The sequence below is a fragment of the Pseudorca crassidens genome, chromosome 7, assembly GCF_039906515.1.
Source record: "Pseudorca crassidens isolate mPseCra1 chromosome 7, mPseCra1.hap1, whole genome shotgun sequence".
NCBI classification, from domain to species: Eukaryota; Metazoa; Chordata; class Mammalia; order Artiodactyla; family Delphinidae; genus Pseudorca; species Pseudorca crassidens.
In genome coordinates, this window is record NC_090302.1 from 75,502,579 (window position 1) to 75,646,757 (window position 144,179).

Genomic DNA, 144,179 nt, shown 5'->3' on the forward strand with positions numbered 1-144,179 from the left:
ACAGGTGATGGGTGGGACTCACTGGATGATGGCAGCTCGTCCTCCATAACTCCTCTTACATAATTATGCACAGTAAGAATCATCAGTGAGGTAAGAAGGCTTAAGGATATGTGCAGATATTTGCTGCCCACTGATGGGCTGGGTTTGCTGCTTTTGCTCTCACGTATTCCATTTTGAGCATTTTAAAAAGAGCATAAACTTTAGAGTCATTTTCAGATTCTGGCTCTCCTATTTATTACATGCAAGATCTTGCACAAGTTCTGAGCCACATTTTCCTCATCTGAAAAATGGGGATAATATTACCTAGCCTAGGTGCTCAGTAGTTATTATTATCGTCAAAACGTGGATCTTTGCCTCCTATGTGTCCAACACCTAGTTTCCCTTTCCCACCATGTTTGATTTCTTTCCCACAGACTTTTGGTATGACCGTGGCGTGCCACTGAATTTCTAGTTTTCATCCTGACATTCTGGATCTGTATGGTAGCCACTAACCAGATATAGATATGTAAAATTTAAATTAATTAAATCTAATTAAGAATTTATTTTCTCAGTAGCACTGCAGCCACATGTTGGCTACCATATTGGACAGCACAGCTATAAAATATTCCATCGCTGCAGAAAGTTTTGTAGTTCTGTGCTGCCCTAGATCTTGTTATCTCTGACATCTGGACTGTCACAGATTGAGTCCCCCAGGAGAGAGACTCTGAGGCAGAGATTTACATTCAGGAAATTGATTTGTGGGGGGAGTAGTCTCGGGAACAAATCTGGAAGGAGTGAGGGAAATAAGATTAGGCAAAGGGAGAGGTTGAACTGTGAAGCAGTCACAAAAGAGGCTTCAGTATATCCCAGGGGGACCTTTGAATCTGGGATGGCTCTTCAGAAATTTCTGGAATTGAGGCAAGGGGGCCAGACCTCTGTACCCCTTCGACAACAATCACTGGATATTGGCTGCCCCACTCTCCTCCTGAAGAAGGGGCATATACTTGAGGGAAGCCGCTTTCTTTTAATAAGGGGGAATGGCAGGGAAGGACACAGGACCGGGCTGTGAGTTGTCAGATGCCAATAGTACTAGCAGCTGAGGAATAAATGCCTCCATCCTGAAGGAGCAATGGAGTGGCTCACCAGTGTCCCCTGCATGGGCCCATTGGAGCTCTGATGTGCTGTCACATCTCAGCCTCCTGATACCCGAAGATCTTGTGCTCAGGGCTTCTGCCTCATCAACTCTTTTCTGTGGTTGTTCCTGCTCAATGTAACACAACTGATGGGCCATAAATGAGAGAGTTTTTCTGAGACTCATCGTTTCTTCTATCTTTCAACTGATGGTACTAATTAAAGCCCAAAGCAAGTGGTGTTGGAGCCATATATACGTTATCTATATGGGTCTAATCTTCTCACCCTTAAAATGAAAACAAAAGGTGGAGTGAATAGAACTAATTCTGCAGCTAGGCTAGCACTGGCATTTATCCTTCTGCAGTCCAATGTGAGCACAATAGTCGTCTTTGGATGATGTTGATTATAAGTAATAGAAATCAACTCAAGTTGATCTAAGCAAAAGGGACATTTATAAGAAGGATACTAGAGTATCTCATGGGATCCAAGGGCAACCCAGCTGGAATCACATCCATGCCCTTATTCCAGCTATTGTCATGTTAGGGTAGAACCACTTTTTCCCCCAATCAGCATGTTCCCATGTGGAAAGACTTCTGTTAGTGTAGGACTCCTGGCTCCTTTCTACCCCCTCACTCACTCCTCCTTGGGGAACGATGACTTATCTAATTGGTGAGTTTTCAAGAATAAACTGGGCATATTTGACTCATCCTTTTCCTTCTTTTTGGGATCTATCTGCTTGCTGAGAACATACACTCTGCTTTGCTCCTTCATCCCATATGTTTTAAGATGCCTGCAAGGTGCTGGTAGGGAAAACCTGTGGTGGTCCTTTTACTGTGACTGGAAGGGTAGGTCTGCTTAATCTGAGGTTATGAACTAGGAAACCAACTTTGCCATATACCTAAAGCTGTGATCGCTAAACTGTATCACAAATAAAGGGGGATATTTTGATTTCCACATGTATCCTGAGTCTCCTGCTTGGTTCAGAACTCAGGCACGGAAGAAGGATCTTCGTATTGAGGCTTCTCCAACTCTAACACATCTCTCTTCTTTCCATTTTCTTCGGTTCAGCTCTTCCTGATTTTTCATTCACATGGAAGATGACTGTATTTGCATCCATCAGTTCCTAAAGCCACTTGCAGCAACTGACTGGTGGCCTTTCAATCTCAATTCCAAATTCATAAGATGAGTATCTGACTGACTTAACTTTGGTCGGATGTCCATCTTTGGTTGAAAAAACTGGGCACAACTGGGGGAGGATAAGTTTACATATTATAGAAATGACTTTTCTGGGTGGCGAAGTAGTTGGCAGAAAGTGAGGTAGTTGTGACTGCCCAAAGCAGTCTTTTGCACAACCATGGCAAGGGTTAGGTATTTTGGACCGATTAAATGTTTTCATTAAACTGATTAAAAAGTGACTTTTAAGTCTGTTCTTGTCATGGTGGTCTTCATGTTTCTGTTGCTATGAATCTATATTCTTTTTAAACTGAACTTTCAGCTCAGAGCTGTTTACATGCCTAACTCTAGAGGGAGCCCTGAGAATCGTTTGATTAAATAATCTCTTTAATCTGTTTCCCCCAAAGGTCATATGCTATTGAAAGTTTTGCTGGGCCGTTGTGTGCAAAGGGAAAGAAAAAGGGGGAAAAGTCAACATTTCATGGGACATAGGTCAAGCCAACAGGTAGTACACTGCCATCCAGAAAGACTTTCCTTTATTTAGAATCAGATATCACCAAACTTCATACGAATGGTAGCTTTCAATGGCATTTCAGACCATCAGATAATCTCTTCCTCAGATTGTGATGCTCCATAATAAAATATATTATCAAACCAGAGCATCCTCTATGCTTTCACTTCAGAGTAACTCTTATTTTCTAGAAACCCAGAGCCAGCTCAAAGTAGTTTTCTTTAACAATCGTTTAGGTCATCTGACCTGTCTCACACCAAAGGCAGGATATTGATGACGAGCCACGCTGCTGATAAATTAATCTTCAATCAACACGTGTATATGTGTCCTCTAGAAGTCACCATGGATATTTCATGGTTTCTTTTATTGTAGAACTGAGGGGCAAGTTACATGTCAAGATGAAATCAATGTGAAATTGATGGGCTGAGAGGAGTTTGGTCTTAAGGGCTTTGCAATGGTGTAACAATCAAGTTATTCTTTCCCCTGCCTTACTGAACTATTTTATTTTCAGTAGCAAATTCTCCACAGAAAATTCTATATACACTTCCAACATAATTCCTTTTTTTCAAGTATTTTGAACTTCATCATTATATTTATTTCTGTTTTTATTATAACATTGGTATGTGCTCACTTTATAAAGCTGATAAAATAAAAAATAAGAAAGATGAAAAATTATTCATAATCCTACTACTATAACATTTTAGACTGTTTCCTACTAGTTTATTGAGGCTTTCAAAAAAACAAAATTGAATTTATTTTGTATCTGTAGTTTTGTTTCTGCTTTTTTCCTAACTGCTATTATAGCAGGCATTAACTGTATTGTTACAACTACCCTTAACACCCATAATTTTTAATGACTGCTTAACCATTCTCCTTTTGTTGGATATTTTGTTTGGTTTCACTTTTTCATATTTATAAAAGATTCTATAACTTATAGAGTTGTATGGATGATACTACAATTTGTATATTAGTTATAAAAAATGTATATATGTATATATGTATTTTTTTTCCTTCAGATTAATTCCCAGAAGTAGAATTGGAATTACTAGGTCAATGGTTTTTTAAAATTAATTTATTTATTTTTGGCTGCATTGGGTCTTCATTGCCGTGTGCGGGCTTTCTCTATTTGTGGTGAGTGGGGGCTACTCTTTACTGCAGTGTGCAGGCTTCTCATTGCAGTGGCTTGTTGCAGAGCGTGGGCTGTAGGCACGTGGGCTTCAGCAGTTGTGGCCACAGGTTTCAGTAGTTGTGGCTCGCGGGCTCTAGAGCTCAGGCTTAGTAGTTGTGGCACACGGGCTTAGCTGCTCCGCGGCATGTGGTATCTTCCTGGACCAGGGCTTGAACCCGTGTCCCGTGCATTGGCAGGCGGATTCTTAACCACTACACCACCAGGGAAGTCCCATAGGCCAACGTTTTTTCCTTTGGATTAATTCCCAGAAGTGGAATTGGAATTACTAGGTCAATGTTCCTTTTTAATGTTCTCTTCTTCTTGACTCAGGCCCAAAAAGATTTGCTGGATGCTTGAGAAAGATACACTTTCTTGGCCTGAGATTCCTTGGAACAAATCAAAACATGTTCTTTTCATTTCAGTGGTGATGATTATGTCCCTTTTTGCTTTGGACTGTTTTGAGATGCTTTCATTCTCCCCGTCCCCTACCGCCCAACACTCAGAAAACGCACACTATTCAATCATGAAAAATGGAGAGTTTCTGCTTATCTTGTCCTGGCTGAGAAAGAAATCTCCTAGCAATTTTAAACAATATAGTTGAAAGTGCAGGAGTTCTAAGTGATTTTAAGGTATTTCTTTTTCCTCAGGTATGCTGTACACATTTGCTGCTAAAATCAGTGACCTCAAATGCCTGTGGAGTTATAAACACTTGGTGGGCACTTGTGGGATGGAGGAAATCACACTGGATTTGGGTGGGAATATCTGGCTCAGGCCCTGGTGCTCTGCCACCTTTGTGTCTGTTTCACACCACGTGAAGTACTTTATTTGAAATCCATGGCCTCATTCAGTCCTTATGGTGACCCCCTGAGCTAGCTATTATCACTCCCATTATATGGCTGGGAGAGCCCAGGTTTAGCAGTGAGGCATGGCTGCCCAATAATAGACTTTAGGAAGATCAGAATTCTGATCCGAAACATTTGCTGTTCCCATTGTCCCAGGCTGTTCTTGTTATCCATGTTTCATTGAACAAGTACTTAACCCCTCTGAGTCTTACTCTGTTCCTTTTAAGTTGTAGATGATTTTATATATACCCCACAGGGCTTCTGTGATAATCAGGTGAGACAATTTAAACTGAGTGTGCTGTTTGAAGTGGAATACGAGTGTTAGGAATCATGAGTATGCTAATGAAAAAGGTAACTAATGTTGTTGTTTCTCCCCCCCAGGGGATATTGCTTTATTTATTTACTTATTAATTTAATTTAATTTGGTTACTGAACCAAACTTGGGTCCACTTTCCCACGTGTAGTAAAGCCAGTCTGCTGATACTGAGTTGTGGTGAAGGAAAGTGTGGCGTTTATTGCAGGCGCCAAGCAAGGAGTCCAGGACAGCTAGTGCTTAAAAGGCCCAAACTCCTCAAAAGCTTTCAGGGAGAGGTATTTAAAGATGGGGCAGGTTGTGGGCTGTGTGGTCAGCTTGTGGACGCTCTTCTGATTGGTTGGTGGTGAGGTAATTGGGAGCCAGCATCATCAACCTTCTGGTTCCAACTGCTCTAGGGTCTACGTGCTTGTGGGCAGCCGATAGTTAACTTCTTCCATCTGGTGGGGGGTTCAGTATCTGCAAAACAGCTCAAAGGACATGGCTCAGAATATTGTCTATAGCCCTTGAGGAGGAACTAAAGGTCCTTGACTTTGTTTACTGGCTAAACTATTGTTATTTTGTCTTGCTTGACTGTTTTCCTTTCTTTCTGCATTTTCTCACTTCTCTGATTCAATTTATTCTTTGGTGAAAGTTCTTCTACAGACAAGAGGCAGGCAGAGGACATGGGGGTAGTCCTGTTCCGGGAAGGCCCCATAGGGTCTTGCTCGGTTACAGTTTTATTTTTTTAATTGAAATATAGTTGATTTACAATGTTGTATTAGTTTCAGGTGTACAGCAGAGTGATTCAGTTGTGTGTGTATTCCTTTTCAGATTCTTTTCACTTATAGGTTACTACAAAATAGTGAGTATAGTTATAATGTTTACTTACACTGACTCATATAGACTTCTAAAAAGTTTGAGATTTAATTTTTTAGTTCCATTTTACAAGTTTTCATTTTATCTGTTTTCTGTTTTAAACAAAAATGCCTCTGATAAGTCCCAAGGAAATGATGCAAAAGCATTTAATAATTAAATGTCAAGGTACTGGATTTAAGCAAAGCAAGAAGTGAGTTCTTTTAATATAAGTTTCTCTGTCTCATCACTATTGACATTTCTGGGTGGGAAAATTCTTTGTTGAGGGGGCCTAGCCTGTATATTGTAGGATGTTTATCAGCATTCCTGGCCTCTGCCCACTAGATGCCAGTGGCGCCCCCATCCCAATTGTGACAATGACAAATATCTCCAGATGTTGCCAAATGTCCCTTGGGGATGGGGTATGCAAGTTTGTTCCCATTTGAGAATTACTGCTTTAACAGAACGTCTGTCTCATGAGACGAAAATTTCATTCACTAGGATCTTGGTGTGAGTGTTTTTATTCCTTAATATGTCAGAAGTATAATGTAGGAGAGTTAATTCTGTGAAGGAAACTATCTTTCGCATTTGTTGCCTTGGTCTGTTCAAATTGTGCAGCTTTGTAACTAGACGACCATCACTGTTGCCCTGACTGCCCAGACAGTTTGCACTGACTGCCAATACCAACTCTGAACACGAGATTATAAAAATCAAGAAAAAAAGAAAAAGAAATGTCCACACAATTATAATGAGAAGGCTGTTCTAGGGATAACAGCTCCTGTAAAATTTCCCATTTCGATTACCATTTTGGTCTCAAGAATGGATTTGCGTTGTGCCATTTTCAGCTCTTGTTACCATCGTTGTCATAACGGGGAATGAGCCAAATTGCAATGTGGGGATAATCTGTCGCCTGCAATAGTGTGGGGCCCTGCTCTGACCTTCTTTTATTCCAGAGTGATGGAGAGGCGCAGTCGCTGTCTGGGGAAGATGTAGCACTCTGGAGAGATCAAAGGCCACTGAGGCCTGAGGGGCATACAGTTTAGCACCGGGGGTTCTGTTTAGCAGTCTAAGTTGCAGCTGGTCCATCTGTCCAGAGAGCAGTGTGGCACATAGGTATGCGACACCACTCAGCTTAGCAGAAGGGAATCCTCATCAAAGGAAAGAGGAAACTAGGAAGAGATCTAGTATTTCTTAATACCTACTACGTGCCAGTGGGCTGAAAACTTTACATGTGTTGGTTCACATAATCTTCACACCAAACCTATGATGTAAGTATTGGTATATCCAGTTTTTTACTCCAGGAAGTAAAGTAACATGTCTAACATCAGGTAGAGCTTGGAGGTTCAGATCATGGCTTTAAAGTCTCTAGTTCTGCTAAATCTGAACACTTCCAGCTAATGACCTAACATTACTGAGTTTTCAGGTCTGCTCTTAGCTCACAGGAGGCTCAGTTGTTCTCCTATTGTTCAGTTGTTTTCCTGCTTTAGATTCCAAGAGATTTATAACCTAACACCAAGTTCCTCTTCGGACTCTAGTTAAAATTAGAATGGGTCTCTCATCCTTCTAACCCAATGGGCTTGGGGCAAAACATCTGGCTACACTGATCTTCCCATTCTCTGAACTTCCCGTTCACTTACTCTGTGCTCTTCTTTTTCTAAATCCATCAGGTTCTACTTAGCCCTCTCATTTGGCTAATTCCGCAGGTGTGCCCATTTTCTCAACAGATTATAAGCTCTTTAAGGGTAGAAGCAATACCTCATACTGGGGAGGCAGCATAGCATACTGGTTTAGAACGTGGACTCTGAAGGTAGACCTCCTGGGTTCAGCTACCAGCTTTTCCACTGTATCAGCCAGGATAGGCTGGAGTATGTGCCATTAACAGACAACCCTCAACTGTGCGGAGGCTTGACATACCCAGCAAAGGTGTGTTTTTTGCTCATGCTAGATGTCCTACTCAGGTTGGCAGAAGGCCTATAAGCATCGTAGTCACTCAGAAGCCTAGGCTGATGGAGACTCCATTCCAATACCTACTCAGTGATCATCAAGCCAGGGCAAAGAGAAACTGGTGGATCAAACACTGGCTCTTAGAGATTCTACCCAAGTGCAGTTCTATCATGGGCCACCAAGGAGAACAGAGATATTTACAACCAGCTCTTAAGTCTTCCGTAATTTCTTGCTAGCTGTGTAACTTGAGGCACGTTGCTTAACCTCTTTGTGCCTCAGTCTCCTTTTCTTTAAAATGAGATAACAGTAGTACTTACCAATTGTGAGAATTAAATGTGATGATATATGTAAAGTGCTTAACATTGCGCCCAGCTCATTGCTAATGCCATAGGAGGGTTAGCTGGTGCTGCTTGTAAATACTTAAAGTCTAAGCTACTTGCTTGATTCTTTTTATTCACATCTCTACCTGGAAATTGAAACTTCTGAAGGTACCAGCATGGGCATGCTTCAGGGATGACATCTTGATAGAATTACTTTCTGATCTTCTTTCATGTCTTATTCATGTAGGGACAGAAATTTCAGCTAGTGGTTGTGCTGTTCTCTTGCCTTATAGATTAGCTTTCTTCTAAAAACTCGATCGTACTACAAAAGGCCATCCCTTTCCCACTGCAGCACTCACCCCGCCTTCTGCAGAAAATGGCATTCTAAACAACTGTTGATAATTCAAAAGAAAGGAATACACATCTGTTAGCTATTCATCGTGTCCATAATCACCTCGAGAAAACAAACCTCACCATGAGGGCCACATGAAATATCTGCCGAGGTTTGGTTTAGAGATTTTTATTCTCATTTTCTGGGTAGACCCCCCTGAATAACTTATCACATCCTTAGCACTATTGGGAAGGAGTTCTCTAGGGGCTCAAATTGCTGTGCTCAGCATTGCTTTGCGGGGAGGGGGTGGGGAGGAGGGGGAAACATAGGGTTCCAGCTGCAGAGGCCTGACATTGCTTTCAGACTTTCTATCAGAAAGTATTCTACTCAAACTGAGCACTAGTTAGAAAAAAAAAAGAAAAAAAAAAACTTTAAAAAAGCTGCCTAGAATAATAAAACATGGCCTCTATTCTAATAGAGAAGAAATGTGGTTTGGCATCCACAAGGGAGTGGGTAAGATGCAGTGTAACCAGAAAAATGCAGCCTCATCATGTGATCTAAGAAATGCTCTTTTGAATAGTTAGTTGCTCAGATATTTGCTTTAGCACACCCACCAGGGGGCCTCAGTGAATTTTTTTTTCCCTCTCTCTCCATGAAGGATGGTAAATAATAGCACTTTGATCCATTGGGTAAGTGTCTATTTACATGGTGTGTCCAGCTTTCTCTTTCTAAGCACACAGAGCCTCCATCCATTCTGTCTAGGGCTCTGCCAAGCCCAGGAGAACCAGGGGATGCACCTGGTGATTGGTGCCCCCATGCCCTGCCTTGAACTAAACCATAACCCGATTCAGCTGGTGGGTTTTTTTTTCTATATTGTGCTTCTAATTTCTCTGGGATGTTGCCTCTCTGTTCATTTTCTTTCAGTCATCTTTTGTAACCTTTCCTCTCTCACCATTTCTCTTGATCTCTACTGGTCTAGCTTGGATCTCGTATTCTGCTTGAGTGTCATTCAGCTCAGCAGGCTGGGTATTATTTTGTTCTGTTGCTTGAGGAAGGAAAATAAGGTAAGACTAAACCAGAAGAAGGTGTGGGTATCTCAGAGTAGCTTCTGTGGATGGTACTTTCCAAATCCTATAATGATGAGGTAGATCTGGGCTGCAAGTTAGGACTAACTAGTGGGTAAGTCACCCATTGACTGAGGTTTGACAGTGTTGCTAGCCTTGGTGCTACCTGTAGCATATCAACTCAGTGAAGTATTTACCACTATTATGCCCACTTTACAGATGTGGAAAAGGAAACCTGAAGAAGCTGAAGGATTGCCAAGGTCACACAGATATGACTCCAGAAAGTCTGATTCTGAAGCCTGTGATAAAATGGATATTTGTGTCCCCTACAAAATTCTTATGTTGAAACCTAATCCCCAATGTGAGGGTATTTGGAAGTGGGGCCTTTGGGAGGTGATTAGGTCATGAAGGCAGAGCCCTCATGAATGGGATTAGTGCCCTTATAAAAGAGACCTGAGAACGCTCTTTTGCCCCTTTCGTCATGTGAGGGCACAGCGAAAACATGGCTGTATATGAACCAGGAAGCAGGCTCTCATCAGACACGGAACGTCCAGACACCTTGATCTTGGACTTCCCAGCCTCCAGAACTTTGAGAAATAACTTTGTGTCGTTTATAAGCTACCCAGTTTATGGTATTTTCTTACATCAACTCCAACAGCCTAAGACGGAAGCCAGGCGATAAACCGCTGTGTGAGACTCTAGCCTGTTTGGATCTCAGTGTCTTCCTATGTAAAATGAAAGAATGTACTAAAATTGGGATTTTTCAACCTCAGCACTACGGATAGTTTGGGTTGGATAATTCTTTGTTTTGGGGTTTGCCTTGTATATCGTTAGATGTTTAGTAATAGTCTTGGCTTGTACCTGCTAGATGCTAACAACTCCTCCCCACCCCTTGCCCAGTTATGACAAAGAAAAATGCTTCCAGTCTTTGCCAAATGTCCTGGCCAAGGCAGGGTGTGGGGTGGTGCTAAATTGCCCCTGGCTGAGAACCCCTGGCCTAAATAATTTCCATGGCACTTTCTAGAATGAATAGTCTATAGTTCAATGTGTGCTTCTCTGGTTTCCTTTTCTTAGTTCTTTTCCTACTTTTTTTTTTTTTTTTTTTTTTTTTTGCGGTACGCGGGTCTCTCACTGTCGTGGCCTCTCCCGTTGCGGAGCACAGGCTCCGGACGCGGAGGCTCCGGATGCGCAGGCTCAGCGGCCATGGCTCACGGGCCCAGCCGCTCCGCGGCATGTGGGATCTTCCCGGACCGGGGCACGAACCCGCGTCCCCTGCATCGGCAGGCGGACTCTCAACCACTGCGCCACCAGGGAAGCCCTCTTCCACTTTTTTATTCCTTCACTTTGCTTAGTTTATCCTTCTGTAAATTAGGGACAATGAACTTACCCATCTTCACATACAGTTGTTTTGAGGATAAAATGAAGCAATGGTACCAGATCCTAAGGACGGTCTTTGGCATATGTAAGTGCTCAGTAAAAACCATCTGTGTTGTTGTTAAAATTCTCGTCCCTGTGAGCAGATTAACCATATCCCCATCTCATCTGAGACAAGCTCTGTCCCAGCTCACTGTGAGAGGAGAGGAGAAAGGAACACATCCACTCTGGAGACCCTAAAGGAAGCTCTTCTCTTTCCTTTTGGCCTGCAGCCCATTTGTAATATTGCAGGCTAGAGGTTCTTGTGGTTTTGGGGAAATGAGAACAGACTTCAACCGTAGTCAATTAATTGACGCAAATCACTTTCCTTTCAGTCAGACTTAGGTAATGGCATATCTCAGATGACAAACCCTGCTATTTGTCATCTTCACTAAGAAAAACCCTCAGCTGCTTTCCAACTGTAAGAGAGGCTGATAGGTTTCCCTCGTTTGAATATAGCATAGATGCATTTTTAAGAGCCCATTCTATCTGAAGGGAATGGAATTGACAGACCTGGACCTTGAATGCTCATTTGATATACTGATGCTCTATGGAGTTCGGCAAGGCTGTTTTTTAACCCACCCTGGAGCATTTTCAGTTTCCTTCCTTGGTTCTACTTTAGAATCTTACTTTATATACTACCTGCAACCAAGGCCAGTGATTACCTTCCCCAGATTGAAAACTAAGAATATTTTTCTTCTGCAAAGTTTTAAGATCCTTCTCCCTTCTCAACTGCATATCCAGGCATATGCAATGTCCCCATTTGCCTAGAATACGATTGTAGCTTTGCATTCTACTCGTCTTCCATACTACAACCGTTGGGTCAACTGTCTCTTCAGGCAACATCTTTGTGGTGAATGAGGCCTTGTGAGGGTTGGGCTGGGCCAGAAATCTCTCCTTTGAGGCCCTTGTTTCACTTGCATGTTTACTTGTTGAGGCACCATCTTGGCCTTCAGGAAACAGTACCGTGCATCTCCTACCTCTCTTCTCTCTTGCCATCTTCTATCCTTTCCAGTTTCTGTTCTCTCCTTTTCATTAGGCTCTTTATTTCCTTCTCACTCTCCTATGAACTTCATTCACCATCCACAGGAAGAAGAGGCAAAAGAAGTGTGTTTCCTATTGCCCTCTTGTCCAGAGGTAAGTCCTAGACAAAGGCACTTTTCCCAAAGATTTACTCCATAGTCAATCATTGGATCTTGTCATGGAATTAAGATGGAATATTGGGGGGTGTATCTAGTGTGCTGTGTTAAACATTAGTAATTTTTAAAAATTAGAGCATTTCTCAAACTTCTGAACATGATCATGTGAAATTCTACGAAGAAAGATAACATACAAGTTTCTCAAACTTATATGATTGCATATCCCTCATTTTTACAGTGGAGCATCTTACAGTTTTCTGTGCAGCACGTTTTGGGAAGCACTGTTCTAGGATAGTTTACTTGTATTCTAAATGCTCCTTGGAGTTCTATGGTTTTGATATTTTAAAACTAAAATTTTCTTGCTTTGGAATCAAACAATGGACCTTCTGATGGCTAGAAAGAGCATGAATTTACAAAAACAGCATAACCTAGGTAGCATTCTGTCTTGAAAATTATTAAAGCACACAATGCTTTGTGTTACTGATGTAATCCACGAGGTGAACTCAGTGGGAATACACCCATGCAAAACATTTTACTTCCTTAATCACGACTTTAAAAAAACAAGAGCAGTGCTGACTTGCCCACGTCTACGTCTTGTGTATACCCCATAGCTTTCCAAGCACTTTCAGTTAGAAAATACAGTAGTAGTTCCCCCTCACCTGCAGTTTTGCTCTGTGTGGTTTCAGTTACCTGTGGTCAGCTGCCATCCAAAAATATTAAATGGGAAATTCCAGAAATAAACAATTCATAAGTTTTAAATTGTGTGACATCCTGAGGAGTGTGATGACCTCTCCCTCAATCCTGGTCCAGCCTGCCCAGGATGTGAATCATCCCTTTGTCCAGCGCATCCTGCACAGTATTCACTTATTCACTTGGTTATCAGATTGACTGTTGTGGTACCCCAGTTCTTGTGTTCAAGTAACTCTTATTTTACATAATAATGGCCTCAAAGTGCAAGAGTAGTGATGCTGGCAATTTGGATATTCTCTTACTCTGCCTATAAATTAAACCTTACCATTGGTATGTATGTATAGGAAATAACATAGTATATATAAGGTTTGGTACTATCTGCAGTCTCAAGCATCCATTGAGGGTCTTGGAAGGTATCCTCTGTGGAGAAGGAGAGATTGCTGTACTGTCATTTAGGGGAATTAAGATTATGTATATATATATTTGTCTGATTCAGGGCAGTGTAAACCACAAGTTCAATCTCACATCCAGTTCAACCTTCTCCCTTCTCTCTAGCAGGCTTGAGTGGTGGCTTGGGGACTTGTAATGGGGCATATATGGCATGATTATTCTGCCTTACGATCTCCTGTTCTTTTATTTCGCTTGTGTATCCTTCTAAGTCTTGTAGGTGTGGAGGAAGGAGAAAGAAGTCTAGAGAAAAAAAGACAAAGGTCTTTTTTTTTTTGGTACGCGGGCCTCTCACTGTTGTGGTCTCTCCCGTTGCAGAGCGCAGGCTCCAGACGCGCAGGCTCAGCGGCCATGGCTCACGGGCCCAGCCGCTCCGCGGCATGTGGGATCTTCCCGGACCGGGGCACGAACCCGTGTCCCTTGCATTGGCAGGCGGACTCCCAACCACTGCGCCACCAGGGAAGCCCTGACAAAGGTCTTTTGCTTTGTCTTATTGCTGCTTGCATAGTTCTTGTAACTGTTTATGTTCTCCATGATGGGTGTGTAAATGCTGGCTTTTTTTTTCTGTCTTGGGCATTGATGGACAATTTGGAGGCTGACTGGACCACCATATTGCCCCCAGTAAGGGCCATGCGCTTTCTAGCTGATTTCCTGTATCTACTCCTACTGCTGGCTAGAGACCTTACAAGGTGGCCCATTTATCTTCCAAGGCATCCACGTAGTTCTCCAGAAATTGATGCATCCTTACTGGGCAATCTGTCTTTTGCTATGCCATCACAGGCTGCTCCAGCCTGACTCCTACCTTTGGAATTCTCCAGATGAGAGGAAGATCCAGTGTTTATGATTGTGTATGTGAAATTTCAGTGGACACACGTCAGACCCTCCTGAAAGCTCCTTTTATGCCCTTTCACTTGGGTGAGTGCACTGGTTTAGTTCTAAAAGTATCTGCAGCTCAGCAGACATCTAGGTGAAGTGAATAATGCCAGCCTTCTTTCACACAGAACTATCACTCTGGATACATTTTTGGACGCTTCTCTATTAATTTTTCAGGGGGAGGCATTCTTTATCCTCCCCAAACAGAGGAGGGAAAAACAATCCATAGCACTTTTCACCTCAGAAAAATCTCCTATCTATTCTCTTCTATCACCTTTTGGAATTTCTAGTTTTCCTTACTGAGGCTATTAGGTAGGTGATGGGAATTAATGATCACTGGGCTGGTTCTTATTGTTATATCATGGATGAAACTAGCATTCTTTTTTTTTTTTCTTTAGGGAGTGATGAGGTATGAATCTTTATTACTTTTATTTTTAGTATAGTTTATTTTGTTGCAAGCTTACATAATTTAAATTTCAAAGGTGGTTCTATATAATAATCAGCTCACAAAATTCCTGCAAGTTGAACAATTGGCTCTTGTGAGCCAGTGTGAGCTGGCTTCAGCACACCGCTGCCAAAGTGATTTTTTAAATTAATTAATTTTTATTGGAGTGTAGTTGATTTACAATGTTATGTTAGTTTCTGCTGTACAGCAAAGTGAGTCAGTTATACATACACATACATCCACTCTTTTTTAGATTCTTTTCCTATATAGGTCATTACAGAATACTGAATAGAGTTCCCTGTGCTATACAGTAGGTTCTTATTAGTTATTTATTTTATATATTGTAGTGTGTGAAACTAGCATTTTTCCTTAGTGTTACTTACCATCTATTGAATTGCAGTAGACAACAGGAAAAGCCTGATTTAGTTCCTAAATGCAAATAGTTTTCATAATATTTTCTTTTGTTGGTATTAAATAATTTCTAAAACAATGTCCGTTGTTAATCAGTTCATCTTCCCAGGAGTGGCACATCTAGGTCAAAGGGCATCAAGGACTTCCCAGCTCTTGCCACTCTATGGCTGAAGCCCAAAGTAAATGACAGCTGTGTTTAGAATTATTAAACTTTTGAGTAATACCACAGTATACATGCACCAGAGTTAGAATAGTAAGCACTGAGTGGATTTTATATTTAATTTCAGTAAATGAAATGGTCTAATTAGACAATTCTAGCTAATCATTTTTTTTAACATCTTTATTGGAGTATAATTGCTTTACAGTGGTGTGTTAGTTTCTGCTTTATAACAGAGTGAATCCGTTATACATACATATATCCCCACATCTCTTCCCTCTTGCGTCTCCCTCCCACCCTCCCTATCCCACCCCTCTAGGTGGTCACAAAGCACCAAGCTGATCTCCCTGTGCTATGTGGCTGCTTCCCACTAGCTATCTATTTTACGTTTGGTAGTGTATATATGTCCATGCCACTCTCTCATTTTGTCCCAGCTTACCCTTCCCCCTCCCTATATCCTTAAGTCCATTCTCTAGTAGGTATCATTTTTAATTTTAGCTACCTAGAGCTGTATCCCCTTACTAATTCTGTGACCTGGCTGGGCCAGTTTCCCGTACATTCTCTCTCTCCCTCCCTCCTCCCTCTCGTCTGTTTTCCCCTGCTGTTGTTAGCTTAGTCTCAAGTCTCCAATAGTGTCATTTCCTGCTGGCTTCTCCAGCTGTGAGTCACTCCCTTCCCTCCCCTCCCCTTACTCCCCAGCTGTCTCTATGGGCAACATCAAACTGCTGATTTTAACACATTTGGTTAGCATTTAGCTGGGGCCAGGAACTCTGGGTTAACTTCTAAAATGTGTTTATGATGCAAAGATATATTTTGTTCTTAATTAAGCCTTTCACTAAGGGGAAGAATAAAAGGGCCTAGAGGTTTGAGATTTTAAATAGCTGGTATCCCAGAAAAGGGCAAAAAACAGTCAAATAAGTAATACAAGAATTCGAAGGAACCGGAAGCCCACATCTCTGTTTCTCATGAGCTGGGGGCTAACATTGTCTTGCCTTCACTCAGGCTAGGCTGTCTACTGGGAAAGCAGCAGAAATACCTGTTAGGCAGGGACCCCTGAAGTGGACAACACAAGAAACTCCTTTTGTGAAGGCACTGATTTTCAAGTGTTCCAGTATCCTGGAGGTATGTTGTCATTTTTGAAGCATTCACTACATGCGAAGGCAAGAAAGAGACCCTTTGTTTGCTCTATTTAAGGAGGAAAATTGAGATGCAGCTGGGAGAGGCAGGAACCATGCAGTCAGCAAGATAGCAAGGAGAATTTATATTACATGGCAGCTTGCGAATGCGTTTGCTTTAAGACAGACACAGTGCTGCTATAAGCAAGGCAGGATGTAAATGATTTTTTAAAATACAAGTGTTAGCTCAGATTTTGACTCGAGATGGTGGCCCATGAACCTTGGTATTCAGTAAAAGTATTCTGAATGAATGGGGAAGGCTCTAGTGCAAAGCTTGATACAGAGTAAGCCTTCAATACAGTTCGCTGACTTTCTTGCTTGCTATTTTAAAGAACCCATCTGACCATGCTCCCTACTCACCTTCCTTGTTATAATCATCTCTCAACCTCCTTAACCTTGACCATCTCTCAAGGTCCTTCTACTCATTCATAGAGGATTTGTGCTATCTTCCTCTTCACCCCTACTTCTGTTATTACTTTTGGGAAGTTTCTCATTCATGTGGCTGATTTATCAATCCAGTCCTCTGGCTGATCAGTTAGATGAACTGTTCCTGCTTCTAGCTAAGGCCAACCTCTCCTCTCTACCCAGCACTGGATCCTTCCTCCATCTGCTCATGGAAATGACTCTTAAAATGATCTCTTCTTTTCTGCATTCAAACTGTGTCCACTTACCACTGGATTATTCCTATCGGTTGGTATATTTCTCATCTTAATTACATCAGACATAATATTAAAATAAATATTTTTCATTCTAAAATAAGGCCCCTGTCTTGATTTAACACTTCCCTTAGCTATCATCCCATTTCTCTGCTCCCCTTTATAGCAAAATGCCACATTTACGTCTTTATGTCCTCACTTCTCTGGGTCTTTGTAGCCATTCCAATCAGGCTTTCATCCCCTCTACTTCATTAATTCCTAATACTAATTTTTCCAAGGTTACCGAGAATCTCCATGTTGCCAGACACACTGATGACTTCTCTGACTCTGCTGGAACTGGTAGTTCTTGCTGAACTTCTTAGAAAAATTGGACATAGTTTATTATACCCTTATCTTTGCAGTATTTCCTTCACTTAGAAACAGAATCACCATATTCACTGGTTTTCCTGCTCAGTCACCTTTGCTGGCTCCTCCTTCATTCCCCCTCCCCAGGTTTATTGAGATATAATTGACAAATAACATTGTGCAAACTTAGGGGGTACAATGTAATGATTTGATATATGTATATATTGCAAACTGATTACCACAACATGGTTAATTAACACGTCCACCACCTCACACAGTTACCATTTTCTGTGTGTGGTTAGTATATTTAAGATCTACCCTCTTAGCAAAGGTCAAGTATATAATACGGTATTGTTAACTATAGTCATGGTGCTATATATTAGATTACCAGAACGTATTCATCTTATAACTGTAAGTTTGTATCTTTTGACCAACTTCTCCCCATTTCTTCCACCCTTGAGCTCTGGGCAGTCGCCAATCTATCTGTTTCTATGAATTCGACATTTTTAGATTCCACGTATAAGTGAGATCATGCAGTATTTGTCTTTCTCAGTGTCTGACATTTCATTTAGCATAATGCCCTCAAGATTCATCCATGTTGTTGCAAATGGCAGGATTTTCTTCTTGTTTATGGCAGAATAATATTCCGTTGTATATACAGTCGGCCCTCTGATATCTGTGGGCTTCACATCCAAAGATTCAACCAATCACAGATCTAAATATTTGAAAAAAAATTCCAGAAAGTTCCAAAAAGCAAAACTTGAATTTTCCAGCAACTACTTACATACCATTAACGTTGTATTTATGACTTTTTACAGAGCATTTACATTGTGTTAGGTATAATAAGTAATCTAGAGATGCTTTAAAGTATACAGGAGGATGTGTGTAGGTTATTTGTAAATACTATACCATTTTATATAAGGAACTTGAGCATTCTCAAATTTGGGTATTTGCGGGAGTCCTGGAACCAAACCCCAACAGATACTAAGTGATGACTGTACCTTCCTTCATTTTTTGAACTTTGAATGTTAGCATGCCTTGCAGTTCAGTTCCTGACTCTCATATTTCTCTGTTTACACTGACTCCTCAGCTGATCTCATCTAAACTCTTCACTGATCACTACACTCCTACATACAGCAGCCTAATGACAACTCCACCAAATGCATCTGAAACAAACCGTAGCCAAACAGCATCTTTGGTTTTCTTCTACCTTAACATCTGGGCGTATGTACCTACACACAAACACCTCCTGTGTTCTTTCTTCATTTAGGAGATGGTACCATATTCCCTCCGTTGCCTAGGCCAACAACCACGGGGCATGTTTAATTTCTCTCTCTCCTTTACAAACTGTATCCTTATGCTTTGTCAGTAAATCCCCTTAGATCTAGCTTCGAATCATATCCTGAATCTGACCTCCTCTAGCCATCACCACTGCTAGCATCCTGTTAATGGCCACCATCATTTCTCTCCTAGACTATTGCACTAATTTCCTCAATGGTCTTCCCTTTCTTACCTTTTCCTCACTACTGCTTATTCTCCGCATCATAGATTTTGTAGAAATGAAATCACTTTGTGCCCCTATGGGGATTGCCATAATCACTCCAGGTAAGTATTTCAATTTAGTTGAAAGAAAAAAGTGTTACATTTAATAAAAGCTTACATTGAACTTTCCATCAGTTTTTCCTTTTCATAAGTCTGCACATCTATGCACATGCTGTCTCTGAAGCCTAGATAGATCTTCCCACTGCCACACCCACCCAAACTTCACTTTCAGATCCCTGGCAAGAAATACCTCCTTTTCCAAGTCTAACATGATTCTCCCAAGCAGAGTTAGTTGCTGGATCATTTGTGTCTCACTGTATGTGGTTTTCCCCTCTTCATGGCCTCTGCCTCACTATTTTTCAATTCTTTTTTTTTTTTTTTTTTCTTTGCTGTATGCGGGCCTCTCACTGCCGTGGCCTCCCCCGTTGTGGAGCACAGGCTCCGGACGCACAGGCTCAGCGGCCATGGCTCACGGGCCCAGCCACTCCGCGGCACGTGGGATCTTCCCGGACCGGGGCACGAACCCGCGTCCCCTGCATCGGCAGGCGGACTCCCAACCACTGCGCCACCAGGGAAGCCCTTTCAATTCTTTTTATCTATCAGTTTTCTTCCATTAGACTATTAGCTCCTTATATCCCCATAGTTTAACATGGTGCTTGGCACATAGTAGGATACAGTATGCATGTGCAGAATAATTACCAGTTTGGCGTACAGAATTTCTACCTCAGTTGTAGGAAGAATATAATCAGTCAGCAGGATACTGAATCTTTTCCTAAAAATAAGAACAAAAACAGTCCATTTAGGACCAGTCACTAAGAGTGCCAAAGGTTGTTGTCTCTTCATTAATGGAATCAGTCAGAAGAATGTGTAAGGAAAAAAATACCCATGAGGTCTAATCAAAAAGACTGTAAGTGCATTTACCTAAGGAGAAAATCCTAAGGTTAGTCATATATACCTTGGTTATAAAGAAATAACTATAACTTTTCCAACCTTTGAAAATAAAGGATATGAATCTGTTTGCTGACTTTTAACAGATACTTTCTTATATTCTGTGGCTTCATTAATAACTTCTATCTTGGTTTGGGGTAAAAGTAAACAAAAAAACCAAAAACCGTATGTTTGAAACAACCTTTCATTTCAAAATTATTGCTAAACTATAGACTCATTTTCCATTCATTTTTAAAAAACAATGTCTGCTATGTTTAGTAAATAATATTTTAATCTTTTCTGCAGAAGTATGAGTGGTGTGCACACTAAGGGGTGATTCTGTAGGAATAGACTTTCAAATTCAATTCAGCACTTTTATTGAGAATGGAGAAGCTTAAAAATGAAGCCAGCAGGCATCCAAAGCCTCAGAGAACACTACTGGATGCATTCTTAATTAAAGCCAATAAAGTGTGTTTTTAGGGAAAGCTTTCCCACCGAAAGCTCAATGGCAAAACTCAGAAGCAAACAAATTAAATTTTCTATATTAATTGCTTGGCACACTGCTTCTCATGAGTTGTTTATCCCAACATGATAGTTGACAAAATTTCACTCTCAAAACTCCAAATAACCCTGAGATAAACTACCAACTACTTACATATTTTCCCCTAATACCCAACAGTCCATACTAATTTCAAATCTTCCTAGGATACTAGAAAAAAAAAGAGAATGCTGGAGTATGATGAGTTGAATGATGGATGAAGCCTCAAAAATCTTGGATTTTGTTTCCATCACTAGTTTTTTTTTTTCTTTTCTTAAAAAAACTCAGTAGGCATATTTATGTTATGACTTGGACTATTTGTTGACATGCTGTATGACACCCATGCAAGTAAACAGGTACTGTTCAGAGGAGGTGGAGCTTCTGGGAGGTACTGAGTACTCTATTTCAAATATGATGTAATAAGTAGCATTTTAGACTTTTTTGAAGACATGTTAGTGGTGTACACAATGTGGTAAACTGGTTACCAGATGAATAAATTAATCTGAGCATTTCTTTTCCTCAGCTGTGCAATGGAAGTATTTTCAACTCATAAAACATAAATATACCTACCGATTTAAATGTAAAATCTTATAGGCCATTGTGTTATTATTCAGAATATTTTAGAATATTTTAAGTGTAAAAGGTATTAAGAAATAGATTGAAATGACATTCATTAGAATGTGAGTTGCTGAGGCCATGTGCTTTATCTCATCCTTCCACTGATTCATTCATTTTTTCTTCCAGCAAATGATTTTTTAAAATCTTCTTTCTTTTTTTTTTTTTTTTTTTTTTGTGGTACATGGGCCTTCCACTATTGTGGCCTCCCCCGTTGCGGAGCACAGGCTCCGGACGCACAGGCTCAGCGGCCATGGCTCATGGGCCCAGCCGCTCCGCAGCATGTGGGATCTTCCCAGACTGGGGCACGAACCCACATCCCCTGCGTCGGCAGGTGGACTCTCAATCACTGCGCCACCAGGGAACCCCTAAAATCTTATTTCTTAATTCCCAACACCTTGTGCAGAGTCTTGCATGTAATAGGTACGCTTCTGTCTTGTTGAACATATGAATGAATGAACAATTACTAGTCACTCATCAAGACTTGTTTTCCTCTTAAAAGGCTTCCTAAACTTCCTTTAGGAGGAGGTATATTGAGAAAATTATTTTAATATGCCTCTGCTCCTATCATAGTACTTTCCACTTCAGTGACACTAAATAAATATTTATTGGGGGCAAAACTCAAAACTATAAGATATGGGGAATATTTAGAGAAGAGAAAGCTCAGGTTCAACAACATGGAGGTCTTCAAATACCTAAAATCCCACTACATTTGGGAGGAACGTTAGACTACTTTTATATGGTTGGAAGTGTTTTAATGAGGACCAATTGTTACCAAACCAAACTTGGGTCCACTTGCCCATGTTCAGTAAAGCCAGTCTACTGACACTGGGTTGTGGTGAAGGAAAGTGCAGCACTTATTGCAGGAGCCAAACAAGGAGTCCAGGTAGCTAGTGCTTAAAAGGCCTGAACTCCCCGAAGGCTTTTGGGGAAAGGTTTTTAAAGACAGGGTGAGAGAGAGGGGTTGTTAGGTATATGATCAGCTCATGGACATTCTTCTGAATGGTTGGTTGAGAGGTATTTGGGAGTCAACATCATCAACCTTCTGGTTCCAACCAGTCTGGAGTTTACATGCTTATGGGCAGCATACAGTTAACTTCTTCCACCTGGTGGGGGTATAGTATCTGGAAAACAGCTCAACGGATATGGCCCAGGATATTATCTACAGCCCTTGAGGAGGAACTAAAGCTCCTTGACTTTGTTTAATGGCTAAACTATTATTATTTTGCCTTGCTTGACTCTTTTTCTTTCTTCGTTTTCTCACTTCTCTGATTAAATTTACTCTTTCTAACTGAAGGAAGGCCTAGGAGGCTAAACTTTTTCTATAGACAAGCAGGCAGAGGACATGGGTTGGGAGGTCTCTTCCGGGAAGGCCCCATAGGGTCCTGCTTGGTTACACAATGAGTGAAATCTCCAGGGAGATTTTAGTGTATGATCTAAGGATGTCCTAAACTGCTTTGTGATACATCAATTTCTATTTACTTGGAAGAACCTAACAACAGTGGAATAACGTTTCAAGCAAGCTGAGGAGAGCATTTCAGCCCCAGATGGGTGTTTGAAGTGGATGATTTGTAAGGTCCCTTCTAACACTAGAATCCTTTGGTTGAATGGATGAAGAACAATGTGATCCCCCAACTAAGACTCCACTTGAGTAAAAGCACCAGATGCTTTAAAACTGTAAGTCTCCCCATAGCCTTTCTGGAAAAGAATTTTCTATCTATCTTCCCAAAGATCAGGTAAATGCAAAACTAGGGAGAAATATTACTTGGAAAAGGCACTAATCTTCCCTGATTTCTTCCAGTAGTTTAAGAAAACACTTTTAGGTCTGTCATGCTTTTCATCAGCTCCATGTAAGCATTTAGTTCCTACTGCTCCAAAAAATTTTGTTTGCATGTGGGGGTGAGGGGTAGGGATGCCCTTAGGGGTTCCTAAGAGTGCCCCCTTAGATCTTTAAGGGGGAAATTTGTAAAATTCAGTTTATGTTAGTGTTTCTGGTTCTATAAATGTGTATAAATATGAGACTAAGAGCTGGTGTTTTATTTCCTTGATGAAAGAGTTTTCCAGATATGTCTTTTTAAGCTCATGCATATTGAATGGGCATTAAATAAAAATAATTAGCTTCTATATGAATAGAGAACTCAGTCTTCTAAGCATATCAATCTAATTATGTTTTGAAGAATTTCACATGAGTTTGGGGTTAATTATTAACCAGCAGTATAGGTCAACTCTTAATGTTTAAACTGTTATTAGTTTACACATGATTATAAGCACAAAAATGTTTTTTCCTCTGAAAGGCAATACTAAAGAAGTAACATTATTATTTATAAAATTCCATTTAAGCTCAATTTCTACATTAAATTGCCACTGAAGAATTTAAATCGACTGCATTTATGTTTATTGCACAGCATAAAGCTTGTAAACAGAATAATACTATGTGCTTCAAAGTAAGTGCCTACTAATATAATAAGTACCTGAAGAAATACCTAATTATTTTTTATGAACTTGTAATGGTACATGTGGTATTTCATTATTTTATTGCTTAAATAATCAATTATTCTTTTACCCTTAAAATGGAAAAAAGGGACATTGATGCAATTTCAGTGGAGATTGTTCAAAATTCTAACTAAATTATTGATCTAATGAAATCAATGAATAAAATATCATAAAATTAGAGAGAGCTAAGGGAGCCAAGAAAAAGCAAATATAAAAGACTCTCCTGGAATTCATCCAAAAGGCAGAAAATTAAGAAAATTCACACTTCTCAATGCAATAGGGAGAAAAAGAACTGCATGAGGTCCTGTGGTTCTGAGTAAATGTTACATTGCATATGGTTTCAATAAATATACTGAAGACACTTGATAAAATTTTAGTAATCAAAAATACATATGAACAATAGGAAATTTATTGATAGAAATCTCATATTTTTTCATTAGATTACACATCATTTATTACTTGTTTTTTATTTAAAATTAATTAATTTGCTTATTCTAATTTTTTTTTGGCTGTGTTGGGTCTTCATTGCTGTGCGCAGGCTTTCTCTAGTTGTGGTGAGCAGGGGCTACTTTTCATTGCGGTGCATGGACTTCTCATTGCAGTGGCTTCTCTGGCGCAGAGCATGGGCCCTAGACGCACAGGCTTCAGGAGTTGTGGCACGAGAGCTTAGTAGTTGTGGCTCACGGTCTTAGTTGCTCCGCGGCATGTGGGATCTTTCCGGACCAGGGATTGAACCCGTGTCCCCTGCATTGGCAGGCGGATTCTTAACCACTGCGTCACCAGGGAAGTCCCATTACTTGTTTTTTAAAAAGTCATATTTTTGTCTTTATAACAACAAATTAAAGATATGGTGGAAAAAAATCCACGAGAGATTTGTTTCTAGTTATGGTGGAATAACTTGATGATCATTGCTATCACTGAGGACAATGAATAATGCTGAATTTTTAAAAATCTGATTAAAGACATAAGAGAGCCATTAAAGTAAGCAGGTCAACAGGGGCCAAGACTGTTGGAAAAGGGTGACTGCAGACAGGTGAGCTGAACTTCTTTAGTGACATTAATCCTGGAGGCATTTGCTGATTGTGGGTACAGGGCAAGAGGCTGTAAGAATCCATGGTTTTCCTAGGCAAAGGGGCTGTGTTGAAGGACAAAGTAACCAGCAGAGGTTTGGGAGGTCTTATGGGGCTGGAGAGACATAATTGGAGACTTTGGGGGCCAAGATCCCAGTGAGAAGGGTGGTATGGAGAACAGAGCCTGATTTCCTTTTCAAGATGCTTGTTGAATTCTGAAGCTGCAAGGAACAGGAGGCCACAGAACCAAGCAGAAGGTCTCTGAAGAGCCAGCCAGGGTATTTCACCAGCCTCAAGGTACTGATGTGGATAGATTCAGGACTCACCAGGTGCACCAGTCTCAAGTATGAAACCTGGAGGCTTACACCCAGGAGCAGAGGTGGACTAGAGGTAAATGGAAACTTACCAGATTGTTGCCCAGTTATGATCCAGTTCAGTCTCACAGGAAAGGGTGTACCTTTTCTGAAGGAAAATAGTATTGAGACTGTATATATTTTTTACAGATGATACCTGACATTCAGTAAAACGTTACTAGGCATGCCAAAATACAAGGCTATAACTTAAAGTATAAGATTTAAAAAAAAGAGTTTAACAGGTGATTCAGATATTGGCGTTAGCATAATAAGAGCTTTAAAATAACTGTAACTAATATGCCCCCCAAATAGAGGGAAATATAAGTGAAATACATAAGGACATGAAGGATCTCACGAGAGTATTGGAATATACAAAAAAGAATTAAATGGACATTTTTGAATTGAAAAATACAATAACTTAAATTTAAAAAGTCAGTAAGAGATGTTTTAAACAAAAGGCTGGACACAAGAGAAGACAGGAATAGTGAAGGTAGCACAATAGAAACCAAACTGAAGCTCAGGAGGAAGAAAGCAGAAAATACAGGGAAAAAGCGTAAGAGACATGTTCCAGTGAAAGAAAATTTACATATATTAAATAGAAATCCCAGAAGGAGAAGATAGAAATAATGGGGCAGGAGAATGTTTGAAGAGTTAAAGAAAACATTGGAAGGAAGGAAAATTACAGTCCAATTTCTTTCTCAAAAACTTAAGCTGAAGAGTTATGATTTGTGTTCTTTTCTGTATTCATGTTTCCCTTAAACAAAAAATGTTAAAAGGCCAAATACATGTCTTATTAAAACAAAATTTGAAGTTCTTGCCATACTAGCACTTAACAGAAGAACTGAAGCAGAGTGGCAAAGGTTTTTAGTTTTTTATTTTCTGACTTAAAAATTGTTTAAAATTTTACAATATAAAAACTATATAGTAGAAAATGAAAACCTCTAAGATCCCATTATATGTATTTGTATGCATTTATATATTTTCCAACAAGAATAGAATCAAATTACACATAATATTGTGTAATTTATATATTTTGAGTTAAAAGTGTATGATGGATATCTGGTTATGCAATTACTTCATTTTTACTAATGGATATATAATATTCCATGACTTATTTTTTAACAATTTGGGTTGAAAATATTTTTCAAAAAATATTTCTTCTTATGAAAAAAATTGCTGTTCTCTCAAGGGAGGTGATCGATATTTCCATCTTAGTGGTTCTTTTTACTTCCTCATAAATGTAATTTGCAAGTAGTTTTCCCTTGGTAGTAATAGCACACTTGGTTTTTCATCCATTCAAGTATATTGATGGTTTCCTTCTATATACCAGGCACTGTGCTAGATAGTGAAAGTAAGAGTAAACAAAACACACATATTTGCTGCCCTCAGGGAATTTAGTGTCAAATGGGAACACATACATTGGACATGCTCCAGTGATGTACAGCAAGGTCTAGAGGGAGGAGCGGGTGATGCCAGGAAGGTGTTCCCCAAAGAAGACTCAGAGTATGAGTTTCCAAGTGAATAGGGAAAGGGGAGAGGTCTGTGTATGTGAGGCGAGATGATTAGGTTCAACAAAGGCTATTTTACATAATCTCAAAGCCTCATACGGTAAAATTTCAAAAGGAAAATTTTTTTCTAGAAATTTAAGGTGCCAATGTACATCTGTTGTGTGTCCATAGAAAGTTTATTGACTATAGAAACTGGTGAACGGTTTATATGTAATATGGATATAAATTTGATTCAGATAAACATATTCATTTTTTTTCAAAGAATTTTGGAACAGTCATTGATCAAAAGTCATAAGAACATGGGGACCTAAATTAAAATTTTATTTAAAGGTCTGATTTAAAACAGCCTGTTGTGCGAAGAAAATTTCCAAATATCCCCTTATTTAAAAATACAAAATACTGTAGTCTATGAGGAAAATGAACGTGAGAAACGACACTTACGAATCAAGGGTTGTGCTCTACATCCCATGTTCTTGGGCACAGTTTGGATGATTGTGGCGCCTGACCCTGGGCTGCACAGTGTGAGAGTGCTGTCACTGAGGCCACACTGTGCCAGTTCCCTGAGATCTGGCGAAGAGCCACAGTAGAGCTCAATGCAGCAAGAATCCACAGGACCCAGAACTAGGATAAGGGCGTGACAACACAACTCATATAACTGAAAAATCTCAAACGTTTTCTTGTTTTTTCCCCAGAGGGACAACTTGAATAGTGAAATTCTTGCAACTGAAATGCTTTCGCTTAGAGGTTGGAGAGACACTAGTACTGTTAACCTTAAGGTCAAACAAGCATGCAGAACGGTGCTCCTGAAAGTGCTGAACGGTTCAATTTAGAAAGTGATCACAGTAATGTAATTGCTCCATCACTTCCTATTTTTTAAATTTCAGGGCAGGGAATGAGAGAGGAAAATATGGGTAGAAAGAGATCAGCAATAAGATAATACTGCTAAGTAACAAGAGAATTTGTGTATGAGACCTGTGACATGCATTCTTCCATCATTTATTTATCCCCTGAAGCCAATGAGATTTTAAATAGAGAATTCAGTGTGTGTTTGACAATGTATTTGGTACTTCCTATAAATTAGATAGTGGAGAATTCTACAATAAGTTAGTACTGCAGGTGTTGCCACTAATTTTTTCAAAGCTAACTAGCTTGGTTATGCTTAATTTGTTTTATTCTTTAGTCTATGGGTATAGTGGATTATATTAATTGATTTTCAAATGTTAAACCAACCTTGCATTCCTGGAATAAATCCCACTTGGTCATAATGTCCTTTTTATGTATCACTAGATTTGATTTGTTAATATTTTATTAAATATTTTTCGTCTATTTTCATGAGGGATATTGGTCTATAGTTTTCTTGTAACTATGTGTGGGGTTTTTTTGGGTTTTTTTGTGGTACGCGGGCCTCTCACTGCTGTGGCTTCTCCCGTTGCGGAGCACAGGCTACGGATGCTCAGGCTCAGTGGCCATGGCTCATGGGCCCAGCCGCTCCGCGGCATGTGGGATCCTTCCGGACCAGAGCACAAACCCGTGTCCCCTGCATCAGCAGGCAGACTCTCAACCACTGCGCCACCAGGGAAGCCCTCTTGTAACTATGTTTTAAGTGTAATGCTGGTCTCATAAACTAACTGGGAAGTGTTTGCTCCTCTTTTTTATTTTTTTTAAATACGGACTCGACATTATTTCCTCGTATTTTTTTTCTTGAGGAATAAACAATCAATTTTATTGGTCTCAGACCAGCAGTCCCTGGGTCTTGAGGACCTCTGTGTATTTGTCAGTTTTTTCTCCATGTTCTTTTCCACCTGTTTCCTTAACCTCATGAGCTGCCTTTTCTTCCTGTAATGGATCTTGACATTCTTTCTCTTCTCCAGCATGGCTGTTACTGCCTGGTACTTCCAGCCAATCCATGTGCCTGACTCCCTAGGAAGGCAAACTGGTGGGGGTACGGTGGGGTGCAGAAATAAAGTGGTAAGGAAATGAAGCCAGGGTGCCTAGGGTAGGGGTGTTGACAAGTTGTCCTAGAGGATCCCAGGAATGTTGTAATCCAACTTTTCTTAGCAAGCCTAAGCTCAAAAGACATAGCTACCCCTGTAAAGCCTCCCTCCTCTTCCTGGCATGTTATTTCTTCTTTAAATGTTTGATATACTTTATTGGTGAAGCCATTTGACTTGGAGTTTTTTGTGTTGCAGTTTTTAAGTATGAATTCAATTTCTTTAATACACCCAGGACTATTCAGATGATCTATTTTTTTCTTCATTGAGCTTTAGTTAGTTTATGTCTTTCAAGGAATTTGCCCATTTCATCTAAATTATTAAATTTATGCACATAGAGCTATTTGTAATATTTTCTTATCCTTTTAACATCTGTAGGGGGTCTTTGTAATGTCTCCTCTTTTATTCCTAATATCATTAATTTGTGTCTTTATTTCTGGCTGGAAGTCTATCAATTTTACGAATTTTTTTCAAAAGCCAGCTTTTGGCTTTATTGATTATTATAATTTTCCCTTTCCAATTCATTAATTTCTACTCTTTTGTTATTTACTTTTGTGTACTTGCTCTGGGCTTAGTTTTTTTGCAATTTTCTAGTTTCTTAAGGAGAAATCTTAAATAACTGGTTTGAGATCTTTACTAATGGAAGTATTTAATACATTAAGTACCCTGCATATGAACGAGCTCTGTTCTGAGAGCACATTTGTAAGTCCAATTTGTTCTTAAGTCCAACAAAGTTAGCCTAGGTACCCAACAAACATAATCAGCTATACAGTACCAGCTACATCACTGCTGCTTTTACGCTTGGTTCTGGACATCATGGGCTTGAAATAAAGATACGGTACTATTGTATTCTATACAGTACCGTACAGTAAATTACACAAAAGCGCAACCACTTGTAGAGGATGCACACATGACAATGTATTCCTGACACGTGAACTAACTTATGTGACTGGACATGTGAATGCATGTTCACATCTTTGAAAGTTCACAACTTGAAGGTTTGTATGTAGGGGACTTACTGTATTATAAATTTCACTTGAAGCACTGTTTTAACTGTATCCCACAAATTTTTATGTTCTATTTTACTTTTCATTCAACTAAAAAGATTCTCTAAGTTCCCTCGTAACTTTGTTTCTGTTAGAAGTGGGTTGTTTAATTTTTGATTATTTGGGGATTTTCCAGATATCTTTCTGTTATTGATTCCTAGTTTAATTCCATTATAGTCAGAGAACCTATTTGTAAGATTTCAATTCTCTTAAATGTGTTAAGGTTTTAGGACCAGAATATTCTATTTTGGTGAAAGTTTCATGGAGACTTGAAAATAATGTATATTCTGCTGTTATTGGTAGTGTTCTATAAATGTCAATTACATCAGATTAGTTGATAATCTTGTTCAGGTCTTCTATATCCTTACTGATTTTCTGTCAACTGGTTCTATTGATTGCCGAGAAAGGAATGCTGCAGTCTCCAAACAAAATTGTGGAGTTTTCTGTTTCTCTCCTGTCAGTTTTTGCTTCATGTATTTTGAAGCTCTACTGATAGGTGCAGAGATGTTTCGTTACGTTTTCTTGGAGAATTGACCCTTTTATCATTTGTAATGTACCTCTTTATCCCTGGTAATGTTTCTTGTCCTGGAGAATGTTAATTGTTTTTGTGATTGTTGATGTTTTTAGGAGGTTATCAACCTGTTCATTTTCACATCATAGGTTTTCTTTCACCTTCTGTGGATAGTGTTTCCAATCTCATTTGTTTGCTGTGCTGCTTCGTTTCTGTCCTGCACCTGTGCCTCTCAGATGTTCTGTGATCTGAGTTGTGGTTGGAATCTTAGGTATATTCCTGAAACCTCAACTCTACTGCTTGGGTCTCTCACACGTGCAGACTCAGCAGTGAGGGTGATACTTATCTTCAGAGTAACAGTTATCCCCTACCTTTGCTATCTCCTGTCTCAAATTCCACCCCGCCCCCCTTCTCCAACCTACCAAGCCCTTTACCCCATTCCTCTGGTCAGAAATAGGATGTTTATATTGACATTTTAGCTACCTGAATTACAGCCCAGTCACTGTGTAGTTTCCTTCCCTAAGTTCTCTCTTTCCTCTACACTCCACCATCTTTTATTTACTTTTCAGAGTCCTCAGGTAGCCGTTGTCTGTATTTTGTTAAGTAGTTTTACTTGTAATGAGAGGTAATATAAGCTGTAGTGGAATTTTTCCTACCATGCTGGAAGAGAAATCTCTGCTCTCTTGAAAAGTATCTGAGGCAGGCTGAAAATGCTTTATTGTTATGGAATCATCAAGAATATGGTGAAACCTTCCTGAGTTGGGGAGGATCGAGAAAAATTATGGTCACAGGGGCTGTGGAAAGCTGTAGGGGCAAGGGAATATAAAAGATTCAGGCAGAGCTTTGCCTGTAACTGCTTTTCCTTCTTTTTTCCCCCCTGCTCCAAAGAAATTTACTGATTTTTGCCTGTGAAACTATTTGAAGAAACTCTGAGCCCCATATGTTCACAGAGGATATAAATCTATTGTTCTAAAAAGTCTGTTGCCCAAATTTGGAATTGTTCATTCAATTGTCATATTGCCCCTTCAGGACCACTCTTTCCTTCTTAGGGTGGGAATTGATTTTTCTTCTCTTATTTTGTCATGTGAGAGTACTAAGTATATTACAACAGCAGAATTTTCACACATTATTTAAAAACCTGTTCACAATGTGAGAAGGTCTTGCACAGGCTTGTCTATACCAATGTGTAAAAACCTCCAGCTGCCTCTGAAATTGTGACGACAAGCTCTGTTCCTCATTAAGTGCACAGATTAATGTCTGAGGAAAGCGAACGCTTTCTACAGATGTTTTCCAAAATTTGAAGTTTTCTTTATTTAAAGTGACATCATCCTAACCTCTAAGTTTATGCATGCAAATTATTGGATTTTTCCTACTCATAATTATAATAGTTGCTTACAAAAAATCCATCTAGGCATTTAAAATTAGTCAGGACTTAGTAGAAATTTTTGATTTATATAAGTTAATGCTTTTTGAATAAGCAAATCTAAATAGTTATACTCAAAACATTTATTTGCATAAATCCTGCATACATCAAAATTAGGATGACAATTTAAAGGCTGGTTTTGGAATTGAAACACTAACTGGTCTATACTTTCAGATTTAGCTTTGCTATGTTTGAGCCTATGTTTTATTTGGTCCCTACCCCCCAACTTCCTTTGATTCTCAACTTTCAAATAGTAAGCTATTCAAACCCTTTTTTTTTTTCTGTCAGTGAAATAAATTGAATTGTTCAAAAAGGAAAATTCAAAAATAAAGTATGATGGCATTTCCATAGCATTGTTCATGAAATGGGCTTGTGCAAATATGGTACAGACTGGACTCCCCAGAAAGAAGGATTAGAAGGGGCATGGGTCTCCTGTCCTCTCAAAATGGTATGTCTGGGTACAGCTGGCCACGTTCTTGGAATAGGATCTAGGAGGGGACCTACCCCCTTACTGTACATTTTTATGGAGCAAGTGTGAGAGCTGCCTTGCCACTGGAGACATAGATTGAGATAGACTGCCAAATAGTCTGAGCTTTAGAGCCAGTTGTTTATAGGATTTATTGGAGACCTTGGGGGAAGGTGAGGTCATGTCCAGCCTCTCCTTCTAGGAGAAAGGCAGCCCCCAGGCCCAGCTAGCTGATTGTCAGGCAACTCAGAGAGAGCTCTAGGGGGCTTTAGACATTCCTGCCTATCCTTACATATCTATTTTTAATATACGTTCAATTTTTAGATAATTCTACATTTACAGAAAAGTTTCAAAGACAGCTGCTTTAGACTGAATGTTTGTGACAACCCAACGTTCATATGTTAAAATCTAATCCCTAATGTAATGGTATTTGGAGGTGGGGCCTTTGGGAAGGGATGGTAATTTTGTTATAGTAGCCTGAACAGACTAAGACAATAGCCATTCTTCACTCAGTTTTCCATAATTGTAACATTACTTTGGTACATTTATCAAAACTGAGAAGTTAATTACTATTGACAGAACTTCAGAATTTATTGACTTTGTCATTTTCCCACTACTGTCTTGTCTCTGTTCCAGGATACCATATTGCATTTCATCCGTATCCACTTTTTAGATGGAAGGATGAACGTTATAACCTTCTGTCACTGATAATTTTCTGATCGTAATCCTCTGGATACAGTCATAAGCAAATTGTATGTAAAAGCTAACCGATTGGAAAATTCAGTCAGGAGTCAGGGACACTTCTCTTTAAAGATTTATCCAGTCCAGGTGCCAGGTCTTGATCAGAATGATTGGAGGTTGGGGACATATCTTTATTCAACCCATTGTACTTAGCACAGTGCCTTGTACCCCAGAGATACGCAGACCTTGTTACAAAATTAATGAACAGATGAGTGTCACTCGCTGAAGCTTACTCATCCTGACCTAGCCTAATGTTTCACCATATCAGTGCCAGTTTATTTTTAGAATTCAGATGGTGTCCTGGTGAATCTTAGTTTCACAACAGTATAAAAATTCTTACAGAAAAGTGGAAATTATGCTTTCCATGTTTTAAAAAAATGTTTTTTTAAAGCAAAACCAATAAGTAAAACTATAACTTGACCCATTACTCATATATAATATAGATTCTGTTGGATATTACCATTCACCACATCTACCTCTTCCTCCTCTTCCTGTTTTTCTTTTTTTTTTTTAAAGAAAAACTAATTTATTCAGTGAGATTTTGAGAAGTTCAGCATTAAAGAAGATTGTGGCTTGTCCACTTTCATGGATGAGGTTTAGTTATAGATTTCTACAGAGTCAAATTACAAATGTGAAGAGATGAGAGATGAACTAAGCTAGGATGATCAAAAGTAGTCCTGGAATTTTTCTTTCTGATAATTAGGAATGTATATTTATAAAGGATGTTGCTGATACTGCCCAAATACACACACACACACCTCTCAAAATCAACTGCTCTGTCAACACACTTTGAAGGAAGCTCTTGTAATAAGAGTAAGAACAAGGCAATGAAGCCATCAGAAAATGTGTTTGAACAGAGAAGTCACTAGCCACGTATAACTATTTACATTTAAATTAATTAAAATGAAATAAAATTAAAATCCAGTTCCTCTGTTGCACTATCCACATGTCAAGGGCTCAAGAGTTGCATGTGGCTGGTAGCCACTATTTGGGGCGGCAAGAACATTTCCATTATCACAGAAAGTTCTATCTTCAAAGCTACTTGTATGACATTTGGCACTGTTTGAGAATTAAACTTAAGTGATTCTGAAATTAAGGGGATCTGGCTCATTTGGTTAAGTTTAGAAGTTTTACTTTAATTCTGCTTAGGTTCAATCTGAGCAAATATCCCTAATGAATGTTAACCATTCTAACCAGTATTTTCCACTGGAGTTGTACCAGTTTCTCCTTTGGCAAGGCAAATGGACAGATTTCCAGTATAGACCTAATATTCCAGAAATAAATTTCTAACTTTATGCTCTAGTCTAATCAAATACTCTTGCCTTCCTCGGGGTTTATTCTAGTTACGTACCATGCTTCAGGAAGAGTGATAGCTCTACACTGTGGTTCTGTTCATAATCCACAGAGATTATTTTTTAAGCCCAGTTCTTTCTTTCATACTTTGCTTTTCATATTTTACTATCATTGCTATGTGTTTGGAAGGGCATGGTGGTAGTGGGTACAAATATACATGAAAGCATTAACTTACTGCACCATTTGTGCAGAAGAGAGTTACCACAGTGTGCCTAAGACTATTATCTTTAGAAAGACCTACCTGCAGAGTGGCCTTTGGCTGACAGCTGGGAACTTGGCTGTCAGAGCATTCCTGGTAGTCAACATATAACTAACTGGTAAGGTTGGTGTATTGTGCCTAGACTGTGCAAATATGACTTATGCCAAATACTTGTATTCCTTCTGGGAATCTGGAATTTTGGTATGTTCGGGGCAGAGAGTGCCTATGTGACCAGCCCCAATAAAAACCTTGGGCACAGATGCTCTTATGGGCTTCCTTGGGTAGAAACATGACAACACATGCTGCATTTTTGTTCCTGGGGGAAGAGTGTGCTTTGTATGACCCCTCATGGGAGGGAGGGAAAGAGCACAAGAAAACCTGTATGTGGATTCCTCCAGACTCTGCCTGCCTATTTTCCCCTTATGATCCAGCTGTTTATTCTTACTACTTTGATGTGATAAATCTTAGCCATGAGTACAACTATATATGAGTCCCATGAATCCTTCTAGTGAACCTCTGAATTTAGGGTAGTCTTGGGGACTCCTGACACACCATCCTTAACAGAATTCGGTTTTTATTTTTTAGAGAAATGATAGAAAGCCTTTTGTTGTGGGTTACTAAGAAGTCCCAGTGCTCAGATTGAAACAGACATTCCATCCAAACTTCAAATGTTGTCCTGAGGAGGATAGAGAAAAATAATATTTAAAATATATGTCAAGGTACCCAGCACATAGTAGGAATTTAAATATTATTACTTGCCTCCCACCCCCACCCCATTAGAAAGCAATGTTTTTCGGTGGGTGGACATTATGACACATTTATGTTGCCTGTTTTCCTGCTGCTATTTTCTTTGCTAGAAAGCACACAATATATTTAAAAGTTAGATCGTTAACCAGGTTTGTTCTTTTGGCATCTGGTATTTAAGGCAGTTTCAGTTTTCACTCCAGTTTTTTTCATCACATGTTTCTACCAATTGAATCTCACTTGCTCTTTCTGAAAGGAGAAATATGAAACACAGAGAGGGATCATTTTATGGTTTCAAAGTCATCAGGGTCAAGCAGGAGAGCTCATAATTGAAATCTAAAATGTGTGGCTTTTCTCTTCTTTGCAAGAAAAGAAGAGAAGAGGCCATGACCCAAACCACTAGCACTTTGGTTGGTGGAGAATGGTTGACACTGAAGCAATTACTAGAGCTTAGATTTCAAGTCTGGGATGTGTGGGAAGACACATAGGCACTTACCAGGGAAGTCATTCAAGAAATTTTCTTTTCCTAACACTGGGTCCAGTGATTTTAGTTTTTAGCTACTTATTTTTTTTATCATGAAATGCATAGAATAAACACAGTTTATAAGTTGGGTCACTGACCAACTAGTGATCAAAATATAAGTGACAAGGTTAAGGACATGCAAGGTGATGCTCACTTCTCAGAAAAGGATATTCTGGTCCCTGATGTGCAGTTACTAGTGACCCATTTTCATTTCTACCCCTTCTCACTTTCACAAACCTGCCTCTCTTTTTTGAACTTGAACCATACCTTCATAGTGTCCTACTGAATATGGATATCTCCATGTAACAGTCCCTAGGCATCTCAAATTTACTGTATGCAAAAACGAATTTATTTCAGAGAAGGTGTCAACCTTTAGAGAATACCTATTATGCATCACTTGCAATATAGAGGCTATCTACATACATGATCTTACTGGATCTAGTTCCATATCTGAGATATCATGTCATGTCCCTGTAGGGGAACTAGTCTTGCAAGTAAATATCTAAGGGGTGAGAGAAGCCTCAGTTAAGCATCTGGGGATGTTCCTTCAGTAGTCCGCTGCCACTTCAGAGGTTGCATGGATTGAAATGGTGCCTATTGGCCATCCTCCACGTGTATAAAGCAGTCCCATGTGGGAAATGGGAGGCCTTCATCTCTGTCCCTCTACCATCCCTGTAAGTACCTTGCAGTCAGCAGGAAAATCACTCTATCTAGCTCTCCATTTCCAGTGTGGCTTCTTTGATGAACGACACAATTATAAAAGGGTCAGAAATACTCAAACTCAGTGTCACAGATTCCCAGCCCAGCAAATACCCGGCGGCCATCTCTCAAGTCTGAGGCTGTTTATTTGAAGCTTTTTGTTCCTTATCTCTCCCTCCTGCTGCTGCTTCTTCTGGCTTCTGCTTTACCTGTTGATCACACATTGACCTTTCTGATGCCAGACACTTCTAAGCCCTGTAGCTAACTTCAGATGTCATTATCCCTCCTCTGACTGCAAAGTTGCCAAATGTTCTACCTCACAAGACATTGGCCACGAGTACATCTGGTTATCTACCATTTGCTCACACAGGCAGCTTGTAGTACATCCATTCTCTCTCAATGCAAGCCTCTATTTTCACACATTATAATCCACTGGCTCAGAGAAAAGAAGGGGGTAGATGCAAGTGCAGGAGAATTTAAAAAAAGAAATAGAAAAAGGTGGGTACGTGATTTGATATAGCTCTGAGTACATTAACCATGAAATTAAAATTGTAGATCTCTAGAAGCTGTGGAATTTTTACAAACCATGAGTGTCATGGGATTCCAGTATACCACCTACCCTGTAGTCAGTCATCTTTGATGTAGCTGAGGTTTTACAGGGCTGGAGGAGGAGTGGCGCAGAATAACAATTGTCGAGTGTCTACGGTGGCTCTGTTATTTCTTAGAAGATGAGTGTTTGGTGAGAGTGGTTATTTAATCTGAGCCTGTCACCTGAATTGTCTATGAAAATAAGTGTCTATGAGTAGAAAAAGGTGATACTGTAGCTTAGGGGGTCAGCTTTTTGTTTTGTTTTGTTTTTTAACAAGAGCTATACAAACATTTCTACATCAGTGGGATATTTTTTGCTCAGATCAAATAGGAATATTTACAAAACACATACTCTTGGGCACGTTCTGGACATCCTCAGAATAAAGACAAGGCTGGAGCCTAATTTGTGTCCTCTCTTCTCGGAGACCCCTGAGATCATACCCCAGAACCCTGGGGCTTCATGGAGCATAAGGCGACGGTGTGGTCTGGTGGAGAGAGAACAATTCTCAAATCAGATGGACTGGGAGTTTGAGTCCCAGTTCTGCTGATACTACCTCTTGATCTCAGCAATTTATTTAATTTCCCTGGACATCTGTTTTCTCAACTTCAAAAAAATAAGGGCAAATAGTATCTATTTTAAGAGATAGCTGTAAGGAGTGAATGTGATATGTATAGGTGTGGCACACAGTTGGTATTTATCAGATGTTAGTTTTCTTTCCCCTGTCCTTCAATTAAAGCCCCTCCTTCAAGTTAGAATAAAAACGAAGAGCTTTGGTTAAAACATTGAGGATGATATTTGAGAGTGAGGTTTTGAGTACTGCCTTGGGTCTTCCTCCACGTATGAAGATTGCTTTAGATAGGGTTAGAAAGCTGGCTCAGAGAAGATAAGAATGAGAGCTGGTCCAATTAGGCAGCAAGGGATGGGAAGAGAAAGCTTGCCGACAGGAAGACGGTGCTGATGGGGAGCAGCGAGGTCTGGTGAGGGTGTCCTTATGAGGTGTACAGGACAGTGAAAAGTGTCTGGGGTAAAAAGGGAACATTATAGATTGATGTCCAAGGGAGGGGATCCTGACTAGATTGTAAATTATAGACTTCCAAGATAAATTTCAATAGTTGGGAATTGGATGTTGAGGGGGTAGACCAGTTGTATCACAGAATCACAGAACTTCTGAGCTGGAAGGGAATTTATCCATCATATGGTCCACCTCCCTTGGTTTATGGATGAAGAAATGAGGCTCAGAGAGGTTAAGTGGCTAACGCAGGGTCCCTCAGTAAGTTAGTAACGGGATTATGGTTCTGGTATATTTCCTCTCTCATATATTACCTACTCTTTTAGACTTTCCTCTTATTCCAAGTCAGACTGCACATGATTCCACAGTCTCTCTTAGCAACCAGTTATAATGTTCATGACTCAGAATATAATTCACAAATAAGAAGTTCTGTTTTAGGGACTTCCCTGGTGGTCCAGTGGTTAAGAATCCACCTTCCGATGCAGGGAACGCTGGTTCGATCCCCAGGGAACTAAGATCCCACGTGCTGCGGGACAACTGCCACTAAGCTGGTGCGCCACAACTAGAGAAGCCTGCGTGCCACAACAAAGACCCAGCACAGCTAAAAAAAAACAGAAATTTTGTTTTACTTAGATTTACATCTAAGCCAGTAAACATACTTTCTGATCTTTTTTAAAAGCTACTCTACCTGCAATAAACCTGAATGCCTTAGATAAATTAGTGGTGTGTTAAATGCAATAACCCCTTATACACGAGGAACAAATTCATATAGATAAAAAGAGGGAGTTTTGACCAAGAGTAAAATCAGATTTCAAACCCCTTGCCAAAGAGGAGACATAACAATCTGATCAGGAGTAGGAACATTAAGATACCTCTCCAAGTATAGATCTAATCCAATTACAATCAAAGAACGTCGTCTGGTTAACACAGGAAAAAGCACAGAAGCTGGTTAATGACTTCATGAAGAGTTTTAGAAAATATATGTATTTATAAAAGGTCAAATGAAATAAAAATACTTTGGTATAAAATCCACAGAGATTAAAAATCATGCCTGTTATAGTTTGAGAAAGCAAACAGTAAGGCAGTCCCTGGAGGGAGTGGAGGTTGGTGGCACATTGATGTGATGGCTACCTTCTAGGGGAGATTATAGAGCTCTGGGGAATGTACTCATAATCATAAAATTCACAAGCAACTGGTGCACAAATTGGATGTCACTCTGTTAATTTTTAGTGAAAAAATATAATTGTCACAAGGAAATTTAAGCTTGCATGATACATGCATGTTCTCAGTGTGGGTAGTCTATAGTCTATGCCTGAAAACCAAATAGTAACTAAAAACTAGCTTGGAAAATGTACAATGAAAGTTATTTCATTGTGTGTCATGGCCAGTGTCATCAAGCTATGATAATCTGATGAGTCTGTCTCCCTCCTATAGGAGTAGGCTCCATACTGACCTGATATCTATTTTCATAAGTAAGGGAATCTTTTTCCTGGATGGTGCTGGAAACACAATATTATATATCTATATACATAAACATAACAAAAATTACAATAGTGTTGTGAGTGCTCAAAAAGCAGAACATCTCCCTTATGATTGATATATGTTTTCATCCATTGATTCAATAAGTATTTAATGAACACCTACAATTTGTCAGGCATTGTGTTGATGCTGGGCATAAAAGAGGAGCAAGACAGATACAGCCCTACAGAGATTAAGATCTAGAGATTGAAGATACACAGTTAAACAAGCTCTGACCACAGTCTGTAAGTGATTGAAGATACACAATTAAACAGGCTCTGACCACAGTCTGTAAGTGACTGAAGATACACAATTAAACAGGCTATGACCACAGAGTGTAAGTGTTACAGTAAAGGAAGTACAAGGTGCTGTGGAAGTGAATGAGGGGGGCACCTAACCCAGACCAAAGATTGCGGAAGTCTTCCTGTGGGAAGTGGTATCTTACCTGTGACTTGGTTGAGTACCAGTTAGCTAGGTAAGGGGCAGAATATGTCCCAGGCAGGGGCCAGCATAAGCAAAGATCTAGAAGTAAAAGGAGGATACACTTAAAACAAAGAAAAACACAGTGAGATATTCCTTCTTGACAAGTGTGCAGAGGTTTGTTTTTTTGTAGATAATGTGCTTTGTTGGTGAGTGTATGAGTACATACCCCTTTTTTTTTTTTTTGAAAGTTACTCCAAATTTTGTTGATCTCTATTTTGAGTACATACTTTTATACAGGGCTGATAGGGGTGTAAATTGATGTGAACTTTTTAGAAGGTAATTTGGCAATATTATGCCAAAAGTTTAAAGATACGTATACATTTGATACTGTAATTTTAGATATTTATTCTAGGGAAATAATTATAGATGCATAAAAAGATAAAATATCCTAGGTTTTGGTTTTATAAAGAGAAAAATTGGAAACAGAGGAATGGATAAATAAATTATATATACCAAAAGACATCCTATACAGCTAATAAAAATATTGTCAAAACATCTAAGCTTCTAAACCATAGCAAACTCTAGCCAAACTATGGCAACAGCATGCCACCTGCTTTTTTTTTTTTAACTTTTTATTTTGAAATAACTATTGTTTCATAGGAAGTTGCAAAGACAGAACAGAAAGGTCCTGTGTATCATTCACCTAATTTTAACCACTGGTTACATCTTACATAGCTGTAGTACAATATCAAACAAGGGAATTGACGTTAGTACAATGTGTGTGGATTTCTATAATTACAACCACAATCCAGATAGAGAACTATTCCATCATCACAAAGATCTCTCTGTGCTATCCTTTGATAGTCATACCTACCCCTTCTCCCTAACCATGTCTAGACCTTGGCAATCATTAATCTGTTTTCCATCTCTGTAACTTTTGGGAATGTTATGTAAGTAAAATCATATAATCTATTACCTTTTGAAATAGGCTTTTTTTTCCTCACTCTGCATCATGTTCTTGAGATGTATTTAAACTATAGGTGTATTGATAGTTCATTTCTTTTTAGTGCTGAGTAATATTCCATGGTATGGATCTATCAGATCTTGTTTAACTATTTACCTACTGAAGGGGGCATTATGGTTGTTTCCTCTTTTTGGCTGTTACCAATAAAACTGCTGTGACCATTTGTGAATAGGTCTTGGTGTGTACACAGGTTCTCATTTCTCTGGGATAAATGCCTAGAAATGTGATTGCTGGGTTGGATGGTAAGTATATGTTTAGCTTTTTAAGTAACTGCTGAGTAGCTATATCATTTTACAATCCCCCAAAGAATGCATAAAAGATTCAGTTGCCCTGCATCCTTGCCAGCATTGGGTATTGTCATTATTTTTTATTTTAGCTGTTCTGATAGGTCTGTATTAATATCTAATCAAGCAAGTTCTTTGTTAGATATATGGTTTGTACTACCACACAGTCTTGATTTCTGTAGCTATAAAATACATCTTAAAATTGAACAAAGTGATTCCTCCCACTGTAGTCTTCTCTGAAAATTGTTTTAGCTCTTCTAGTTCCTTTATCTTTTCATGTGAATTTTATAAGAACCTTGTCCATATTTGCCAAAAAATTTGCTGCGAATATGGTAGGAGTTATGTTAAACCTGTATATCAGTTTAGGGAGAATTGAGATCTTAGCTATGTTGAGTCTTTCATTCCATGAACACAATATGTCTGCTACCTGTTTTTGTAAATAAAGTTTTATTGGAATGCAATCATGACCATCCATTTACATATTGTCTATGGTCACTTTCTTGCTATAAAAGTAGAATTGAATAGCGACAAAGATCGTATGGCCCAGAAAGCCTAAAAAAATTTACTCTCTGACCCTTTACAGAAAAATTTGTCAGTGTTTGGATCAGATCAACGTTTATGCTGTATTGTTAAGTGAAAAAAGTATATTACAAAATAGTATAAATGGTATCGTACCACTTTAATTTTAAGTATAAATTTTAATCACACTTATATATTTATCTACATATATTAAAATGAAAGACTGTAAAACAGAGATTTTAACCTTGGTTCTTCCAGCACAGTAGTATCATGGGGATTTAAAAAAATCTGTTTTGTGTGTGCTTTTTTGCACCTTCCACTTTCTATTCTAGCTAGCAAAAAAAAAAAAAAAAAAAAAAAGTATCAGGTTAAGGAAGGATTCTACTTCCCAATCTGTCTCTCACCAATTTTATGACTTGTTCCTTTCAGGTAAAAAGAGACTTTAAAATTATAGCAGGTATGACAATCAATTGTTTGTGTTAGGGATAGAGAATAATGCTTTTCCAATATGCCTTTTCAAAACACAGATGAATTCTTACAGGTTCATAATTTAAGCATACCCTTAGTCAGTAATTGAAGATAAGAAAATGCCATAGATATTGAATCTTAATCCTTGGTGTTTATTCATGATAATAACAATGGAGTGCTCCTCCCTTGAGATTTATTTACCAGCAGCTCCATACAAATGTCACATGCTTAAGCCTGGACACCAAGATGAGCAAATTGGTTATCCCTAAATGACCATTTCAAGTTACGGAGACTGGCAAAATGAATACTTGCACGTTTGCTGCTCTGACCCTCTGGTAACAATTACTGACAGGCTTCTTCCAGTCCTGATGGGGCGTCAACATAGATACAGACAGATCAAATAGCAAGTCACACCATGAGAGTAATCTGCCATTTGAGAAACCAAATGTAGGGCATAAAACACAGTGATTACAGCTATGCTTTCATCTGGAAAGGGCTCTGATAGGGTCATGAAAGACAAGAGGTGTTTGGAACAGACATAGGTCCCTGACAGGTTAATGACCCACTTCACAGAGTCACAGTGCACCTCAAATGACTGCATTCTGTTCCTGGAGGGATTCTTTCTTAAACCCTAACCTTGATTTTTAACCCTACTCTAAATCCACTCTGTGAATGCTCATTTATATGGTATGAATTAACAGAAATTAACATGACTTTAATAACTCTAGGAATTATACATTAATAGTTCCCTCATCCTAACCACTGAAGAAAGGTGGTGTGGGGAAAAGAGATGAAATTCTAAAAGGCTCTGATACTGCTCAGAAACAGGCACAAATTTTCTCAGCTGAAAACATGTTTATTACATAAAGACTGCAGATGCTTGGAACAGCTTGTCATCCGTTTGCTTTCAGGTGATGCCCACACAGTACTAAGAATAGCGGAGATGTGGAAATTTTCTAATTAAACGTGATCAATATTGACAACCAAACGGCATCATTCTGGCCCCAGAGTAGATTTGTGGGCCACAGTGATCCTATTTGTCTGTCTACATCGCTCACATTACCTGGGTAAATTGGCTGATCAAATCTCCGCTTCTGTAATACCAGCCTGGAGGAGAGAGGTTTAGGGAATTGCTCAGCAGTAGAGAATGAATAAAACGTGTTCATTCGTTCATCCTTTTTTTTTTTTTTTTAATAAAGTTGACAGTCACTTCTGCTCTACTTGATATATGGAAATTACAAAAATGAATAAGGCATGGATCTTTCTCTACAAGAGGCTTAGAAATTATGGTAAAAAAACAAGATGTATAATCCTGAAAGTATGCTCTAAGGCAGATATGTCATAAGAAATATATAGATGCAGTACAGTAGGACTTCATAGGATGAAAACATCACTTCTGTCTGGGAGGAATCAGAAAAAGCTTTCTGAAGGAAGTTGTCTTGATCAGGGACTTGAGGCAAGATGCAGAATAAGGCATAAGCCACAGAAAGGGATACAGATTAATTAACGAGAGTAAACTTAAGAGATAGCAGAAATTAATTATTCTAAGGATTCAGGGGTGTTTTGGGAGAACACAAAGGCAGACATGCAGCCAGGCCTCAGGAAGGAATTGGAGTCAGGGTTGGGAAGCAATCAGGAACCTAGGGAGATCTTTCTATTTCTCCTTCATTCATGTCTGAACAGACTTGCTTTCTCTGCATCTTCATTCACACAGTGGACTATGGCTACTCCCAACTCTTTAATTGAAGAGAATAATCTTGCCCTACATTATGTCAGTTTCATGAACTACTGCTAGGAGAGTGAAGGCACACATATACAGCTTCCTGGGGAATATCTAGAAGTTCCTAGATAAGGGGAGATGACTTGCATGGTGATCAGACATTCCCTAATGAGTATGTGCTGTACTGTGTACGGGGAATTGTAGAACAGTGCAATTGGAATACAAATTTGGAAGGGCAGTTAGGGAAAGACAAGTAGGACTTTGGGGCATCACTGAGAAGCATAGTTATATGAAATAAATTATACTCTGGACAATCAATTTGACAGCACTTAGTATGATAAAATTAAGTAACAGATTTCTTTTTGTCTTATTTTTGTGTTTGTTGATCTCACTGCATTATAGGCACTTTTGTAAGCCACTTTAATTTCTTTTAGATACAAGATGCAAGATGACACAATAATTATCAATATTGAAAAAAGAGTACACATGATAGGTGAGAGAAATTCAACTTAGAATTTGTGTTATCTACTAATTTGTTCTGTGACCATTGCATGTCCCAAAACCACTCAGGGTCCAAGTTTTCTAGCTTCAAAAATATGAGAATACATGGGCTTCTCTTCTCTTCAGTAAGAGTAATTGTTACTTATAGAGTATTTCCCCTACAACCAGAAATTCTGAGTGATAGAATCATCTTCCTTGACAGAAAGGCACTTTGTGAATGTTACGTGCTCTCTCTTTATTTCTTTGAATTTTAATATTTTTTTCACTATTTCTCTTAGCATTTCAAAGCATCCAACTGATCTGGGTATGAATCCCAGATCTGCTACTTAACAAATGTTTGATGTTAAGCAAGTGAAATAATGTTGTTAAATAAGTAATAACACTCCTTTAAATTTTTGTCAGAGAAAAGTTACTCAATAAAATGAGTTTGGGAGATCATTTTAAAAAAATGTGAGGATTCAATTAGAACAAAAATGGCTCTTGTCATCCCACTTGTCCCATCTAGACAGTATTAAAGTCCTTGGCTTTTTCCCTCTAAGGTTAGACCGGGCCTCACATTCTTTCTCCATTCCCAGGCAGCTCATAAACACCAATCCACTGACGGTGTCATCTGAGGCCAAATTACTTGCCATCCCTTGACTATGATTGTAAATTGCTAGGTTTTTATAATATCACAGTATAACGATAGGAATTTTTGGCCAATCCCCTTATTTCACAGATGAAAAAACTGAGGCCCAGAAAGAGTGACTGGCATAATATCACACCACCTAGTAAGCTACAGCCCGAAACCAGTCTTCTTTCAGTAATTTTAATGAAGTAATTGTCTTTGCTGCTATAATCCTTCCTGTATGTGATCATTGAGCTTTGGTTTGGAATTGTTCTTCTAAATACATGCAATTGAACTTTCTGATTGTTTTTTGAATTTTGTTTTCTAACAGACTGATGAGACACAGCTACTTGAATTTACATTTTCTGTATAATGTAATCTGACGTTCAGTGGACCACCACTGACATATGGGAATTTAGCAATTAGGCAAAAACAATTACCTTAATATTGGGAAATTGGAACTTTAACCTGCTTATGAATAAATGAACGTTTTCTATTTGGTGGCTTGTCAAAAAAAAGAAAAAAAAGAAGATATAACTCTTAGTGAGCATTCCCTGGTTTGCTTAGCCATTTTGAGGACTGTCCCTGTGTTCCATTACTCTTGTATTATTTTCCTCTTCTGGCCCATGTGCCCTGATTTTTCAACAGCTGGGGGAGTGCAGCCCCAGAATTCTAGAGCTGCAAGGTTTTCTAAGAGGTCTACTGATCTGGTCCTAGGAGTCCAGGAGACAAACTTAGTCAACCGACAGAAAACTTCTAAACTTCTTCTAAGTGAACTCAATAGACACAGACGAGATCAGGATTTTATATCCTTCTTTGGTACAGATATCTGTTTTAGTTTCTGAACGCCCTTTAGGCGGCACTCATTGCATTGTGCTGCAATTCTTTGTTCACCTGTTTACCTCCCCTTGGAAGTACTTGAGGATAGGAATGCATATTTATCATCTTGTAGAGCAACCGGCACATAGTAGGGGCTTGATAAACGTCCATTGTTCCATACATGGTGCAGGTGGTGACTAGAATATTCCAGTTTGTTATAAAGCCTAGTGGAAGCCTATATCCTTTTGTTTTGTACCTTCAGAAGGGCCCACATCCCCAGCACAGGGACTAATACAAAGTGACCAATCAGGTTGGTCGTGTTGAATGAAATGTGTGTTGAATGAATAGGTGAATAAAAGATGATTTCACACCTCTTACAAGTCTACTCATACATTCCTTCTTGTGTTATCCTTTATTTTCCCAACTTGTATTGATGTATTTAAGACATTTTTCTCCATATAAACCTGTTCATGCCCTGTTAAACTTCAAAATATTAGTCAACTAGGAGACATAATAGGCAAAGAATCCCAATTATGTCGTTGCTTCTTATGCTATGGCCTTTCCTTACATTGCCAATTAAATTTAACAAGCAATCTTGAGCATCTCTGTGTGCAGGGCGCAGGGGATGAGGCAGATATTTAAAGATTTATCTGGGGAGGAATGACTTGTCCAAACACCCACACCCTGTCACTTCCTCAATGTGACCAATCCTTACTGACTCCTTGACAATTAGCCTGTTTCCTCCCATGTCTGGGCTTCCTCTCCTGCTGTTCCTCTACCTAGGCAGTGAAGCATCCTGCTCGCTATTCAGTCACATAATCCTGGGTTTGAATTCTGATTGCTACTATCTAGTTGTGTGATCTTGGACAAGTTACGTAATCTCTGACTCTCGGTTTCTTTGTCTATAAAATGGGCATAATTATACTTCACAGGGTTGTTGGGAGGAGGAAATGAAATAATGCAATCAAGTGCTAACCAGAGCACCTGGCACACAATGAATGCCAGCTGTTTTCATTATTAATGTAAACGCACCTTCACTCTCCATTTCCTCATCCCTACCCCATGTTCAAGGCCCAGATGAAAGGCTGCTGCCTCTGAAGATTTCTCTGATGCCTGCCAAAGTGACCTTTCCCTTTCCAAGTATCTTTTATGTTCACTCATTCCACCTCCCGGTCACTCCCTCGTTACATGGCACTATGCTATTCTCCAGTGGCCTGTGGTACAGTTTAGCACTTGGGCATGAAGAAGTTCAACAGCATCCTGCCTTGTTCATCATATAATTATTCCCCGAAGTTGTCTTCTCCTCAGACAACATCTAAGTATCATGTGGGCAAGGACTGTGTAAGGCAAAACACAGGATCTTAAAAAACACAACTGAAGGAGCTGGGCCATGCCTTAGCTTTCTCTCTCTCTCTCCAATTTTCTTCTCATGTTAACTCCTGCTTTCAGTTAGCTTTCTGATTTAAATGAGCCCATTTTTCTTTTAAAAGGCTGCCACAGTCAATTTCTGGGCATAAAACACTATGAGAGTCACTGGTTTGTGAAGGTTTTCTGTTCCAGATTCACCCGTCTCCTCAGTCAAAAGGCTCAGCGTTCTGCACAGCTGTATGGAATTGGCATTTCTATGTTAGCTACATCAAAGCAGCTTGAGAAATAGCCAAGTCCAGGGTCTTTATCTATTCATTCAGACAGTTCTAGGAAAATTGCCCCGAAGACTTGTCAGCTAACTGTGGGCTATGCAGGACAGAGAGGGGCTCGCACAGTGTTAGTGGGGATCTCATCCCCTCCTTCACCCAGAGTTTCCTGGCCCTCAGCTCAAGGTATCCCAGCAAACTGCGAAAGGAATTACACACACAGATTCCATAGAGTGGTTACGTTTTGGGATGGGGGTTTGGGAGAGAGAAGGGACATGGGAAGGGGAAGAGTAAAAGGGGCTTTCCAAAACAATACTAACATTCTCTCCTTTAACTTGTTAGTGGTTACTTGGGTGTTGGTTGTATTGTTACTTTTTTATACTTTCCAATGAACAATTTTGTATATACTTAATATATAATTTTTTAATGTAGAAAAACTGGTAACTGTAATCCTATTGAATATTATTTATTCCCTTGCCATCTTTTTCCTGCATTCAAAATGCAGAGTCATCCAAGAATTCTAAACTTACTATGGAAAGGTCATCTGGTGATGCCCACCTAGCCAGCTTAGTTTTCACTACCAGTTCCTAGGATTCTATCAGAGGTGCCTCAAGCACCATCCCAAGGGGCAAAGGGAAGTCAGTAGGTGGAGCCTGGGCATGGAGCCTGGGCTCATCACTCCTTTCAACCACATGTGATTCTGTTTTACATATTAAGATTCCAGGTAAGAAATGGTTAAGGAGCCAGGAGGGAGGTCACAATAGCTCTTTTCTAATTTTCAGAGTATCAAATGAAATTAGGCTGATGTTTATGGCTTCCAAGGGAGACTGAGGATAAATGGGTAAAAGTTCTTGGGAGATAGGATTGAGTTGCTACAAGTAGGGTGACTACATCGAAGTTCGCTTGAGGTAACCCAAGTTCATGGCTTTATGCCTGCTGCCCAGGGTGGTTACAAATAGCACCTTCTATCACTCTCTAAGTGTACCAGTTTGAATAATAAATTGTAAGGTCACTCCAGTTACAAGGAATACTTTTCTAACGGTTATATCTAAGATTATAAAGAGCTAGTTCCCAAAGCTGGAGCAAGAAGTGAAATAGGGCTTCCCTGGTGGCGCAGTGGTTGGGAGTCCACCTGCCGATGCAGGGGACACGGGTTCGTGCCCCGGTCCGGGAAGATCCCACATGCCGCGGAGCGGCTGGGCCCGTGAGCCGTGGCCGCTGAGCCTGCGCGTCCGGAGCCTGTGCTCCGCAACGGGAGAGGCCACAACAGTGAGAGGCCCGTGTACCGCAAAAAAAAAAAAAAAGTGAAATAAATGATGACCAATTAAGGAGCTTTCTTGATCAATTGTTTTTTGAACTTTTTTTTAAGTAGAATTTTTTTCTGGTTCTCTAACTGTTTCCCCTGAGGCATAGTTTGCAGATTCCTCACCTCTTGGTCTCTCTGCTCTTGATATGTTTCCATTTTTCTCCCAGAGTCTCCAGAAACAAAAATGATAATTCAATTTTGGTCTACTCAGAGTGGATTGAAGAGGCTTTCAGAATTGTAGAATGTTTGTATTAGAAGGAAATAAAAGACCAAGCTCATCCCAATAGGAGCAGGAATATGGTGAACTCTGACGTTGGGCCCTTACATTAGAATCGCTAGAGAGTTTGCTGTGCATACATATTTCTAGGCCTGTCCTGAGAGATTCTTATTGGTTGTTCTGGGATGAAACCTGGGGAGCTGAATTTAAACAATATCTTCGGTGTTCTGTTGCTTGACCATTTTGGGGAATCTCAGGGAGCCCACTGGTTCCCCAGTGGTGGGCCATGACTCCCAAGGGTGTATAGGATATGTCGTTATTTTAGTTATTCTAAATACTACCTTTTTTCTTATCAAATAAGTATTTTTCTTCCTCATATTTATATTTATCAAATCTGCAGATGCTATTGTAATTAATAAAATACATGTTTAAAAGTTATCCAATTCATTATAGCTATTTGTCTGTTTTTTGTTTGTTTTTTGTCTTTGTTTTTTTCTTAACAAATAAGTACTACTGAGAATATAAACTTTATCACGTATATGTCTAACTTGCTTTATTTATAATTAATTGGGTTCTTACACTCTAATAGGATGAAAACTTTATATAATTCATTTAACTTTACAGATAAAGCCAGATAAACCCAAACCAAGGTCATGGCCAGAGGTGTCCTGGTAAATGTCTAATAAATAGCTGTCTGTGGAAGGCTGGGGAGAGAAGTGGGGGGTAGGGGGAGGGAGTAAAGAAATCCCTGATCTGTAAAGTTTATCACTTTCTGTAGTGAAAATATTTTTACCATGGCTACCAACCTGCCTTTATTCAATGAGGATTTGGGAAAAGAGGCAGGCGGTTGACCCTTGTTGAACTAGTGCAAGCTGGCTGCAGCAGACCCCTGGGCCAACTGAAAATCTAGTTCTCATGGCTCCTAGTTCAGCGGTCTTTTCATTACTCTACAAATAAAGCTGGCATGGTAAGAAGTCCTGGCAGCACATTATTTGTGGAATCAGGGGCTATCATTTTGTATTTGAATTCCAGGGCCACACCAATGTAAGATCATCCGTATCTGAATTCCTGTGGATGTTCCTCTTGCCTCCATGACACCTTATTCTGACCTTATAGTTGCCAATTCTGGCTTCCCAGAAAGTTTCCATGGGCTTTCGTTCCTCCTTAGCCTAGTTCTTTCGTGACAATCTAATATATCTTCAGGGTAGCCCCTCACTAGAACTCCACTTTGGTGAGGGTCAGCCTGCTTAACTATGACTTTAAGGTTCTATCAGATCTGGTTTCTCAAGGATCATGTGATGACTTTGACAAGCATCATTATCATAGACTTAATTTTCAACAGCGCTCCTTAATTCAGTGCTTTCCAAAATGGCTTCTAAAAAGCAGTAGTCAGTATAGATGTTAAGTGAACAAAAGGGTTTCATGTTCGGATATGAATGGGAAACGTGGCATACTACTATCTTATAGCTACTCCCCTCTCCCTACCACGCTGAAGAATCAGTCTGTTTTCACAAATTAATGACTGAGCGATCTTGTAGAGGGAAATATACTTACTTTGGTCTGATTTAGCTTTTCCAAAATTTATTCAAACATGGACTTCGTCACTGATCCTTATTTAAGTTCCATGAAATATGCTTAGTGAAATACTGAACTAACAGTTCATAGTAGCATCTACCTTATGGCATTTCAAAATCCGTATTCCATGTTGGGTTACTTCTTATTTCCCCATGTCTGAATGGTGGCCACCTGGCACCACTTGATTTGCTGATTGGAAAAGATTGATGTATTCTGAGGTCAATGACTGGCTCAGCTCTTCAGGTTTCAGTGGCCAGCTCTGTCTTCCAGGGTCCATCCTACTTTCCAGTTGGACCCTGCATAAGAGAATGGTCTTTAATATACAAAACCTTTCTCATATGAAAGATACTACCAGACAACTTCCGTTTTTCTTCCTCATACATACTTGACTAGAATGGGTGGCATAGAATGGGTAGCTGTGAGTGAGGATAAGGAAGTATGGGTAGAAGGAAGAAGGGTAATAGGGGACCTTGATAGTCAGGCAGAGGAATTTAGTTTTTTATTTTTTAATTTGGCCACACCTTGCAGGATCTTAGTTCCTTGAACGGGGATTGAACCCACACCCTCGGCAGTGAAAGCGCGGAGTCCTAACCACTGGACCTCCAGGGAATTCCCAGGCAGAGGAATTTAAATGTGAAGATTTTAAGAAACAGGACATGGAACAGCTGCCCTCTTCTGTTTGAGCAGCTCCTTCAAGGGAGAGAAGTTATGCTTTGATTGAATCAGCTCATTTAGAATGTGTTTCTTTCTTTTCCTTAGATAATAGCATGGCTTTAAATCTGAGCAGCAACACCTAATGTGACCCAGGTGGGCTTTTGTAAACCTCTTACTGCTTCTCTTACTGAGGTAAGGTAAACCTCTTACCTCAATACTCTTGCATCAGTAACCCTTGAGTTCTTTACCTCTTTCTCAAGTGGTGTCTCTGTGCTTGATTCATTGCAACTGTGCTCTCTGGTACTTAGCCTCAGGTCCCATGGCAGTAGTCACGAATTTCTTCATTGAACAGGGTGATATCCTTGGAGAATCAAACCTGCCCCAAAGGAACAATAAGGTTACTAGTTTTTTGTTTTCTTGTTTTCTTTTATGAATGCTCAGTGGAATTATATCCTTGCTTTGAATTTCTCTCTGATAACACTTCCTGTCTTTGGGGAATATCTGTTCTGCCATTGGTTAGATCTATATCTGCAGGGGATAGAAATGCTTTGCCACCCACGATTGCTCTGAAGATATTTCCTTGTCCCAAGAGCCAATGAGAGAAACGTGAGAACCTTTTAATGCTGCCTTCTTCCACTGCCTCAGTTACCCATAACTGCCTTGAAGAAATGCTTCCTGACATGAGCATCCTAGAGCCTGCCTCCTCTGCCAGCCTGGCCATGTGAAGATCTCCAGACATGGGTCTTCCCTGGCGGCGCAGTGGTTAAGAATCCACCTGCCAATGCAGTGGACACGGGTTCGAGCCCTGGTCCGGGAAGATCCCACATGCTGCGGGGCACCTAAGCCCTTGCACCACGACTATTGAGCCCACATACCACAACTACTGAAGCTGGCGCGCCTAGAGCCGGTGCTCCGCAACGAGAAGCCACCGCAGTGAGAAGCCCGCGCACCACAACGAAGAGTAGCCCCTGCTCGCCGCAACTAGAGAAAGCCCGTGCACAGCAACAAAGACCCAATGCAGCCAAATAAAAAATAATCAAACAAATAAGAAAAAGAAAAATATTGCCAGACATTGCACCTACAGCCCACTCATTGCTAGCCTTCTTATTCTAATATTCAGAACTTCTCCAGTCTAATGTCGTTACTTTCTGTGTGTACCTGCTTTTACAATATAGCAGGGTCATGGTATGCTCATCTGCTTATGGGACTTCCTGGGACTTTGCTCTTTTTTTTTTTTTTTTTTGCGGTACGCGGGCCTCTCACAGTTGCAGCCTCTCCCGTTGCGGAGCACAGGCTCTGGACGCGCAGGCTCAGCGGCCATGGCTCACGGGCGCAGCCGCTCCGCGGCATGTGGGATCTTCCCGGACCGGGGCACGACCCCGTGTCCCCTGCATCGGCTGGCAGACTCTCAACCACTGCGCCACCAGGGAAGCCCGGACTTTGCTCTTTTACTCAAACCTGATAGCAGATTCGATAAGACAACTGATTCTTTACAAAAAGACATTTAATTTGGAGAGTATATGTTGAAACCTTCTTAATCTTTTGGTTCCCTTGTGACTTAGCTGTTTCTAGGAACTCCTAGTAGAACTTAGAAGGAGACCATGGCTGGAGTTCCTAAGTGGTTATAAACTGTTGAGTCTAGTACTCTGCAGTGACTAGCTGAGCTGAATACACAGGTGTACTCAGTTCAGTGAGCATACAGGTGTTTTGCATAGATTTTAATTATTCCTACGTTTTCTCTACCTTCTTATCCCTGGTCCTATATAACAGCTGGCCTTCCCACCCATAATGCATCTGCAGGCACCAAGATGGCTCCATCTACAAGGTATGTTCCCGGTAAGGGCTCAAGGCCCTCTTTCATTTATACTGTGCCTGTTGCTTCTTGTTCATCTCTTTGATACTTTGATCTCTGACGTTTTCATGTGGTGCTCGCCGTTTCTTTTGGGCTCTGTTTTTTCTTTTGACCATTTGGATTCTTCTCTGGCTTATGAACAGTTTTCTGTCATAAGCTCTTTGCTGGGCATACTCTCTGATTTATATAGTCCTCAAATTTTTTTTTCTTTTTTTTTTTTTTTGTTGCGGTACGCGGGCCTCTCACCGTTGTGGCCTCTCCCGTTGCGGAGCACAGGCTCCGGACGCGCTGGCTCAGCGGCCATGGCTCACGGGCCCAGCCGCTCCGCGGCATGTGGGATCTTCCCGGACCGGAGCACGAACCCGTGTTCCCCTGCATCGGCAGGCAGGCGGACTCTCAACCACTGCGCCACCAGGGAATACTCCTCAAAATTTTGAATGAATGATGCTCATAATCTCCCTAACCTTTGTGAAAGCCTGCTAGCTGGGCTGGACTCCTTAAACTAGGGAGGAGGGAGTTTTGAAGTTTTATTTGAAATCCGAAGGCCTTAGTCCTTCACCTATTGCAGCCAGGGACAGCGGATGAGACCATCAAGATACTATGATAATGGAGGTCTTGTGGTTCTGGTGGCACTCATGGCTCAGCTTGCAGAGATATGGTTGGAGCTGCTGAGGCTTCATTTGCGCACATTCTGGGATGACACCTCTACCTTCCTCACCCTCATAATGCTATTGATCCTGCTGCCAAAGAAGTCCAAACGGGAGTCTGACAAATTACCAGGCATCTGTCTACAAGTTCATTTTCACGTGTAAATTCAGGGTTTTGGGTCCCATGAGAACTACATTGTCTTCTGTTCGTCGGGGCATGGGGAGTGAGCAATATATGATTCCCCTCCAACAGCCTGGCAGTATCCCTTTGTGGTGCTGTACCAAGTTCTAGCCTGTCTTATGATTGACATGGTTTCTGGGCTCAAATGGAATTGAGGTGAACAATGCCCTTATCTAGCTGAAGAGGTAGAAGATTGGCTTTCCTATTGTGATCCTTTATGTTCTTTTGTTTAACTCTTCTGCTTACCATCCTTTCTTCTTCACTTTAGGATAGGGCCATCTGCTGTCATTTTGTATTCTTTTTGGTTGAAGGATTTTTACAGGCCGCTTTGTGACTGGGTTATAAATAATCACCTGGTTGCCATATGGGGCTGTATGTAGCTCATCTTTGATGTATGGTTGCTGGGCAATGGGGAGGAAACGTTTGACTTTAAGTGATAGCCTTGGTGCTGAGGTAGCTGAAGCACTTGGGTCCATCTGGAAGCAGTTAAATGGCTAATTGGCAGATGCTGTGCCTCACATGATAAAGAACCCAGGAGAAGTTGGGAATTTGAGAGGACCCTCATTTAGAAACATCAGATACTCCTCCTCTGACTTCTTTGCTAGGTTCTTTAAATTACAGGGTAATGAGAGAAGTGAGAAGAAGCTAAATTGGGAGTGGATTGCAAAAGACATTTTTTCAATAGAAGTTTCTGTTTATCGAAATAATTACAGATTTACAGGCAGTTGTAAGAAATAATATAGAATGATCCCTTGTATACTTTTCTCTGTATCCACCAGTGGTAACATTTTGAAAAATTACAGTATAATATCACAGCCAAGATGGTCACATGGATACAATTCACTGATCATTAGATTTCCCCAGTTTCACCTGTCATTCCTATGGGTCTGTGTCTCTGTCTCTGTATGTACTAAATTCTATGCAGTTTTATCACCTGCATAGGTTTGTGTATCCACCTCCAGTCATGACACTGAACAGTTCCACCACTATTAGTATCTCTCCTTGCTCTTTTATGGCCACACTGACTGCGTCCTGTCCCCATTTCGTACCTCCTCCAGTCCCAAACTTTGGCAACTACTCATCTGTCTTCCATTTCTAAAATTTTGTCAATTCAAAAATGTCATACAAATGGAATCGTACAGTATGTAACCTTTCAAGATGGGCGTTTTTGCTGGCTAATTCCCTGGAGATTCATCTAAGTTTTGCGTGCGTGTGTCAGTTTATCTAAGTCTTGCGTGCATCAGTAGTTCATTGCTTTTCATTGCTGACTAGTATTCCATGGTATGTATGTACTACAGTTTATTTAACCATTCATTCCTTGAAGGACATCTGAGCTGACGCCTGTTTTGGGTTATTACAGATAAAGCTACTACAGACATTCATGTAGCAGACTTTCTGTATGGATTTAACTTTTCATTTCCGTAGGACAGATACTCAGGGGTGACTTTGCTGGGTCATATAGTAGTTGCATATTTAGTTATTAAGAAACTGCCGAACTTTTTTTTTTCTCAGTGTTTATCATTTTACATTCCCACTGCTTCATTGCGGGCATTTGGGTGTTTTCATTATTTTTTATTGTAGCCATTCTGACGGATGTGTGGTGAGACCTCACTGGGGTTTCAGTTTGCATTTATAATGGTTAATAAAGTTGAACAGCTTTTCATGTGCTTATTTGCCACTTGCATATCTTTTTCACTGAAATGTCTCTTCATTTTCTTTGTCTCTTGCACATTGTCTAATTGTGTTATTTTCTGTTGAGTTTTGAGAATTCTTTTATATATTTTGGACACTAGTTTTTGTTACTGCAAATGTAGTCTGCAAATATTTTCTTCCTGTCTGTAACTTGTCACTTCATGTTCTACATATGGGCTTTCACAGAATAAAAAAGTATTTTATTTGGATGAGGTTCAATTGATCAGTTTGTCCTTTTATAGATCATAATTTTAATGTGAAGTCTGCATAGCCCTAGTTCTCAAAGATTTCCCTTGTTTGTTTTTTGTTTTCTGGTTTGTTTCATAGTTAAGTTTATGATCCATTTTGAGTTAATTTTTATTTAAGGTATAAGGTTTAGGTTAAAATTAATTTTTAAGATTTTTTTGCCAATGGATATCCAGTTGCTCTAGCACTATTTACTGAAAAAGGTGGTTCAGTGTAAAAAAGGCCTAAATTATATTAGTGTCAGTAAAACAGTATCCTTTAATCTGGGTTTGAGATGCTACTATGCTACTCTGTAGTGCCCGTGTTTGTTGTGACGTTTTTAAAGGTCTGTAAGATCTTGAAAAGGAAGGTTCTGATTTACTTTGTACTTTATGGAGGACATTACTTATAAGGGTTTCAGTGACTTGAAGCTCAGGCCAGGGGTGGCATGGTAATCATTCATTGTAGAATATTACCCTTTCATCAGAAGATTGAGTAGAATGAGGTGAAAGCCTCGTTCTAATTCCAGAAGACCAGGAAGGGCTTGAAGTCCACTGCATGATCAGTAGCACAGGCAAACAGACCTCTAGCTTCAGGGCCTGTGGAAGCCAGTTCATCCTCCAAGGGACAGGTCTCTGTAGCCTCTGTGTCTCAGAGGGGACAGAACAGCATCATCTAGATGACCAGCCAGTAGAAGAAAACATTCTCTCCAGGATGCTGCTTATGTTTTAGGGTCTCCAGGATGTCAGCAAACTAACTCATCCTAGTCTAAACGATCCCGGCTCCTCTGTTACCTCCAATTCAAAGGTCTTTCCTCTCACTCAACTGTCACAATAAAGGTTGGCAGGAGTGTATTTTTCAACTCTAATGCTAAAATTTTCCGTAGCAGTCAAACAAAACACACGCCATTACTGGCCAAAAATCAAGAAATACCTTTTCTCGGAAAGGTCTTCATTTCATTGACCTTTGGACAACTGCATTCAGCTACAAGTGCCCAGGGAGTGGTGAGCTATGGGAGAAACGATACTAGATTACAGCTAACAGGTCAGGAATAGAGTCTAGTCCTCATTGGCTGGTGAACCTTAGATAGAGCCTCTGACCTCTTTGGACTTCGGTTTCACTTTCCTCAAAATGGCAATAAGGCTTGTCTTACCTACTTCACTGTGCCATTGTGAGGCTCAAATTAGACGTAAGTGTGACAGTTCTTTGAACAGCTCACAGTTTTCCAGATTGAGAATGGCCCTGATGTGTGCAACAGAAGGCTTCCCTGGCTACTCGAGCCCTGAGTGCTGTCTCCCCCCTCTCCCTCTGCAGCCTGGGCTAATTAAAAAAAAAAAACACAAAAACCTTAAAACTAATTTTGAGGTCAAGAGCTTGAACACAGTGTCTGCTGTCTAAGTGTTCGATAAATCCTAGCTGTCATAATTCTGTCCTATTTCCTTGTACCTTACCACCTTCTGGATGACAAAGCTTGGTTGTGGGCTGTGACATAGATGGCCGACCGTCTGCTAGATAGCTGTGTTCCCTTCTGTAGCACACAGTTCTCACAGGGAAGTGCTGGCCACCATTGACCACATTTCCAGAGCACGCTTGCAGTTAGGCATGGCCATGTGGTTGGGTTTTAGCCAAAGGCATATGAGTGAAAGTGATGTACGCTACTTGAAGACCTGACCCTGAGAACTCCTGTGATGCTCTACGCTCTTATCCCCTTCTGGCTGCCTGGATTGGTGGTGATTTCCCCAGGAGGCTCTAGAAGGAATGTAGAGAAAAAAGCAGAGCTTCTGTCCGTCTCCCTGACATGCCCGAATGTCTACACAGAGGAGGACGGCTCTGCTAATCTGTTTACCTGCCTAAGAAACCTTACTTGAGCAAGAAATATACTTCTGCTGGGTCTGACTAATTGCGTCTTTTTATTTATACATTTTTGACAGCAGTTAGCCTACCCTAAGTAAGTCATGGTTTGCTTTCTCATTTTCTATGTGAACATGTTGAGAGACTCTAGACATAGGACATATTGTACTTTGCTCTTACTTTTCCCTTATGACATGTAAAAATCAAATTACACAGAGCAATAGTGTCTGCAATAGGTTCAAATAAATCAATCAGAACAACTTTTTATAATATAGTCTTTCAAGACTACATTTTTCTAGAGTTGACTTTATTAAGTAAAATGAGTGTAACCCACAGATGTTAGCCACACCAATTTTTGAGCTATGAAGAAGGCATTTTCTCTCCAAAAGGCATTTTCTCTCCAGAAGGAATTTATCTAATGAAATTTTCTTCATATGGCCCACATTTGGTGCAGTCACCAAAACTGTAAACTCCTCTGTCTTTATTTTTTATTCCGCCCTGGGTTTGTCAAACACAATGCCACTGCTGGCCCTTTAGATACGTTAGAAATCTTGATTTGAACAAACAAAACCCTAGGGCTCGGAAATGCTAAATATCACATGGGCATTTGAGTGTTGTTGTCCCCTCAGCCTTTGAAGCCAAAGGGATCCAGGCTTAGGTCCAACTTTACCTTCAGCAGATCAGTCGTGAACCAGTGAAAACTGACCTAAAGACTCGGTTTCCTTAGCTGAGAGAAGAACTAATAATAGTAGTGTGGGATACGTGGCATAATACATACAGATTGCAGATTGCTTAAAATGCGCCCAGTGAAAGTCAGCTGTTCTGTTTGTAAGCACTCTTTGTTAATAACTGCACCAACAGCAATTTTAAAACATTTCTGCCTCTTTATTAAAATGAAACGATTTTGCTGTAGAGGGACAGTTATACGACCAGCCATAAAACAATCAAGTCTACTAGGAGACTCCTATCTGGATGGTGACCAGTGGTATATATAATTGTATGTGTGTGCGTGTGTATTTGTGTGTGTATGAGAGAAACAATGAAAATGCACATGGTAGACAATGGAAGAAAGTCTCTGAAATATTGGAAGAAAACAAAAACAACTTTCCACCCAGAAATGAATACCCAAATGAATTTTTACCTTAAAAAAATTTTCTTTTATCACTCTCTTAATTTCTTTGTGCAGATCTAAAGATCTTTGGCCTGATGTCATATTCCTGCTGCCTGAGGAATTTTTTTTTTTTTTTTTTTTTTTGTGGTATGCGGGCCTCTCACTGTTGTGGCCTCTCCCGTTGCGGAGCACAGGCTCCGGACGCGCAGGCTCAGCGGCCATGGCTCACAGGCCCAGCCGCTCCGCGGCATGTGGGATCTTCCCGGACCGGGACACGAACCCGTGTCCCCTGCATCGGCAGGCGGACTCTCAACCACTGCGCCACCAGGGAAGCCCTGCCTGAGGAATTTTAACATTCCTGTAGTCTAGGTCATCTGACCATGAATTTTCTCAGTGTTGTGTTTGTCTGAAAGTCTTTATTTTGGCTTAATTATTGCCCAGTGTAGTTATACCGAGCACTCTGCACTCTGTCCTGGGAGGAGGTCCCATCACTACTGCAGGGTGAAAAATTTCCCAAAGCACACTATAGATTCTATAGATTTTACTTATATCTCTCGCTTCTTGTCCCCTAGAATGTCAGTCCCATGAGAACAGGAGTGTTCTCAGCACTTAGTGCAGGACCTCATCTCAGCCACCCTTTCCTCTGCAGACACCATCCTCCTTGGTGGCAGCTGTATCCTGGTCCTCCTTTGGCCCCTCGGCTGTTTCCACCATTACCTCCAGGGCCTTCACCATCTGTCACTGCCACCCACCCCTGTCACACCCTTGTTGGTAGAAGGGTGATGTGACAAGGCTCTACTATCACATCTGCCCTCATGACAGCAAAGCAGCCAGCCACTGCCTATGGTGGGGAAGGTGGAGAGAGAGGAGATGACGGGGTAAGAAGAAGACAGAGGTGGCCCAGGGCAGGACCATATCAGGGATGGGCAGGATGAAGAAGCTGAAGATCTGAGGATCCCTATTACTCCCTGGAGGCAGAAAATGCCCTTCAGAAGGAGGAAATGGGACTGAGGAAGACGGTGGCACTCGGGTCAGAACCTGGTAGGGACAGATGTGTATGTGTGTGTGTATGTGTTTAAATTTAATAGAATTCATGGTAAGCTGATTGGCTGGAAACAAAACTTTTAAAATATTAAGGAGCCATTTACCAGGCAAAGGAAAGAGCCTCTCGACTAGTAGTAAAGAGGGTGTTAGTAATACTAAGTTGTAGTCTTGGACCTGCCTGCCGATTATGAGCTGTGTAACCTCTCTAAAATCTCACTAAATCATCTGAAAGATGGAAAAAAACACTACCTACTGTAATGGTTTATTTTTTTTGTAGCAACTTGACCGGGCCATGGAATGCCCAGATATCTGGCTAAACATTTTTTCTGAGTGTGTCTGTGAGGGTGTTTCTGGGAGAAATGAGCATTTGAATCGGTGAACTGACTAAAACAGATGACCTACCCCAGTGTGGGTGGACACCACCCCACCTACTGAGGACCCACATAGGACAAAAAGGTGGAGGAAGGTTGAGTTCTCTCTACCTGACGCTTGAGCTGAGACCTGGGTCTTCTGCTCTTCGCCTGGAACTCGCACTATCAGGGCTCCCAGCTCTCAGGGCTTCAGGCTTGAACTGGAATTAAACCATGGGACTACTGGTTCTCCACCTCTGAACTATATCGTCACCCTTCCTGGGTCTCCAGCTAGCCAAGGGCAGGTTGTGGGACTTCTCAGCTTCCATTGTCCCATAAGCCAATTCCTTAAATATATATTCCTTATATATGCAGGCTGTTTCTTCTCTGGAGAACCCTGACTAATACACCTACCTTACATGACAATTAAATGATGTATCTAATACCCTTGTTCTGTACTTAGAACCCAGAAGCTACACAGTGAATGCTACTATTATTAAGCACGTAAACTTGGAAATCACCAAGAGTTTCCCCAAAATAGGATTTGTCTGTCTTTCTAATGTAAAGAGGCCTACATATTCATGACCTCCATGCCTCTTTGGGGGTTTATCTACTCTATGTGAAGTCCATGATTTAATTCCCTGGATTTTGAGTAGAAGCTCTCATTTGCATGCCAGCCAGACATAGATAAATGCATGTATAGAAAAAGCTTCAGTAGTCTTCAATGTATTCTAATTATTCATCTTGGTGATTTTGTTTCATGAAAAATTCCTTGAAGAATTGAGCATCATCATCATTTGTCTAAATCAAGTAAACTCAGAATGTTTGGTAGGCTGTTTGCCTGTGCAAATAGAACTACTCTACTGTTACAGAAATAATAGAAAGGATGACTTAGCCCATATTAAGTCGCCTTCCTGTGTCAGACTTTTTTCCCCTCACGTTCAGCTTTGACACTTTACCAAACTTGAATTTTTAAAGCACACGTCGGAGTGTGTCTCATCTCCAACCCAGACCCCCCCAGGGGCTCCCCACTGTCAGATGGCTTGGTCTGACATGCCCGCCACACCCTTCCAGCTTCAACTCTTACAATGCCCCTCAGAGACCTTATGTTCTAGAGAAACTGAGACATACTTTATACCATGTCCCATGCTTTCCCGGTGGGAATGTTTAAATTCTACCCATGCTTGAAGGCTCAGAAAAAAGGCAACTTCTTCCTTGAAGCTTTCTCTAACTCCCATTCACCAAATCCAAATTATCACAGAACTTTATTTTACCTGTCTTGTGTCATATTGTACCTGCCTGTTTGCCTACCTGCCTTTCTCCTTTCCTAGCTCCCTCCCTCCCTCACCATGTACACCTACTATGTGTCACGTGCTGAACATGCAGCAAGGAGTAAAGCAGGAAAGATCCATGTTCTTGTGGATGTGGGGAAAGACAGCCCCTAATCAACCAAAAAGTAAATTTATAATTACAAACGTAGTTGAGTACTGCCTAGGAAAGTACAGAGGACCATAAGCCAGCAGAACAGAGGAATGCATTTAGAATTTTCAGTAGGGAAAGAAATTTTGGTCAGGGAGGTGGTACAGACCTGGCATAACATATATGAAGGTGCTAACAAAGGACGCCGATAGACATCATACATTCAGGTGTCCTAGCCCCCAACCTACAGCAAAATAATTATGATCTCCTGGAGGATTTATAAAAAAACTGACATTATTTTCTTTGGTGTTCGTCCACCTGCCCAAGAGCAGAACACCTTGATTAGCCCTTAGGTGTTCATCAATTTATCCAAAATTTACTGTTCTCAAACTCTCTATGGGTTTCCCTTCTCCCCTTCTTTTCTCCTATGAATCCTGATACTGTTGTTACTAAATAAAATCAGTTAATAATAATTACTAAGTTATTTTTTGTTTCCTTTGCATATAAGTAAATGACATGTTAATAGATATCTACCTGTCTTGGTTTTTTTTTTTTTTTTTTTTTGGCAGAAATTTCTGTTTACTGAACTTGTTTATGTACCAGTGTTGTGCTAAGAGGTTTAAATATATTCTAATTCTCACAACAAAACTCTAAGATCAAATATTATTCTTTTATCATCAAAACGAAAACTAAAACACAGAAAGGTAAATCAAGAGAGGACCAGTATTTGAATGTTCTATTTGATTCCAAAACCTGTGCTTTTCACCATAATGCCATACCATTCCCAGGTGTACATGTTTCTTGAAGGGAAGAAAAATATTTCATCCATAGAGTCCTGACATGTGAGATGGAAAATCAGGTGGGATAAATACACTTGTTACCATTATGTTTTAGAAATACAAGGGCTTGTGCTGATTCTCTGAAAACCAGACTCTCAATTTTAAGGACCCAAATCAGTCAAAATTCAGATACAAGTTTTCCATAATAACTAAAATAAGTCCAGCTTGTAAGCAATAACTCTAGTTTTTTTCAAGAGAACTATTAGATGATATTGTAAATATATTTTCCTTGTTTTCTCTCAACACTTTGACCAAATAGATTTTTTTTTTTTGCTTTTTCTTTTCTTTTTAAGCATCTTTATTGGAGTATAATTGCTTTCCAATGATGTGTTAGTTTCTGCTTTATAACAAAGTGAATCAGCTATACATATACATATATCCCCATATCTCTTCCCTCTTGCATCTCCCTCCCTCCCACTCTCCCTATCCCACCCCTCTAGGTGGTCACGAAGCACCGAGCTGATCTCCCTGTGCTATGCTGATGAAATAGATTTTAACCTATTTTTCTATCCATGTATCTGTCTGCCTGTCTGCCTTCTTTCTTCTTTTCTTCCTTCTTTATTTCATTCCTTTCGTATTTCCTTTTCTTTCCTGTTTCTTTTCTTTTTCCCCTCCTTCTTTCATTCCTTCTCTTCTCCATGCATCCATCTTTTTTTTCTCATTTAATACATGAATCAAGGAGTGACAAAATAGTTGAAATTTCCAGAAATTCTAAGCATCCTTGCCTTCCACAAAAATGGTTCTCCATGCATTAGCATTCCCATAGCTGGGTTCAAGAACTGGCATATGAGTTAGCTAAGTTGAATGGTTTGTGCATCTCCTGTTGAGGGTGATTTGTAGCTTTATTTGGAAAGGAGTTTTGTTTTATATAAAAAAAAAAACAAAGGTACTGCTTGCTCCCCGCTAGAGAGAATTTCTAAAGCCTTCTGAAAGCATTCTACCATGAATGAAAAATAAGGCTAGATGATGAATAGGTGGACCTTGAAACCTTAAACACTGAGATCCTCATCTGAGCCCAAGCTCTGCTTCAGTAGAGTAACCTGATTAACTTCCAAGGTTTGACATTTGCTATCCATTCAAGCCAGAATATCTCTAAGGAAAAGCCACTTTGCTGTCATATTGGTGCTGTGCTTCAAAAACTCAAAATGGTACAGACCGAAAGTAATCTTAAAAATTTGGTAACATGTACTTGTAAGTGTGTATTTAGCTGTACGCATGCAGGATGAAACTTAGACGTGATGGCATCGGAAGCAGCCTAGTGATGTGGCATCTCCTTTTTTTTTTTTGGCTGCCTTGGGTCTTCGTTGCTGTGCGTGGGCTTTCTCTAACTGTGGTGAGCGGGGGCTACTCTTCGTTGTGGTGCGCCGGCTTCTCACTACGGTGGCTTCTCTTGTTGTGGAGCACTTCTCTAGGTGCACGGGCTTCAGTAGTTGTGGCACACGGCCTCAGTAGTTGTGGCACATGGGCTTAGTTGCTCCACGGCATGTGAGATCTTCCTGGACCAGGGCTGGAACCCATGTCCCCTGCATTGGGAGGCAGATTCTTAACCACTGCGCCACCAGGGAAGTCCCTGGCATCTCCTTAAAGCAATACTTTTAAAGGGTTGTCCGACATGTAGTTAGTAGTATAGGAGAGCATCTGACTTCCTATTAATAAAAACTATTCCTCTCTTTACGTTCAGAATAAGAGATTTATTAAATGCTCTGGATAAAATTTTTCAAGCTTCTCATAACTATTTCCTTCTGTGGCTTTTAGCCATTCATAATTTAATAATGTTTCTTAGTTGCATTCACTAAGGAAAGAAGTAACTTGCATGAATATGGCTGCAGGTTTGTTCAGAATATTAAGTTTAAAAGTATTTTTTCTTTTCTGTTTCATGCTGGCTAAACATTTCCAATTTTACTGTGGTTCTATTTCTTTATCTAGTTTTCCATTGTTGTTTAAACTGGAAACTTACATCTTTTTGTTGTTGGAGGGGTGGTGGTTGTTTTTTTAAATTGTATTTGATTTAAAATGTCATTCATTTCTGCTGTACAGCAAAGTGATTCTCTTACACACACACACACACGTGTGTGTGTGTGTGTGTATATATATATATATATACATTCTTTTTTAAAATATTCTTTTCTATTACGGTTTATCACAGGATATTGAATATAGTTCCCCGTGCTATGCAATAGGACCTTGTTGTTTATCCATCCCATGTATAAGAGTTTGCATCTGCCAATCCCAAACTCCCAGTCCTTCCCTCTCCCACCCCTCTCCCCCTTGGCAACCACAAATCTGTTCTCTGTCTGTGAGTCCATTTCTGTTCCCTAGATAAGTTCATTTGTGTCATCTTTAGATTCCACGTATTGATGCCATATGCTATTTCTTTCTCGTCCTGACTTCTCTTAGTATGATCATGTCTCGTGCAAACCATCTATGTTGTTGCCAATGACATTATTTCATTCTTTTTTTAAATTTTTATTTATTTTTTAATCTTTATTGGAGTATAATTGCTTTATAATGTTGTGTTAGTTTCTGCTGTGCAACAAAGTGAATCAGCTATACATATATCCCCATATCCCCTCCCTCTTGTGTCTCCCTCCCACCCTCCCTATCCCACCCCTCTGGGTGGTCACAAAGCACCAAGTTGATCTCCCTGTGCTATGCAGCAGCTTCCCACTAGCCATCCATTTTACATTTGGTGGTGTATATAGGTCAATGCTACTCTCTCAGTTCATCCCAGCTTCCCCTTCCTCCCCCCGCCACGCCGTGTCCTCAAGTCCATTCTCTACAACTGCGTCTTTATTCCTGCCCTGCCCGTAGGTTCTTCATCTTCACTAGTACTGTTTTTTTAGATTCCATATATGTGCATTAGCATATGGTATTTGTTTTTCCCTTTCTGTCTTACTTCAGTCTGTATGACAGACTCTAGGTCCATCCACCTCACTACAAATAACTCAATTTTGCTCCTTTTTATGGCTGCATAATATTCCATTGTATATATGTGCCACATCTTTATTCACCTGTCAATGGACATTTAGGTTGCTTCCATATCCTGGCTATCGAAAATAGTGCTGCAATGAACATTGTGGTGCATGTATCTTTTTGAATTATGGTTTTTCTCAGGGTATATGCCCAGTAGTGGGATTGCTGGGTCATATGGTAGTGCTATTTTTACTTTTTTAAGGAATCTCCATAGTGACTGTATCAATTTACATTCCCACCAACTGTGCAGGATATTTCATTCTTTTTTATGGCAGAGTAATATTCCATTGTGTATATGTATCCCACATCTTCTTTATCCATTCATCTGTTGATAGACATTTAGGTTGTTTCCATGTCTTGGCTGTTGTGAATAGTGCTGCTATGAACATCAGGGGAATGCATTTAATTTTACAAATTTAGATACATAACATTTCAATATAGCATGCACTATATCATACTTTCTTCTGTGTTTCAGATTTTTCTTTGATTTTTGTTTGACTTTCAGCTGACTCCTCTCAGTGCTGATGGCTTGGCTCCACATGCATGGAATAGAAGATTTTTGCATCTGTAAATTTACAGCCAACAATCAATATCTTCTGATCTGAGTTTTCCCACTAATTTTAGTTATTTGATCTGTTTTTGCAGAGCTGAGAGAAGTTTTCACATTTTTTCTCCCCTCACATGGCAAAGAGGTTTTCATGCCTATGGATTTATGGAAAGAAAGTTAAATCTGGCAGGATCCTCAGAGATCGTATGATCAGGCTCATTAGTTTTGTGGAATAAAAGAAAATCAAGCTGAAACAGGTGATGTGAGGCCTCCTGAGCCTCCTGAAAGAAGTCGCCTGTTCTATCTACAGGAGGACGATGATTGTGCTGTGGTCCTTTTGTGTTTCTCCTAGTTTTGAAGCTTCAGTGGCAGCCAGGGAGTTTGAAAGCATCAAGAGCTTTCTGAATGTCTCTGTTCTTTAATTCTGATGGAGCACCACCTTGCAGTCTGGGAGCCAGATGTGGGAGGAGATATAAATAGAGCTAACCAAGAATTAGGTAAATACAGTGTAAATACTATGGAGAAGTAGAGTATATGAAAAAGAAGCAGGGCTTCCCTGGTGGCGCAGTGGTTGAGAGTCCGCCTGCCGATGCAGGGGACACGGGTTCGTGCCCCGGTCCGGGAAGATCCCACATGCCGTGGAGCGGCTGGGCCGGTGAGCCATGGCCGCTGAGCCTGCGCGTCCGGAGCCTGTGCTCCGCAACGGGAGAGGCCACAGCAGTGAGAGGCCTGCGTACTGCAAAAAAATAAATAAATAAAGAAGCATTCGACCTTGTCAGGCAGATTGGGGAAAGCCTCCAAGAGGAAGGCTTATTTAAGCTGAAACCGCAGCATGATTTGGAATTGTCCAACCAAGGGAAGCGATTTCATTAAGAGCACTAGCATGAAAACCATCCAGTTGTGCTTAGAACGTAAGGTTTGGGACCTTGGACTCTGAGGCTGACTGCCTGCCTGAGAGAAATTCTCTCCTTTAACAAGTTGTCTGTGTCTGTGGGCAAGACACTGACGTTCTCTATTCCCTACCACTCTTTTCTGTAAAATTAGCATAGCAATACTATTGGGGTATGATACTGTTATGCTATTATGACAATCGCTTCTAAGGCTTGACTGAAATAATGCCTTAAAGCACGTTCGTATAGTGCCTAACACTCAGAATAGGACAACTGCTGGCCATTATTAACCCAGAGCTTTGCAGATTACAAAACACTTTGATAGGCATCATGTATCATTTGATCACCATGTTTCCCTCTAGTACCCAGTCATCAGTACCTCTGCTAATGGTACTATGATTATTTTTGGAGAAAACGAGTAAGCTCTGTGGCCCCTTAGTAGGGGCCAGGAGTGTCCCAGAGAGAGAGAACAGAGATAGAGCCTGGGTCTCAGGGTCTCAAAGAATATTCAAGAATCATCCTGTCTAGACTGGAAGCATGTCAATTCTTCAAATGCTTAGTAGTATCTCAGGAAGAAAGGAAACACATTTAAGGGACTAGGTTACATTAAGGATTTTGAAAACATGACATTTACGGTTTAAGTGCCCCTCAGGAATCAGGGCCTCAAACTGTTCAATAATGGTGTAAAGTGCGTGAGCAAACAATTTAAGTGTTACTCTAAGATAATCTCGGTAGGAGCACAATGTTGTAAACAGTCCTCTCCACATCCCAGGCCTGTGAAGTAGCTGTTTGTTGTTGTCCATTTATTGCTTTACAGCTATAAGTCTTTGACTAAGTCGCTTAGCATCTTCTAACGATTTTTGAAAGATTTTCTGAGGAAATCCAACATAAGATGGCGTGGGCTATTATACTAACCATAAAGCATGTGATTTCTATTGTAAAGAGCATCTTTTTCCACTGCACACATTTAACCTCTTTATGTCTGGTGTTATGGCTCATATGAGGGAAAGAATGGTGGCATTCATTGTCACAATTCTACAGCATTTAACATTGGTAGATGATTTTACTGTTGATAAAATACATTACCCACTTTATCACATTTGATTCTCCAAACAGCCTTTCCCAGTTTTTACTTAGTGAAACTGAGACCTGGAGATGTTTAAGCAAGTCCACATAGTTGGTTAGTGACAGAGCCAGGACTTGAACCCAACTGTTTGGTCTCCAGATGGAGTTTTCTTGTCACTAAACTGATTTTTGCCTTGTTTGCAAAGCTTGCGTGTGAAGACAAGAGCAAGCGTTTTAGAGTTGTAAGATTAGTAGACTGCAGAAGACCGTCTTTCATAAGTGTGTCTTGGAGGACTCCACTCAATGTAGATTCAGTTCCCAGGAAATATTAAGACTTCAGAGGCCACTGGTGAGCAAGAGAGACAATGTTGCAGCAGCCATTATGTGACCTACTGATCCCCTGGAAGGGAGGTGTTGGGGGTACAGAGTTAGACTTGGCCACGTGGCTCTCTTACACCTTCCACCCTGGGGAATTCCTCAGAGGCCAGGAGGCAAATGTTCTCTGAAGGTCTTTGGGGGTTTCCAACTCTGTTGCAGCAGACAATTTCCAACCATTTCCCCCTTAAGACAGCCACTGACAAGTTGCTAATGATTCCCTTAGGGTCCCTCACTTCAGGCACTTTAAGGATTCTTTCACTAGAATTTGAATCAGGGCACTTTTAAAAGAAAAAAAAAATCCAGCTTGCTTTTTACCACCCTCCTTTGGGATTAAGTTAAGGAAACTAAAGCCATTATCTGCTTGTGGCTTTGCTGAATCAATGAATTTTACTCACTAAAAAGTCACACGAAGTAGTTCTTTTTCATGAAAAGATGGCATAGGCATTTTTGAGCCTTGAGTTCTGAAGAACACACAGAAGGCTGATAATTAGCGCTGGCATCAAGGCAGGTACATGAGCAGTAGTGGAGCTTTTCCTTTTCTGACACATTGAGAGACAGGGGTGCACAAACTGTTTAAAGTAAAATAATAAAAAGAGGGACAAGGTTAGGAAGGGATTAATAACATCTGCAAATCACAGGAAGGATGTGCTTTTCTCTGAATGTTGCTCTAAACTGTACCTTCTTTTCAACTGCTTGAGATACCTTTGTTCAAAAGGAATACAGATTCAATAATGCTTGTCTGGGGCAAACATAATGGACTGCACGCATGGCTCAGGCTGAGCGGTGATAACTAGGCAAAGCTACCATATTTTTTAAAATCTAAGACTCCATTGATTCTCAGATGTACTATATTATATTAATGTATCACTAAGAGAGAGAAAAAAAATGCTAGCAGTTGGCCACATCAGCCTCCTGTAACTTTGACTTGTGTCTTGTCTTTTTGATGGTATTCGTGCTTTCTCCTGCCTTTATTTTATTGCTTGGCACTTGAGAGGCATGTCTTTTGCACACGTACCAATAACAAAACCGCTTCATTTACATCTTGGTTGTGGCTTCATCCAAAGAACATGTTTGTTGCCTTGTAAGAAAATGGGGAGTTTCAGTCAGTACTTTGACAATAAGTATTTGCTTCACAAAGAATACCCAATTTACATGCAGTGGCTAATTTCAACAAAATGACTCTGTTTCAACAATAAACAATAGTATAGTCTTTTTGAGAGCTGACGAGTTAGGACATTTGATTTGTCATCACTGCCACTGGGCAACAATGATGATAAGACACTTCCCAAATTTGGAAAAATTTAAATGTGAAAAAAAAGTGTGACTTAGAATTGATGAACTATGAGAGTTCATCAGCCTAAACGGCCAAGGGAGAAGACCATCCAACTGTGGGAATTTCAGTTCCAATGACAAGAAAGAATCAAAGCAGTGAGCTAGTAAACCAGAAGGCCTTGACGTTCCTCTCACCTTGATTAAACTTTAGACAGATTTCTTCATGACTGTGGGCCCTGACCTCCCTTTTCTTAGTGCAAATACTGTAGAAAATTGCAATTTTAAATTCTTTCTCTGCCCCTTTGAGAGGTAAGTTTTCTACAACCCAGAAATGTCTGCTCAAGGACCATCCCTTTGAAATGTAATCATTCAAAGAGACTGTGTGCCTCTGTGGGAGGGTGGGAGCCTAAGTTCTATAGGCACCAATTAGCAAACACAGATGGCCTAATCACGTTGGTCAGTCTCCCTGCCAAGTCCTCCAGTATGTTTCCATTGGCTCACCGCATTTCTTAAGAATCACCCACCTTTTATTCAGCAGAGTTGTTTCTTCTTGCTCCTCTATTGCAGTAGTCTTGAATAAAGTCTGCCTTGCCTGTTTAACTGATCCAGTGCAGTTTTTCTTTTATACTAAGAACTCAGTTCTAAAGAAATAGTCAGCATTCAAATGATCCTTTATGCATACTTAGAAAGTCACAATTCAAAGTAGAATGTGTTTTTTTTTAAATGCACATTCTTTGGTCTCCCACACAGTTTGTGTAGTTTATACGTTTTTGAGACTAAAATCCCTGTAATGTATTTTCCCCTGTACTATTTCCTTATTGAAAATGCTTCAGTGCAAGTGTGTTGAGAATTAAAATTCGCAGAACTGTTCATTTTTATTGTTTTTAATCACAGGAGTCAAGGGGTGAAAGGGTGTTCTTTCTGATCCAAGTATCTAATTTTTCAGGCTCATATTCTGTGGCACAGAAATACAGCCTTTCTCAAGATCACATAGCTAGTTCATGGTCAACCAAAGACAAGCCAGTGTTGTTTCCACTAGACCAATGACCCCCACACTGAACTGAGCATTTACACACCTGGAGAGTCTGAAAAAAATGTTGATGTACTTTAAAAAATCAGGGTCCGTTGATCCAGAATCTCTGGTTTTTGGTCTAGGCATTTGTGGTTTGTAAAAAGCACACAAAGTTTGTTTGTTTTTTAAAGTGCATCTAAGATGCAGCCAGGTCTGAGAGCCACCGGAATAAGCTTTCTCCCTGTAAGTAATACACTAAAACCAAGCAAGGAGCCAGCTGCTGTTTTATGTCCTGCACAGAGGAGCAGAGGCTAAATTGTAAATGCTTTTTAGCATTTTTGCGCTCACCAATTCTCATCCTTAAAACATCCAGCACTTCTCAGTTATTTCTTCCATTACTTTCTTGCCCTAGAATTGTGTAAATTTGCATGTGGTACAACTGCTTGACTGGTTATGATAGCTCACAGAACCTGGGAAGGTGGCCTTTGTGCCAGAGCAAATAGTACTTGATGTATCTTTGAAGCTGGTCTGTTTGCAGATTGGACTGTTAAGCACAGAGGGAAAGAGTTTTCAATGAATATTTCTATAATGTTACAAATCTACTAGACTACTGGCTTACAAGTCTGTACAGATGATAGGATATTTTTTTGCAGGTGAGATATGCTCCATGAGAATGAGCTCCTAGGAAGAAAGGAATTGTATAAATGCAAATAATTATTTTTATTATGCAAACGAATGATCCTAATACAGTAATAATAGCAATTAAAAAGAAATCCAGGTCCCTATGCCCTAGAGAGCAACATCTTTGTAAGGAAATCTAACGAACTTTTGTAACGATTATTACATGCCTTAACTGCAAGGTTTTGAGTAAGAACCAAACTTTTAAGCGGGTGTTGTTGTTGTTTTTAATCCATTAGACATAAATTAAACCAAACCAGGAGATTGAAGTGTTTCCTCCTTCTTCCTCCTACACAACTGTGGGCTTAACCTTAATTTGCTGATGTTGGCAGTATTTGTACAAGCACTGCTATCTTCTAGAGCAAAAGCAATGCTACTGTAATGATTCAGGGAAAGAATTAGAAACTATATATTTAAAAATCTTTCCTTTTATGAGCAATTTAAATTGGCAGGAAAAACACAATTAAGCAATTTCAAAGGTGTAATTTTATGGAGAGTTAAACACTATGTCTCTAAACACTGTTTTTAAAAAGACATTGGTAATTAAGTTTTTCTATTTTTTTATAGCTCTAATCTAGGGGAGACAGTGGTGAAGAAAATTGCCAAGAATGTGATTTTTTACAAAGTACAGTTTGAAAATTCCCTTCCTAAAATGTTGAAATGGAAAAAGATGACAGTGACTAGAGATTTCAGATGTGGAAAAGAGCAGAGATGTCCTCTTGGCATGGCTCTTTAGATCATTAACTAAGGGAGTCCTGCAAACTCCATCCCTCAGCTGCCGATGGGAAAATTTTGCAACTGCAAATTAGAGAGATCTTGCTGGAGATACTGTAGAAGGAACAGGAAATTACCAGATGTCTTTAACCCTTCCATTTCACACCCTATCTTTGTAACCTTCCAATACAAGGTTTCATTTTATAGTTATCTCTGACAGCATCAAGATCTTCAATTACCCAGAGTAGTGGGAACTCCTAGTTTTTGAGTCAGTTCCATTGCCCAGCTTTGCTGGTTGCAAAATTTTTTAGCGCATCGATGAAGATCTGATTCCATATTATTTTTTTCCTGAAGTTGCCCCTCTTTATAAGTCTGTGTTCAGTGACATCAGATTAGAGCTTAAATCTGCCACAGTGAGATTGTTCACATCAAGGAAATCTGTAAAGGCTGCCGTTAATCTGGGAATCTTGAGAGAGCTGGCTGTTAGGTCTTTGCCAGCACACCACTGTCTCTGGAACTAGCTGATAAGTCTGCTTCCTCATCTCTACAATGGGCTTTCAAACGTGTGAAGGTTTCCTCCCTGTCCCTCAGAAATCTAGGCCACACATGTTGGGAAGGACCCTGGTAAGGTCTGTAGCTCAGTCTAATTCTGGGCAAGGGGTATGTGTCTTTATCCGTATGTATATCTTCTTCCAGGACATATTGCTTATCTTATTAAGCTGTTTCAGTAATTAAACAAAATGATACCTGCAAAATGCTCAGCCTTTCACATAGTAAGACCTTGGGTACTATTGGCTATTATTATCTTTAGGGTGAAGGTTTATTGTACCAGAACAACCTTTGTTTACTCCCCTCTCCTATCTAAGGAGGTTTAAAGGTATACCATAAAACGGCTTTTATTTTTTCCAAATTGTTTCTTCTTAAATTTGTGCAGTTCTGATTAGACACCAGGGCTAGGTATATGTTTATTTCCAACTTTAAATTGAATACAACATCCCATTAGGACACTTGGTGGATTGTTAGAACGGGGACCTCAAAGTCCGTCTTGCTTTTCTCTTGCAAAGAGAGCTCCAATACAGTTGAAAATACTTCAACATAATCTCTCATCCCGACAGCCTCATCTTTAGTCTGAGGAGAGACTGAGGAATGCATAGATTTCCTATACTATTCTTCTTGGTCTGTCTTTCTATCTCACAGAACCTATAACCCACCCGACCCTCTGTCTATGATTACCTACCTTTCCTCACCTAAAGTCCTTAAGACTCGTGACACTCTCAACACCAAAAGAGGAACACAGCTATGGTTGGTGACATGCTAAGATGGCCCTCAAGTTTTCCTCCTCCTGGTGTATATGTGTTATACAATCCTCTCCTTTTGAGTGTGGGTGTGACTAATATGATGGGATAACACTCCCATGATGAGGTTATGTCATATGGCACAGTTGACTTTTGAGGAAGGGAGATTGCCCTTTGTGAATGTGTCCTGATCTGGTGACTCCTTAAAAGGGACGGGAAAAAACTAAAAATGGAGTTGCTGTATGATCCTGCAATACCACTCCTGGACATATATCCAGAGAAAACTATAATTTGAAAAGATACATGCACCCCAGTGTTCATTGCAGCACTGTTTACAATATCCAAGACATGGAAGCATCCTAACTGTCCATTGACAGATGAATGGATAAAGAAGATGTGGTATATTTATACAATGGAATATTACTCAGCCATAAAAAAGAATGTAATAATGCCATTTGCAGTAACATGGATGGACCTAGAGAATATCATATTAAGTGAAGTAAGACAGAGAAAGACAAATATCATATGATGTCACTTATATGTGGAATCTAAAATTTAAAAAGATACAAATGAACATATTTACAAAACAGAAATAGACCCACAGGCGTAGAAAACAAACTTACGGTCACCAAAGAGGAAAGGCAGGGAGGGATAAATTAGGAGGTTGGGATTAACATAAACACACTACTATAAATAAAGTAGATAACCAACAAGGACCTACTATACAGCACAGAGAACTATACTCAGTATTTTGTAATAATGTATAAGGGAAAATCTGAAAAAGAATATATATATATATATATTCTATCTCTATCCATCTATCTATCATCTATCTATCTATCCTGAGTCACTGTGCTGTACACCTGAAACTAACAACCTTATAAATCGACTATACTTCAATTTAAAAAAAGCTAAATTAAAAAAAAAAAAGGGACTGGGCTCTTCCTGAAGTCTGAGGTTTTGAAGCACGAGATGGATTCCCTGGGAGGGAGATTGTCTGTTGCTGTCTTTGAATTAGAGAAAGTCAACTTTTAAGGGTCTGAGACCAACCTGCAGCCAACAGCCAGCCAGAAAACGGGACCTCAGGCACACAGCCTCAAGGATTTTTTTTTTCCCCCCGGAGCCTCTAATAGAGAACTCAACCCACCTCACATATTGAGTGCAAGACCCTGAGTAAAGAAACCAGCTTAGCCAGGATGGACTTCTGACTTACAGTGTGATGATAAGTGTCTGTTGTTAAAAGCTGCTAAGTTTGTGGTAATTTCTTATGTAACAATAGAAAACCAGCCTACTAACTGTCATGTGTTCTCATGATAATATCTTCTCCAGTCGAAACAGCTTCAATCTGGTCACCATATTGTCAGGTTCTCATCAGCCATCTTCTGGATTGTTCCTACTTCCCTAATGTTTTCTCTTGAAGTGAGTGAAGAATGACTGCATTTTGTCAGCATTTTGTCTAACTCTGGTTCAATGATCATTCTCTGCACAGGTAGAACATTTGCTAAAATGATCCAAAGGATATTCCAAAATGCAGTAAATGTACTAGAAAAGACATAAACTTCTGAAGAGGCACACGCAATTTACCTCAGCATGAAAAAGTAAATCTTTTCTGAAACAGAGCAGGATAGAAATAATTGAATAAAAAGACCTCTGGCTAAAAATTAGACCCATCTCTCTATCATGGCATTCTTTCCACTGCCATGTGATTATTTTCACTTTGGTCTAGTGTATGAACTTGAGAGTGAGGGTCTGTGCTCCATTTATCGCTAAACTCTAAGTTTAGTACTCGGTATATTTAGGTGCTCAATAAGCATCTTCTACATTTACCTGAAACAGAAGCATTTGCAAATGACAGGATTTACAGCTTGCTGAGATTAATTGAAGTTTTTCTCCAAAGTTGAAAAGCAACAAAGAGGACAATCTGTTCAGAAAGATGTGAAGGGCTGAGGAATGTACTCGAGAGTAAATGCTTTCTCAGAATCACAAAGCAATTTTTATGAAGCAGGAGGTGTTGGCGAGCTCTTTCCGGGTAGGAGGTGAAGAATAGAACAAAAATAAAAATGAAACACCTTAGAATTTGCCATAGAACAAACAAGACAGGAGGTGATAACACTGATAGTTCAGAGCTGCTCTGAAAGCATATTTTCTCTCAGGGAGGAGCACTGTTTCTTCCTTGAGAGACACTAGGTTATACACACAGATGTAGCCAGGAGGATTTGTCCACGGTATAATAGCCAAACTAATATTAAGAGAAGAAAATCCACTCACAGCCGAAAGATAAATGGAACAAAGAGGTAGAGGCTGAAGTGCTGCAGGCAAGTCTAGGCTCCCCTACAGGGAACCCAATTAGTACTTTCCTAACTCCCACTGCCAGTTTCTCAGCGTAATCTGGGGAACATCTGAGGGCAGCAGGCAGTTGTGGAATAACAATAACCAAGAGCAAAACTGACGTTACGATTTGCAGTCTATATATGCATGCATATGTATAATATCAGTAACAGTTTCACCATTCTTTAGATGGGGAAACTGACGCTCACCAGGTAAGTGACCTGCAGAAGGTTGCAGAGCTAATAACTGATAAGGAGGACTGGAACTGAGTACAGGAATTTGGAGTCAATCTCTGTGCTCTTCCAGAACATCAAATTGTCTCTCCAAGGAGAAAGAATAGAAAAATATTACGCACTTTGAAATTAACACCCAAACTCCTCAGGGCTGCTGTGAGAATCAGATGAAAGAGTTATGTTCTTGGGAAAGTCATTTAATTTCTCTGAAAAAAATTCCAGTAATCCATTCAACTCTGATAATCTTTGACTGCCTGATTGGCCTCTAGCAATTTACTGGTACCTAAAATGGACAAAGCGCCAGGCCTGAGACATTATAGGAAATATAGAAATACAGACTCTCTGTGCCTGCATATCAGTTATTTAATGGACATTTATTGAAAGTCTTCTTTGTGCCGGGCAGATACTCGGAAATACTATGCTAGATTCTGTGACATTTTCCTTCATCAACTAATTATGCACAGGTTTTTGTTGAAATTTGGCTGATAGATTCCCATCTTCTCTGATGTCAATCCTATATCAGTGATGTTCCTACAAACAAATCAAAAGATGTTATGTGTTTTATAAATTTCCTTTTAAAAGCAGGAAATGTTAAAAATGTCACATTTAACTTGAGAGTAAAAATTGTGTTTGTTTTTCAATAGCTACAGGTAATAAACCACTGACTGCCACTTTTTATTACAGAAAAGATCAGTCAATTTAGGATACTTGTTTTTGATTTTATAGAATATTTTGGAAAATGAAAAGTGTATGATTTATCTTTAAGGGCTATCACTCTTTTTTTTTTTTTTTTTTTTCCTTTTTTGCGGTATGCGGGCCTCTCACTGTTGTGGCCTCTCCCGTTGCGGAGCACAGGCTCTGGACGCGCAGGCTCAGCAGTCATGGCTCACGGGAAGGGCTATCACTCTTAAAAAACAGACTTTGCCACTGTGAATATCTGAATGTCTGTGTGGTACACAGTTATGATTACTCACCATCTCATTACAAAGTATTGCATTGCTTCTATTGTTTGATACGATATAATCTTCAAATCCATTGAATGAGGCAGACATAAAGTGTAAAACCACCCTGTAAGTCAAAAGCGAACAAATGAATGAGGATGCCACTCACTGTTACCTCCTCCCTGTGGTTGAACTTCCAGGATAGTTGGCTTGCTATAAGCGTTAAGCATTTCTCCAACATCAGGACAAGAAGCCGGAAATCGAAGTTCTCAGATTTTCTCTCCTTGTCTGATACATCAACTTGTACCATCTTATACCAGCACAGTCATCATTGCCTCCCTGACACTGTCTTCCCTCCCTCCTCCCAGGCAACTGCAGCTCAGTTTGGAGAGCACTATTTAAATAATACATGCTGACTGCAGAAAAATTTAACAACACGTGTATGTGTAAGGAAGAAATTAACAGAACTCCTAGCACCTCAAAACAAAAGTATTTGACCCAACTGGAATTTTTGTGTTTGTGGTGGTTAGTGGGTATGTGTGTGTGCAGTCTTTAATATTTTAATTTTCATATCTCAGCACTTATAACACATATTTTTTCATTTCTATGGGATTATTAATATAAAGAGAAACTATTTTTAATATTTATATTTTATTAAATTTATATTTTATCTGACCATCTTACTAAATTCTCTTGTTACTTTTTTTTTTTTTTTGCGGTACACGGGCCTCTCACCGCTGTGGCCTCTCCCGTTGCGGAGCACAGGCTCTAGACGCACAGACTCAGCGGCCATGGCTCACGGGCCCAAATGCTCCACGGCATGTGGGATCTTCCCGGACCGGGGCATGAACCCGCGTCCCCTGCATCGGCAGGCGGACTCTCAACCACTGCGCCACCAGGGAAGCCCTCTTGTTACTTTTTTTTATTGGAGTTTAAATTTCCCTAGTATATGGTAAAATACCAGCAAATTGTTTTTCAATTTTAAAATCAAATGACTCATTTTCTAGTCATAGAGCATTGTCTAGAGCCTCTTCGATAAACTGAATTCAGTAAATGTATTTAGCAACTACAGTGCAACGATATTACTAAACAGTCTATCGTTATCCATTGGATTTAACTCTGTGTACTGCTAGGTTCATGGCTTGGTTCATGGCTTGGTTCATGGCTTACTGCTGATTCCTCTATTTTTCATCCTCCCTTATCTTGAGGAAATCTGCCTATTCAGCAGATAACTTTTAATGTGCATGAATGGGATCTGGTTCCTGGCCCAGTCTAGTTTTGTCCTCAGTATAATTTTTGCATGGCCATTTCCTTCTTTAACTAGTGGCGGTAATAGAGAAAGTATTGCTTTGCTCTGATCATCTGGTCTTTATAATTTCATGGTCCAACAACAGGGAGTCTGGTACCTGTCAAGTGTCAGGAGTCAGGGAATCTGGCTGTCTCTTGATGCTAGGATTCTTGCATGTCTATCATGATGATTCTAGTATTGTCTGGCATCTAAGACATCTATCTCTTTGCCACTAAACTGGCTACATTTATTCAGACCACGGACTAGTGATTTCGGTCACGACATTAAGTTGCTGTGTCATTTCCTTTGCTTTTCCATTGTTGACATAATTATTTGTCTGTAATGTCTGTATGAACTCTGGAAGTCTAGATAGGGTGTCCCAGCTGTGAAACCAATGTTTGTATATGAAAGTCTATGAATATTTCCAAAGGCAGAATAAAGTAATGGACCCATGGTGTCTGTATTTGCTTTTGATACAAATGTGAAACTGAAGTTACCAGTTTTCTCTGTATGTGTCTATAAACAAAAAAGCTGAAAAAGCCTTTTTTCTTAAAAAAAAGATTTTTTTCAACAGTCTCTTCGTATTTATAGCGCTTTTTGTATCTATGGCTAGATCTCTGTCTCTGTCTCTATTGAGCGGAGGCATGCACTCTTATCTTTCTCTCTCCCCCAGGACCTTTAGAAATTAGTCACAATAATCTGTTATTTCTGTGCACTTCAGGGAGCTCTTATTGGGATATAGCTGCCATTTAAAGGGAAATGTATACAAAGATGGAAAGAATTTAAGAAGCAAACTAGTTTTCATTTGGCTCGGAGAACGGACAGATCTAAGTTCCAAGTGAGTTTTACTTGTTTTTTTTTTAACACTGTTTGTATAAAAAATATGCAGTAAATTAAGAGGATGGGATTAACAGATACACACTGCCATACATAAAATAGATAAGCAACGAGGATTTACTGTATAGCACAGGGAACTATACTAAAATAAAGGATGAAAATGTATTGAGAAAAAAATGCAGATTGAATGGAAATTATTACTTCTGGTTTACCCTGAGTTTCATGTCCCTTCATTAAGACCTGAAAAATCTGAAGTGCTCTGAGTGCATAACCTTTTCAACTCTCTTGAATGTAATAGAACAATTTTAAAGAAACTCACAAATGAGCTAGATCAGATGTGAGGAAAACGTTTGGGTAGCTAGAACAAAGTGGGAAAAAAAACCTTAGAGTTCAGACCCTTTCTTAATGGACAATTCAGGTGGGCAAATGTTAGAGAAGACAGCTTCTGTGAAATAGGGAGAAATGGCCCTAACTGTAAACTCCTTCTATTGGAGTTAGGAAATTTTGTTCCCAGACTAAGATAACTGCCCAAGTATCAGTACCAGGGAAAGTGACTCTATTACAGGGAATATCTACCTCCAAATTTCCCTACCTTGACCAAGATATTGATAAGATTCCTTTACTTTGCAAGTGTACATGGTTTCCTGAGCAAATAGGTTGAAATACATTTACCTTTTTGGGAGGGGATTAATAACTTACATTATAAAGACTCTTAAATATAAAGGAGTTTCTATTTGGATTGGCTTATAGAGTGTATTTAGTACTTCCATACTCCCAGGATAAGAGACCTCAAAAATTCCTAGATTACAAAGGAACTAAACTTCTATGCTTTAAATGTCCTGGCTTTTAAAGAAAGCTCTAGACTTTTGTTGAAGTTATAACTCAGGGAGAGAAAATTAATGAATATTGTTATAGTAAGTGATATCCAGCTTGTAAAACAAAACAAAACAACACTGGGAGAGGTTTAGTATTAAGACTAATTGAAGAATTGTCTTCTTCTTAGTTTTATTTCATAGTAAAAATATGAATATTCTTGACCGTAAGAGACTTGATGCCATTCATCATACTTTCCTGTGCCTTTTTCTACCAAGGTCTTTCACTTAAATTCTTCAAACTGCCTAATTATACCAGTTCCAAACAATTTCAATGGTTGACAGCAATCTTTTCAACTCTTGGGTAGACATCTGACCCCAGACTTCTCTTGTAAATTTCTTATAGCTATATATATATATATATATATATATATATATATATATATATATATATATCCATGTTCTATTTTATGGTCAACACAGAAATATGACCACAATAATTAACTGCTATTATTAATATCTTACAGAGCCTCAAAGAAATTCAGAGGAAAGGGGTAAAAATGGGTATGAAATTATATAAGCTATGGTCCAATGATTTCTCATGAAGCTATGCAGAGATCATTACAAGATCTGTTTAATTCACCAATTTTTGTCCTTTACCATAGTCAAACCAGTAAGGCTGGAGAGCAATGGATAGCAACTGTCTGTTGTAAACAGCACACTTGTATACCTTCCAGATGCAACTCCCAGTGTGTGTGTGTCCAGATTTGTGTGTTCAGATGGCCCTCCTGTGCTTACCACATCAAAACATGACCTGTACTTTTGATACGGTCATCTTGCCTTCCCAATTTATTCAAAGGCACCCTCCCTCTCCAATTAGTACTGATTTATTTAGAGCCTGACAGTAATTTACTGGGATGCATCTGTAACACTGGATATCATTAGTTTGTTTGGTTAGGGTTAGGGTTACTTATTTCAAAGTTTCCAAACTAGAATGTCTGATCCACAGTTTAAGAAGACTAAGGCCCAGAAAGCAAATGAAGCAGCTTAAGTATTAGAGACCTAACTTATACTAAACCAGCAACAGTAGTCCAGTAGTCCAGCTTAGACCTAACCAGCAACAATAGTCCTGGATAGTAGATTTTCTCTTAACTATTTACTGACCAATCACAGCAAAGCATGCACAATGTCTAAAATACTGTGTTGTGCCTGGGTAAATACTTGAGGAAAAGATGGAAGCATCATGAACTCAGAAGAAAGGCCACTTGATTATTTAAAGTTAACTGCCATTAACCATGGGACTTATTCCCTTGATTAGGTCTAGGCTGAAAAGAACACTACATACAAACTAGGTTCCAATTTTTCTAATGACTTTTTGATTGCCCTTTTCCTTTTTGACTTTCTCCTCTGTCTGATATATAGTTGGTTAAATGTTACTATGCAGCCAATATTCTAACCAATATTCAGTGGATGATACAGAATCAAAAAGAGTCAAGGTGTCCATGGTCAACTCAATTCATCAGGCATCTGAGGTGGACTTAAAGGGAGACTGAGAAATTAGGAGGCAGTGGTGTGGACCTGACTTAACTGAACTTCCGAAGACAGGTCATCAGCAGCCCTAACTCAGATATGGCTGACTACACTCCTGAAACGGCAGTATTTCTTAGAACCCCTGAAATAATGAGAACTGCATCTCTCATCAGCTCCATCCACTGCTAATGGGCAAACTCTCCTCTTTGGCAGATTTCAGCCAGTTAGGTGTGTTAAAGTGCTGCATCCCACAGACCTTCTGCAGTGTTGCCTTGCCTTTGTGCAATGAGATGACCTATACATGTTTGGTCTCCCTCATATATGGGTTAATTCTACGTGTACTCTAACTCAGGGGTGGGCAAACTTGTTATCTAGTGTCAGATTGTAAATATTTTAAGCTTGGTTGTATGGTTTCTGTTGCAACCACTCAACTCTACCGTTATTGGCAAAATGGCCATGGATGATACGAAAGTGAATAAGCATGGATGTTTTCTAATGAAACTTCGTTTATGGATATTCTTTAGATCCATATGGACATATGAATATTAATCTTATATCTTGAGGTATAATGAAGTACAATTTTATTTTTTTCTTTCCAGTTTTATTGGGATATAACCGACATGCAGTACTGTGTAAGTTTAAGGCATACAGCATAATGATTTGACTTGCATATATTATGAAGTGATGGCCACAGTAAGTTTAGTGAACATCCATCACCTGATATGGATCAAAAAAACAAAAAGAAAAAAGTTCTTTTTCCTGTTATGAGAACTCTTAGGATCTACCTTCTTAACAACTTTCAAATATGTCATACAGTAGTACTAACTATAGTCATCATGCTGTACCTTACATCCCTAGTACTTTTTAATCTGATAACTAATTATCTTATAACTAGTACTTATTTATCTTAAACCTTTTGACCATCTTTATCCAATTCACCCCCCCCCCCCACACACACACACTGCCTCTGGTAATCACAATCTGATCTCTTTTTCTGTAAGGTTGGTTTTTGCTTTTCTTTTGTTTGTTTTTACATTCCACATATAAGTGAGAGCATGCAGTATTTGTCTTGTCTAACTTACTTTCCTTAGCTTAACGCCCTCAGGGTCGATCCATGTTGTTATAAATGGCAGGATTTCCTTCTTTTTTTTTTATGGCCAAATGGTATTTTATTCATTCATTTCAACTTCTTTATTCATTCAGCTATCAATGAACATTTCAGTTGTTTCCATATCTTGGCTATTATAAATCATGCTGCAATGAACATGGGGGTGCAGATACCTCTTCAACATAGTGTTTTCATTTCCTTCGGATAGATTCCCAGAAGTGGAATTGCTTGATCCTATGGGAGTTCTCTTTTTAATTTCTGAGAAACCTCCATACTCTTTTCCATAGTGGTTGTACCAATTTGCATTCCCACCAGCAATTCACAAGGGTTCCCTTTTCTCCACACCCTTCTCAGTATTTGTTATCCCTTTCTGTTTGATGATAGTCATTCTAACAAGCCTGAGGAGGTATCCTGTGGTTTTGATTTGCATTTTACTTATGATTAGTGATTTTGACCCTCTTTTCATGTATCTGTAGCCATTTGTATATCATCTTTGCAAAAATTTCTATTCAGACCCTTTGCCCAATTTTTAATTGGATGGTGATGATGATGATTTTGATATTGAGTTATATGAGTTCTTATATATTTTGGATATTACGCCCTTATCAGATAAATGGTTTGCAAATATTTTTTCCCATTCTCTAGGTTGTCTTTTTATTTTGTAGATTTATTGTTTTGCTATGCAGAAGCCTTTTAATTTAGTGTAGCCCCACTTGTTTATTTTTGATTCCGTTGCTTGGGCTTCAGACGTCTTATCCAAAAAATCATTGCCAAAACCCAAGTCCAGGAACTTTTCCCCTAAGTTTTCTTCTGGGAGTTTTATGGTTTTCATTCTTATATTTAAATCTTTAATACATTTCGAGTTAGTTTTTGTAAGTTGTGTAAGATAAACTTCTAGTTTCATTCTTTTTTATGTGAATATCCAATTTTCCCAGCACCATTTATTGAAGAGACTGTCTTTTCTCCATTGAGCATTCTTGAGTACCTTGTCAAATATTAGCTGACCATACATATGATTGCATGGGTTTATTTCTGGGCTCTTGATTCTGTTCCATTGGTCTATATGTCTGTTTTTATGCCAGTACTATACTGTTTTTGATTACTATAGTTTTATTATATAGCATGAAGTCATGAAGTGTGATGCCTCCCACTTTGTTTTTTCTCAGGGTTGCTTTGTCTATTAGAGGTCTTTTGTGGTTCCATATGAATTTTAGTATTATTTTTCTACTTCTGTAAAAAATGCCATGGAAATTTTGGTAGGGATTGCATTGAATCTATAGGTAGGTTAGGGTAATATGGACATTTTAACAATATTAATTCTTCCAATTCATGAACACAGGATACCTTTCCATTTATTTGTGTCTTTTTTTGATTTCTTTCATTAATGTATTATAGTTTTCAATGTAGGTATCTTTCACCTCCTTGGTTAAATTTATTCCTAGGTATTTTATTGTTTTTGATGATATTTTAAATAGGATCATTTTCTTTATTTCTTTTTCAGATCATTTTTGGTCAGTGTATAGAAATGCTACTGATTTTTGTATGTTAATTTTGTATCCTGCAACTTGACTGAATTTTTAAATTAGATCTAACAGTTTTTCTGTGGAGTCTGTAGGATTTTCTATATATAAAATCATGTCATCTGCAAATAGAGATAATTTTACTATTTCCAATTCTGAAGTCTTTTATTTCTTTTCTTACCTGATTGCTCTGGCTAGGTCTTCCAGTACTATGCTGAATAGGAGCAGTGAGAGTAGGCACCCTTCGTCACTGAGTTTGAGGTTAGCTGTGGGCTTGTTGCATACAGCCTTTATTTTGTTGAGGTACATTCCTTCTACACCTAACTTGATAAGAGTTTTTATCATGAATGGATGTTGAATTTTGTCAAAAGCTTTTTCTGTGTCTATTGAGATGATCATAGGATTTTTTTCTTTCATTCTATTAATGTGATGTATCACATTTATTGATTTGTGTATGTTGAACCATCCTTGCATCTCAGGGATAAATCACACTTGGTCCTGGTAAATGATACTTTTAATGTGCTGCTGAATTCAGTTTACTGGTATTTTATTGAAAATTTTTGCATCAATATTCATCAGGGCTATTGGCCTGTAGTTTTCTTTTCTTGCAGTGTTCCCTCTTCGATTTTTTGAAAGAGTTTGAAAAAGATTGGCATTAATTCTTTTTAAATGTTTGGTAACATTCACCAGTGAAGCCATCCGGTCCTGAGCCTTTTTCCATTGGGAGAGTTTTGATTACTGATTCAGTCTCCTTACTAGTAATTGGCCTGCTCATACTTCTAGTTCTTACTGATTCATTTTTGGTAGGTTGTATGTTTCTAAGGATTTTTCCATTTCTTCTTGGTTGACCAGTTTGTTGGCATATAGTTGTTCTTAGTAGACTCTCAGGATCCTTTGTGTTTCTGTGGTATCTGTTGTACAATTGTTATGTTTTCTTGGTGGATTGACCCCTTTATCATTATATAACAGACTTCTTTGTCTCTTTTTACAATACTTAAAGTCTGTTTTGCCTTATATAATTAGAGTTACCTCTGCTTATTATTTATTTATTTATTTGGTTGCCATTTATTTGAAACATCTTTTTCCACCCTTCACTTTCAGCCTGTGTATGTCTTTGAGTCTAAAGTATGTCTGCTGCAGGCTGTGAATTAGCTTCTCTGCCTGGGAAGGATGGGAGGGCCACTCTAAGCAGCCTTCTGGGCGTTCCTATTTAGGCTTTCTGGTTGGGAGGAGCCAGATGCTACACCCAGCAGTAGGTGGGATTATGAATTATCTCCCCTGCCTGGGTGGAGCAAGGGAGGTCTTCAAGCCTGGGAAGGCTCTTTGTTTGCGGCCTTGACTCAAGCCAAGCAGCTCCCCAAGTTCCTTGGCTGAATGGTGCCCCTGGCTGTGCTCTTTAGATGACCAGTTCTGCCCACTGTACTCCCTGCTTGAACATTGCTGGCTAAGTTGCTTCTAGATGTTCTGGTTAACCTTTTTGGTTAGGTAGGCCCAGAAGCTACACTTAACAGTGAACCAGACTGTGACTCAACTTGCCTTTCTGGGTGGGGACAGATCAGGCTCCAGGGCTAGAAAGGTTCTTCCTTTGAGGGCCTGAATCAGGCATCCTGCTGAGTTACCTGGTCAGATGGAACTAACCTCCTGGCTCTGCATGGGAGCAAAGCTGCTGGTTGTGACTACTACTTGGACACTGCAGGTACGAAAGTGGTCTGCTAAGATCCAAGTTCTTGTTGTTGTAAGGCCCTTCCCCCTTCTCCATCTCAATCAGATTCCCATTGGTCAAGCCCTACAGATTCCACAGAGATCCCTGAAGGGCACAACCTGAGTAGAGAATCCCATGAACTGACTCACAGTGCTGGAGAAGCTGGATGTCCTCCCTGGGCTCTCTTTTCCTACTGGAAGAATTATATGCTCAGGGGAGACCTCTTGGTGTGGTATCATGTTGGCCTGGGGGAGGGGGATGTGGTCATCGTGTAGCCACTTCTCTTACCCTTCTAATGTAGTCTGTCTTTAGTCTCTGTGGTGCAGCGGGCGTGCCTCAGCCTCACCCCTGTGTTCTAGGATTTTCTCAGTGGTGTCTTGTCCATGAATAGTTGTTAGTTGTTCTCGTGATGGGGAGAGAAGTCAGGAACGACCTATGTGGCCATGTTGGTGATGTCACCTATTATTTATAGATAGTGAAATCTGTTTTTTGTATATAGTATTCTGTAATAAAAGAAAGAAAAATTATTTTTTATTTATTTTAACCATTTGTAAATGTAAAATATTTCTTAGCTCATGGGCTGTATAAAAGCAGGCAAAGACTGGATTTGGCCCATGGGCTGTAGTTTGCCATGACAACTACTCCAACTGAGTATTTCTGAGTTGTTCTTTGTCAGAGTGTGACACGCAGAAAAATATGAGGAAACAAGAGTAACTTAAGGGGAAAACCTCCAAAGTAAGCTGATTGTGTGAAAAGACGGATTGCCTGCTGGGAAATGTTCACCCTGAGGACATTCTTGGTAAAAAATAAGAAACGGCAAGGAAATGAACTGCAAGATGGGTTAAATATTTTTCTCATTTCTCCTTTTATTTATTCTTTTTTCATTTGCTGGATTTCGAGCTTCACAATGGAAACTGCTATCACCTGCTTATGTCATAAACGGACTGCAAAAGGAGTTAGAAATACTATTTTGAAGTCATCCAACTCCTCTGGTATACATGCACTGTAACCTATTTACATCTTTCTGATGGGCTTTTCACCTCCCATGCTAATAGTGAATTGAATTTTTGTCTCAAAGAAGCAGTGCAGCATAAGCTTTTCTGAAAAATCGAGACAAACAGTGCCAATGTCTAGCAAGTGATTTGTTCCAGAGAGCTTGTAGGAAGCGGAAGAAATAAATGAACGTTGTTGAATAGCTACTATGAACTGAATATTATGCTTAAAGTGTAGAATGCTCAGTATAGCGTTTAGCACAGAGCCAGCACTAAAAACATTAAATACAGCATATCAGTTATAATGATCACATAGTGTCTTTTTTGATCTTCACAAAAACAACCGTGTGGTTGAGATACTATGATGTCTGTCTTGCACTTGGAGAAAATAAGCCTTGTTGAGAGTAAGTAATTTTTCTCATGTTACATAATTAGTAAGTGGTAGCCCTGGGTACATAGTAGGCTCAACAGGTATTTGCTTAATTTTGTTTTTATTGTGATGAGGACACTTGGCATGAGATTTACGCTCTTAAATTTTAAGTGTAGAATACAGCATTGTTGACTATGGGCACAGTATTCTACAGCAGATCTCTAGAATTTAATCATTTCAAATAACTGGAACTTTTTAATCATGAAATAGCAACTCTCAAATGGTGAGTTACTAAATTAGCGAAGGAGTGAATCTACTGGATTTGAAATCAATTCTGTCTAGTGTGAACCTTTCCTGCTTCTACCTGGCACAGAGTGTAGTCTATGGTGACAACTTTTACACTCAAGTAGCTCCCTGATGGGCTCCTGGGGTTGTACCTGATGAATTCAAGAAAAAAAAAGTTCATTAGGAGCTAAGGGAGAGTGAACTTCTTGACCCAGAACAGATGATGCTGGGACGGGATTAGCAGTGCCGTGTGTAGAGTTATGATTAGCTAAGTAATTGGAGACACTTAACACAGGGCTTTTGCTAAGAGGGAAAAAAATAATGCTATCTGTTGTTCATATAATTAGATTTTTCACCTCAAGTGAAAAAGTACATTGAGCACAAGATGCAGCAGATCTGAAGTGACTGCTTAAAGGTGATGCGGGTCTTTAATTACAGGACTCATCAGATGTAGGACTTCAGACTCACCAGATGCTGCTTTGAATTCAAAAATGTAAAAGCTCCAAGACAACAGATTACTGGTCAGCTCTGTAACCACTCTGGCCACCAGGAGATGAGAATCCTTTATACTGGCACTTCATGAGGGTGTGCGATCAAATCCCACTTGAGGTGCCTTGAAATAATCCCACTGCTTTGCCCTGGAAACTTGTGTCAGTCAGTAGGCGGGGCTGCCTTTCCTTCCCCCGTTCCTCTCTCCAGCTCGGCAGCCCTAAACCTTTGCTGTCAGAGATTTGCTGATGCATCAGCTCAAAGGCACACCTGTTACGTTTGCTGTGCCCTCTTGTTTCCTGCCTCTCTAGATACTACCTCTCTAAGGATCCATTTCAGTGTCCCTAGTGATTACCCACTCCTGAGACAGGAACTAGGAGACAAACTTCGATGCGACTAGCCTCTCATTTTCCAAAATAGGATCTCCTATTGCCTTGTCTGAGTGTTCTGGAAAATCATATATTTCCTGTGCTATATGATACTACAACCCAAACTAAGAGGAGTCAAAGATTAGGAAGAGGACGATTTTGTACTTGGGGAATGAGGTAAGGAAAAGGACGAGTATTTTGTGTTTCTTTAAAATATAACTTTCATAACAGTCAATCATGGACATAGTTACCTATAGCATCCAAGTAAAAATGTATTTTCTGATAGAATAATTTAATTCCAACAAATCACCTTTTTCAAGTCTCCTAACTAACTAGAAACTGAAGAGTAATTCTTTTTGTTGATATAATGATGTTCTTCTTTGTGCTGTTCCTGAAGTTTTATATTTTTATTGTTTTTTTAAAAAAATTCAGATAGAATCCCTTTGTTTTCTGTATTTCTGGTATCTCTTTATTTTATCTTGTGAATATGTGCCCATATTTTAGTGTGAGCTGCCTCAACACTTTTTGAAAGTGGGGATGTATAAATGATATCCTGAAAAAGAGTAAATCCCTCAGACTAAAAACGATCTAACAATTCAAAACACATACAAAAAGCCCTTCTCTGGTTCTGATTTAATATTATTTTCTATGGTCAGCTCTGACTGGTTATTGAATAGTGGGCTTATATTTAATAGATAATGGATACACCACTATTTGGTTTACATAATCCTGAGTTTTACTTTAAGCCCTGCCATGTGTTGACCTGAACATAAAATTTGGCCTGGCAGGGTCTGTTCATCAGAAAAAAGCCATAGTAGAAGTTCCTGAGCCATTGGCTGAGAAACCTTGAGGACATTTGTAGAGATGACTGGGTAGAAGAGAGGCCAGAACATGTCCCCCTCCTGAGAAGAGAGGGATGTGAGAGGTCGCAGGGACTGCATTAGGAAGTGTCCCTAAGGGGAGAAGAAGTTACTATGAACAATATTGATATAGCTATTTTAACTTTAAATTGCCAAATCTATGGGGCCCCAGTGGAAGGTGATTTCTTAGGAGAGATTGGTTATATTATGAAAGAGCAGATCTTAGGAGGATAAGAAAAGGATGCTTTCTCCCTCTTTAAATTTGATACCCTGTTTTCTTTCTTGATCGCACTTCCATTCATTCTGTCAGCCTTTACTTTTGTTTTGCTGTTACAAATTAGGTGAGCATTCTTCCAGCTTTGCCTAGGAGAGGTAGGGTTTATTACTACTGTCCCAGTATAATTATGAATAGCATCCCCTTTCACTTTCAAAAGTGTTTCACCTTGGATGATAAATCACATACGCACTCAGGAGGTAAAATGATTGGTCCATAGATTTTTCTCCCCAAAGGAAGAGATCGAATATAGAGTGAACGTATATGGTGGCTCTGCTTGGGGACCTGTATGCGGTGTAGAGGACTGTGGGATGAGGAGAGAGGAAGGCAATATGGAGCATTGGTCCATAGCACTGGGTAAAAGCAGCCGAGCAGGGCTCCATCCCCTGGGGCCTGAGGCAGGCTGACTGAGGGAGAGGTCTCAGCCAGGCAGTTGAGCAGGGGGTCTGCCTGAGGAGGTGATGCCTCCTGAGCTCCTTTCCCCCAAGAGAGTTTTCCCTTTGGTTATTGACTTCCTTGCCATGGCAGTAAGACATAAAATAACCCCAGAATCACACACTTCGGCAAGTTGCCGAGGTTTAAGAAATCTTACAGAGTTTGCATAGCCCTTAGCCTTTTCTCTGTATTCATATACATGAATACCCGCAAGTTCTCTTAACCTTCTGCTCCCCTCTCTTATTTCTGAGGGCAGATTCATCAGATTCCACCCTTTCCCAGGCACACTGCTTCCTTCAACCTGGTGGCCAACCCCCTCATTCAGTGACAATTAGTCCTGAGTCATTGACGTGGACATTGGTCCCTTTAGGGTCCATTTGCATCTTGGGGACCACCGGATGTAGCAAGCCCCGTGCCAATGAGGCCTGGTATAGCTCTTCTTCATGGTTAGCCACACAAAGGATAATGAATCACTCCAAGCAGACCTGTAAGAAATCTCAGAGACCTTAAAGAAACTGGAGGGTATTGAATCACCTGCTTGACAGAGAAGATTCAGGAAAAGCAGACTTCAGCAGTTGAATATACCTAGATTTATTTTGATACCCATATGTGCATTTATTCTTTTACTCATGAATTCAGCAAATGTTTATTGAACATTTATGGTGTCATTGACTGTGCTGGATCTTGGGGACATAGAATTGAATAGATGCAATTCTTGACCTTAAGTAACTCATTGTCAAGAGAAGGGGGAAGAAAAGAAAACCAAGGTTTATTGTGTGGTGTGGTGTGTCCAGATGAGGATGTGCATAGATTGCTATGGAAGCAGAAGAGGGACATCTAGATCAGTTTTGAAAAATCAGGGAATGCTTCCGAGGATGGCTGTATTTTGGCATAAAACCAGCAATCAATGAGGTGGAGGTCATAGTGAGAAGTGGTGCTGGGGTTGGGGAGAGAAAGAGAAATAATAGTAATCTGACTGCGGTCAGTTGGAATGTGCATTCACTGGAGTGCTGTCCTTTTAGCAGTGCTCTTTCAGGGAAATAAAATTCCACAGTTCTGCTGCGTTAATATTGTAATTGATTTTTTTTGATTTACCCACTTTTTAAAAATTGGAATAGAGTCGATTTACAATGTGTGACAATCTCTGTTGTACAGCAAAGTGACTCAGTTATATATATATGTGTGTGTATATATATTTGTATGTATATATATGTGTGTATATATATATGTGGGTGTGTATATATATGTGTGTGTATGTATGTGTGTATATATGTGTGTATATGTATGTGTATATATGTGTGTGTATATATATATGTGTGTGTATATGTGTGTGTATATATGTGTATATGTGTGTGTGTGTATGTGTGTGTATATGTGTGTGTATATATATGTATGTGTGTGTATATATGTGTAAATATGTGTGTATATATGTGTTTATATATGTACACACACACGTATATATACACACACATATATATACACACACGCACACATTTAAAAAATATTCTTTTCCATTATGGGTTATGCCAGGAGATGTAATTTATTATGTAAGTTTTAAAAAGGGAGGAGGAGGAGGAGTTGCCTTCAGTGCCCCAGACCAATCATATTCAACACCTGCTGGTATATCCCACCCTCTACCAACTCTCTTCGCCAGTCATCTCAAACTGGTAGCACTTGGGAGTATTGAGGGCTGGATTTGCTCTTTTATCTCAAGCAATCACCACTGAAAGCATCCCTCCCATTGCCGTCTCACTCCTTCTTATCCAGTACTTTTCCAGTGCTTTAGACAGAGAAGCTGGCCTCTCCGAGGTCTGCATATAGGGAGAGAGAGTAACCCAATGACTTAAGAAAAGTCTCTCACTCAAATATAATTTCATTTATTAAGGGAGACATGAAATGTCTATAAAAACATAACCCAGGAAAACATTTTTTTCTATTATACCCATTAAAGACTCTAATTGAAGATTTAATCACATTTCATTGCCATGTGGCTTGTGTTGTATAATCCTGACAACTGACACATGTCAAAATCAAGCATCTGGAATCTTGTTATGACCTTCTCGTTATGACTCTTCAAACTCTAAGAAAGAGAATCTATAATGCTATTCTGGTCTGGTATGCTGTTAAAACATGTTTCTTGTGAACATTGCCCTGTTCTTAAGACAAATTCATACAAGGAATGACAAGTCCATCTTGCTTATAGTTAATTCATTCAGAAACTCGATTAAGGCAGAGGTTTTCTAACACTCAGGATGAGCTTAAATGTTTAGGATTCAAGGGAGATAGGAGATATCAAGGGATTGAAATCAATGGAATTGTATAGCAATCAGAACATCTTTAACAGCCTCCATCTCCACCTCAAGCAAATCTTAGAGAACGCCTTCTCAGTTTGTCCAATTGTGATACTTTGATTAAAAGTAAATTGGGTTATCAGTTAAAATGAAGATTTGATACCTCAGAGGAGGTGGCTGTGTTGCAGAAGGAAGGAAAGGAAAAACACTTTCAGGAAGATTGACTTTGGGAAAGTTGTGTGTAGTCAATAACTTAGTTACTTGCTGGGAGTCTGAAATCTTTGAATCTAAGAGCATTTTTTTCCCTCATAAAATCTCCAAAGCCCTTTGGTAATGGTGGTTAACATTGAGCATTTCAACTGAGAGGAGTGCTTGTTATCTGTGCCTAATTGGGAAATTTTCTAAACTGAAATAACTCACTTAATGTAATAATCACAAATGGAAGAGTTTCTTTCAGGCTTCACCGTTGATTATGACATCTTTGGGGATGGATGGCTCGAGCATACTTAAGCGGTAATAATAAACAGGTGAATGCATTCACTAAGCAAAGGGGAGCTCCTCGCACAGAATTAGCAGCCGTGTTGTGCAGTTCTTTTACATGGGACCAAAAAAGGAAGGCATGCCTTCATGTAACTAACATTTATTGAAACAAACCATATGTGTCAGGGTAAGTATTAAAGACACTGCAGTATAAGCTTGACTAAGTCACATTCCCTACTTGGAAGGGTATTACAGGGGAGAAGTCAGAACGAGAAACAGATAAAAGATACTTCAGTGTGTGCAGTGCCCTCACAAGGGCCTCAAAGAGTGCAGCGGAGCTCCGAGGAAGGAACTACTTATTTGGTCTGAGATTGTAAAGCACAGTTTTCCTGAGGAGATGGCATCTCATCTGGCCCTAAAGGTAGACAAGGAGATAAGAGAGGAAGAGGGGAAGGGTATTCAAGGCAGGGGGAGTATCAGGGGTTCAGGCAGAGAGTGCTGAAAGGACCTGATGAGTTGTATTACAATGGCGACAGAGGCGATGGACCAGAGGAGGTGGGGAAGAATAAGATAGATGCTCCTGCATGCCAGGTTGAGGAGTTGGGTCTTAATCCTGTTTACAGCAAGAGCAATTGCTTCTTTCTTGAAATATAGGCAGTTGGGTGAACACGAAGTGCTCATTAGGATACAGTCAGGAAATAGCTTAATTCCACCATTGTCCTCTAAATCTGCTCTGTTTCTCTGCCTAAATTGGGAAGATTTCACAGCATTCTGTCACTTTCAGAACCTCATTAGAAACTCCGATGTGCTATGAGTGAAAATTCCAATTTTTCTTCCCTTGACCACAGCTAAAGCCTGACCTAGGTGCTGGAGGGGCCGGGGCAGGTATGGTCTCCGAGCTTGCAATGGGGTAAGCTCCTCCTTCAGTCTGGGCCCCAAGGTGCCTCTCTAGCTTCACCCTCCTCTCAGCCCTGCCTGTCCTTTTAATTCCCCAGCCTACCCCACCCACAATCCCTTGCCCTCCCCTCCCCTCCTCTTCCATTCACCATGCTGTTTCTGGCTGCTTCAAGGTTGGGAAAGAGAGGGAGTGGCAGAGAGGGCGAGACATGCCTTTCACTTGGCTGGTGCAGTTTGCTTCTTGACTGTTAATGCCTTTGCTCATTGCAGACACTCCCTGTTCTTTCAGGGCATAACTTGGTGGATTTGGGGGAAGCCTCTGGGCCTTAACAGTTGACAGTTTCCTGATGTGCATATGCGTTCTCCAGCTGGCATCTTTTGACTCCTGTGGGAAGCAGATTCACCCGGAGGCTAATGATGCCTCAGCTTCAGAGCCCCTCACTTGGACAGGCTCCGATCAAGGCCCTGGGAAGGGTCCTAGCAGTGTGCTCACATGGTCGTGTGCTTTTGTAGAATGTGTAAGAGTAAAGCTGTTTTGAAACAAGCAGCTGTGTTCACTCTGATTTTCCGTCTGAAATACTTCCCCTTATCGCTAGCGAACTTGAAGGGCTTACGGGAACTTTGGGGAGCTGACCAAGGGGAAGTTGATTTGAGATTCATTTAGTTAGGGTTTAGTGGGATGTATTTGTGTGGTTCAAAAGTCACAAGATTTTGTTAGCTACGCAGTGTGAAATGCCTTCTAGAAATATTCCAATTGCTCACTGTCATAAGCAAGGTTGCGACGACAGAGTCTTACTAACATTGTGTCCGATGGCACCTGGCCTTGGAAGCATGTGGGTCATAGAGAAGAAACTAGATTTGAGGCTCAGAGCTAGTGTGTGAAAAATTCTTCCAAATATTACAGATACGAAGGAAACTGGTCACAGAGTTTCCCCAATTTGACAACAATTCTAAAAACTTACATGACATGACCAAAGTAAGATAAGGGAGAGAAACTTTCTCAACTATCAACAATTTAAAAAAAATTAACTCAACTGCACCTGAGGAAAGACTAAATGATCTTTCAATTCTTCTGTTATTGTCATAGGGAGCAGGTTTCAAAAATATACAGCCAATATTTTTAGGGAAAAAACTATTGTGGAAGAGTGTCAGACAATTAATTAAAATATTATTTTGTGGATTTATGGTGTTTGAGGCATTTTTCAGCTTTTAAAAATTTATATTTCATTATGTATTTTCTTATTCCAAATAAAGCTTTACTTTTGTGGCTAGTTTTGTATATGTAAAAATAGAACCCCTCCAAATTATATGTACTTGAGGCCCCATGAAACTTCAAATCACCCTTTCTGATGGGCTCATCTTCTATTTATTTGCTTGTTTTTGATTTTTTTTTTTTTTTTTTTTTTTTTTGGCAGTACGCGGGCCTCTCACTGTTGTGGCCCCTCCCGTTGCGGAGCACAGGCTCCGGACGCGCAGGCTCAGCGGCCGTGGCTCACGGGCCCGGCCGCTTCGCGGCACGCGGGATCTTCCCGGACCGGGGCACGAACCTGTGTCCCCTGCATCGGCAGGCGGACTCTCAACCACTGCGCCACCAGGGAAGCCCTGTTTTTGATTTTTAAACTTATTTTTTAGTTTTAACTTTTATACTTTCCCATAGAAACTTTTTTCAGTTTTAATATTTTTTTATTGAATTAGACTTGATTTACAATGTTGTGTTAATTTCTGCTGTACAGCAAAGAGATCGTTATACATATATTCTTTTTTAATATTCTTTTCCATTATGGCTTATCATAGGATATTGAATATAGTTCTCTGTGCTATACAGTAGGACCTTGTTGTTTATCCAGTCTATGTATAAAAGCTTACATCTACTAACCCCAGCCTCACACTCCATCCCTCCTCCAACCCCTCCCCCTTTGCAACCACCAGACTGTTCTCTATGTCAATGATATCTTTTCAGTTGGGTGTCCTCTTCAGCAGTAAGCTTTCAGGATGACTCAAGCTCAGTGATTTTCCATGTTACCTAGGCTGCAGGAAATATTTGCATCCCTGTACTGCCAAACTCAGGAACAGTGACTTGCTTCAAAGAACTTATTCTCCCTCAGCTCTGATAGGCAGGATCAGAGCTGTATGCGCGCAGCTCACCAAACCTCTAGCCTGGGGCGCTCAGTCCCTCTGGCAAGGACTCTCCTATCCCCCATCCCATCCCCTATACACCGTGCTGCTTTTGATCCTCCTTTCACTTACCTTGAGGCAGAGGAGAACAGGGGATGGGTAATGCCTTAGACTCATCCTCCGAGGTCAATAACTAAATCACTGCAAATAAATCTGCTCTGATTATTCTTCTCAGTGATTCTCTAGCCTTCTTGGATGTGTATGTTGGACAAACCAATTTCACTTTCTTTAACAGGCAAGTCCTATAAGGTGTCTAGCGCATCTTGTTAGAGAATGGGGACACTTGTTATCTATTATACGCAGCTGCAGGTTCAGGGGAGGCAAATTGGGGGGTAACTACTTTTGTTCACATATGTAGTCCTTCCTTGGACCAAGGCTTTATAATTCTTCCTGTAATCAGGGAAAGAATCAATCAAACAAAAAGGAATTCCAGGCAGATGATTCGAGCCTTTCAAAGGCAGCAGGAACAGAAAGAAAACAGGCTGCCTCTGGGGGTTCCTGGGATGTTAAGGCAGCTGCAGCAGAGGGTGTATGAGATGAAGTGCAAAGAGAAGGTGTTAGAAAAGGGCCATATTGTGACCTTTTGTAGGATATTTTGTTGTTCCTCTAAAGGATCAATGATGAAATCTGAGGCAGCTCTTTAACCTTCAGTAATTTTCAACATTCATTTTATTTCTTTTATAGTTCCTTTACCTTCCTTACACCCTAAAGTCTAATTTTGTACCTCCACAAAAATTTCAGGAATCTGCTTTCATGTCTTTGGATAATTGATTGCCAGAACATATTTCTTTGCTTTCTGAATCTCTTCCTCTCCAATTCGTCACAGACTTTGACCACTTCTAATATCAAACCTCTTTCTGTGAAAAGATTTAGCGGCAGAGGAATGAAGAAGCCCTTCGTGGTCTTTTAAGAAAATACTAAGATCTGGAATGAGGAAACTGGAATTATATTGATTGATTTTTTTTTCTTGTACTGTGCTAGGAATGTCACTCTCTGTGCCTCAGCTATTACAATGAGTTTTTGGTATTTACGATATTTTTTTCATGGAAAATGAATATATCACCAATTTTGTATCATTTAAAAAATTTTGGTTGGCATACCATATAGTATCTTGGCTGAAGTACAACAGCAGATGTCTACAGACTTTTGAGTTACTCATTTGTGCAATGAAAGCAAATATGCACATACAGATGTCTAAAAGCAGGAAGGGAAAGGGCTCTAGGTCACATCCAAAGGATTGCTAATTAACGGGAATGGAGACTTAAAAGGAGGGGGTTTGGAATCTCTTGACTGTCAAATAGCAAGATAAAACTAATTCATTCCAAACAGATTTGATTTAATTTAACAAAAATTTTTTGAGCACCTACCATCAGAAAATATCTGAGCACTGAATAGTCCAGGGTGGCTCAGTGGAGAGTGTGTGAGATAAGTAAGAAATCTGTGGATAAAGTTCTCTATAGATTGGGGCCTGAATGATATGGGGCTTAGAGCCTATGAACATTATTCTAAAGGCAGTGCAGTGCCACCAAAATACAGAAGCAGAGCATGGAGTAAATTAGAGGAAAGACAGGAGATAAGGACATTACTAGTGGATTAATACACATTAGGTTAATAGTACAATAGTACAGTAGTGTAGACCTTTAGGAAAGTTAAGAACCAGAGCAAAGACAGAGGCATTGTGAATTGAAAGGGTTGGGTGGGAGATATAAGAGATATTGAGAGGTGCAATTTCTAGAATGTAGCAACTGATTGCTAGCAAATAGAGACATTAAAAGGTATTTTCAAGTACACGTAACCAGGAATATACTGATTGCATTATAAAAAATAGAATGTCTATTGATAGATGAATGGGTAAAGAAAACATGGTGCATATATATGTAATGGAATATTATTCAGCCCTAAAAAGAAGGAAATTGCAACAACATGGATGGACCTTGAAGGCATTATGCTAAGTGGATAAGACAGAGAAAGACAAATTCTGTCTGATCTACTTGTGTGTGGAATCTGAAAACAAACAAACAAACAAAACCCCCCAAAACTGAGCTCATGGATATAGAAAAGAGATTGGCAGCTGCCAGAGGCAGGGAGTAGCTAAAATGGGTGAAGGCGGTCGAAAAGTACAAACTTGCAACTATAAAATAAATAAGTTTGGGGGATGTAACCTACAGCATGGTGGCCATAGTTAATAATATGGTATTGTAAATTTGAAAGTTACTAAGAGAGTAGGTCTCAAAAATACTCATCATGAGAAAAGAAATTGTAACTATGGTGACAGATGTTAGCTAGACATATGTGGTGATAATTTCACAATATGTATACATGTCTAATCATTGTGTTGTACACCTGCAACTAATACAATATTATATGTCAATTATATCTCAATTAAAAAAATTGAGGTTAAAGGAGGAAGCATTTGGGGAATATGGCAAGTCATGAGGATATTCAGGTATCATTTTCTAATAAGTGGGTGAAGTGTTATTTGTATGGGACTTGGTGAAGAAGATGGGACATTACAGTATATATTTGGGAGTGTTTGGAGGCATTACATTTATAGTGTGGTGAAAAGAGCACTGGATTTAAGAGCTAGGATTAAATTTATAGACGTGGCTACTTTCTATCTTTGAGCCCCCTGGGCAGGTGACTTCACCTGTCTGAGTCTCTCAGTTTCCTTCACTGTAAAATAAAGAACAGTAGGTTGTTGGGAATATTAAAGGAAAGGCTATGTACATTGTCTAATCTTCTAGACAAAGGTAAGGTATAATTATATGGAGAGAGCTGGTAGTGAATTTGTGACAGGAGAACCAATGAGATTGCCCAGAGAGTAAGTACAAGGAGATGCAAAAAGACGCTTGGGGAATGCCTACACAGATGGGATCTGGGGAAGAGTCTCTGGCAAAAGAACTGAGAGGGATTGGCCAAAGATGCGGGATCACCTTAGTGTCATCCAAGGCAAGAGAGTCTCAGGAGTAAGTAGGAGGTCAGTGTTACCAAATGGTATCAAAGATGACTTGGAGGACCCTATTAAAAGGGACCTATCGAATATGATAATTGGATGGTCACCAGTGACCCTCAGAAAATCAGTTTCAGTGAAGGTGTGGCAGCAGAAATCAGACGGATAAATTTGTGGGAGGTGAGATTGCTTTCTGATGACCTACTTTTGCCATTCAGCAGTAGCATAGCCCCTCAGTACACACAGGGAGATGAAGATGTTCCTCCTTCTGGCTCTCTAGCCCTCTGTCCTGATATCCTCAGTAGTCACCTGAGAGGTACAGGAGAGACAGTGGGAGGAACAACAAAACCAAACCTTCATAGCTGCTTTCCCTGCGAATGAGTATGTGAAACCATTTATTTGGCCTTTACTGTTGTATCTGTAATTACATGACTATTCCACTCACTTTTCCATGTAACTAACCATACCAAGAACCAAAGGCAGAGTGTACTGAAATAGTCATTTGTTTCATTCCGCTTCGTCACCAAGCTCCTGCTGCTGTGTTCTGTATGGCAGTAGTTCTTCATATTCTGAATATTAGTCCTTATAAACTCCCTAAGTCCTAATAGCCTGTATTCTTGCTCTTTATACCTCTTAGTCAAATTTGAGTACGTTTCAGTCTGTGTGTACGTGTGGTAGTCAGTTAGTTGTATGGTTGCACATTGTTCTATGGAATGATCCACTCTGCCTTGCTTACAATGCTTCTGATTACTCTTATGGAGTGATTTCCTTCTATTAAATCACTTCTTACTCAAAAGTAAGAAGTCACCTTCCTCCTTCCTAACCAAATTGTACCCTGATAGAGAAAAATAAACTCTAGTTTTTGAAATTTCCATAAGTGAAGATTTAAAAAATTTCTCCCGCTTACTTCCAGTGTGATTTTAACAGCATTTGTTATAAAGTTTTAAAAGTCTGTGTTCTGTTCACGTATTTTTTTAAGTTTTATTTTTATTGATTTATTTTTTATTGAAGTGTAGTTGATTTGCAATGTTGTGTTAGTTTTAGGTGTACAGCAAAGTGATTCAGTTATACATATGTAGATTCTTTTTCAGATTCTTGTCCCTTATAGGTTATTACAAAATATTGAGTATAGTTCCCAGTGCTGTACAGTAGGTCCTTGTTGGTTATCTATTTTATATATAGTCATGTGTATATGTTCATAATGTTTTATGAAATATTTGGGGTCTATATTTTGTGAGCTGCAAGAAGCCAAAATTTGCCTTCATGTGAGAAGAAATGTAAATGACTGTTGACTTTGTCTTTTTCTCCTTATTATGGATAAATCCCAAAGAGGAAATCAGCGTGGTAGAATATCCTGTATTAAGAATTTACTTATTATCATCAGTCAACATCCTAACAACGCTTAAAATCCTACATATACTCATAATCTTTACTATGGTTAGTCTTTTATTGGGACAGCTTTTATGATGTCCATTTTGTGGCACAAGTCATATGCAGGTGAACTGGCTGATCTGCATACGGCAGATAGGTGTGCCCAGTCACATGCATTATCACTAATTGATTTTATTAGTTCTTAGGACCGATAGACATTGACAGGCTAAAGAGATCAGATGGATCTACGTAAAGGTTGTCTATGATAATACATTGTCTTACGCTTCTCAAGTTTTTACGTTTACAGTAGTTAGATGAATTTGTGGCACAGATCAAATAAGAGTGTCTTGTAAAGAATATTAGAGTAGAAGAGGTGACTTAAAGCCTCAAATTCCAGGTCTATCGCGAACCAACCACGTACGTGACCTTGGGCAAATCTCTCCACCTCCTCTGGCCTCATTCAGTTTCTTCAACTGTAAAATGCAAGTTTGACTACATCATCTCTAAGGGCCCTTCCACGTCTGTGATTCTCTATTTAAGTTTTCTTTCTAGCTGAAAAGATGAAGGATTGAAGGACTGCCTTAACACTGAGCAAAAGAATGCATGATTTTATGCTTGCCTGTCTCTCTGAAAGAACTCACAGCATGAGCTTCAGGCCCTGTCACCTTGACACATCGTGTTTGAGCTAGCTCCCTGGTGCTTTTGTCAGCCCTGGGCTTTTCTTCACAGAGAGTGCCTGCAGGCTGGAGCACTCTCATCTCTCAACTATTTGAACACCTCTTGCATTTGTAATCAGTTTTTTGTTTGGGTTTTTTGTTTTGTTTTTTAGTACTGGTTTTCATTAAATGAATTAAGTCACCTTAAGTGGCTATGAACAGTATGCTTCCCTATACATCCAGGGATCCCTCAGGTGGCCCCATTCAGATTGCTTCAATTCATGCATACCTGCTAATGGATCTACTCAATATTTTAGTACTCTTTCCCAGGTCCAAAGAATACTGAAACACATGAAGCTAATTTCTATACAAAAATGCCTTTATTCTTTGCCATCTCATCTCAGTTTTCCCTTGATTATGGGTTCCTAGGTCCCTCAGCCTTCCAGGCTCCCTCATCTTCCATTTGTACCCCTCAGGAGACTAGTAAACTCTTCCCTCTTCAAGGTACAGCTGGTCTCCTTTCCTCTTAGATCTGGTGTTGTCATAGAGGCACACCAGAGCCCAGGTTCCTCAGCACCCTTATTTCTGCTGTAAGTAACCCACCCTCTGATGGCATCTTGGGCTCTGTTACAACTGAAAGTAGGTGAAAAAAGGATCAGATAAATCAAGGGATTCCTAAATCCCCTTTCTAGATACCCTGCCTTCACATTTTGGTGTCTGAGTGGTCAATACCCATTACTTTGTGTACTCATTCACATCACAGTTGTTTCCCTCTTTCTGAGGAAAGCCACCTCCTTTTCCTATGCTCTCTGCTGTCCTTCAAGCCTCTGTTACTACAAGGGGACCAAGATATAGATACCCATTGAATGCAAAAAGATAGATTTCCCCAATCTGCCCATAGATCTCTCAGAAACTACCTCCAATAAGTCCTCCGAGTGCTAGAAATATCATGGCACATTTTGCCAAGTCATCTTAAAATAAGGGGACTCCCTGTTACAGTTACATTCAGGCATTTTTTTTTTTTTTTTTTTTTTTTTGCGGTACGCAGGCCTCTCACTGTTGTGGCCTCTCCCATTGCAGAGCACAGGCTCCAGACGCACAGGCTCAGCGGCCATGGCTCACGGGCCCAGCAGCTCCGCGGCATGTGGGATCTTCCCGGACCGGGGCATGAACCCATGTCCGCTGCATCGGCAGGCGGACTCTCAACCACTGCGCCACCAGGGAAGCCCCATTCAGGCATTTTTATCTGCCAGCCTGTATTCACCTCTTCTCTGAGTGCATGGCCTGTCTTTGCAACCGTTGATTTAGAAAGAATAAACATTTTGCCCATTTTAAACAACCAGCTCCATTTTGGTTGTGAGGTTATATGAAAGCCTGTCAGGAACCGTATTTGTAGAGCTCCAGAAGGTAACAAAAAGCAGGACATTTCCTTTTCTGACCCTCAAAAGCTTAAAATTCTGATTCTCTCTTTTTTTTTTAAACATCACTTTATTTTGTTTTATTTTATTATTAATTAATTTATTTTGGGGGGCCTCACCATGCAGCATGTGGGATCTTAGTTCCCTGACCAGGGATCGAACCCACGCCCCTGCACTGGAAGCGTGGAGTCTTAACCACTGGACCACCAGGGAAGTCCCTGATTCTCTTTTTTCTTTGAGGATCCCTTTAGTTTGGTCTTTGCAGAGCTGAGGTGATTGAACCAGTATCTTTGGAAGGCAGACATGCCTGGTAAATCCGCTTCTTTGGTTATAATTTATTTTTTGTTTTCAGATTCCCTAGCCTTCATTAAGTCTTTGATCTTTTACAGCTAAGACTGAGTTATTAAGAGAACCACTTGTTCTTTCTTGGATAGAATGTTGAAGGAGAATCAGGTCACACTCTGTTTTACTACCTTTTTGTAGTTGTTGTCATGAATTAGCAAGAATTTTAGGGCTATCTGTTACCTGGAGCTCATGGTTCCTTGATGATATGTGTGGAGAGAAGGGAGAGGAATCCAAGGATATCAATATTCCATGCATGAGAATAGGTCTTTCTCTGAAAGGGGCACAAAGTTTTCATGATATTCTCAAAGGGATCCATGTCCCCTCAAAGTTAAGATCCACTGTTGTAGAACGATGCAAATCTGGGAGTAAGTTCTGGTCTGTAATATCCAGTGGAACTTTTCCCTCTATCGTAAACTGTAGAACATATGATTCTAGTTTTACCAAGAGTGGTGAAGATTTATGCCTACCATTCTTTGATACCCTGACCTGTCATAATGAAAGCTTCCATCTATATCTGTCGATTCTAGGCAGCAATGAGGCCCTTAGCTGTGTCACTGGGCTCATCTCTGGTTTCTGCTGTTCCCTGCTGGCCAGATAAGTTTGGAGGCAACTAGGAAAAACTAAGAAAGGCAGCAATTTGTAGGCCGGTGATCGATTTCTCAGCGACCTCCAAAGGGTAGCACGCAGGAGGGAAAAAGTTTAGTGAAAATTTTACCTTCAAGGGCAACTCATGGTCCAGTCTTTTCTATATCTAAGTTAGATTTTCAAACAAAGAAGAAAGTTTGTAATTCTCCCTTCTTTGACCACATTAGCCAAAATAATCACTAACTTATTTGTTAGACTAATTCTGTCCTTTTGGTCTGTCTTTCTGTCTCAGGTCAGGACCTACTGCTGGGAAGGAGAAATAAAATTGCTATTCTAGTGTTAAAACACCAGTAGAAAGAGCAAATATTTCTAAATGTATGCTAGCCAATAGGGTCTCTAATGTCATTTAAGATCTTTATAGTTTCTTAAGGTTCAGGGAGAGGAAAGTATCATGTGCAAGTAAAAAAGTAGCCCATGGGGCAGTCTCGTATCATTGTGTCTTTTTCAAATGGATGAATCTTGGCTCCTAGGAAGCCTATTGGCCAGTTCTCTGGAAAAACATTCTTTATACATTTAACCTCTACAGAAGATTTAGGAATTCAAAAACAAGCAGAATCTCTTCTAGACTCTACAAAACCTTATCCTCGAGGCCCATGGAGAGTTAGAACTTCATAAGCTTGATTAATAAGACTGCCCAAATTAGAAGTTCTAACCTGGTGAGACCCAGTGTGGACTTATCTTAAGTCTTATTACAAATAGCCTACACTTATTACTGCTGCTGTGACATACACTAAACGTAGACAACTGAATTGGGGTCATATTCTAACCTGCTCCTCTTCTTTTTTTTTTTTTTTTTTTTTTTGCGGTACGCGGGCCTCTCACTGTTGCGGCCTCTCCCATTGCAGAGCACAGGCTCTGGACGCGCAGGCTTAGCGGCCATGGCTCACGGGCCCAGCCGCTCCGCGGCATGTGGGATCTTCCTGGACTGGGGCACGAACCCGTGTCCGCTGCATTGGCAGGTGGACTCTCAACCACTGTGCCACCAGGGAAGCCCCTCCTCTTCTTTTTTTATTTTATTTATTTACTTTTGGCTACTTTGGTTCTTTGTTGCTGTGCGTGGCTTTCTCTAGTTGCAGCGAGTGGGGGCTACTCTTCGTTGCGGTGCACGGGCTTCTCATTGCAGTGGCTTCTCTTGTTGCGGAGCACAGGCTCTAGGTGCACGGGCTTCAGTAGCTGTGGCACACAGGCTCAGTGCAGGCTCAGTAGTTGTGGCGCACAGGCTTAGTTGCTCCGTGGCATGTGGGATCTTCCCGGACCAGGGCTCGAATCCATATCCCCTGCATTGGCAGGTAAGATTCTTAACCACTGCACCGCCAGGGAAGCCCTAACCTGCTCCTCTTCTGATTGCCTTCAGGCCTGAACCAGATTTGGACATGCTTAGACCTCTAAAGAAAGCAGTCTCGTTAATATTCAGCACAAAGAATAATTACCAGAAAAAAAACACTGAAAGGAAAATTTGTGATGAATAATTCCCAGAGCTTACACAGGGTTGGAAGATAATTGAATCTGACCATTCAGACTGCAGAAACTTTGTAGAACCTGGGACCCTCAGTAGACACACCAAAATGATGTCCTCTTTGTAGTAGTAAACAACTCCCACAGTGCTTTCTGGATCTACCATTAAAATATTAAAACAAGGCTCAAAAATCTCAGGATAAGATCTATCTTCCAAAGAAAAACTTACCGCTCTTTAAAAAAAGACAAGATGCAGGCACTCATAACATAAAATGTACAATAGAAAATTACCAGACATGCAAAGAAGCAGGAAAATATGACCTATAATTAGGAGAGAATACATTAATAGAAACAGATGCAGAAATGGCAAGGATGATGTAATTAGCAAACAAGGACTTTAAAACAGTATTATCAAAATGTTCAAAGATTTAAAGGAAAACATGAATATATTGATAAGAGAAATAGAAGATATAAAAAATAACCAAGTGGAACTTCTAAAGCTGAATATTAATATCTGAGATAACATACTGAGAAAAAAGTTTTAACAGTAGATATGATACAGAGAAAAAAAGGTCATTTAACATAAAGAGAAATAGAAAATATTCAAATAAAAGAATTCACACAGAAAAGGCTAAAAACCACTACACTGAGTCTCAGTGACCTGTGGGACAATGTCAAGCAAACTAAAATGAATACAATTAGTGTTCCAGAAAAAAAGAGTGTCAGGAAAAATATTAAAAGATATAATGAGAAAAATTTTCCTTCTTGATTAAAACTATGATCATAGAGCTCCATAAAGCTAAAAGAATCTAAGCAAGATAAACACACACACACACACACACACGCAAACACAATCAGGGCATATCAGAATCAAATTGCTGAAACTCAGTAATAAAAAGAAAATTTTAAAAGCAGTGAAAAGGGAGGAAGGGGACACTTTTTATCCAGGGGAACAAAGATAGGAAGTATTTTTGACATCTCATTAGAAGCAATGAAAGCCAGGTAACAATGGAATGACTTTTTTTTTTAACATCTATGTACTGATTATTTACATAGATTATGTCTTCACTGTATATACTATCTTTTTTAAAAACATCTTTATTGGAGTATAATTGCTTTAAAATGGTGTGTTAGTTTCTGCTTTATAACAAAGTGAGTCAGCTATACATATACATATATCCCCACATCTCCTCCCTCTTGTGTCGCCCTCCCACCCTCCCTATCCCACCCCTCTACATGTTCACAAAGCACCGAGCTGATCTTCTGTGCTATGTGACTGCTTCCCACTAGCTATCTATTTTACATTGGGTAGTGTATATATGTCCATGCCACTCTCTCACTTTGTCCCAGCTTACACTTCCCCCTCCCTGTGTCCTCAAGTCCATTCTCTATGTATGTGTCTTTATTCCTGTCCTGCCCCTAGGCTCTTCAGAACGATTTTTTTTGTTTTATTTTTAGATTCCGTATATGTGTTAGCATATGGCATTTGTTTTTCTCTTTCTGATTTACTTTACACTGTATGACAGACTCTAGGTCCATCCACCTCACTAAAAATAATTCAGTTTCGTTTCTTTGTATAGCTCAGTAATATTCCAGTGTATATATGTGCCACATCTTCTTTATCCATTCATCTGTCCATGGACGCTTAGGTTGCTTCCATGTCCTGGCTATTGTAAATAGAGCTACAATGAACATTGTGGTACATGACTCTTTTTAGATTATGGTTTTCTCAGGGCATATGCCCAATAGTGCATTGCTGCGTCGTATGATAGTTCTATTTTTAGTTTTTTAAGGCCCTCCATACTGTTCTCCATAGTGGCTGTATCAATTTACATTCCCACCAATGGTGAAAGAGGGTTCCCTTTTCTCCACACCCTGTCTAGTGTTTATTGTTTCTAGATTTTTTGATGATGGCCATTCTGACTGGTGTAAGGTGATACCATATTGTAGTTTTGATTTGCATTTCTCTAATGATGTTGAGCATCCTTTCATGTGTTTGTTGGCAATCTGTGTACCTTGTTTGGAGAAATGTCTGTTTAGGTCTTCTGCCCATTTTAGGATTGGGTTGTTTGATCTTTTTGACATTGAGCTGCATGAGCGGCTTGTAAATGTTGGAGATTAATCCTTTGTCAGTTGCTTCATTTCCAAATATTTTCTCCCATTCTGAGGGTTGTCTTTTGGTCTTGTTTATGGTTTCCTTTGTTGTGCAAAAGCTTCTAAGTTTCTTTAGGTCCCATTTGTTTATTTTTGTTTTTATTCCTATTTCTCCAGGAGGTGGGTCAAAAAGGATCTTGCTGTGATTTATGTTGTAGAGTGTTCTGCCTATGTTTTCCTCTAAGAGTTTTATAGTGTCTGGCATTACATTTAGGTCGTTAATCCATTTTGAGTTTATTTTTGTGTATGGTGTTAGGGAGTGTTCTAATTTCATTCTTTTCCATGTAGCTGTCCAGTTTTCCCAGCACCACTTATTGAAGAGGCTGTCTTTTCTCCACTGTATATTCTTGCCTCCTTTATGAAAAATAAGGTGACCATATGTACCTGGATTTATCTCTGGGCTTTCTATCCTGTTCCATTGATCTATATTTCTGTTTTTGTGCCAGTACCATACTGTCTTTGATTACTGTAGCTTTGTAGTATAGTCTGAAGTCAGGGAGCCTGATTCCTCCAGCTCCATTTTTCTTTCTCAAGATTGCTTTGGCTATTCTGGGTCTTTTGTGTTTCCATACAAATTGTGAAATTTTTTGTTCTAGTTCTGAGAAAAATGGCATTGGTAGTTTAATAGGGATTGCATTGAATCTGTAGATTGCTTTGGGTAGTATAGTCATTTTCACAATGTTGATTCTTCCAATCCAGGAACATGGTATATCTCTCCATCTGTTTGTATCATCTTTAATTTCTTTCACCAGTGTCTTATAGTTTTCCTCATATGGGTCTTTTGTTGCCTTAGGTAGGTTTTTGCCTAGGTATTTTACTCTTTTTGTTGCAATGGTAAATGGAAGTGTTTCCCTACTTTCTCTTTCAGATTTTTCATCATTAGTGTATAGGAATGCAAGAGATTTCTGTGCATTAATTTTGTATCCTGCTACTTTATCAAATTCATTGATTAGCTCTAGTAGTTTCTGGTAGCATCTTTTAGGATTCTCTATGTATAGTATCATGTCATCTGCAAACAGTAACATCTTTATTTCTTCTTTTCTGATTTGGATTCCTTTTATTTCCTTTTCTTCTCTGATCGCTGTGGCTAAAACTTCCAAATCTATGTTGAATAGTAAGGGTGAGAGTGGACAAACTTGTCTTGTTCCTGATCTTAGAGGAAATGCTTTCAGTTTTTCACCATTGAGAATGATGTTGTCTGTGGGTTTGTCATATATGGCCTTTATTATGTTGAGGTAAGTTCCCTCTATGCCTACTTTATGGAGGGTTTCTATCATAAATGAGTGTTCAATTTTGTCGAAAGCTTTTTCTACGTCTCTTGAGATGTTCATATGGTTTATCTCCTTCAATTTGTTAATATGGTATATCACATTGATTTGCATATATTGAAGAATCCTTGCATTCCTGGGATAAACCCCACGTGTATGATCCTTTTAATGTGCTGTTGGATTCTGTTTGCTAGTATTTTGTTGAGGATTTTTGCATCTATGCTCATCAGTGATATTAGCCTGTAGTTTTCTTTCTTTGTGACATCTTTGTCTGGTTTGGGTATCAGGGTGATGGTCGCCTCATAGAATGAGTTTGGGAGTATTCCTCCCTCTGCTATATTTTGGAAGAGTTTGCAAAGGATAGGTGTTAGCTCTTCTCTAAATGTTTGACAGAATTTGTCTGTGAAACCATCTGGTCCTGTACTTTTGTTTGTTGGAATATTTTTACTCACACTCTCAATTTCAGTGCTTGTGATTGGTGTGTTCATATTTTCTATTTCTTCCTGGTTCAGTCTCAGAAGGTTGTGCTTTTCTAAGAATTTGTCCATTTCTTCCAGGTTGTCCATTTTATTGACATATAGTTGCTTGTAATAATCTCTCATGATCCTTTGTATTTCTGCATTGTCACTTGTTACTTCTCCTTTTTCATTTCTAATTCTGTTGATTTGAGTCTTTTCCCTTTTTTTCTTGATTTGTCTGGCTAATGGTTTATCAGTTTTGTTTATCTTTTCAAAGAACCAGCTTTTAGTTTTATTGATCTTTGCAATTGTTTCCTCCATTTCTTTCTCATTTATTTCTGATCTGATCTTTATGATTTCTTTCCTTCTGCCAACTTTGGGGTTTCTTTTTTTGTTCTTCTTTCTCTAATTGCTTTTAGATGTAAGGTTAGGTTGTTTGTTTGAGATGGTTCTTGTTTCTTGAGGTAGGATTGTATTGCTATAAACTTCCCTCTTAGAATTGCTTTTGCCGCATCCTATAGGTTTTGGGTCATCGTGTTTTCATTGTCATTTGTTTCTAGGTATTTTTTTATTTCCTCTTCGATTTCTTCAGTGATCTCTTGGTTATTTAGTAATGTATTGTTTAGCCTCCATGTGTCTGTATTCTTTACAGATTTTATTCCTGTAATTGATATCTAGTCTCATAGAATTGTGGTTGGAAAAGATACTTGATACCATTTCAGTATTCTTAAATTTACCAAGGTTTGATTTGTGACCCAAGATATGATCTATCCTAGAGAATGTTCCATGAGCCCTTGAGAAGAAAGTGTATTCTGTTGTTTTTGGATGGAATGTCCTGTTAATATCAATTAAGTCCATCTTGTTTAATGTATCGTTTAAAGCTTGTGTTTCCTTATTTATTTTCATTTGGGATGAACTGTCCATTGGTGAAAATGGGGTATTAAAGTCCCCTACTATGATTGTGTTACTGTCGATTTCCCCTTTTATGGCTGTTAGCATTTGCCTTATGTATCGATGTGCGCCTATGTTGGGTGCATAAATATTTACAGTTGTTATATCTTCTTCTTGGATTGATCCCTTGATCATTATGTAGTGTCCTTCTCTGTCTCTTGTAATTATTTTAAAGTGTATTTTGTCTGATATGAGAATTGCTACTCCAGCCTCTTTTGATTTCCATTTGCATGGAATATCTTTTTCCATCCCCTCACTTTCAGTCTGTTTGTGTCCCTAGGTCTGAAGTGGGTCTCTTGTAGACAGCATATATACAGGTCTTGTTTTTTATCCATTCAGCCAGTCTGTGTCTTTTGATTGGAGCATTATCGATGTGTATGTTCCTATTACCATTTTCTTAATTGTTATGGTAGGTCTTTTCCTTCTCTTATGTTTCCTGCCTAGAGAAGTTCCTTTAGCATTTGTTGTAACGCTGGTTTGGTGGTGCTGAATTCTCTTAGCTTTTGCTTGTCTTTAAAGGTTTTAATTTCTCTGTCAAATCTTAATGAGATCCTTACTGGGTAGAGTAATCTTGGTTGTAGGTTTTTCCCGTTCATCACTTTAAATATGTCCTGACACTCCTTTCTGGCTTGCAGAGTTTCTGCTGAAAGATCAGCTGTTAACCTTATGGGGATTCCCTTGTATATTATTTGTTGTTTTTCCCTTGCTGCTTTTAATATTTTTTCTCTGTATTTAATATTTGATAGTTTGATTAATATGTGTTTTGGCATGTTTCTCCTTGGATTTATCATGTATGGGACTCTCTGTGCTTCCTCGACTTGATTGACTATTTCCTTTCCCATATTAGGGACGTTTTCAACTCTAATCTCTTTAGATATTTTCTCAGACCCTTTCTTTTTCTCTTCTTCTTTTGCGACCCCTGTAATTCAAATGTTGGTGCATTTAATGTTGTCCCAGAGGTCTCTGAGACTGTTCTCAATTCTTTTCATTCTTTTTTCTTTATTCTGCTCTGTGGTAGTTATTTCCACTCTTTTATCTTCCAGGTCACTTATGCGTTCTTTGCTTCAGTTATTCTGCTATTGATCCCTTCTAGAGAGTTTTTAATTTCACTTATTGTGTTGTTCATCATTGTTTACTCTTTAGTTCTAGGTCCTTGTTAAACGTTTCTTGTATTTTCTCCTTTCTATTAACAAGATTTTGGGTCATCTTTACTATCATTACTCTGAATTCTTTTTCAGGTAGACTGCCTATTTCATCTTCATTTGTTAGATCTGGTGGGTTTTTACCTTGCTCCTTCATCTGCTGTGTGTTTCTCTGTCTTCTCATTTTGCTTAACTTACTGTGTTTGGGGTCTTGTGTTCACAGTCTGCAGGTTTGTAGATCCTGTTGTTTTTGGAGTCTGCCCCCAGTGGCTAAGTTTGGTTTAGCGTGTTTTGTAGGCTTCCTGGTGGAGGGGACTGGTGCCTGTGTTCTGGTGGATGAGGCTGGATCTTGTCTTTCTGGTGGGCAGTACTGCATCCGGTGGTGTGTTTTGGGGTGTCTGTGACCTTATTATGATTTTAGGCAGCCTCTCTACTAATGGGTGGGGTTGTGTTTCTGTCTTGCCAGGTGTTTGTCTGGGGCGTCCAGCACTGTGGCTTGCTGGTCTTTGGGTGGAGCTGGGTCTTAGCGTTGAGCTGGAGATCTCTTTGAGAGCTTTTGCTGTTTGATATTACATGGAGCCAGGAGGTGTCTGGCGGACCAATGTCCTGAACTCGGCTCTCCCACCTCAGAGGCACAGGCCTGCCACTCGGCCAGAGCACCAAGACCCTGTCAGCCATACGGCTCAAAAGAAAAGGGAGACAAAGAAAGAAAGAAAGAAAAAATAAAATAAAACAAAATAAAATAAAGTTATTAAAAACTTATTAAAAAGAAAAAATCAAAAAGTAATAAAAATAAAGAAAGAAGAGAGAAACCAAAGCAAAAAACAAATCCATCAATGATAACAAGCGCTAAAAACTATACTAAAAAAAGGACAGACAGAACCCTAGGACAAATGGTAAAAGCAAAGCTATACAGATAAAATCACACGAAGGAGCATACACATACACACTCACAAAAAGAGAAAAAGGAAAAAAAAAACAAAATATATATATATATATTTAAAAGAAAGGAAGAGAGCAACCAAATCAATAAACAAATCTACCAATGATAATAAACTTTAAGTACTAAACTCAGATAAACATAAAAGTAGAAACAAATTGGATAAGGAAGCAAACCCCAAGTCTTCTCTTGCTCCCAAAGTCCACCACCTCAATTTTTGGATGATTCGTTGTCTACTCAGGTATTCCAGAGATGCAGGGTACATCAAATTGATTGTGGAGATTTAATCCACTGCTCCTGAGGCTGCATGGAGAGGTTTCCCTTTCTCTTCTTTGTTTGCACAACTCCTGGGGTTCAGCTTTGGATTGGGTGCCTCCTCTGTGTGTAGGTCTCCTGAGGGCATCCGTTGCCCAGGTACATGGGGAGTTTGTTGCCTTTTGGGAAGTCTGAGGTCTTCTGCCACCATTCAGTAGGTGTTCTGTAGGAGTTGTTCCACATGTAGATGTATTTCTGATGTATTTGTGGGGAGGAAGGTGATCTCCATGTCTTACTGCTCCACCATCTTGAAGGTCTCTCTGGTTTGGCTTCTTTAAAGGCTAGAAGGAAAGGAAAAAAATGTCAAACTAGAATCATATGTTCAGCAAAACTATGTAAAGGAAGGCAAAAAATAAAGGGACATGTTTAGACAAGCAAAATCTGAGAGAATCTTTTTTTTTTTTTTTTTTTTGCGGTACGTGGGCCTCTCACTGTTGTGGCCTCTCCCGTTGTGGAGCACAGGCTCCGGACGCGCAGGCTCAGCAGCCATGGCTCACGGGCCCAGCCACTCCGCGGCATGTGGGATCTTCCCAGACCGGAGCACGAACCCACATCCCCTACATCGGCAGGCGGACTCTCAACCACTGTGCCACCAGGGAAGCCCTCTGAGAGAATTTATTATTAGCAAACCTGTACTACAAGAAACATTAAAGGCAGTTCCTTTCACTAAAGGAAAATAATACCAGATGAAAATTTGGCTCTAACAGAGATGAAGAATGCTAAAATGGTAAATATGTGGATAAATAAAAAAGATGTTTTCTTTCTAGTTTTTGTTTCTTTAAATAATAATTAAATGTTTAAATAAACGACAGTGTATTATGGGATTTATAACATGTAGAAATAAAATACATAATAATACAAATGGTGGTGGTAGGGTGGGGTTATAGAATATGCTATTAACAGATTCTTACATTTTACATGAAGTGATACAGAATTAATGAGTAGACTTTGATGAGTTCAGAATGCATATTATAAAACCTAGAGAAATGACTTAAAGAAATAAAGGTGTACATCTAATAAACCAATGGAGTAGGTAGAATGGAATGTTAAAAGTACTCAACCTGGGCTTCCCTGGTGGCGCAGTGGTTGAGAGTCCGCCTGCTGATGCAGGGGACACGAGTTCGTGCCTCGGTCCGGGAAGATCCCACGTGCCGCGGAGCGGCTGGGCCCGTGAGCCATGGCCGCTGAGCCTGCGCGTCCGGAGCTTGTGCTCCGCAACGGGAGAGGCCACAACAGTGAGTGGCCTGCGTACCGCAAAAAAAAAAAAAAGTACTCAACCTGCTCCTCCCCCTCCTTTACTCCCCTCCCCCCCCAAAAAAAAACTGACAAAGAAGAATAAGAGCAGTAAGAAAGACATGATGACCTTTCTTTTCTCTCTGAAGTTGCAATGCTGCTGAGAACTCATCTGCTGAGAAGTGAATTCATCTGCTGGACACTGTTTGAAAAAGAATAGGAAGCAGGGAGAAGGACTCTCCACACAGAAAGGGCCCATCTGAGGATGGTGAGTATAAGTTTGTAGTGACATTATTTCACATGGTTGTACATTTTCCTCCAGCAGTGCTAAGCCATTTATATGAAAGGAAGGGAAGCGAAGTGGTTAGGTTGATATAAGGTTGTCATGCTCGAAAGCCAGACAACAATGAAATCATGGGAGTTAATTAATGAGTCAAATGATGGGTGAGGTCTAGGCTAAATATGTGAGAAATCATCTCATTTGGGGCTCACGGTTTGGCAGAATAAAGTGTTCAAGGAATTAGAATTTTTAATAAGGTTATAGAATAAGTATAATAGGAGTGATAAAATGAGAGAAGTGAAGTCATGTAGATTTAGAGTGGGAAACTAGAGTTTAAGTTTCAGAGGTGGAACAGTTGTGGGTGTTATCAAAAAGTGAAGTGCAAGTGTCAGGTGGTGGGGTGAGGTTGTCATTGATTTTTGTGAGGTTAGCATTTTGGGGGGACTGTCCAAATGCACTTGCATATTACTTAAGATGATGGTGAGACTTAAGATGAGTTAGAAAGAGTGTGAACCAGGTGCCAATAATCTGTCATCAGTAGTATTTTCAGGGTATAGGAGTCAGTTTTTATTTTTAGTTTTCAGTTTGTTTCATTTTTTAAAACCACTTTCTCAAGGTATAGTTAACATAAAAAGCTTTAATGTGTACAACTTGACGAGTTCGAGGATATGTATACACCTGTGAAACCATCACCACCATCACTGCCGTAAACATACCCATCACCTCACAAAGTTTCCTCCTACCTCTTTATTATTGTTATTATTGTGTGTGTGTGTATCTGTCTGTATGTTGTGGTAAGAACACTACACATAATATCTATGCTCTCAGCAAAGATACATATGCTAGTTATATATACTGCAGTTACATTTTTAAGTTTTTGAGGAACCTCAGTACCGTTTTCCATAGGGGTTGTATCTGTTTATATTCTCACCAATAACGTGCAAGTGTTCCCTTTTCTCACCATCCTAGGAGCATTTTTTTAAACACATAATGAGATCCGTGATTTTGACCTTCCTGTGTTTTGATCTAGTCAGCTCAACTAACCAGCTACAGGTACTTAGTAACTATGGAGTATCTATGATGAAAGAACAAGGGGGAAATTACTGGAAATCTCTATAATGGAAACATTCATTCGCTACTAATGCCTACCTGAACTCTCTTTCTGATACTGTGTTAAGAAGTATACAAAACAAATGAATCGCTTCTACCACATAATATTTAGAAAATTTAGAGGAAGACAGTATTATAAACATTGACATTTATACTTGGATATTGTATTTCATGGGTCATTATGTGATTTAAAGGAACGGCTGGAAGGAGAAACAACATCGATTTTCAATGGGCTAATTACTAACTTATGTGCTTTCTACTTGTATAGTGATGTTTAAATACTTATAAACACTTTATAGATGAGGAAGCGGAGGTTCCAAGAAGGGATGTCACTTCACTGCATTGTAATAGGGTGATTTGGAGAAATTTTAATCACCTTTCTATCTGGAAGAGTTATCTGAAAACAATTCCAAGTCTGAAATAAAATTGATAAAATTGCTTCTGCAGTTGTTAGGGACTTTTATTCACTCTTTTTGTCATTGTAATTAGAGGTCTGCAGAGGGAAGGGAATTATAGATTTGGTTAAGTTACCAGTAGCTTTAGCCCTTGAGCTAAATTAATAATTCCCTTTAACTTTCATTTGAACTATTCTACTAAACTCTACCGAATAACAAAGAGTTAGACTTCTGATATGTGATCTACTTTTTTCCATATATATTTCTTTCTTAGTTATTTGGACTATGTTTATTTTTCGTACCTAATATTGATATAAGCTTGTGGTTGGTTGCTTGCTTTAGTGGTTGCCTCCATGACAAATAATGATGGTTTGCCAGTTATTTTAATAATCAATATCTGTCAAAAATATGTTGTTCGCCTTGATTTTGTTCTTTCCTTTTCACAGATAGATAATAAACCATGGTAATTTCTAGAAACATTTTTTATAGACACTATTTAGTTTGGGCCCAAATTTTAAGTAGAATAACTTGTTGAGTTAAAAAGGAATGAAATTGGGTCATTTGTAGAGATGTGGATAGACCTAGAGTCTCATCATACAGAATGAAGTAAGCCAGAAAGAGAAAAACAAATAACATATATTAATGCATATATGTGGAATCTAGAAAAATGGTACAGATGAACCTATTTGTAGGGCGTGAATACAGATGTAGACATAGAGAATGGACATGTGGACATAGGAGGGGAAGGGGAGGGTAGGACAAATTGGGAGATTAAGTTTGACATAAATACACTACCATGTGTAAAATAGCTAGTGAGAACCTGCCATATAGCAGAGGGAGCTCAGCTTCGTGCTCTGTGATGACCTAGACGGGTGGGATGGGGGGGTGGGAGGGAGGTCCAAGAGGGAGGGGATATGTATTCATATAGCTGATTCACTTGTCATACAGCAGAAACTGATACAACATTGTAAAGCAATTTTACTCCAATAAAAAATGTTAGGAAAATATTATATCATTTGATGTTTACTTCTTTATGTAGTTCTTAAGTATTATCAAAGTCTACAGGTCACCTGAATCCTTTTCTTACTGGAGCTCAGTATTTTGCAACGGGGTATCTGCTACTCCTTCCTATTTCTGTGCTTTCCATTCAGACCTGTATCTCCTCTCAGGCAGGGCTAGTATTCTTCCCTCCTCTATCTGTGATATTGTACAAAGCAAGATGGTCTGAGTCCTTGTTCTTCATAGCAGAACTACTGGAGAGGGGCACTAGGGAGGAATGCAGATTATATATCTCTGGTTACCATAAAGAATAAAAGAAGGACTAAAATTAACATTTATTGAGTCTACAGTTATTCCATCACTACTCTAAGTGATTAACATATATCATCTCATTAATCCCTATATCAACTACACTATGTATAATTTTCATATTATTGAGAAAAACTGAGGCGTGGGGAAGGTTTGTCTAATTCCAAAGCTCATTATGTTTCTTCTATCACATTCTATTGCCTCTAAAATAGTTTGTAGCTGAATAGGTAGGTTTGGAAATGAGAGAAAATAAGAGTATGAGAGCCCTAAGGGTGGCAAATTTTTAATGGAAGATAAAAGTTACCAATGTCAGCAACTATAAAGAACAATAATAATACAACATAAAAGATAATATAAGGTTAAATAACTAAACTGTATGGAATTGATTAAGAGATTAGACATGGTTCTCCACCTTTAATTTGAATTAGTCAGCTGTGGTGTTTGATCAAATAGAAATTCCTGGGGCCTGACTCCAGGCCTCTTGGATCAGAAACTATTGGGATGGGTCAGTGATGATGATGGCCTACATGATATATTTAAAAGGCACTGGTATAGAACAAAAATTAATGAAACAAAGGCATACCAGGTTAAAGAGGTGAAGTTGATTTTTCAGTTTGTTCATCAAATGTCGAATGAATTAATGGAAACGCTGACGTCCTCCTGCTCAGGCCATGCTTGGTGCACCCCCCATTTTTCTGTGGCCTTGTGGTCGGTGAGATCAGAAGGTTCTGGCTCATTTTTCTTTGGTCAGAGCCACAGGAGACTGCGTGACCACCTGGCTCTAGGCCTCCACTGCCCTCTCGTGGCCAAGTGCAGTACTGCTCACACCTTGACTCCACTTTGGCTGGAAGCTGTTGGTCAGGCTTAGCAGCAAGAACTTTGAAGAATAGGACTAAGGTGAAAAAGCTGAGAATAAACTTTCATTTATTTTGGAGTGAGAGGGAAAACAGAGTAAGTAATAGACCTACTGGTTGGGGATGGTGGTGTAATATCAACATATGATGAAATGAAGGCCTTGTGACTCAAATCCTAAATCTTTTTTTTTCCCATTAAAAGTGCACTGCAGATTAAGGATCACACAACTAGCATTATTAAAGAAATAGAGTAGAACAGGGCCACCCCCACAGGATTCAACTGTCCTGGTCAGTATTAATAATTTAAGAACACTGATAAAACTTCAGGAGGGATTCTTGAATAATGCTGACGATCTTAAGGATATACAGAAAACAAGAAAAGGGTCAGAGGCAAAGGTGGAGCCAGGTAGTCCTGATTTTCCAAAATGGAAATATAGAAGACTCTGGAAAACAATCTAGTAATGCTGATGCGGCCCCTAGGAAAAACTTTATTAAGATTCTTCATAAAAGCTCTTTTAGATACACTTAAAAGGATGCAATAATCATGAACGTGAGTGTGTCAGGAGCAAATTAGGTCAGATAGAAGTCCACTTCCTTCTTTAAAGGACTACTAAATTAGCGATTCCAGGGGAGAGTAGATCTAGGGCATCTTGCATGTACCAAAGCATTTGAATTCAAGTCTGTAAAGCCATAAAAGTTTTAGACATCTTTCCTTCTTGGCTTACTTAATTCCCTAATCTTACATCTATTTTCAGTTCGATCAGGAGTCGCAATGTGGGGAAAAGCAGAGTGTTCACCGGGCAAGTGATCATTGTGGCCTGTCTGGGATGCCTGTCTGTCAAAGTAGACAGAGAATGGCAAATTACCACTTCATTACAAAATCTAGAGTTTTGACATTTTTGGTAGGAAATGTAATTGAGGATCCCCTTAAATTAACTATTTCTATTTCATAGTATTTTTCTCACTGTTATATGCCTCAGTATTAACTATTTGTTTCTATTCTTAAAAATAAAAATAATAGACATTCACGCTTTAAAAAGTTAAAGTTCATAGAGGTACTAAAATTCAGAAAAAATATCACTGAGTCCTCAGTCTCTAGCTCTTCTCTTCAAGAAACACTGCCATTAATAGTTTTAATAGTTTTCCAGAAGAAAATGTATTTCCCATATACTTAAACAGGTTGAATCATACTATCTATATGTACTCTTTTATATCTTTCTTTTTTGCATTAAATAATGTCTGAGAGATCTTTCCATATCTACAGATATGAAAATTCTTATTCTATCATTTAAATTCATAGAATAGTCTATATGTGTGGTGTTCAGGGTCTTAGCCACCAGCCACACTGAGCACTTGAAATGTGGCTGGTTCAGCTTGTGAGTGCTATTTATGTAAAATACACATATTGAATCTTGAACACTTAGTACAAAAATATGTAAACTATTCCATTAACAATTTTTCTATATTGTTCACCTGTTGAAATTATATTTTGGAAATATTTAATTGAACAAAATATTATTAAAATTAGTTTTACCTGTTTTACTTTTTAAAAAGAGGCTAACAGAAAATTCAAAATTGCATATATGGCTCACATCTGTGGCATGCATTATATTACTATTGGGAAGTGCTGTTGTGTATATACAAAAATATCAATATAATATATACTATATGGTACAAGGAATAAAAAAAATTCCTATATCCATGACTATTTATTATTCAGATGGTAGGCACTAGTGTGGTGATAGTGACTGTGGAAGGGTGTCCATACTGACTGATAGGTAACTGCTGATCTGAACCTCCAGGTACTTCCCTTACCCGCCCCCCCACCCCCGCCACACCCCATCTCTTTGGACGTGAACCTCTTTTAAGATTCAGTTCTTAAACATATAAAGCCTGGAAAGCAGTCACTGTTTGGGCTCTGATAAATTACTACAGCATTTGTCCTTTCAGATTCGTTGGTAGTTAGACTGTTTGGATTATTGCATAATATGTTTTGAATATCAACCCTGCCTATACCTACCACCCAGCTTAAGAATAGATTACTAATATTTCTGAAGCCCTTTATGTAACTTTCCCCTTAGGTTTTCATTTTATTTCCTCTCCTCCCCTCCCATAGGGTTAGAAATTCTTCTTTATAGTTTTACTATAAAATTTGCATCTATGTGATAAATTAGTGCTGGTTTCAAATCTATATATAAATGCAATTGCAATGTGACTATTTTTCTTCAACTTCTGTTTTGCATTTAACACGTTTCTGAGATTCATTCATGTTTGAGACATATAACTACAGTTCATTCTTCTGTTCCGCTGAATAGTATCCCACTTTACCAATACATTGTATCCATTATCTTATTGGTAGACATTTGGGGTTTTTTTTTTTAAAGCTTTTTTGTTGTTATTCCAGTAGTGTTGCTGTGGGCATGCTTGAACATATTTCTTCACATGTTCAAGTTTCTCTTGAGTGGAGTGTTTCAACTTTTATTTTTTATCAGGACTCAGCATTACATAGGTTTGGCAATGCACAGAACACATACACACACATGATCTATTCTACTCTCCACTCTTCTCAGCTCTTGTCCTCTGTCTTTTCTTCTGTTCTCATTTTATGGTGAGGTAAGTTCCACACTACACTCTTCTTCAAGAGGAGAGTTAGTCTGTTGGCAATGCTTGACCCTTTACTGTTCCATATAAATTTCATAGTAGGCTTGTCAACTTCCATGAAGTTGTCCTTTGTCAAGATTTTGATGGGAATTGAGTTGTCTAGAGATTAATTAGTGGACAATTGATCATCATACTCTTCAGAAATTTGTCTAAGTACTTATTTTTTCCAAATAATTGTTGGCTTTATTGATCATCTTCTTTGTTTCATTAATTTCTGTTCTTCACATTAATTTTTACTTTTCTTCTTTTCTAGCATGAGCACTGAATGCTTAAATGCATCATCTATCTATTTTGGTATCTCTTCATAGTACAACCAGATGATCTCCATAATTATCTGAGTCTTGTATCCACTTTCCAACAGCCAGGCTGTTTCAGCAAAGAAACATATTTGAGTGTTTTCCTTACTTAAACATGTGTCTCCCACAGTATTGGGTCCACCTTTTGTCTTTCTCTTATCTCCCAGCTTTCATTTTGAGTAAAACATATTTGGCAATTACTTATAAGCTAGCTATCTTAAAGACATCTTTTAACATTTTAATGAAGTGCTAAAATCCTTCTAAAAAGTTGATGTGTCCTTCAATAGCAAAGTGCATTTTTATTAAAAAAGAATGACATACCGACTAAAATGGTCAACTTATCTTGGCCTCAGAAGCAGTGTATGTACATGCAAGAGAGTCTCAAATATGTGGTGCTTTTGAAAAGTCACCATATCTCAAGCACTCTGCTTTGTGTTGGCTAATGGTGAGAGCTCTTTTTGAGGCTGGAGTTGTTCAAATCTGAATGTTGTCACCATGGGGATAAACAGAGAGCCCCTCTCCATCTTTTTATGACAAATTATCAGGAAACTGATCACCAGGTACTTTGTGGGAACCACATCTCTTGGTATGCAGATATATTTTCTGAGTAGACTGCTCCAAATTCACTTCAAATTGTTCCAAATTCTGTACCAGTTTGACTGTAAAAATGTAAAAAAGAAATTCATGTGCAGGTTGAGCATTGAGTACACTGAGAATGAATTTAGTGGCTTTTTTTTCCAATGCATTTTTCACCTTCTGGTATGCAAAAGATGAGTTTTATTAAAAAAAAAAAAAAAAAAAGTGCTGAAAGAGCCTGGCCTGACCAGGTGCCCACATCTGTGTCCTGGGTTCACTTGTATCTAGCCCAATAGTATCTAGCCCCAGAGTATTCCGTGCCTGCTCCTCTTGCCAGGATCCTCCACGCCCTGGCTGAGGGGGCCATTGTTTTGCTGCTTCTACTTTATTTAGAGGGAACAGGCCTGGGCCCCACTCTTCCACAGCACCCCACCCCCAACCCTTGCCCCAGTCAACTGAGTGCACAGGGAATCGGTGTGGCCCGTGGGGACTCAGGGCCTGCCCTAGATGCTTCGTCCTGAACTGCTAAATAAAACTTCTCGAGACACCAGGACAACATGAACATACTTATCCCTAGAAGAGGATACATTTTTAGAAAAATTAAAGGTGTATTTTTTGGACGTCTGGGAATGTGATTACCTTTATTTCATTTAGAAAATATGTTCCTGGATGTACTGACAAAAAAAATCAGCAAGTACTGATTCTTGGCTCACCTCAGTGTTTAGAATGCATGGGACAACTATTCTGGTTAGTCATTTTTCCTTTTTGAGTTTTAGTCCAGAGTCAGGCACTGGGAGGGCCCTCAAGAAATGAAGAGTAATTCTTTCTCCCCTGATAGGCAGCTATGCGGTGGAAGAGGTGACATTTTTGTTACATATCTGGAAATAATGGGGCTGAAGTTCTTCTGTGGCCTGACTGAGTTTAACCTGTATTTGTAGAGTATGCTCATATCCCCAGGACGCCAGTGAACGCTGTGAAGTCCCAGATGAGCATTTAGCTAGAACAACACTTCAAATAAGTGAGCGCTGACATTTGCTGCTCTGTTCGATAAGAGTACAGGATTCTCATACAGTTTTTGACATTGTAACCCCATTGTAGACATATTATTGTAACCACTTGCTCAAGACTCGAGAACAAGGTAGCGTTAGGAAAAAGGAATCCCAAGTTTTCAGAGTTTTCAAGAGCTAGATGGATCTCTGACCTGGAAGCAGAATCAAAAGGAGTATATCTGTGCCTCTCAGAGAAGCTGTCCAGGAACTTACAGGTGAATGCTGGAATCCTTCTCTGGGATAGAAGCGTTGATGGCCTGGGTTTAGCTTTCTCTGTGAAGTGTGGAGAGGGAGAACCTAGAACTAATGACCAGTCTCATGGCAGAGTTTGGAAGAGACGGAGGAGGTAGAGGAATTGTTATTTTCTTGCTAGGTCTCTTAAGGACCTGCAGATGATCTAGCCCTTCGAGCACCTCTCTTCTGAAGACACCTAAAGCTATTCAAAACTTGAAGTTGTAAAACTTCTTAAAGACATTTATCTTTTGACACTTCCCATATTTGATTCACTGCATGTTATCACAAAGGGAGAAACTGGTGAAATTAAAGATGATACTGTAGTTAGGCACCTTACCAGTCCTCCAGCTTTTTAAAGGTAGGACAAAGGCTTAGAGAACTGAAGCCCTAAGAAAGAGCAAATAATATGTTTCTTGCAAGTCTTTTTTATTTTCCTATCATGACTGTTCTGATGAGCTTGTGTGAAGCAAAGCAAGCCATGAATCTCAGCAACCTATCTCTTGGAGTTCAACTGGTAGTTATAATTACTTTCAAAGTCTCCAGAACACGGAAATCTAAAATGTATTTCCTATTACAAATGGCGTGGAAAGTGTGGAAGGGTAGAAATTGGAGAATGGTGTTACCCACTGTTCTTTATTTTTTCTTTGTTGGAGTAAAATTTCTTCACAATGTTGTGTTAGTTTCTGCTGTACAACGAAGTGAATCAGCTATATGGATACATATACCTCCTCCCTCTTGGACTTCCCTCCCCCCCATCCCACCCATCTAGGTCATCACAGAGCACCGAGCTGAGCTCCCTGTGCTATACAGGAGGTTCCCACTAGCTATCTGTTTTACACATGGTAGTGTATTTATGTCAAACCTAATCTCCAAATTAATCCCACCTTCCCCTTCCCCCACTGTGTCCACACATCTATCCTCTATATCTGCATCTCTGTTCCTGCCCTGGAAATAGGTTCATCCGTACTGTTTTTCTAGATTTTAAATATATGTGTTAATATACGATAGTTGTTTTTCTCTTTCTGGCTTACTTCACTCTGTATGACAGAATCTAGGTCCATCCACATCTCTACATATGACCCAGTTTCAAACCTTTTTACGACTGAGTAATATTCCATTGTATACAGATACCACATCTTCTTTATCCATTCCTCTGTTGATGGACATTTAGGTTGTTTCCATGACCTGGCTATTATAAATAGTGCTGCAATGAACATTGGGGTGCATGTGTCTTTTGAATTATGGTTTTCTCAGGGTATATGCCCAGTAGTGGGATTGCTGGGCCATACGGTAGTTCTAGTTTTAGTTTTTTAAGGAACCCCCATACTGTTCTCCACAAGTGGCTGTATCAATTTACATTCCTGCCAACAGTGTAAGAGGGTTCCCTTTTCTCTACACGCTCTCCAGATTTATTGTTTATAGTTTTTTTATGATAGCCATTCTGACTGGTGTGAAGTGATACTTCATTGTAGTTTTTTTTCTAAAATTAATTAATTAATTTATTCATTTATTTATTTATGGCTGTGTTGGGTCTTCGTTTCTGTACGTGGGCTTTCTCCAGTTGTGGCGAGCCAGGGCCACTCTTCATCGCGGTGCGCGGGCCTCTCACTATCGCGACCTCTCTTGTTGCGGAGCACAAGCTCCAGACGCACAGTCTCAGTAGTTGTGGCACACAGGCCTAGTTGCTCCACGGCATGTGGGATCTCCCCAGACCAGGGCTCGAACCCGTGTCCCCTGCATTGGCAGGCAGACTCTCAACTACTGCGCCACCAGGGAAGCCCCACTTCCTTGTAGTTTTGATTTGCATTTCTCTAATAATTAGTGATGTTGAACATCTTTTCCTGTGCCTGTTGGCCATCTGTATGTCTTCTTTGGAGAAATGTCTATTTAGATCCTCCGCCCATTTTTTGATTGGGTTGTTTGTTTTTTTGATATAGAGCTGCATGAGCTGTTTGTATATTTTGGAGATTAATCCGTTGTGCATTGCTTCATTTGCAAATATTTTCTCCCATTCTGAGGGTTGTCTTTTCATCTCGTTTATGGTTTCCTTTGCTGTGCAAAAGCTTTTAAGTTTAATGAGGTCCCATTTGTTTATTTTTATTTTCATGACTCTAGGAGGTGGGTCAGAAAGGATCTTGCTGTGATTTATGTCATAGACTGTTCTGCCTGTGTTTTCCTCTAAGAGTTTTATACTGTCTGGCCTTACATTTAGGTCTTTAATCCATTTTGAGTTTATTTTTGTGTATGGTGTTAGGGAGTGTTCTAACTTCATTCTTTTACATGTAGCTGTCCAGTTTTTCCAGCACCACCTATTGAAGAGGCTGTCTTTTCTACACTGTATATTCTTGCCTCCTTTATTAGAGATAAGGTGACCATATGTGTGTGGGTTTATCTCTGGGCTTTCTATCCTGTTCCATTGATCTATCTTTCTGTTTTTGTGCCAGTACCATACTGTCTTGATTACTGTAGCTTTGTAGTATAGTGTAAAGTCCAGGAGCCTGATTCCTCCAGCTCTGTTTTTCTTTCTCAAGATTGCTTTGGCTATTCAACGTCTTTTGTGTTTCCATACAAATTGTGAAATTTTTTGTTCTAATTCTGTGAAAAATGCCATTGGTAGTTTGATAAGGATTGCATTGAATCTGTAGATAGCTTTGAGTAGTATAGTCATTTTCACAATGTTGATTGTTCCAATCCAAGAACATGGTATATCTCTCCATCTGTTTGTATCATCTTTAATTTCTTTCATCAGTGTCTTATAGTTTTCCACGTATGGGTCTTTTGTCTCCTTAGGTAGGTTTATTCCTAGGTATTTTATTCTTTTTGTTGCAATGGTAAATGCCCTCTACTATTCTTGACGTACTCAAGACGTGGGGATCTTGTGGGGAGTTCCTGATTGGATTGTGCGGGGGGCCAACTATAGCCCAGAAACTATTTCCCTTGTGAGTAAGAAGGTGATGAAGCAAATACTTTTCATAAGTTTTGCACAACTTGGGAGGCTAATATTAAATATATGGTATTTAGAAATCTACATAGTTAAGTAGTTCTTTGAATCTATATAGAATTGCTAGGACATTTCTTAGGAACCAGGCAAAATTTGTGGAGAGGTGATTTCTGTTTTCTTGCTACACAATACTTTTCTGCCCTAGATTATTGATTCTTGAGAGAATGTTTGAGACTCTTATCTAAACCTGAATGGAATAGGGGAAATATTTGTTTTTAAATTTCAATCTTAAGTCTCAGCATGATAGCAACCATTGTCCTAGTGATCAGCAGAAAGAACTGTTCCCTAAATATCCCCCAGTGAGAGAGAGAGGCAGGAAGACAGGTCCCTAATTCCAACAACTGCAGTAAGTGAACAGAGACCCAACTGGGACCTTCTCTCCTTGCACAGGTGTTGAAGTGGAATATGGATTTGCTTTGATATTAAGGTTTCCCTACAGGAAAAGCCTCCTTGGGCCTTTTTGTGATGTGATTAGGGATTTCAGTGGGTGTGATTTGGGGATTTCTGAGGTCATCAGCCAGGGAGTTCATCTTTCTATAGTTCTTTCATAGCTCTAGAGGTCTGAAGGAAAATAGGGTGCTGAGAAATCTAGATGGGTGTGTGGTGGCTCTTACAAAGATGAGCCCAGAAAACCAGCTAGAGTTCTGAACCAGTGTTTGGTGCTGATGGGAACACCTTGGATCCCACAGGCTTAGAGTTGGTTAGAATCTCAAATAAATGTATATATACTTGGCATCTTCCTTAATGAAACCAGATTTTTCAGGGTTGGCAGCAAAGGGAGAATTTCCATAAAGAAGAGACTTAGCTAAGGCTGTATAACCGGACGTTGTTTCCTTTCTCTAGGGTGTTTCTTGAGGATTTCTATTGCACCATTTTGTAGATGGCATAGATGTATGGTATTGTTTCCCTTTGAACTTTCTTCTCTAAGAGGGAATCTGTCCTTCTATTAACAGTTAGGCTAAAGTTGGGATATTTATATTATTTATGTAAGACTTATCTGAAAGTTGGGCAATAACAAAAGAGAAATAAATGGAGAATAACATGTAACCATGGTTTACAAGGGATGACTGGCTTCCATGAGCATATGACAGATTACCTGAATATTAGAAGATGGAGGCATAGAGGAAAAAAGCCCTTACCTCCTTCCCAGATAATTGATGACAGTCTCCAGGGGTGACCATGCCTACCTATAAGATTAGAAAATCACATAGTGATTGATAATTCCTAAGTACTAATATAAAGTCATTAAGTTTTAGAGCTCTGTGGCATCTCTCTGTATTATTTTTCTTTATTATGTATTGAAGTATAGTTGAGTTACAATATTTGTTTCAGGTTACAATATCAATAGTGATTTGATATTTTTATAGATTATATACCATACAAAATTATTATAAAACATCGACTATATTTTCTGTGCTGTACATTAGATCCTTATAACTTATTTATTCTATAACTGGTAGTTTGTACCTCTTAATCCTCTTCACCTATTTCACTCATCCCCTCACCATCCTATTCTCTGGAAACCACCAGTTTGTTCTTTGTATCTATGAGTCTGTTTCTATTTTATGCTTGTTCTTTTGTTTTTTAGATTCCACATATAAGTGAAAACATACAGTATTTGTCTTTCTCTGTCTGACTTATTTCACTAACCGTAATACCCTCCACCTGTGTTGCTGCAAATGGCAAGATTTCATTCTTTTTTATGGTTGAGTAATATTCCATTGTATAGTATACCACATCTTCTTTATTCATTTGTCTATCAATGGGCACTTAGGTTGCCTCCATATCTTGGCTATTATAATAAATAGTGCTGCTATGAATATTGGGGTGCATATATCTTTTCTAATTAGTGTTCTCATTTTCTTTGGATAAATACACAGGAATGAAATTGATGGATTATATGGTAGTTCTCTTTTTAATTTTTTGAGGAATCTCTGTACTGTTTTCCATAGTGGGGGTACTAATTTACATTCCCACCAACATTTTTCCATAGTGGCTGTACCAATTTACATTCCCAGCAACAGTGTACTAGCATCCCCTTTTCTCCATATCCTCAGTAAAATTGTTATTTGTGTTCTTTTTGATGATAGCCATTCTGACAGGTGTGAGGCAACATCTCATTGTGATTTTGATTTGAATTTCCCTGTTTCTGAGTTTTAAGAGTAAGAAGTTTTGATGCTTTGGCTATGCTATTTACAAAAATCTCAGATTATCTTAATGCCCCAAAAGGTGGGATTCTATAGCCTCTTAGGGAAAAAATGTTTGGGACTCTAGAATGGCCCAAAGTAGGGAAAGAGGAGAAGACAAGGCTTAGGAATTAAAGGGTGTAGGAGCATCTCCATGCACGGCTATGAACTTGCTGGCATCCAGTATCAAGAGACTCTGGTGATGGGCCGTATAAAAAATAAAGACACTATTATTGTGAAATAAAGAGAACATTATTGCAGATTTGGTGTTTTGTTTCTTCTGAGTCTTATCCGGGCATAAACTTTGAGGTTGCTGGGCTCCTGGGTAATGTCTAAGTAATGTTCTGGCTTTTAAAGTTACATGCTAGCAATAAATGTGTTATCCCAATGCAAAAAAATGTATTTCCAGGATATGGGTTGGTTTTTCTTCCTAGCAATAGGAAAACAGAGTAGAAGAAGGAAACAACACTTAGCAAATCATGACAAGAAAAGATCTTGCCTAGAGAGTCTATACTGACATCTTTGTTTTCCCCAATGGGGCACTTTCTAGTAGAAAATAATGTGTAAATGAAGCTACTGTCATCTGTCCTATTGTCTACTGTATTTGTAACAATACGTTTGAGTGTTGGGCACCCAATTTCACCATGGACATTTAAAAAATTGGTGCATATCTAAAGAAAAAAGGACCACTATAGTGAAGAGGCTAGAATTCAATCAGATGAAAAATCTTTGAAAGTATTTAGGAGTATTTAAGTCAGAGAAGTGAAGACCGGAGCTCATTATGCAAATAGTGTAAGCATTTCCCAGTGAAAGAGAAGTTTGTTCTGTATGAGTCCAGAGGATATGCTGGCTACTCTTGCCTTCATGGTAAAATTTAAACAATTAGAGATAACCCTGCACAAAAGAAACTCAAATAGTTTTGCAGCTCATCTGAAGACAGCCAACATACATATTAAGAGCCAAGCATACACATTTTCCTTTTTCATACACCTTTTCATCATTTCATTGATTAAAAATAGTCACTAAGTGACTTGTTGACAATAAATGATTATTGAATTCCAGTGATGTGCCAGCTCAGTAGCGACCATAACAGCTATGGTCTCTTTTCTTGCCCCTTGAGCAAAATCCAGAATATTTTATAAATATTACCTCTAATATCACCTCTTTCGTGATCCTACTAACTTCTTTTAATCACCCCTTTCACCATAATATATTCATTTAGGAAAGCATATTTCACATCACATTGTGTTTATTTTTCATAGTTATTTAAGAGTCTGTTAAGGTTAATTTTCTCTTTAGGTTTATAGCCCTATTTCCTGGTATATATCAGGTGCCTAATAAATGACTTATTAATGAAAGAATGGAATTACAAATGTGTCTTCCACGTCCGCATATAGTAGGCCTACTTAAGGGGCATCTCTAATGCTTGAGTCAAAGATAAAATTTAAATCTTCCTTTTCTCCATGCTTTTTATAATCAATGTAGATTGTTCTAGTGTTGGTACTGCCCATACCAGAGAGCGAAGGATTATCATGGGAAGGAACAAACCAAGGTCCTACTTGATCTGCTATTAAAATTCAGTCTTTATCAGTACTTATTTATACTTTTCATTCGCCAAGAAGTTAAAAAGTAGGTGCTTTACAAACCATGTCTTATGTAACTTAATTCTCATAGCAACCTGTAATTTGGCACCTTATTAAGATGTTGGGCTAAATTCTCAGAAATTAAATTATTTGTCCCAAATTCTATTCCTGATATGGTTGCCAGAGTAGAAAATTATGGTGTAGCACTGAACTGGTCTATCTGAGTAGACATTTTTAACTCAGATCATGAAAGCTTTTAAAGAGGAACATCAGGTAATTCTTTACCAGCCCATGCCTATTGAACTTTAGTGGGAAAGAAATAATAATTGTTGACCTATTTTAGACCTTCTTTAACTTGATGGAAATAATCATATTTATCTCAGAGGCTGTCAGTTACTCAAATTTGATTAAATTCTTCTCCTATTGGTTAAGATGGCTGTTCTGTGGAGTTTCCTGAAAGATGTAATATTCTCAGTTCTGGGCTTTCATATTGATTTCCATGTCTGGCATTGGAATTACCCAAAATGATCCTGTCAGTAAATGAGAGCTAGTTTAGCTCTTTGATTTCTTGATCAGCATCTATACCAGGGTCATTATTTTTTTGGAGATGCATCTTTTGATGGGATGATGGAAACTTTTTTGTTTCCAATTAGTTCATGTATTCCTGTTATTGCTAAATGAGATAAGGATCAACATCAATTCTATTCCTATTTTTTGTTTTTATGGATGTCTGAGAAATATTATTTACTGAACAGTAGGTGGGAATGGAAGGAGCTTTGTGATGGAAATGTCACTCAGTTTTAAATCCTTTTGAGACACATGACAAAAATCATATAATGATTAATCATCAAAAATACTTTTTATGAACACCTGTCAGCTGGTAAGTTCTTCAGTCAATCTAGGTGAAAGCAAAGAATTGGAAACTCCTTGACTTATAAAAAGATTAAAAAAAAAATCCCGTCACTAAAGTCATTCATTTTCTCAACGCTCATACCAGTATTTAAATCATCCATTTGTTTGACAACTTAAGCTTCTTTCTCTGTAAAATTTGAATAATAGTTTACCTATTTCTTCGGATTATTGTTAGATATTCATGAATTATGCATCTATCATTGTAATGAGAAGAGCCTCTCAACAAGTGGTAGCTATTTCATGATGAGCTTGGGCCTGATGTAGGTAGGCAATCTTAACTGAGCATGAGTGGGGCACAGCATTGAAATGTTCAAGAGCAATGACTAAACAGAAAAGAGATAGACAGCACTATCAAGATTTTGGTATCTTTTACAATTTAAAATAGAAATATGTCCAGTGGAAACATCCCATCTCTTTGGGGAGGAGATTGGCCAAAACTGGGTTGGGTGTCCGGAGTCCAAAACATGGGCTTAGGTTAAGAGAAAACTCTAATTTCCAGCAGGAATGAAGTACAGAGAAGAAAAATGATCCAGAAACTCAGTTTTAGAGGTGGGACCAACATAGCAATGTACTGTGGAAATTTAAGGGTGGCTGTGGATGGGTGTGCGAAGCTAGGTTTCATCCTCTCCCTATATACGTGCACACATGTATAAACATGTGACAAAGAGCCTAGAAAAGGGAAGGCAAATGAGTATCATCTTTGGTTCTAATTTCTGTGTGTTGACAGGGGATTTCTGGAATGGTGAGAAGGGTTTTTAAGGCCAGATATTGGTTTACTAAAGATAAACATTCTGGTGGGTGGGGTTAGTTAGCATTCAGACTTCTTTGGCATGCCAGGCCTCTAACAATAAAATTAATTCTATTGATGGTGATCAACTGCTTATTGAACTCCTTATCTTGCTCAGGATTGGTTCAATACCCATATAGGAAGAATTTCAATGAAATAAAAGAGTTTCCTTAATTATGTTCTGAATTCCTTAGGTGGAAAACAGTACAGAGTACAGCTATCTATCCAATCCAAGGCTGCATGTAGAGTACAAACTGATCAATGATTGTCACTGACTGTAATAGTTTCCCGAGAATGCCTTGGCAAGGTACCAAAAGCTAGGTGGCTTAAAAAACAGAAATTTGTTTTCTCACAGTTCTGAAGGCTAAAACTCCAAAATCAAGGCATTAGCAGGGTTGATTCCTTGTGAGGACTGTGAGGAAGAACTGATTCATGATTCTGCTCTTGTCTGACAATCTCAGGCATCCCTTGGCTTGTAGATGGATTCTCCATGTGTCTTCACATCATCTTCCTTCTGTACACATCCCCCTCTGTGTACAGATTTCCCCTTTTTATTAGGACACCAGTCACATGGGATTAGGGCCCACGCTAATGACCTCATCTTAACTTGATCATCTCCTCTATAAAAAATGTATTTCCAAATAAGGTCATATTCACAGGTCCTGGGAGTTAGGAAGGACTTCAACATCTTTTTGAGAGGTATAATTCAACTCATAACACTGATATATCCTTAAGTAAGAAATAGGCAAATCTTAGAACCTTAAAAACACCCAAGGATTTCCCTAGAAAGTGGAAGAACACCGATTAGGAATTAGAAGCTTTTGTTTAAGCCCTACATTTGTCACTTACTGACTGTGACAACCCAGGAAATAATTCAGAAGTTTTAATCTCAGTTTTCTTATCTCTACAGTGGGAGTAAAACTTCATAGTTTTGTTAAAAGCATTATAATAAATGAGAATAATAGGTAATAGTGATTTGTAAACTGGGCTATACAGATACTATATGTAATTACAGCTTTTATTAATGCATTGATTTTGTGCCCTATCATTCCTAGATTATTCCAAGCACTAAGTAAAAAAAGTTGGAAGCTCTAAAGTAGCTAAAAGACAAGTAGAAGCAGGGACCATTACCTATATAATTAGTTATTGAATTAGCAATGAATTTCATTATAAGCATTAACATAGTTTAATAACTGTTTTCCATAAACATAACTTAAAATACATTGCTTGTCTCACAGTTTCATTTATGGAATGATTTTCTTTATTAGTGTATAGAATATTGAAGAACCAAACAACATTTAAAATATTTGCAGATCTTTGGAAGAAAAACACTGTGTTGAACGCCCATGGGGGAAATATACAGTGTTAAAGAATACACACACACACACACACACACACACACACACACCCTTTTCCTGTGTCAAAACAATGTGGGCGTAAGAGTGTGCAGGGTCAAACAGGGCTCTAAGTGCTGTGACTTAAACTTCTACAATTGGCTAAATGAATTTCCTCAGTCGTTTATTCTGCATGCTTAAAGGTTTCAGGGGCTGACAGATTGCTATTATGACCATTGCAGACATTGAAAAATGACTTAGGAGAAACAGCCACTGCTAGGGGAAGACAAATAGCTTCCCAGGAGAGAGAGATTCATGCAAGAGGTCATTAGCACATACTCGACTACTTGAACTTCAAATACATGTAGACAGTTCAGTATTTGGCAGAATCAGTACAGAAGTTACCTTCTAATTTCTCCTATTTTTTTCCCTCTCACCTTACCTTTCTTCTACTGATTCTGATACAACTTCTCCCCTGCTCTAGTCACCAAACAGATAGAATCAATACTAACCCTACAAGTTGAAACGAAAAGACTAGACAGTAAGTCAAAGCTGTATAAAGAAATAAAAAGCTCCGTGTAATTAAATGCAAAACCATTTATAAAAGCTAGTGTTATTGTAACTTTTGTTTGTAACTATACTTTTTGTTTTGTATATGATTTAAGAGGCTAATACATTTAAAACTTAGTCTAAAATCTAATATTATTGTAACTTTGGTTTGTAACTACACATTTTGTTTTCTACATATTATAGAGATTAATGCACAAAAAACAAGTATTAGTTAGTATTTTTAGACTCACAATGTATAAGGATGTAATTTTCTGAAATCAATAATGGAAAGGGGGTAGGGATAGAGCTGTATGGGAGCAGAGTTTTTGTATGTTGTTAAAGTTAAGCTGGTATAAATTCGAATTAGAGTATTATAATGTTAGGATGTTAAATGTAATCTCCATGGTAACCACAGAGAAAATAGCTATAGAAAATACACACAAAAAAATGAGAATTAAAATGTTTCACTGCAAAAAAAAAAAAAAACCAGTTCAACATAAAAGAAAGTAATGTAAGAAATGATGGACAAAAAGCTATAAAGCACATAGAAAACAAAATGACAGAATTACTTTGGGGACTACCATGGGGGTGGACAGATTAAGAATCTGCCTGCCAATGCAGGGGACATGGGTTCAATCCCTGGTCCAGGAGGATCCCACATGCTGCAGAGCAAATAAGCCCGTGCACCACAACTACTGAGCCTGCGCTCTAGAACCCGAGAGCCACAACTACTGAGCCCACGAGCCACAACTACTGAAGCCTGGACACCTAGAGCTCATGCTCCACAGCAAAAGAAGCCACCGTAATGAGAAGCCCGTGCACCTCAATGAAGAGTAGCCCCCGCTCGCCACAACTAGAGACAGCCCGTGCGCAACAATGAAGACCCAACACAGCCAAAAATAAATAAAATTATTTTAAAAATTACTTTAAATGTAAATAGATTAAACTTTCCAATCAAAAGACAAAGATTGATAAAATAGATAAAATTACATGGCCCAAATATATGTTGTCTATAAGGGACTCACTTTAGATCTAGAGACACAAATGGGTTGAAAGTGAGAGGATGAAAAAAGATATTTCATAGAAATAGTAACCAGAAGAGACAGGGATGGATATACTAATATCAGACAAAATAGCCTTTAAATCAAAAGCCTATTAAATGAAAAGGTTACAGGGGACAAAGAAAGGCATTATATATAAATAAAAGTTTCAATACAGCAAGAAAATATAACAATTATAGATGTTTGTGCACCTAATAACACACCATCAAAACATATGAAGCAAAAATGGACAAAATTGAAGAGAGAAATAGACAGTTCTACAATAACAGTTGGAGATTTCAATACCCCACTCTCAGTAATGGATAGAACAACCAAACAGAAGAGAGAAGCAAGGAATTAGAGGACTTGAACAACACAATAAATCCATTAGATCTAACTTTTAAGGAACACTCTACCCAGCAACAACAAATACACATTCTTCTCAAGTGTACATGGGCATTCTCCAGGAGAGACCATTTGTTAGGCCACAAGTTAATTCTCATTAGATTTTTTTAAAAATTTATTATTTATGTATGTGTGTATTTATTTAAATAGGTGCAGTTTATTACATGTCAATTACACGTGACATGTGGGATCTTAGTTCCGGGACCAGGGATTGGACCCACGCCCCCTTCACTGGGGACACGGAGTCTTAACCACTGGACTGCCAGGGAAGTCCCTCATTAGATTTTAGAAACTAGATATAATACAAAGTATCTTCTCTGACTCACAACAGGATAAAGTTAGTTATCAATAATGGAAGGAAAACTGAAAATTCACACATTTGTGGAAATTAAACAACATACTCTTAACAGCCAGAAATAAACCTATTTCTTTAACAATAGGTCAAAGAAAAATATCACGAGAAGTTAGGAAATATCTTGAGACAAATGAAAGCAAAAATATAACATACCAAAACTTATGGGACACAGTGAAAACAGTGCTAAGGGGGAATTTTTTTTGTGTGTGGTACACGGGCCTCTCACTGTTGTGGCCTCTCCCGTTGCGGAGCACAGGCTCTGAACACCCAGGCTCAACGGCCATGGCTCACGGGCCCAGCTGGTCCGCGGCATGTGGGATCTTCCCGGACCGGGGCACAAATCTGTGTCCCCTGCATCGGCAGGCAGACTCTCAACCACTGCGCCACCAGGGAAGCCCTAAGGGGGAAATTTATAGCTATAAATCTTTGCTTTAAAAAGGAAGGGAGATCTCAAATCAACAACCTGACTTTACAACTTAAGGAAATAGAAAAAGAACAAACTAAACCCAAAGCTAGAAGAAAGAAGGAAATACTAAAGATTAAAGGAGATACAAATGAAATATACAATAGGAAAACAATAGGGAAGAATAGAGAAAATCAGTGAAAACTGAAGTTGGTTCTTCAAAAAGATCAACGGAATTGATAAACATTTAGCTACATGGACTAAGAAAAAAACCCTCAAATTATTGATACTAAAATCAAAAAAATACAGGCGCCAGCAGCTGGGTTTGCACCAGTTGCATGGGCCCATGATCTTTCTCAAGCCTGACTGCCTGGCTCTGAGCCATGGTGCATTCTGCCCATTCTGGCCCTCCTGCACAGCTCAAGTCTTCTGCCCTTAGTCCTTAACACTTGGCCTTTTAAGAATGCAGTTGAAGCAGTGTGGAGGACAGTAGCATCTGCAGGTTCTCTCTTGGATGCAGTTGAGAGTGGCTGTGCTGTGTGTGAGAGAGCAATGTGATGGCACTGTAGGTTTTGGGGGAAGTCCTGATGAATTTTGAAAATTCTTAAGATGAGATGTGCTGCTACTGTTCCATCTACATATGTTATAAAATTAAGAATACATGGTCAACTAGGAGATTTGCCAATCCCTGGAGCAGGGCATAAGTTGATGATGCTATGGGGCCAGCCTTAATCACTGGGGATGGTGATATATTGATGTGTTTTCCACCAAGCTACCAAGCTGTAGAATATATGAGAAGACCCATTCATTGCTTGCTAAAAAGTGATTTCAGGAATTCAGAAGTATTTTCCAAAGTTCTTTGGGGCTGTTATATATTCCAATGTAACTGGAAGCTATGATGCTGCTTACATCATTTTCTCAGTTTAGTTTCATTATTTATAATTTTCTAAAGAATTCACCAACTGAGGAAAAAGTATACTGCATCTAATCCATCTTTTCTGTCAGCATCTATATTTAAAGAAGAAAGAAACAAAGGCTAAAAAGGTTGCTAGCTGTCATCTTATAGTGTGCCTCAAGTACTCTAAATTCTTTGTGTAAAATAAGCACAAAAATAAATTTATAGTGAGTATTAATAAACATTACTACTGATTATATAGAAACAAAAAGGATTCTAAGAGAGTACTATAAATAATCGTACGCCAAAACATTGCATAATCCAGATGAAATGGATTTCTAGAAACACAGAACTATGACTGAATCATGAAGAAATAGAAAACCTGAATAGAACTAGAACTAGTTAGAAGAGTAAATCAGTAGTTAAAAAAAAGTCAGCCAACAAGTCAGCCATTAAGCCCACAAGCTCTGGGCTTAATGGTTTCACTGGTAAATTCTACCAAACACTAAAACAAAACAAAACAAAACAAAAAAACACCCTAAGCTAACACCAATCCCTCTCAAAGTTTTCCAAAAGGTTGATGAATAGAAAATACTTGCTAAATCATTCTATTTGGGTCAGTGTTACCCTGATCCAAAGCTACATAAAAATACTGTAAGAAAATTATAGGTCAATATCCTTTATGAACATTAATGCAAAAAATCTTCAACAAAATTCAGCAAACCAAATTCAGCAGTGTATCAAAAGGATTTTACACCATGACCAATGGGACTTATTCTTGGAATCCAAGGATGATTGAAATATGGAAATCAATCAATATAATGCACCACATTAACAGAATGAAGAAAAAAATCATCTCAATTGATGTAGAAAAACATTTGCCAAAATTCAGTACAGTTTTATGACAGTAACACTCAACAAACTAGGAATGGAAGGAAACTACCTCAACATAATCAAACAATGTATGAAAAATCCATAGCGAGAATCATATTTAATGGTGAAAGACTGAAAGATTTTTCTCTAAAACCAGGACCAAAGCATGGGTGCCTGCTTTTGCTGCTTATATTCAACCTATTACTGGACGTTCTAGCCAGAGCAATTAGGCAAGAAAATGAAATAAAAGGCATCTAAATTCGAAAGGAAGAAGTAATATTATCTCTGTTTGCAAGTGATATGGTCTTATATTTAGAAAACCCTAAATATTGCAGGAAAAACATGTTAGAACTAATAAATAAATTCAGCAAAATAGGATACAAAATCAACATGCAAAGATCAGTTGTATTTCTATGTGCCAACAACGAACAATCTGATAAGAAAACTAAGGAAATAATTCCATTTACAATAGCATCAAAACAAACGAAACACTTAGGAATTAACTTAACCAAGGAGGTTAAAGACTTATATTATAGGGCTTCTCTGGTGGCGCAGTGGTTGAGAGTCCGCCTGCCGATGAAGGGGACACGGTTCGTGCCCTGGTCCAGGAGGATCCCACATGCCGTGGAGTGGCTGGGCCCATGAGCCATGGCCGCTGAGCCTGCGCGTCCGGAGCCTGTGCTCTGCAACGGGAGAGGCCACAACAGTGAGAGGCCCATGTACCGCAAAAAAAAAAAAAAAAAAAAAAAAAAAAGAGACATATGATAAAAACTACAACATATTGCTGAAAGAAATTAGACAAGACACAAATAAAGTCATAGCATGTCCATGGAATGGAAGACAATCTTGTTAGGATGTCAGTGTTACTCAAAGAGATCTATAAAGTCAATGCAATCTCTATCAAAATCCCAACAATGTTTTTTGCAGAAATAGAAAGAAAACCATTCTAAAATTCATATGGAATAGCCATAACGATCTTGAAAAAGATGAACAAAGTTAGAGTACTCACATTTCCTGATTTCAAAACTTACTACAAAGTTACATTAATCATAACAATGAGGTACTGGCATAAAGACAGATATATAGACCAATGTAACAGAACAGAAAGCCCAGAAATAAATTCTCACATATATGGTCAAATAATATCTGACAAGTGTGCTGAGACTATTTAATGAGGAAAAGACAATTTTCAACAGATGTTTCTGAGAAAACTGTATATTTACATGCAAAAGAATGAAGTTGGACCCTTATCTAATACCATATATAAAAATTAATTTGAGGTGAATCAAAGAGCTAAATGTAAGAGCTAAAACTATAAAATGCTTAGAAGAAAACAAAAGGTTCACAACATTGGACTTGACAATGACTTCTTTTTTTTTCTTTTTCTTTTCTTTTATTTTTTTTACATCTTTATTGGAGTATAATTGCTTTACAATGGTGTGTTAGTTTCTGCTTTATAACAAAGTGAATCAGTTATACATATACATATGTTCCCATATCTCTTCCCTTTGCATCTCCCTCCCTCCCACCATCCCTATCCCACCCATCTAGGTGGGCACAAAGCACGGAGCTGATCTCCCTGTGCTATGCGGCTGCTTACCACTAGCTATCTGTATTATGTTTGCTAGTGTATATATGTCCATGCCTCTCTCTCACTTTGTCACAGCTTACTCTTCCCCCTCCCCATATCCTCAAGTCCATTCCCTAGTAGGTCTGTGTCTTTATTCCCGTCTTACCCCTAGGTTCTTCATGACATTTTTTTTTCTCTCAGATTCCATATATATGTGTTAGCATACGGTATTTGTCTTTCTCTTTCTGACTTACTAGTTTTTTAAGAAACTTACTAGTTTCTTTGGAGAAATGTGTATTTAGGTCTTCTGCCCATTTTTGGATTGGGCTGTTTGTTTTTTTGTTATTGAGCTGCATGAGCTGCTTGTAAATTTTGGAGATTAATCCTTTGTCAGTTGCTTCATTTCCAAATATTTTCTCCCATCTGTCTTTTGGTCTTCTTTATGGTTTCCTTTGCTGTGCAAAAGCTTTGAAGTTTCATTAGGTCCCATTTGTTTATTTTTGGTTTTATTTCCATTTCTCTAGGAGGTGGGTCAAAAAGGATCTTGCTGTGATTTATGTCACAGAGTGTTCTGCCTATGTTTTCCTCTAAGAGTTTTATAGTGTCTGGCCTTATATTTAGGTCTTTAATCCATTTTGAGCTTCTTTTTGTGTATGGTGTTAGGGAGTGTTCTAATCTCATACTTTTACATGTACCTGTCCACTTTTCCCAGCACCACTTATTGAAGAGGCTGTCCTTTCTCCACTGTACATTCCTGCCTCCTTTATCAAAGATAAGGTGACCATATGTGCGTGGGTTTATCTCTGGGCTTTCTATCCTGTTCCATTGATCTATATTTCTGTTTTTGTGCCAGTACCATACTGTCTTGATTACTGTAGCTTTGTAGTATAGTCTGAAGTCAGGGAGCCTGATTCCTCCAGCTCTGTTTTTCGTTCTCAAGATTGCTTTGGCTATTCGGGGTCTTTTGTGTTTCCATACAAATTGTGAAATTTTTTGTTCTAGTTCTGTGAAAAATGCCACTGGTAGTTTGATAGGGATTGCATTGAATCTGTAGATTGCTCTGGGTAGTAGAGTCATTTTCACAATGTTGATTCTTCCAATCAAAGAACATGATATATCTCTCCATCTACTTGTATCATCTTTAATTTCTTTCATCAGTGTCTTATAATTTTCTGCATACAGGACTTTTGTCTCCTTAGGTAGATTTATTCCTAGATATTTCATTCTCTTTGTTGCAGTGGTAAATGGGAGTGTTTCCTTAATTTCACTTTCAGATTTTTCATCATTAGTGTATAGGAATGCCAGAGATTTCTGTGCATTAATTTAGTATCCTGCTACTTTACCAAATTAATTGATTAGCTCTAGTAGTTTTCTGGTAGCATCTTTAGGATTCTCTATGTATAGTATCATGTCATCTACAAACAGTGACAGCTTTACTTCTTCTTTTCCAATTTGGATTCCTTTTATTTCCTTTTCTTCTCTGATTGCTGTGGCTAAAACTTCCAAAACTATGTTGAATAGTAAGGGTGAGAGTGGACAAACTTATCTTGTTCCTGATCTTAGAGGAAATGCTTTCAGTTTTTCACCATTGAGAATGATGTTGTCTGTGGGTTTGTCATATATGGCCTTTATTATGTTGAGGTAAGTTCCCTCTATGCCTAGTTTCTGGAGGGTTTTTATCATAAATGGGTGTTGAATTTTGTCAAAAGCTTTCTCTGCATCTATTGAGATGATCATATGGTTTTTCTCCTTCAATTTGTTAATATGGTGTATCACGTTGATTGATTTGCACATATTGAAGAATCCTTGCATTCCTGGAATTAACCCCACTTGATCATGGTGTATGATCCTTTTAATGTGCTGTTGGATTCTGTTTGCTAGTATTTTGTTGAGGATTTTTGCATCTATGCTCATCAGTGATATTGGCCTGTAGTTTTCTTTCTTTGTGACATCCTTGTTTTGATATCAGGGTGATGGTGGCCTCGTAGAATGAGTTTGGGTGTGTTCCTCCCTCTGCTATATTTTGGAAGAGTTTGAGAAGGATAGGTGTTAGCTCTTCTCTAAATGTTTGATAGAATTCACCTGTGAAGCCATCTGGTCCTGGGCTTTTGTCTGTTGGAAGATTTTTAATCACAGTTTCCATTTCAGTGCTTGTGATTGGTCTGTTCATATTTTCTATTTCATCCTGATTCAGTCTTGGCAGGTTGTGCATTTCTAAGAATTTGTCCATTTCTTCCAGGTTGTCCATTTTATTGGCATAGAGTTGCTTGTAGTAATCTCTCATGATCTTTTGTATTTCTGCAGTGTCAGTTGTTACTTCCTTTTTCATTTCTAATTCTATTGATTTGAGTCTTCTCCCTTTTTTTCTTGATGAGTCTGGCTAATGGTTTATCAATTTTGTTTACCTTCTCAAAGAAGCAGCTTTTAGTTTTATTGATCTTTGCTATCATTTCCTTCATTTCTTTTTCATTTATTTCTGCTCTGATCTTTATGATTTCTTTCCTTCTGCTAAGTTTTGGGTTTTTTTGTTCTTCTTTCTCTAATTGCTTTAGGTGCAAGGTTAGGTTGTTTATTCGAGATGTTTCCTCTTTCTTAAGGTAGGATTGTATTGCTATAAACTTCCCTCTTAGAACTGCTTTTGCTGCATCCCATAGGTTTTGGGTCATCATGTCTCCATTGTCATTTGTTTCTAGGTATTTTTTTGATTTGCTCTTTGATTTCTTCAGTGATCACTTCTTATTAAATATTGTATTGTTTAGCCTCCAGGTGCTTGTACTTTTTACAGATTTTTTCCTGTAATTGATATCTAGTCTCATAGCGTTGTGGTCGGAAGAGTTACTTGATACAATTTCAATTTTCTTAAATTTACCAAGGCTTGATTTGTGACCCGGGATATGATCTATCCTGGAGAATGTTCCATGAGCACTTGAGAAGAAAGTGTATTCTGTTGTTTTTGGATGGAATGTCCTATAAATTTCAATTAAGTCCATCTTGTTTAATGTATCATTTAAAGCTTGTGTTTCCTTATTTATTTTCCTTTTGGATGATCTGTCCATTGGTGAAAGTGGGGTGTTAAAAGTCCCCTACTATGAATGTGTTACTGTCGATTTCCCCTTTTATGGCTGTTAATATTTGCCTTATGTATTGAGGTGCTCCTATGTTGGGTGCATAAATATTTACAATTGTTATCTCTTCTTCTTGGATTGATCCCTTGTAGTGTCTTTCTTTGTCTCTTCTAATAGTCTTTATTTTAAAGTCTGTTTTGTCTGATATGAGAATTGCTACTCCAGCTTTGTTTTGATTTCCATTTGAATGGAATATCTTTTTCCAACCCCTCACTTTCAGTCTGTATGTGTCTGTAGGTCTGAACTGGGTCTCTTGTAGGCAGCATATATATGGGTCTTGTTTTTGTATCCATTCAGCCAGTCTGTGTCTTTTTGTGGGAGCATTTAATCTATATACATTTAAGGTAATTATCGATATGTATGTTCCTATTCCCATTTTCTTAATTGTTTTGGGTTTGTTATTGTAGGTCTTTTCCTTCTCTTGTGTTTCCTGCCTAGAGAAGATCCTTTAGCATTTGTTGTAAAGCTGGTTTGGTGGTGCTGAACTCTCTCAGCTTTTGCCTGTCTGTAAAGGTTTTAGTTTCTCCATCAAATCTGAATGAGATCCTTGCTGGGTATAGTAATCTTTGTTGCAGGTTTTTCTCCTTCATCACTTTAAATATGTCCTGCCAACCCTTCTGGCCTGTATAGTTTCTGCTGAAAGATCAGCTGTTAACCTTGTGGGGATTCCCTTGTGTGTTATTTGTTGTTTTTCCCTTGCTGCTTTTAATATGTTTTCTTTGTATTTAATTTTTGACAGTTGGATTAATATGTGTCTTGGCGTGTTTCTCCTTGGATTTATCCTGTATGGGACTCTCTGTGCTTCCTCGACTTGATTAACTGTTTCCTTTCCCATATTAGGGAAGTTTTCAACTATAATCTCTTCACATATTTTCTCAGTCCCTTTCTTTTTCTCTTCTTCTTCTGGAATCCCTATCATTCGAATGTTGGTGCATTTAATGTTGTCCCAGAGGTCTCTGAGACTGTCCTCAGTTCTTTTCATTCTTTTTTCTTTATTCTGCTCTGCAGTAGTTATTTCCACTATTTTATCTTCCAGGTCACTTATCCGTTCTTCTGCCTCAGTTATTCTGCTATTGAACCCATCCAGAGTATTTTAAATTTCATTTATTGTGTTGTTCATCGTTGCTTGTTTCATCTTTAGTTCTTCTAGGTCCTTGTTAAATGTTTCTTGTATTTTCTCTATTCTATTCCCAAGATTTTGGATCATCTTTACTATCATTATTCTGATTTCTTTTTCAGGTAGACTGCCTATTTCCTCTTCATTTGTTAGGTCTGGTGGGTTTTTATCTTGCTCCTTCATCTGCTGTGTGTTTTTCTGTCTTCTCATTTTGCTTATCTTACTGTGTTTGGGGTCTCCTTTTTGCAGGCTGCAGGTTCATAGTTCCCGTTGTTTTTGGTGTCTGTCCCCAGTGGCTAAGGTTGGTTCAGTGGGTTGTGTAGGCTTCCTGGTGGTGGGGACTAGTGCCTGTGTTCTGGTGTATGAGGCTGGATCTTGTCTTTCTGGTGGGCGGGTCCATGTTTGGTGGTGTGTTTTGGGGTGTCTGTGGCCTTATTATGATTTTAGGCAGCCTCTCTGCTAACGGGTGGAGTTGTGTTCCTGTCTTGCTAGTTGTTTGGCATAGGGTGTCCAGCACTGTAGCTTGCTGGTCGTTGAGTGAAGCTGGGTGCTGGTGTTGAGATGGAGATCTCTGGGAGATTTTCGCCGTTTGATATTACGTGGAGCTGGGAGGTCTCTTGTGGACCAGTGTCTTGAAGTTGGCTCTCCCACTTCAGAGGCATGGCACTGACTCCTGGCTGCAGCACCAAGAGACTTTCATCCGCATGGTTCAGAATAAAAGGGAGAAAAGAAAGAAAGAAAGGAAAGAAAGAAAGAAAGAGAAAGGAAGGAAGGAAGGGAAGGAAGGAAGGAAGGATAAAAGACAAGAAAATAAATAAGAAAAAATAAAGTTATTAAAATAAAAAATAATTATGCAGAAAAAAACATTTTTTTAAAGTAAAAAAAACCAAAAAAAAAACGGATGGATAGAACCCTAGGACAAATGGTGAAAGCAAAGCTATACAGACAAAATCTCACATAGAAGCATACACACATACACACTCACAAATAGAGGAAAAGGGGAAAAAATAATAAATCTTGCTCTCAAAGTCCACCTCAATTTGGGATGATTTGTTGTCTATTCAGGTATTCCACAGATGCAGGGTACATCAAGTTGATTGTGGAGCTTTAATCCGCTTCTCCTGAGGCTGCTGGGAGAGATTTCCCTTTCTATTCTTTGTTCGCACAGCTTCCGGGGCTCAGCTTTGGATTTGGACCTGCCTCTGCCTGTAGGTCGCCGGAGGGCGTCTGTTCTTCGCTCAGACAGGACAGGGTTAAAGGAGCAGCTGATTCGGGGGCTCTGGCTCACTCAGGCCAGGGGGAGGGAGGGGCACGGAGTGCGGGGCGAGCCCGCAGCGGCAGAGGCCGGCGGGACATTGCACCAGCCTGAGGCGTGCCGTGCATTCTCCCTGGGAAGTTGTCCCTGGATCCCGGGACCCTGGCAGTGGCGGGCTGCACAGGCTCCCCGGAAGGGAGGTGTGGAGAGTAATCTGTGCTCGCACACAGGCTTCTTGGTGGCGGCAGCAGCAGCCTTAGCGTCTCATGCCCGTCTCTGGGGTCCGCGCTGTTAGCCGCGGCTCGCGCCCGTCTCTGGAGCGCCTTTAAGCAGCGTTCTTAATCCCCTCTCCTCGCGCACCAGGAAACAGAGGGAAGAAAAAGTCTCTTGCCTCTTTGGCAAGTCCAGACTTTTCCCCGGACTCCCTCCCGGCCAGCTGTGCCGCACTAACCCCCTGCAGGCTGTGTTCACACAGCCAACCCCAGTCCTCTCCCTGCGCTCTGACCGAAGCCCGAGCCCCAGCTCCCAGCCCTGCCCGCCCCGGTGGGGGAGCAGAGAAGCCTCTCCGGCTGGTGAGTGCTGGTCGGCACAGATCCTCTGTGCGGGAATCTCTCCGCTTGGCCCCCCGCACCCCTGTTGCTGTGCTCTCCTCCGCGGCTCCGAAGCTTCCCCCTCCGCCACCCGCAGTCTCCGCCCGCGAAGGGGCTGCTAGTGTGTGGAAACCTGTCCTCCTTCACGGCTCCTTCCCACTGGAGCAGGTCCCGTCCCTATCCTTTTGTCTGTTTATTCTTTTTTCTTTTGCCCTACCCAGATACCTGGGGAGTTTCTTGCCTTTTGGGAGGTCTGAGGTCTTCTGCCAGCGTTCAGTAGGTGTTCTGTAGGAGTTGTTCCACGTGTAGATGTATTTCTGGTGTATCTGTGGGGAGGAAGGTGATCTCTGCGTCTTACTCTTCTGCCATCTTCCTCCTCTCTCCCTCGGCAATGACTTCTTACATATGACCCTTAAGGGCACAGACAATAAAAGAAAAAATTAGACAAATTGGTCTTCATGAAAACTAAAAACATTCATGCATCAAAAGACAGTATTAACAGAGTATAAATATAAATCACAAAATGGGAGAAAATATTTACAAATCATATATTTGATAAGGGATTAATAACCAGAATAAACAAAGAATTCCTAAGGCTTAACAACGAAATAACCAACAGGCTCTGAGGATGATACAGTCAGCACTTAAAATGGACGCTCATTAGAAGCTGGACCCTCAGGCAGCAGTTTCTAAAGCAGGTAGTCCAATACCTTCCAGGGGAAAAGCTGGGAGATGGGTGTTTTGTGCCTGCTCTCTCAGTGCTGAGCCTTGGGGGAATAGATGTGACAAGTACTCATGTACCAGTTAACAACTCCTCCATAGTTTGCTATAGTCATGTTGGATTTGTGGAATGTAAGCCTCATTGACTTTCAGAGCTAGGTGATTTGGGGTCCTGTCCTTTGGGTGGCAGTGTTA